This window comes from Ornithorhynchus anatinus, chromosome 13 (genome assembly GCF_004115215.2).
Source record: "Ornithorhynchus anatinus isolate Pmale09 chromosome 13, mOrnAna1.pri.v4, whole genome shotgun sequence".
NCBI lineage: Eukaryota > Metazoa > Chordata > Mammalia > Monotremata > Ornithorhynchidae > Ornithorhynchus > Ornithorhynchus anatinus.
In genome coordinates, this window is record NC_041740.1 from 105834 (window position 1) to 233042 (window position 127209).

The following is a 127209-nucleotide window of genomic DNA, read 5'->3' on the forward strand; positions in this document are numbered from 1 at the left end:
GGGTATGTCACTGGGAGTCGGGCCAAATGGGGGGCCAGGTGAGCCCAAGGTCCAACTACCCCGAGATCCCCACAGAAGACCACAGTGTCGGAGGGGAAAGGCACAGATTCAGCGTGCCAACAAGGTGGTGGAGGCCCTTTGTTTGGGGGCCCCGGGAACTTGGGAGGGAAATGATGTTAAATGCTTACTATATGCCAAGCGCTGTATTAAATGTGAAGGTAGATACAGGACAATCAGATTAGACACAGTCCCTGTCCCACATGGAGCTCACAGTCTAAATGGGAGGGAGAACAAGTACTGAACCCCCATTTTACAGATGAAGAAACTGAGCCCAAGGTCACACAGGAGTCAAGTAGAGCAGCCAGGGTTAGGACGCAGGTCCACTGAATCGCAATCCTGTGCTCTTTCCTCTAGGTCACTGTTCTTCCCTGCAGAGAAGCCCATGGCCTTGCATGGCCCCCAGGCACCAGACCACCTCCCACATAACCCCCCAGGGATCGAGTCACCCCCTGAGTGTCCCCATCGATGGAAGAACCAATCTGCCACTGTTTTGTTTCTGATGATGCTTCTTGTCCACTTGTGGCTGGCAGCTAGCCCTCAAGCCCACTAAGCCATCCTCTGGGGTGGCTCTGGGTGGCTCCAGGTCAGTGCCAGGCTAGCTCTGTGGTCTGAATACACAGTGGCACAGTTCAGAAACCCCACTGTGGCAAGCAGTGAATGAGCCTCTGGGCACCCTGCTGGACATCAGTGTTGGTGTGGGGGCCTTGGGGAATGGAGAACTGGGAGCCTCCTCCCTCCTGCTCTCTCAGCCTTGCCAAGAGTCAGCAGGCCTCTATTTGTCCTGAAAACTGAGGTCTGGTTCCACCCGCCTTCACACATCCACTTCCTCCACCCCTCCTCACTACCCCTTACTCCCTCTTCACCCCTCTTTCTCCTCTCTCCATCTTCACCCCACTCATTCACCCTCTCCCTCCTCACCCACCTCTTCATCCTGCTACGTCTCCGCTGGCCCAGACCTGCATTTCTCCACCTCGTAATAAGTCCCGGAGGGGCGAGCTGTGGAGACAGCTGGATCCTGGTGGGGACAGGGTCTATGGCAGCTATGCAAGCAGAGTCAGCTGATACTCTTCCCAGTCACTGTCCTCTTCGCCTTTCCAATCCATAAGGATGCCGAGGGATCGCCCGCTGAGGGAAGAGGAGAGGGGTCATGGCAGGCTACAGGGAGAGAGGTCACAGACGGCTGAGAGGAGGGAGTCATAGAATGCCAAGGGAAGAGGATGGGGGTCATGGAGGGCTACAGGGAGAGTGGTCTCAGAGGGCAGAGGGGAGGGAGTCATAGAGTGCCCAGGGAGGAGGGGGAGTCACAGAGAGCTACAGGGAGGGCGATCATGGACAGCTACAGGGAAAGTGGTCACAGAAGGCTGCAGGGAGGGTGTCATAATAATAATAATAATGTTGGTATTTGTTAAGCGCTTACTATGTGCAGAGCACTGTTTTAAGTGCCGCAGTAGATACAGGGTAATCAGGTTGTCCCATGTGAGGCTCACAGTGTTAATCCCCATTTTACAGATGAGGTAACTGAGGCACCAAGAAGTCAAGTGACTTGACCACAGTCACACAGCTGACAAGTGGCAGAGCCAGGATTTGAGCCCATGACCTCTGACCCCCAAGCCCGTGCTCTTTCCACTGAGCCACGCTGCTTCTCCGTCATAGCAGGCCAGAGGAGGAGAGAAGGGCTTTCCTGCCTTTAACTCGCTGCTAGAAATCCCAGGTGTAGGCTGCCCTTGGACATATGACATTGTATCATAGTTGGGAAGAAAAGGAACAATGTTAGAAATGGGGCAATGAGAGACAGGTCCCTGAAGCAGAGTTGGATATGCCGTTTTGACCCAGTGGACTCAGACTTGGTTCTGGATCATGATGGCCGAGTCTTGGAGCCACTGGCTTGTATTTCTATAGAATCCGAGTATTCCCCATTCTCCCCCTCCTCGGGTCTTACAGCCCCATGGCCCCTTCCTGTGTGGCCCCCTGGCTCATTTCTGACACGTTCCCAGCCTCTACCGAATGCCGGAATCTCAGCTCCTATTTATGGCATCGACTCCCAGGGATGCAGCACGGCTGACTGCCGTGACCCTGACAGACAGGGCCTGGGGGAACTGCTGAGAACCCCCAGCTGCCACCAGCCACAGACTTGGGGACCAGGTTGAAGGTACACTGGGCAGGGGTGAGGCTGGGTCTGGGCCGGGGGCTGTGTTCTTCCAGTTGCTGACCAACCACTCCCTGGTCTGCACAGGGGACACCCACCACTGTGCAACTATCGGCCCCCACCTAGTCAGCTTTGGGACCCCAATCGCCCAGCTCCCTCCCATTGGCTACCTGTATGCCCATCAGTGGATGCTCAGCTCTGAGCTGGCTGGCACCCTAGGGGCTCCCAGAGAGGCACCAGGATAACATGGCAATAAACCCCATGCAGGGGGATGGGAGGAATCCATCTCCGTACCCAGACCCAAACCAAGCCCAACTCAGTCTCTTTGTCCTCCCTTCCTTACTCTCTGCCTCTGTCTCTCTCTCCCTCCTTCGCTCCCTGACTCTCCTCCACAGTCCAGGGCTCTTCAGGGCCCCCAGTGCCCCAGTTTGTGATTCAGGAGAGATGACCTTGATGGAGACCAGGCCAGAGGCAGAGATAAAAGAGGACAAATCCCTGCTCGGGGCAGCCCCGGACAAGGGGACGGAGGGGCTAGAGTGAACCAGACCAGATGGGTAAAGTGGTCACCCTGCCCCCGGCCTGCTGTGTGCCCAGCAAGAGACCCTCAAGAAGGCAAGGATGAACGTGGCCTTACCACTTCCTGGGCCTGATCTGAATCCTTCCGGTGCATGTGTGTGTTGGGTGGGGGCGGGGAGTGGGGGCTCACAGCTGGGCAAAGACTTGGGGACCTGCAAGGCTGAGAGAGCTGGTCCAACTCTCAGAGATCCCCTTTCTCCTCCCCCGCCTCAAAGGGGGAGACAGAGTTCCTGGGCAGCGGGGTGGGGGAGGGAGGGGCCCTGGGTCCAGAGGCGCTGTCAGCGGGGTGTCAGTGCAAGGCAGGCAGGAAGGTGTTGGCTCGAGGTGTCGAGTGCAGTTTAGTGTCTGGCATTTCTGGAGCCTCCAGGCCTTCAGCAGCCCAGGGAGAGTCAAAGACCCCAGCCCCAGGGTTGGGGAGTTGGGGGTGGGACCTGGTCTCTGGCGGGCTGGGGAGATTAGGTCCCAGGTCGGGGAGAGGTGAAGGCAGCAGTTGAACCATGTCCCACAGGAACCTCCAACACCACTGCCTGGTGAGATGCTGAAAACAGGTTTTTCTCCAGTCTTGGCCTAGGCCACCCAACCACCAGCCAGGGCCTGGGCCTAGGCCTGCGCCTAACAATAATAATAATAATGATCATAATAATTATGGTATTTGTTAAGTGCATACTATGTGCCAGGCATGTACTAAGTGCTGGCCCGGATACAATTAAATTGGGTTGGACACAGTCCCTGTCCCATATGGAGCTCACAGTCTCAATCCCCATTTTACAGATAAGGTAACTAAGGCACAGAGAAATGAAGCCACCTGCCCAAGGTCACACAGCAGACCTTTAGATTGTAAGTTCATTGTAGGCGGGAAATGTATCTGTTTATTGTTGTACTGTACTTTCCCAAGCACTTAGTACAGTGCTCTGCACATAGTAAGTGCTCAATAAGTACAAATGAATGAATAAAAGTGGTGGAGCTAGGATTAGAACTCATTGCCTTCTGACTCCCAGGCCTGTTCTCTACCCACTATGACATGTTAGGCCATCCGACCACCACCCTGGGCCTGGGCCACCCGACCACCACTAGCCTGGGTCTGGGCGTGGGTCTGGGTCTGGGCCTGGCCAGCCTTGCCCTGTCTGTTAGGTTCTCTTCTCTGTGGCTCAGTCTCTTTGCCTGTGTCTCTGTGACTCTGGGTGTGTCTCTCTGTATCTTGGTCATGGGGCCAGGCTGGTGGCTGCCCGAGCTGCTAAGTTTTCTCTCAGGCTTTGGAACCTTTAAGTCAATCCTGCTGGGACTCTACGGGCCATGCCTGGACTAGTCAGTCTTCATCCTGGAAGCAGGGGGCTGGCCTGGATGGCCTCTTGAGGTCCAGTACAGCTCTGGCAGGCCCAGAGCCCAGTAGCTGGATAATGCCCACCAGTCTGGGGAAGAGGGGTTTGTGGGGCCCTGCAACATCCCCTGGGCAGGTCACAGGGGGCAAGGGAGCTGAGGGCTGGCTTCCTCCAACTCTCACCCAGGACTGTGGATGGCACCCTTCACCTAGGTGAACACCTCCAGTCTGACACTTGGGGATGGGGGGCAAGTCTTTTCTGTTGTGCCCCTGCCCCCTACCCATCCTGTGCCTACCTCTTGCAGTCTTCGCCAGTCCTCCCTCAGCCCCTGACTCTGACACAGGCCGAATTCCTATAGCATCTCGCCCTCTCCCCAATGCTTACTTCAGGGCCCTCCACACTGTGAGCACTCAATAAATACCACTGGTGAATTGATCTTGAAACAAGTGCCCTGAACTCAAGAAAATATCTGTCTGTCCATCCGTCTGTCGGCCTACTTGTCTGTCTCATGTGGCCCTTCCCCGAGGCTGGTCATTGGCGCTGTTCGAGCAGGCGCCCTGGGTCCCATCTCTGGGGTAGCTGTAACCCGAGGTGCCAGGACGGGCCCGCGAGGCCGGACATGTCTCGGAGAGTAGACAACCAAACCCCCAGCCACAGCGATGCCCGGCGGGGGCAAAGGAAGGGCAGGCCCCCCCCCACCCTCCCCTCCCCGAGCGCACCAGCCTCAGCACCCTTTCCCCAAGCCAGGCCGCAGGCGCCGCTGGACGTGAAGAGTCGGAGCAGCTGTTTCCCTCGCCCTCTCCTGCTCTCCTCCCTACCCCCAAACTTAACCCCACCGCCACCCTCCCCCTCCTCCTCCTCCTCTATGCCCTCCCCCCACTCCCTCCGCTCCCCACCGGGCCCTAATCCCCTGCCTCCCGGCACGCGGGATCAGATGGCCCTGCGCACGCCGCGGGCTCCGGACTCAGGAAACGCGGCTCCGGATTCGGCGAGCCGCACAGGTCGCCAACGCAGATCAGCCGCGGCGGCGACATCTGAGCCCTGGGCATGGGTGCGGGAAGGAGGAAGGCGCTCCTTGTGCTGATGCAGGAAGGATCTCAGTGCCCCCGGGACCTGGCCCGGCAGCCAGGGGGCAGCTTGGGGTGCTGCACATGCTGCAGCGCGCTGTGGCGGCCCAGACGGGACGGAACTTTTGACCAGGGTAGTCTCCCTGGGCAGGGCCGGGGGCTCGGAGTCCCCAGATGGGGCTCCCAGCTCGCCATGGATCCTCTCGCCGCCCATTCTCGGCCTCAGTTTCCCCAGGTGCCTCCAGAGAAGCCAGCCTGCAGGTCGGGCCAAGGGGTGCCAGCTAAGGCTGGGGGCAGCCCTCTTGGCTGCCCAGGCTTCTGCTCAAGGAGAGGTAATAATAATAATACACATTATGGTATTTGTTAAGTGCTCACTGTGTGTCCAGCACTGTACTAAGTGCTGGGGTAGATACAAGGGAATCAGGTTGTCCCATGTGGGGCTGGCAGTTTCAATTCCCATTTTACAGATGAAGTAACTGAGGCACAGAGAAGTTAAGTGACTTGCCCAAGGTCACACAGCAGACAAGTGGCAGAGTAGGAATTAGATCCCACGACCTCTGACTCCCAATCCCGTGCCCTTTCCACTAAGCCATGCTGCTTTTCCTGCTTTTCCTCGGAGAAAGCTGAACCTCCACTGCAGTGGACTGAGACCCCGGGGCGCAATGGACACTGCAAACTGTGACTCTTGGGGGTTCCAACTGATTTCAGACTCTCTCCCATGGTCCGACCCCTTTACATGTCCACAGGACAGGGACTGTGTCCATCCCGTCTCCTCCTCCAGGCCAGGATTCCTCAAGGCCGCAGATCGGGCCTCTCCTCTGCATAACTGGTCACACGCTTGGACCCCCTCCTGCCAAAGTCCAGAGCCTCGGGCCTCCATCCCTGCAGCCGAGTGGCTGGAGCAGCAGACACCCCAGGGTGCAGGGCCGGACTCGCCCTGGGGCTCAATGACCCATGGCCTGGGCCACCACCGGTGCCCTGACTGGCTCGGTGGCTTCATATGACCAATTCCCCCCCCGCCGGGGTTTCTGTCTCCTTCCGCCTGTGAGGATGCTTTGTCTGTGATGTCACAGACTCCGAAATACCCGCTCCGCCACCCACACCCCCCGCCCCGGGCTCAACTCCCCACCAGACCCTAGAGAGCTTGTGTTTGGCAGTGGGGGTGGGAGACAGGGGGCGGCTGCCACTGACAGGGCCCAGGGACCCTCCGAGAGGGCGGGCGGAGCCTGTCACTGCAGCCGATCCAGATCAGGAGGAGGTGTCGCCCTGATGGGTCCCAACGTGGACGGGGGGCGCGGGGTCACTAGAGGCGGGGGGGAGAGGTGGAAGCTCAAGCCTTGGGAAGGTGGGAGGGTAGGGCTGTCCCTGCGTTTAAGGTGTTTGGGGGAGGGAAGGGGGCACGAAACCCTTCACTCTACTTGTCTCTCCATCTTTCCATCTCTGCCTCTTTCTCTCCAAATCTCTCTGTCTCTGTACCTCATCTTTCTCTGAGCAGCATGGTCTAGTGGATAGAGCACCGGTTTGGGAGTCAGAGGACTTGGTTCTAATACCGGCTCTCGCAATTATCTGCTGTGTGACCTTGACTTCTCTGGGCCTCGGTTATCTCATCTGTAACATGGGGATTAAGAGTTTGAGCTCTGTGTGGGACATGGTCTTTGTTCAACCTGATTTGTTTGTGCCTACCCAGCGCTTAGAATGGTGTTTGGCACATAGTAAGCGCTTAACAAATCGCACTATTATTCATCTCTCGCTATCTCTTCTATGGTCTCTCCCTCTGTGGCTCCCAGGAATATATCCCCTCTGTTTCTGGCAGCTCGGACTGACCAAGGTGTGTGGCTTGAAGTCCCCATCTGAGACTTCTCTAGGAGAGGGGAGCTTCCAGACCCCCAACCCCCCGCTCCGCCCAACACCGCTCACACCTCCGCAGCGACGGCGTGCGAAGAGCCGAAATGCCAAGCTGACTGTGCTGTCGGATAGGTTCAGAGAGCCGCTGCAGAGATAACAGTTGCTAATGAGTTTACCGCCCGCCTGTCTCCGGCGCGATAGTGGCCGCAGTAGCCACCCGCTCCCTCCCAGGCCCTTCACTCAGGCGCCTTCTGTATGTTCAGCCCCTGTATTGGGGCATCTACTGCAGGCAGAGTGTTGTCTTGGGCACGTCCTCTGTGTGAAGAGCAATGCTGGGCACCTACTATGCGCAGAGTGATGTTCTCAGCCCATATCGGGGGCAGAACACTCTACTGTGCGCTTGGAACATGGAAACACACCGAAACACCTCTCACCCAAGGGCTCCTCCTCATGGCCTTCACGTGACCACATCACGTGGGGCCCCTGGCTGCTCTCCATAAGGGGGTGTTTGACATCTCCAAACCCTCATCACAGCTCAGCCTGGCATCCGTTTTGCCGGGCCCACCCCCACCCTGACCCAGGACCAAGGGCAGGTCGGGGTCCCCAGCCGGGTTTAGAGCGATACAACAGGCCGGGACTACACTGACGGGGAAACAGGGACTGCGGGGGCGGGGGTCAAGGCAGGGAGGATTAAGTCTGGTAATTATTCTACTCTTTGGGCCTTCACACACATGAAAAGCTTTTGGGTTAATCTGCTTTCTGGAAAAGAAATCTCCTTTGGTCCCTGGCTGGAAGCCAGAGTGGGCGGCCCCACTGTGGCTGACAGGGGAGGGAGGGGGTAGCAGGGACATTCCTGGCTGTGGGATCTGACCAGGGCCACTTCTGGTCCACATGGGACTCAGGGAGGTGAAGTGACTTCCTCGAGGCCACTCGGCAAGCAAGGGGGCAGTCTAGGACTTGAACCCAGGCCTTCTGGCTCCCAGTTTTGGGTTCTGTACAGGAAGCTCCACCACCTCAGGCAGGCTGGGACCTGGGGTCCAGGCCAGCTCTGAACATGTCCCCTGACCTTGGCATGGGCTGGGGGGTCAGGGGCTGAGTGGCACAGGTCTTGATCTCAATTGAGGCCATGGCCTGGCTCTTCCAGCCCCAGCTGGGCTACTCTCAGCTTAGAGACAAAGAGAGACAGAAACTGGAGCAGAGAGGCTGACCAACAAGCCTGGCAAGAGGATCCTGGAATTGCTGGAAAAACTGCCCATGCCCTGCTCATCCCTCTGTCCTTCCATCTTCTCTGCCCCCCTTTCCCCCAGCTCCTTGTCCTTCAAACTCTGTGTTCTCATCTCCATGCACTCAGCCCCCACATTCTGGTTTTGGTGTTCTCCCCCCATCCCTGCCACAAATGTCTCTGTCCCCTGCTCTTGTCCCTGTGTTCTCATCTATGGGCCCCTCAACACTCCCATCCTCCCACTCCAAATGGGAGCTAGGCCAACACTAGGGCATGGTTCTCCCCTGGCCCAGGGCCAAGCCTACATAGAGAGGGTGGGCCGAGCTGGTCTTTGGGACAGCCTTGGGACAGCAGAGACCCTGGCCCTCCAGAACCTGGCCCCAGGAAAGAGGGGAGCTCTCCAGCCTCCGTGCTGTGGAGACCTCCCAGCCCCAGACCTTCAGGGGCCTCCCACCTCCAGACCTGCAGGGACCCAGGACCCAGAACTGTGGGGAGCTTCCAGACCTTGGATCTGTGGGGACCTTCCCAGAAGGATGCGGCCCTGCCCACAGGGGCAGCTGCTGAACCCATGACTCATGACTCCTGACCTGGGGATGCACACTTGGCCCGGAGGTTTGAGGCAGGAAGGAATGTGGCAGGCAGCTGCGCTGACCTCAGTAGCCCCCTGATTGGGAGAGGGGAAGGAGGGGAAGGAAGGGGCCAGCAGGGGCAGGGCAGCACAGGGGGGATGGTGCAGGCAGGCACCAGGGGTCGATAGGGCCAGGGGCTCCCAAAGCCCCCCTGCAGGCAACCCCCACTCTGGTCAAATGCTATGGACTGTCTACCACCAGGCAGGACTGGGTCTTCTGGCTTCCTCCATGGCCCATCCCTATTCTGTGTCTCCCTCAAAATATGCTCTAGATGTCTGGGAGAGTCCCCATCTATCCACTATGACCTCTGATCCCTGCCCCTCAGGACTGTCCATGCCACCAAGGGGGTATTCTGTCCAGAGCACATCCTGATCCTTCTCTAAGTAAAAAAGTCTCTGCCTGTTGTTCTCATCTCTCCAGTCACCAGCCTGTCAGTCTGTCCTTCTCCCTGCCTGCTTGTCTGGAATCTGGGATAGGATGAGGTAGGAGGTTCCAGAGACCACACTTCCAGGCTCACTCAGCCCCTCTCTCCCATCCCAGGGGCCACAGACCCCATTCCTCGCTAGGGCCGGGGGTATTGGGCAATGGGACACCACCCTGAACTTGCAGAAGAGGGGGGAGGAGAATGGCAGGCATGGAACATACTGGGAAGGGAGCCTGTGGACAGGCAGTGAGGGACTCGGGGAAGGAGTGCTTGTGGAAGAGAGAGGAAGATAGGGGATGAGAAGGAGGACCCCAAGAGTGAAGGAGGGGCTTTTATTTCCCTTCTCTCTGGGTTCATGTTTGAGAGTGTGAGCAAGAGAGTGAGTGAGTGAGAGTTGGAGAGTAAGTGAGAGTCAGAGAACAAGTGAGAGTGTGAGAGTGTGAGAAAGAATGTGAGTAGGTGAGAGGGAGTGTGTGAGAGAGTGAGAACATGAGAGTGAGTGAATATGAGTGAGTCAAAGAGAGAGTGATTGATAATAAAGGAGCGAGTGAGAGAAAGAGTGTGTTTGGGGGCAGGGGTGAAAGTGTCAGAGCTCTCACTTCACTTTGAACATACAAAGACTATCCTGCCAGTCCTGGACAACAGGCCCCTTCACCCATCACAGAGAAATGCTTCACTCACTGAGCTCATTCACCCTCACACCATCCCTGGGAGGTGGGGAGGGTAAACTCATAGCAAACCCATCATAGAGATGAGGAAACTGAGTCCACAAAGGATGACTTACTCAAGGTTCCTCTTGCTTAGACTGAGGGCCCCATATGGAATAAGAATTGAAAAATGTGAAGATCTTGCATCTACCGCTGCACTTAGTACCATATAATAAATTATTATGCATTATAAGGTCACAGGGTAGCCCTGAAACTAGGACACAGGACTCTGGCTCTCAGGCTCTGTTTTGAGAGCATGTGTGAGGTGGAGTGTGGTGAGCACCCATGTTTGTGTGGAGTGTGTTTGGGTGAAAGGGTGTGTTTATCAGTGGGTAATTGCATAAAGGTCTTGTAATTGTGCTTGTGTGCATCCCTGCATGTGTATGCTTTTGTGGGTACAATTGAGTGGCTATATGAGATTGCATGTGTGTGAGTGCCTAGCTGCAGTCAGTTGTGTACTTGTGTGCATGTGGCTACCACCATGGTGACACATTGCCCAGCTGGGGGCTTGTGTCTTTGGAGACCCAGGGTTGCTAACTCTTATGTCTGGTTCCTGGTTCCAGTTCCCACTGGCAGCAGGAGGAGCAAGTGGGAGGGAAGGGCAGGTGGCAGCTGGTTAGGGTTCCCCCTGCCCTTACACACACACACACACACACACACACACACACACACACACTTACCCACACTTCCTCAGAGAGCAGGGTGCCAGCTGGATTGGAGACAGAGAAGTGCCAGCTGGTGCCCCAGGCCCAGTGCCATCCCAGAGGAGGAGTCTGACTCAGTCCCTGCTAGGGGACTTGCTAGTCCTGCTGGGGGAGGAGAGGAGGACGAGGTGAAGGGAGAGAGAGCAGGCAAGCATCTCACCCACGAAACTGCAGTCCTGGAGTACATAGCCTGGCCCTTCTGCTTGAAGTCAAAACACCAAATGGTCTTTTCCGATGGGTTTCCAACAGCCTAGTGCACTGGCCCATACCCATGTCCGGCACTTGGTCTGGCCCAACATAAACTAACTGCCACTAGATACATCCTTGCTTCCCTCCTGCTCCCACAGTCCATTTGTCTGTCTTTTTGTGTGTCTCCTCCATCAGATAGTCAGCACCTAGGGGATAGAGACCATGTGTCTCACCTCTGTGCAGTGCTACTGCCCTATCGCTCAGTGCAGTGCTCTGCACTTGGTAGGTGATTAATAGCAATAATAATAAGAATGATGGCATTTGTTAAGCACTAACTACGTGCCAAACACTGTTCTAAGCACTGGGGGGGATACAAGGTAATCAGGTTGTCCCATATGGGGCTCACAGTCTTAATCCCCATTTTACAGATGAGGTAACAGAGGCACAGAGAAGTTAAGTGACTTGCCCTAAGTCACACAGCTGACAAGTGGTGGAGCCACGATTAGAACCCATGACCTCTGACTCCCAAGCCCAGGCTCTTTCCACTGAGCCATGCTGCTTAACTAGTTGATTGCCTGTTTGCCCAGCTGGCCCTGAGGAACAGGTTGACAGGCTTCTTTCCCCTCTCATCATTCAATCTTGTTTATTGAGTGCTTACTGTATGCAGAGCGCTGTACTAAGCACTTGGGAGAGTATAATACAACAGTACAGCTCTCCTCCCTGCACCAGTTTCTTTCTCAGTCTAGGGCCAGGCAGCAGGGCCAGGTGAGATGGCCTTGCGGTTGTCCAGGGTCAGGGCCCGGTTTGTCTGTTTGTGCACATTGAGCTGCCACCCAAGGCCCCTGTTCTCCTCTACAGAGCCCCGTGCCCTGTTGTGGACAGGGAGCCCGCAATCCCAGACTGCCCCCCCCCGAGGGAGTGGGTTGCCCAGACCCTAAGAATCATTTCTGGCACCTGGGGCAGGGGGCAGGACCCACTGGGGCAGGAGCTGAACCTGCCTGGGGTCAGCTTTCCTGGAATGGTCAGTTAACCAAACTCTCCACCGGGTCTGGGGGAGCCATCACCACTCAGATTCCAGCCTATGGCTTTAATGGTGTGGCCAATGTCAGCTGGGCCCCACTTGGTGCAACTAGGTCCACAGCGACCCCAGGACTAGCCCCTCTCTGGACACTCAGCAGAATGGGCTAGGGGCTGAGGGCAGGAGTCCCTGGCTCTGGTCTGGCCCTCCACAGCCATCTGAGGAGGATGCAGCTTGGCCCACTTTGTGCCCAACTGGGCTTAGGGGCAGACCAGACCAAAGCCAGACTCTCTCCCCATTCCACTCTGCTGCTTAGATTATTTATCTAAAAAATCCATTCAGTCCACATGTCCCCACTCATCAAGAACCTCCAGTGGTTGCCCCTCCACATCCACATCAAACAGAAACTCCTCAGCATAGGCTTTCAAACATTCAATCAGCTCAGCCCTTCCTACCTTACCTCACCGATTTCCAGTCACAACTTAGTCTGCACTCTTTGCTCCTCCGCTGCCAACCTACTCTCCATACCTGGATCTCAACTACCTCACCAATGACCCCTTGCCCACATCCTTCCTCTGGCTTGGAACTCCCTCCCTCTTCATATCTGACAAACCACCGGTCGCCCCATCTTCAAAGCCCAACTAAAATCACAACTTCTCCAAGAGGCCTTCCCGGACTAAGCCCTCGTTTCCCTGAATTCCTCTCCCTTCCGTGTCACCCTTGCACTTAGATCTGTACCCTTTGAGTACTTGATATTCACCCCACCCTCAGCCCCACAGCACTAATGTCTTTATTTGTGATTCATTTTAATATTCATCCCTATCTCTAGACTGTAAACTCCTTGTGCGCAGGGGACATATCTACCAACTCTGTTGTACTGTACTTTTCGAAGTTCTTATTACAGTACTCTGGACACAGTTGGTGCTCAATAAATACCACTAATTGGTTGACTAAGGCTCTCTGCTGCCCTCCACAAGCCGAGCAATAACTTCAACCATATCTCGTGTCCATGAGCCTTTATTGATCTGTTTCACACAGCCTGATTTCTGACTCGGGTCTGTGAGGCCAGGGATGAGAACTTGGCCCTGGTGCTCCCAAACTGGCACCTAGGGCCATCCCCCCTACGGAGGCCATGGCCTGTCCCCACTCTGCCTCCTGGGGCTGAGAACTCCCATGCCGGGCCTCCGCATTTACCGAGCCCACCCTGGCAGGACCTGGGTCCCACCTTTAACCCATAAGCAGACCCTCGGAACCTATCCCTGCCTGGGACCTGGGTAGAAGTAGGGCTGGGGGACCAATGGGCCCTCACTCTCTGTGCATGAAGGTGAATGAATTTTCATAGAAAAATAAGCTTTTCCCCCTGAGAAAACTGGGGCAGGGTTGGGGGCTGAAACCTAGTCACACAGCAGAGTCAAAGCAAACGAAGCTCACCTTCCCATGGGTGGGGCAGAGTGAGAGGGGGGCGGGGGTAGGGCCGTGGCAGAGACGGAGGATAATAATACTTTCCCCTCTAGCAGGGCCTGTCCTTGGGGTGCGAAACCCCACATGAACATCCAGTCTGCCAGCGCCCCAGAGAGGTAGGTAAATATTGTTAAACCCATTCACACCTGGGTACACTGAGGCACAGAGATTGGGCAGCTCACTCCAAATCACATTGGGAGCCGGGGGCTGGGCCTACTCCTGCTGACCGATGAGGTGCGAGCTTGGGCAACGTGAAGACAATGGGTGCAGCCTGCCCAGCTGCCCTAGTGGATCTTGACATGCTTGCATATTCAAAACCAGCTTCTGCTTGGGGGCTTTGTCCCCAAGATTTGTCTCATAGGGTCACCAGGCTGGAAGCTGCCAAGGGCCCAGACATACATCCCTGCTGCCAAGGGCCCAGAGATACATCCCTGTTGGCTCCAGAGAAATACAGTTGCTGTTCCTGTCAGGTATGTGCCTGCCCCCTGCACCGCATGGACCCCCCCCCCCCGCCCCACCAGTGCAGTCACCCTGCCTCGCTGACCCTGTGCTCAGGCCTGGGGGTCGGCTGGTCTGTGTCCATAGGGCAGAAATAGCAGTTTCAGAAGGGGGACCACTTGCTGTCACTGGAAGCACTGGGGTCCTCAGTCCAGGTCTGTGGGGCAGGGAGTGGCAGAGTGAGAGTGGAGCGCATGATGAAGTCTCTCACCCCCATCCCACCTTCTGCTTCATGGGAGATGGAAATGGTTATCCAGGGTAGCTGAACATGGAGTGTCTTTAGGAAATACCTTCAGAAGAGTGACCCCTAGCACCCAGGGGGAAGCTGAGTCTGCCAGTGGCCCTGGGTGCCAGAGCCACGGACCTGCTCTGGGACTCTTGCTGAGGACCCCCATGTATCAATTCAATGCCAGGAAGGCTTGCTGGGAAACCCAGATCCCCATCTCCCACAGTCCAGCCCTGTGCTGGGATCGCTTCCCCCCTCCTCAGGTTCCAGGCAGAAAGCACCACCATGACTATGAGGGTCCCGTGCAGCGGATCTTATCTGCGCTGAGCTTGATTCTCCCTCTGGGCCACATGGCTCTTGACTGAAGCTCCAATCCCTTGGGAGCCTGGGGTCATGCCCCCAACCACAGAGGTACAGACATAGTGGGGGGCCAGGAGGCAGGCAGTCTAGTAGATCTCGGGGAGATGTCAATAGGCCCAACTCCCTTGAATATTAGTGGGGCACCCTGGGGGGCAGGGTGGGGTCCCATGCCCAGGGTCACACCAGTGACTGTATGAGGATGTTGAATATGAGGGCACCCAGGCAAGGGTCCCCGCTCATGGGCCGAGAGGTCAACGGGGAGGATCTCAGCCGCAGAGCCCAGCCTCCTATGCGAAATCCTGTGAGAAGGCAGCTTGTTCCCAATTCCCACTCGACCACCTGCTTGGAATCCTTTTCCGGGAACTCATGTTCCCTTAGGCCCAGGGGAAGAGGTCACTTGCTCGCTCACTCCAGGACTCCGATGCCCAGCACAACTCACCCGGCAAGGTCAGATTGCAAGACCTTGGACCGCCCTCTCTTCCAGACAATCACTGTGGTCTCCACATCCACTGAGACCCTTGCTGTCTGCTTGAGGGACCCTGGCAGCAGCCAACCCAGATGCTCCTGGCCCTGTGCGCAGGAAGTTGGGGGCAACTGGGCACCAGGGTAGCCCAATGCTCTGCAGTCTGACTCTCCCGCAGGCTCCCCACCCCAACCCCGGCCCTTGCCCCACCACTTGGCCTCAGACTATGGACTCACGGTCCCCACCCCAGGGTGTTAGCAGCCCCCCAGTCTCTCCACTCCCGCTCGAGTTGGATCCCTGAGCTTGGGTGCGGTCGCCGGTGATGCGGGTGATGCTGTCATAGGATGGCGGGAAGAAGCTGGAGGAGGTGGGACTCGATTGGCGGGAGAAGTTCTCACCCATCTTATCGGCAATGAGACCACGGCACTCGGGCGGGTCGGGCCCCGGGACTCCTCCATCGCCCACCTGCTGGCGGTAGAGGAAGGAAGCATGCTTCACAGAGCGCCGGAGCAGGTGGCTGCGGAATGCCCGCTGGATTACAATGGCAGACACCTCTTCGTGCTTCCGGCGCAACGTGGTGGTGATGGGCTCGTAGGACACCTTGCTCGGGTTGGCTGCCATGAACTTCTCCTCCATCTGGATCTTCAGGGCATCCATCTCACCCGACTCCCCCAGCACCCGCTTGGTGAAAGCGAACAGGATGTCCATGCAGTGGATCCGGTCCCCGCTCACCATCGGCAGGTCCATGTGGATGAGTTTAATTCCATTGGGCTTGGCAACTCGCAGGGGCTCAGGCAGAGCGTCAGCAAAGTCTGACAGGGCCTCGTATCCAATGAACTGAGAGGCCTCAGGGTCAAACTTCTCCCAGACCTCATAGAACATGTCGAAGTCATCCTCGCTCAGCGGCTCAGTGCTCTCCTCGGTGGCCACGCTGAAGTTCTCCAGGATGATGGCGATGTACATGTTCACCACGATGAGGAAGGAGATGATGATATAGGTGACAAAGAACACGATCCCGATGGCAGGGCTGCCACAGTTGCCCTTGGAGCCATTGGGGTTGGTGACGTTTGGGTCACAGAACGGAGGCCCCGTGTTGAGGATGGGGTTCAGGAGGCCATCCCAGCCAGCCGACGTAGTAATCTGGAAGAGGCAGAGCATGCTGTTGGCGAACGTCTGGAAGTTGAACATGTCATCAATGCCGCTCTCCCACTTGACGTTAGCGAAGTTGGCCATGCCAAAGATGGAGTAGATGAACATGACCAGGAAGAGGAGTAGACCAATGTTGAAGAGGGCTGGGAGTGACATCATCAGGGCGAAGAGGAGAGTGCGGATGCCCTTGGCCCCGCGGATGAGCCTCAGGACGCGGCCGATACGAGCCAAACGGATGACCCGGAAGAGCGTGGGGGAGAAGAAATATTTCTGAATGATGTCCGAGAGCACTGTGCCTTAAGGAGAGAAAGACATGGAGTCAGTCAGAGAGGCTGAATTGTGTGCAAATGGCCAGGTTGGGGCAGGGGCTGGTGGTGGGCCCGACTGCTGACCCGGGGTTGAGGTTAGTGTTAAGTGACCCTCCTTCCCAGGGGTAGGAAGTGACTTTGTCAGCATAGACTCCCCATTAACCCCTGGGTGTGCCCTTCCCAGCCATCTGGGCATCCTAGTAACCTCGAGTCACAGTGACCAAAGGTCTCCCTTCTCCATCCTAGACTGCCCTGTCTGAGAAAAGGAATGTGAAATGGGCTGGCCCTGTGGCCCTGTGGGAGAGACCCCTGGCATGGGCTGGCCAACCCACCGGCAATGGACAGGATGACCACCACAAAGTCGAAGATGTTCCAGCTGTTGGTGAAGTAGTAGTGGCGCAGAGCAGTCATTTTGACCACACACTCGGCAGTGAAGATGGCCACAAAGAGCAGGTTGATCTTGGCGAGGATATTGGTCTTCCCCTCACTCTGGTCATCCGTCTCCACCATCATGGTCACCATGTTGAGGCAGATGAGGACCATGATGGTGACGTCGAAGGCCTGCTTGGTGACGATGTCGAACAGGAACCCCTGGTACTTGTTCTGGGGAACAGAATGGGTGTAAGTTAGGGAAGGAGCAGTGGCCCAAAGGGAGGATCCTGTCCGGAGCAAGAGACCACCTTTGCTCTTGGTATCAAGTCTGTCCATTCTAACCTCAATCTTCCCGCTGCCTCCTCCTGGCCAGTTCCTAGCCTGGCACCACTGCAGGCAGCTGGGGGAAGGCACTTGGACATGAGCAGAACTGGGGAGATTTAGGCTTGGAGATGCCAGATACTATCCTTGACCAAGAAAACCCCTCTAGGCCTAAAACTGTGTCTGCCAACCATCCTATCCCCTCAGGGATCTGAGTGACCACTTGGCCCAATGACCTCACCAGCGGCCGGGGGATGGGCTTCTGAGGCTTCTTGGAGCCGAGCTTCTTCATGGCGTTGTAGTATTTCTTCTGCTCCTCCGTCATGAAGATGTCCTGGCCCCCTAAGTGCATGGAAAATAGAACGGCCGACTCTTTCACCTGGGAGAAGCCAGAGCAACCACACTGGCTAGACACCCTGAAAACATGCTGTGGGCACAGGAGGAGGCAGTTTCCCACATCCCTATTGGATACTGAGCTACCACAGACCTGCCCTGATGCAGTGGGGTAGTCTGGGTCTGGGGGAGAAAGGTCTAGGGCAAATGTGGGCAAGGATCAGGGCAGGGAATGGTTGGAGAGAAGGGGAGGGGCAAGGGCATGGATCAGATGGGAGCATAGGCATGGCTGTGGACTGTAATGAGACAGCCCCAGGCCACAGAAAGCCAAAGATCTGCCCAAGCAGTCAGCTTGGAAAGGTTTGATAACCAAGCTCCCCTGGGATCCACTAGTCTGAGGCACCAAACCCATCAGGGCCACATTGCAGACACAGGGTCCTGAGCTGACTCAGATAATCAGCTCGGTGGTAGATCAGACCAAGGGACAGGATTGCTCTGCTCTCATAGAGTGAGTGTAAGAATTAGAGCGAGCGAGAGAGAGAGAGTGTGTGTGTGTGTGTGTGTGTGTGCGCGCGCGCACGCGCCATCTGTTTCAAGATGGTGGGGCTAGAGTTGGGAGGTGGGGGGAACCACAGCCAGGCCGCAAGTGTGGATGTCAGAGCTGGTCAGTTGTCACTGAAACCTCCCACCCATTGCCTCAAGACCCACACTACAACGGCCCCCAAGCCAAGTGAGATGGTGGATCAGTTCCAAGAGCAGGGACTGAGTCAAGGGGCCATGTCCTCTGCCTACCACCCCTGCAAAGAGAGACTCTCTTGCCAACCCTTGGTTTCCCCTGAGGGCCAGCCAGTGGGCAGGTAGGTCAAAGGGCAGGGGCCCAAGCAAATACGTATCTTTTTCTTCTGCTGGTTGAAGTTGTCGATGATGACGCCAATGAAGAGGTTGAGTGTGAAGAAGGAGCCAAAGATGATAAAGATGACGAAGTAGAGGTACATGTACAGGCTGTGCTCCCACAGAGGTTGCTCCTCATACTGCAAGGGATCGGGGGAGACCACTGCCAAGGGGCCCAGCTCCAGCCCTTCCCAGCATCTGGACCTCACTCTTGGGACTGTGCTGGACCATTCATTCATTCACTCAATTGCATTTATTGAGCGCTTACTGTGTGCAGAGCACTGAACTAAGTGATTGGAAAGTACAATTCGGCAACAAATAGACACAATCCCTACCCAACAACTGGCTCACAATCTAGACCACATGCAGGTGGTGGAGGGGAGTAGGCGGGCAGGGGAGATTATGTGTAAAGGAGAGATGGGAACACTCCTGGGAGAGCAGAGATCTCCTCCTCCCATACCACCCCCGCCCAGCAGGGAGAGGGAATCCAGTGGACTTACCCCCCGGGAATCCACCGCTGCATACATGATGTCCATCCAACCCTTGAAGGTCGCCTACAAACAGCACAGCCGTCAGCCCCTCACCAGCTGCCCAACCCTCACTTAGGGGGCTTTGGGGGTCAGTGAGACCCTACTATTGTCAGGGGAGCCTGGGGAAGGCTCATACCTATCAGACAGCAGCAGGCAAGCCAGATGACACCATTGGGCAGGACACTCGGGCCCAAGGGGCCCGGATCCTCTGGTTGGTTTCCAAGGATTTTCTCTCCAAATCCACAGCAGTGAAGGCTCAGAGAGTGACCAGGCCAAATCAGTCTCCCCAGATTATTGCCTTGGTAGTTCAATCACCCTACTGAGATTCAGGCTAATGACCGGTGAGGGGGTACCCATTGAGGTGGTCCAAGGGTCCAACTGGGTGGATGGGTGAGGAGATGTCTCCCCAGGGTGGGGCCTCTACCCTCTGCAGAAGCCCTGAAGCAAAGTCCAAGCATTGGGCAGGGCAAGGGAGCACCGAGCAGGACGGAGCAGTCCCGGGCAGGGAAGGGTATCCCTGGACAGGGCAGAGTAGGGCCAGGCAGACTAGGGGAGGGCATTGGCCACATTCCACTGAAGGCATGGGGTGATGAAGCCCAGAGGAATCTGGGCTGCGGGAGCCAACTTGGTTTCGGTTGGGAATGTAGATGCGGCAGGAGGTGCGAGGCTGAGCCACTGGGAGCTCCATGTCCTCTGGAGAGGAATTGGAATCAGCAGAAGCCGGTGACCAGGATACGGGAATGGAATTAATGGCAGTGGCATTTTCAGCTCCCAAAGCGCTTCCTGCCAATGACCTCACTGTCCCTCCCCAAGTCCCGCCTGGGGTTTGGTTGAGGGGGGACAGATGGGGAGGAGGGTGACAAGCAGGGGTCATTATACCCAGGGCAAAGATCCAGGACCGAGCTGCGAGATTCCTGTGGGATGACCATCCGGAGGTTGAGGCAGGGGACTTGGAGCAGCTGAGCAGAGAGGGCCAGCATGATATGGCCCCTTCCCCCAACCTACTCTGGCCTATCTTTCACTATCCTTTAGTGACCACTGACATTGGCTGATCTCAGGATGTGTGTAGGTGCCCATCCTTGTTCACAGAGGGCAGGAACTCCACTCAACAATCTAGCCAGGTGGCATCTCCCATGAAACACATATTGGCAACACCCACTGTACACTTGGGGAAACAGGCTCCGGAAGGGCAAGTGGTTTGCCTGAAGTCACATAGTGGGGCAGAGGTGGAACTGGGAGTACAGCATGGGACTCCTGCCTTCTGCCCTTCCACCCCTGCCTCTCTGCCACCTGGGATTTCCTTATGAGACCCTGCTCATGTCCTGGTTCATCTCCTTCGACTGCCAAGTGCTTGCACTGGGACAATGCAGAGGCTGTGTCAGCGGAGCAGCCGCCACAGTTAGTCACACTGGCTGCTGGGGTTGGCTGACCAGCCCCTCTCAGTCCTCTTTCTAGGTATCTGGAGGAACCCACCACCCCAGCCCAACCCATGCCTGCCAGGGGCTTACCACCTGCAGGAGGGCCAGGTACCCGGCCCCCACATTGTCAAAGTTGACTTTGACTTTTGTCCAGTACAGCTCTCCTGTGGTGTTGAGCAGGCTACAATCACTCTTGTTGTTGACGAGGGAGGAGTCCAGGGGGGTTTCGCCGTCTGCTGCCGTCTGGTTGATGCAGCGTCCGAACTTGCCGGCGAACATGTTGACCCCCATGATGCTGAAGATGAGCCAGAAGATGAGGCAGACCAGCAGCACGTTCATGATGGACGGAATGGCCCCCACCAGGGCGTTCACCACTACCTGGACCCACAGTGAGAAGATGTGAATGCCCCCCCATCTCCTCCCACCACTCCTGGGGCCATCATGCCCCAGGAAGCACACCCTATGAGGGTAGCCCTGGGAACTTCGTTGTTGGCCCCAGGTTGGGTCCAACTGGGTCAAATGGCACTGAGAATCAGTGCCTTCACAAGGGGAAACAGCTCCCATCTGTCCTCTGGGTATCAACGGGGTAGGTTGACATGCATCCATCAGCACCAGAGACAAACACCCAGGTGCTCAGGCACAGAGACAGCCTCGTGAGCATACAGACACAGTCACTTGGTGAACAGATAGCCTTGGGGACATACAGACATAAGCACTGCGGCTCTCTGATGCCCAGGGACCACGGCACCGGTGAATATGCTGGAAGGAGCCCAGTTCTGCCCTGGAAACCCTTCTGCCAATGGCTCAGGCCATCCCTCGCCCACCCCCCACTCCCCCCACCCTGGGATGAGCCCTCCCTGTGTGGGACAGCATCAGCTAGTCAGCAGAGAGCAAGGGAGCTGCAGGCCCGGTGCCCCTCTGGTGTGCGCACTGTCTCCCTCTGTAGAGGGCAGCTCCTCCCTTGGGAGGCTGGAGACCTGCTTCTGGAGGAACAAGCTGGCGGGATCTTGTGCCCACACACTTCACCTTTCCAATCACCTCGCCCACGCCAGGCCGGCTGTACAGACGTGGCTGGAACTGGCTCAGATGCAGGGAACCGACTCTCCTCCCCCAGCACGCTCACCCTGCTGGTTCCCACAGATAAACAAATACCGGCCAAGCGGCTGCCCCAAGAGCTTAGTCCATGACATACCATGCTGCTAGCCAGACTAGCTCAGGGACACACACATAGGAACACACACACACACGCTCATATGGACCTAGACACATGCACTGTCTCATACAGAGACATAGGTATCCCCATAGGTAAGCCACCTTACCCTCATCCCTTCGAAGCGGGACAGGGCCCTGAGGGGCCGCAGGGCTCGGAGTGTCCGGAGAGATTTGATGGGACCCATCTCAGCGTAACCCAGGGCATTGGCCACCAGGCTGATCAGAGACACCTGGATGAGACACAGGGAAAGGGCTTAGGTCACCTGCACACATTCCGCTCGTCTCTGCCTCTAGAGACATCTGAGAGGTGATGACATCACATGGTTTGCTCAGATGGAGGAGGGGCAAAAAAGCCCTCAAGGGAACTTCCTTTCTTCTGCCTCTTACCCCCTCTCTGTGGGATGAGGAGGGGAGCTGGTATTTATTCCCCATTTTATCAGTGAGAAAACTGAGGTCCAGAGAAGTTAAGGACTTTCCCTTATAATAATATTATAATAATATAATAATAATGGTTTTTGTTAAGTGCTTATTATGTGCCAGGCACTGTACTAAGTACTGGGGTAGATACAAGCAAATCGAGTTGGACACAGTCCCTGTCCCACCTGGGGCTCACAGTCTCAATTCCTATTTTCCAGGTGAGGAAACTGAGGTCCCAGTAAGTGAAGTGACTTGCCCAAGGCCACACAGCTGACAAGTGGCAGAGTCAGGATTAGAACCCATGACCTTCTGATTTCCAGGCCCATGCTCTATCCACTACGCCATGCTGCTTCTCCTAACCCAACTCATCTGATTTGCAGGCCTGGGCTCCTTCCAACAGGCCATGCTGCTTCTCTGCGTGGATGTCTCCATGACACTTCAAGATCAACATGCTCAAAATGAAATTCTTCATCTTCCTGCCCCAAATCCTCTTCTCCCCATATCTTTCCCATCACAGTTGACAAAATCGCTGTCCTCCTGTCTGCCCCCTCTAGACTGTAAGCTCATTTTGGGCAGTGAATGTGTCTGTTGTACTCTCCCAAACACTTAGTACAGTGCTTTGCACACAGTAAGCACTCAAAAAATAAGATTGAATGAATAAATAAATGAAATCTGCCACCATGGCATTCTCCTCAACTCCTTCGCCTTGAACACTCACCCAAGCTTTGCTAAAACCCTGTTTACTAAAATCCAGTTTTTGCTAAAATCCAGTTTTTCTTCCACATTCCCTGGATCCACCCTTTCCTCTCCACTATCCTGGTCCACACACCCAGCTTACCATAGTTCAACTATGACATCAGCCTCCTCAGCTATCTTTCTGCTTCCAGCCTCTCCCTTCTCTAGTTCACACTTTGCTGCCTGGATCATTTTTCTCAAACTCCATTGTGCGCATGTCTCCCAACTCCTCAAAAACCTGCAGTAGTTGTCCATTCCCCTCCACATAAAACAGAAACTCCTGATCATTGGTTTTAAGACTTTCCACCAAGTCCCTCCCCATTACTTAACCAGTCTCTTCTTCTGCTACAAACTCAACTCTCATTCTCCATTCCTCCTAAAGTCACCTCACTGTGCCTCAATCCTAACACTCCCACTTCTGATCCCTGCTCACCCCCTACCAGGAATTCCTTTGCCCTTCAAATCCATCAGCCCCTATCTCTCCCCTTCTGAGATCCTATCTCCTCCAGGAGGCCTTCCTGATGAACATTTCTTCTTTCCAAGTTCCACCTTCCTATCATCTCAGCACTTTGGCACAGAAAACCTCCCACTGCATTTTTATACATAAGGACTTAGATATTCTGGACTTAGATATTCTGCTACTCCACCACTATTTAAAGAAGCTGAGCTCCATGGGGAACAGGGCCTATGAGCAACCTAATTATCTTGTATCTACCCCAGCCCTTAGTCCATAACAATTAATAAATGCTCTAATTATCAGAAATTAATGTGTACATCTCCTACATTAGATTGTAAACTTCTTGTGGGCAGGGATCATTCTATGTTAATTTTCCAGATGGTTAGCAGAGTGCTCCACACTCAACAGTCGCTCAAAATTGCTCGATTGACTGCAAATTGGGACAGTTTTCATCCCCAGAGTTTGTCGCTATCAGTGCATACACAATCCAAACCAGGCTTTGGTGGAATAGCCAGGTGGAAGAGGAGACAAGGTCCTTCCTTCATTCATTCAATCATATTTATTGAAGGCTTACTATGTGCAGAGCACAGTAATAATAATACTAAAAATAATTATGGTATATGTTAAGCGCTTACTATGTGCCAAACACTGTTCTAAGAGCTGGGGTAAATACAAGGTAGTCAGGTTGTCCCATGTGGGGCTCACAGTCTCAATCCCCAGTTTACAGATGAGGCATAGAGAAGTGAAGTCACTTGACCAAGGTCACAGCAGACAAGTGGCGGGGGGAGGATTAGAACCCATGACCTCTGACACCCAAGCCCATGCTCTTGCCACTAGGCCATGCTACTCCTGTACTAAGTGCTTGGGAGAGTACAATATAACAACAAACAGTCCCTGCCCACAATGAGCTTTCAGTCTAGAGGGGGATGGTACTTGTTAAGTGCTTACTATGTGCCAAGCTCTGTTCTAGACTCTGGGGAGGATACAAGTTAATCAGGTTGGACACAGTCCTTGTTCCACATGGGGCTTACACTCTTACTCCATTTTAGCGATGAGGTAACCGAGGCACAGAGGAAGTGAAATGACTTGCCCAAGGACACACAGCAGAAATGTGGCAGAGACAAGATTAGAACCCCGGCCCTTCTGACTCCCAGGCCCGTGCTCTATCCATTAAGCCATGTTGCTTCCTTTTTGCCCTCGAGGGGCTGTTAATCTGATGGGGAGGCAAGCCATGGGGGACTGATTTTTCAGACTGAAACGGACCTCAAGCTCAGATCTCAACTGCTCCTGTATTTCTTCATTGCCTCGAGCCAGGGGCCCCGCTCCCTTATCCACCCAGCCCCCAGTGCCAGTTCTGGGCTCAACTGGTCCATTAGCGATGCACTGAGCACACACCTCCCCCCTCTGGCAAAGTCCAATTCCCATCTGCTTGGATAGCCTGAGGTGCCTGGCTAGGTCACCAGAGACCCAAAGGGTTTCAACTACAGCCAGAGAGACTGTGGCTAGAGTCAAGGAAGCACTTCCTGATCATCGGGGGCCCAAACCCTGGGATAGAGGGAAGGGGTGTCTCTGGAGACATTCTGGAAGAGAGCAGACCATCCCCTGCCTTGGGTTGGCTGGCGTGCTCCAGGGCCCTGGGTGCAGGTGCAGATCAGATGCGGCTTTGCACTCCAAACCCATCCCCCGGCCCTTCCGGGGTTCTTCTCCAGGGCCCTTGGCCTCTGCTGTCTCCCATCTCCTTCTGTCTTGGGGAAGCAGCCCCCGCTGCCGCCAGCGTGGCCACCGTGATCGGGGGGCGGCTGGGCCGGGAGCAGTGTGTGCTGTTCCTGCTGCTGGGAAGCTTTTATGTGAGTCATCGCCAGATAATTACCTCCACGCTCGGCCCAGGGACACTTTGCGAGTCACCTTGCTCTCAGCCACCGCCGCCACCAAGCCAGACATGGCCACCTTCATACCTGCCCACTGCCCACCCAAAATGGGGGCAGGGGCTTGGTTCTGCAGGCAGGGCCAGACCCTCCAGAGCTCCTACTTCAAGCTTACAGGCAGACACATGGACTGGCAGACGGACAGAGAGGGAGGCAGCGTGGAGAGAGCATGGGGTTGGGAGTCCAGGGAACTCACAGGCCTGTTGTGTGACCACAGGCCTGTTGTGTGACCTTGTGCAAGTCAATCAATGGCATTTATTGAGCACTTACTATGTGCAGTGTACTGTACTAAACCCTTGGGAGACTACAATACAAAAGAGTTAGCAGACACGTTCCCTACCCATAACGAGCTCTTACTCTCCCTTAACCTCTGTTTCCCCCTTGGTAAACTGGGGATAAGATCCTTGCTCTCCTTGACTCAGTCTTCCCTTCGCTTTTCTGTCAGCTCCCATGGTGGGGATGGATTAACGGGTGTCTAGTCAGCCCCATATGGTTTCTGGATGGCTCAGTTGGACTCTCTGAGAAGAAGAGGGTCACTTCTTGGCCTGGTGACCAGGGGTGGTGGATATTAAGGGGATTAAATTGAAATCCCAGGTGGCAAGTTCCAGGTGTTCGGCCAGACAGGTGGGGAGGGGAGGCAACCCCTGGGGTTGGTGCCTTGAAGACTTGTCAGGGGATGGATAACAGAAAAGTTTTTTGAGTTCCATCTTGTCCCTGGATCCCAAATAGAGTCTTGGGGTGCCTTCAGGATCACCTCTCCGTCAGCCCCTCCCCTCATCCTCTCATTCCCAGTTAGCCAGTAGGGAGGCCAGCCCCCGTCCTGATTTCCTAAGGTACGTGCCTCCTCAATTTCCACTTCCCCCACCCCTGCCCCGGCCCCACTGGAGCCCACTAAGGGCCAAGCACCCCCACAGTGCCCATCCCCAAGGACCCACCGGCCTTTGCAGCTGGGCCACCTGCCCCCCCGCTCACCAGGCTGAGGAGTGACCCTCATCTTCTTCTCAGAGTCCAACTGAGCCAACCAGAATCCAGCTGGGGCCAACCAGACACCTGTTAATCCAACCCCCAGCATGGGAACTGACAGAAAAATGAAGGGAAGACTGCTACCGCCAGTACCTCTGCCGCTAACCTTACCCCTACCCCTACCACTGCCCCCATTGTTGCCTCTCTCTGTCACTGCCTCTGCTCTTGCAGCTGCCTCTGCCACTAACCCTACTCCTACCACTGCCACTGTCCCTACCTCCATCTGGCACTGTCTCTACACCTGCAGTTGCCTCAGCCACTGGCTCTGCCACCACCTCGGCACAAATTTTCTAGAAGCATTTTCAAATCTCCAGACAAAGAGGGTCCACTGCTTCTCATCAGGGACCCCTGAGGCTCCTTTCTCCACCAACCTCTTCCTCATCTGTGGAGACGGGGGGCTATGGAGCCAGAAAGGGGAGGGGCAGGGACAGCATGGAAAATCAAAGTTCAACAAAAACTCCAAAACACTTCTGATCCCTGACCTCTTTCTGTCTCTCCCACCTGGTCACTGGTTGCTAGGAATGGGGATGAGGGGCTCCTCACCCCAGTGGGAGAGAGGGACTGTCATCCCCACAGAATCCTCAGTGATGTTCCTGGAGTTCTGGAGGAGCGGGAGGACAGTGGCTTGGAGAGCCAGCTTCAGAGTAGAAGGGCAGCCTCCACCATCCTAAAGCAGGGAATGGTCTCCACAGTTTCACACAACTTAGTTGTAATATACTCTTCTAAGCTCTTCACACAGTAAGCACTCAATAAATAACATCGACTGACTGATTGATTGTCATGGTCAGCATTCATTAGAGGCGTGAGTAAGCATACATAAAGGGACAAGGTTTCATTACAGAGTGCAAAACCCAACATGGATCTCTTCATCATGGGCCGTGAGAGAACCAACTCTCTCCCCACCCCTTCCTGGACCCCAGAGCGGGCCTCAGCCCTGAGGTCAGGTGGGTGGGTGGGTGAGATTCTTGTCCACATGAGGAGACCCCGCCTTTCCCCACTCCACCGCTCACCTCATGGCAGATCCCAGTATGGCAGACAGACAGGTGGGACTCATATCCACAATGAGGAGGTCCAGCCTCTCCCCACTCCATCCCCCACCCTGTGGCTGGCCCCATTGTGGGCAGGACTCACATCCACGATGAGAAAGTCCAGCCAGCACCAGGCGTTGGTGAAGTACTTCTGGAAGCCGTAAGCCACCCACTTGAGCAGCATCTCCAGGACGAAGACGTAGGTGAAGACCAGGTCTGCGTACTCCAGCACGGCTTTCACGGTTTTCCTCCCCTCCAGGTGAATGTCTTCAAATGCCTGAGTGCACCAGGTGCTCAGATGGCACTGTGTACTGGGGTCTCTGCATGCACAGAGCCCAGGACACAGACCCCGGGAGGCAGAGATTCCATCTAGGGCCTTATTACGGGTGGTTGTGTGAAGGGGGAGGGGTGCAGAGAGGGTGTGGAAGGGTTATGGAGAGGGGGGAGCCACGAGAGGCAGCGTGGCTCAGTGGAAAGAGTCCGGGTTCAGGAGTCAGATGACTCCCGGCTCAAATCCCGGCTCAGCCGTTTGTCAGCTGTGTGACTTTAGGCAAGTCACTTCACTTCCCTGGGCCTCAGTTACCTCATCTGTAAAATGGGGATGCAGACTGTGAGCCCCACATGGGACAACCTGATCACTTTGTATCCTCTCCAGCACTTAGAACGGTGCTTTGCACATAGTAAGCACTTAACAAATGCCATCATTATTATTATTATCTGACCCCAAAGGGGTCATCCTGGATGCTGGATGTTTGATGTGGTTTAGAGGCCACTGTTATCAGCCAGTACCTGCCTGACCCTCAATAATACTAACTTTCTCCCCTACTAGACAGGAAGCCCATGGAGGGCAGGGACCTTGTCTCCTCTTCCTCCTCCCCCTGCCACTTCCCAGGGATTCATCAGAGTTTAGGTTGGGAGCCCGGGGGGGTGGAGGGAGGAGGGAGGGAGGAAAGGTGGGGGGGGGCAGGTGTGTGTGTGTGTGTGTGTGTGTGTGTGTGTGTGTTCCCAGCTGTCAGGCTGGCAACTCCTCAAGAGGAAGGACTTTGTCTCCTTCTTCTCCTCCTCCTCCTCCTCCTCCCTGACTCCCTCACCCAGTAGCCAGCACAGTGTGGTGGGGGGATTGGGGTGTGTGTGTGTGTGTATATGTGAAGGTGTGCTTCCAGCTCCTTGAGAACAGAGACTGTGTCTCCTCTTCCCTCTGCCCCTCTCCTGAGTGTAAGCTCAGTGTGGTGATAGGGAGGGAGAGTAGAGTGAGTGAGTGAGTGAGTGAGTGTGTGTGTGTGTGTGTGTGTATGAGTGTGTTTTTCTCCTGTCTTGCCATCAAACTGGCAGACCCTCGATGGCCAGGACCGCATTTCCTCTTTCCCCTCCCCCTTCAGCCCACAACAAGGCCACCCTTACCCGCCCACACCCAGACCACTTGCCCGCACCAGGGCACCACTGCTCAGCAGGATCATGAAGATGATGAAGCTCTCGAACCAGTTGTGCTCCACGATTCGATGGCAGGTTTTCCTCAAGCGCCAGCACACCCTCCCAGGACACCGCGTGGTATCCATCACGCAGCATGGGCAGCGCTGGACACAACCTGTGCAGGGACAGAGCAGGGACATAGCTGGACTCAGCAGGACTGTCAGGAGTAAATGGCTCAAACCTCCCAGCCTTGAGCCTCCTCGAATTGGCATCCAGGGCCTCTGGCCAGAAGGTCAGCAAGTTTGCAGACGTCAGTGTGGTCAGAGAGGATTGGCAAACATGAGGGCAGCAGCGAGCACAGGGGGTCAGGAGATGCAGTATGGGGCAGCTCAGAGGGGAACACAGAGTAGCTTCGGGCCACTTTTGGCCCTCTGGGCTCTGCAGTTGCCTTCTCACAGTTGGCATATACAGGGCCTACTGGGCATGGATCCAGAGGCTTCAGGGGCAAGTCTTCCCGGTAGGCTGACTTTCCTGGTAAGCGTCCCCTTCTCTCCTTGACTCAGGGCAGGTTAGTCCTCCTAGCTCCAATTCCCTCAGTACAGATTCATTCATTCCCTCAGTGCAAGGCATCATTCATTCATGCAATCATAATTATTAAGTGTTTACTGTGTGCAGAGCACTGTACTAAGCTCTCAAACACTGTATTAAGTGCTTCAGCAGTGTACTAAGTGCTTTCATCACAGTTCTGCAGGAAAACGTTGGGAAGCCACTCTCTCCGGAATGGCCAGAAGCGGCAGAGGGGAGGCATGATGAGGCAGGATGGCTCTTACCTTCGGGGAAACAGTCTTCAGGGTCTTGCAAGTCCTCCCCTACACCAGGCAGAGGCTCCAGAAGGTCGACGGAATTGGTCAGGTCAGCCGTGCTGCCCTCTGAGTAGCTGTCCTCGCGCCTCTGCATGGCGAGAGGCAGGAGAGCCACTTACCGCCCAGCCTGGGGCATGGTAAAGACCCACCCCGATCACAATTGGACAGAGAAGAGCAAAGTGGCTCAGGGCCTCCTCCTTCAGGAAGCCTTCCTTGATTTTCCTTAGAACCTCTCCATCCTGTATGTACAATCCCTGCCCCAATCCTCCTCCTCAGCTCCCTCCTGTCATGCTTGTGTGTCTGTTTGTCCATGTACATGGACAGGAATGGTCTGTGTATCAGTCCCACCTCCCTGCCAGACAAGGACTCCCCAAGAGTGGAATGGGAGCTCCCCAAGAGCAGGGGGCAAGTGTGGCCCCTGCTAGAGGTGTGACTGTGGGGGTCGAGAGCCAACCCCTCTGGCTCCGCAAACCCTGGAGCTGAAGGATGCCAGAAATTCCCCGAGCCATGGAGAAGCCCTGGCACAGGTGCCCGGAGCGTGAACTGTGGGGCAGGTGTGAATTCTGTTCTCCCCTCAGAGAGCTGTTGGTCACACAACGCTCCAACCGATAAATCTCACCGTTAGGGGTGTCACCTTCAGGCCCAAAGGACGGGTCTCTATATATAGCAGAGACCTGGCCAGAACAGAAGACAGGGCTTAGTGACAGCCACTCGGTCCCTTCCGGCGCTGAAAGGACCAAGAGGGTAACGGCGTGGCTGGGAACAGGTTGGCTTGGCGACGAACCTCAACTCTTTGCCATTCCCCAGCCCTCCTGTCCGGGACCCTGCAATGACCTGCCTATCCTTCCTCCGTCAGATCTCCTGCATCGGCCCCTCCTGTATCAATCATCAATCAATTAATGGTATTTATTGAGCACTTACTGTGTGCAGAGCACAATACTAAGCACTTTCCAGCCTAGTAGAGTGCTCTGTATGCAATAAGCACTTAATAAATACTACTACTGCTACTATTTTACTACAACTACTTGGGAAAGTACAATCAGCTGACAAACTAGAGGGGAAGACAGACACTGAAGTAAATTACTGATAGAGGAAATAGCACAGTATAAGGCTATGTACAAAAGTGTTATGGGACCGAGTGTGGGGTGAACATCAAGTCCTTAAAGGGTACAAATCCGAATGCTAGGCGATATACATGGGAGGATGGGGAAGGGAAATGGAAGTTTAGTCAGGGAAGGCCTTTTGGATTAGATATGATTATAGGAGGACTTTGAAGGTGGGGAGAGTGGTTGTTTGTCAGATAAGAAAGAGGAGGAGGTTTCAGGCTAGAAGGAAGTCGTGGGCAATAGCGGCAGGATAGATGAGATCGAGAAACAGAGAGTAGGTTGGCATTAGTGTAGCAAAGTGTGCAGGCTGAGAAATAGTAGGAGGTTAGCAGGTAAGAAAGGAGGGGGCAAGCTGATTGAATGCTTTAAAGGCAATGGTAAGGAGTTTCCCCACTGAAGGTTTTGGAGGAAAGGGGAGCTATGTACTGAACTTTTTTTGAAGAATAAGCTAAGCAAAAGACTGAATCATGCACTGGAGAAGGGAGAGACAGGAGGCAGGGAGGTCAGCGAGGAGGTTGATGCCATAACCATGGCAGGAAATGCTAATTTCTTGGATCAGCGTAGTAGCAGTTTGGATGGTGAGGACTTGCTCTCCAGTCTACCACCTCTGACACCCTGCTAATACCATTCCCCCAGTCAGGAACTCGCCCTCTGAACCCCACTCCAATTCAGCCACAACACAGCTCTCCCCATCTTCAAAGCCTCCTAAACCCACATCTCCTCTAGGTGACGGTCCCATATTCATTCACAATCAAGTTAGCTCAACACCCACCCTTAGCAATTATGTACACTTCTTTATTTTAATTAAACTATACTCATTCATTCAATCATATTTATTGAGCACTTACTGTGTGCACAGAACCGAACTAAGCACTTGAGAGAGTAAAATACAAGAATAAACAGATATTCCATATTATCTACACATTCAAGTACCTACTCAGCTGTTCCATTTTGATATTTTTGTGCTGCTTCCTGCTTTATCCTTGCTCTTCACCTGGCCTTCACTATGTGTAAATAATTTTTGCTAGTCTTTCTCTCCAAAAAGACTATCAGCTCCTCAAGGGCAGGGAAAGGGTGTTTTGCTACTGTTGAATTCTCCCAATGGCTTAGTAGGGTGCCTAGCACTCAATAGGAGCTTAGCAAATGCCATTGATTGACTGCATGACTTGGGGTCTCTCCTGGCACGCGAGCCCTCTCTTACAGATGACTCCCTATGCCCCTACCAATCCATGACTCCAACAGATCTCATGTGGATGGTGGCTGGCCGGAGGCTCCGGGGGTACGGAGAGAGGGGTTGTGCATGCGTGTGTGCATGTGTGTATGTGAGCCTGAGTCTGCTGGGCAAATTATGTTTTGCTGTGGGACAGACCTGTGGAGGCTCAAGTCTGGGAAGAGGGATGTGGAAGCCCTCCCCTCCCTCAGTGTACCATGTCCATTTGCCAGTTTTGACCTGGGCCCCTCCCCATCTATCTGTCCCTCGAGGAAGCCACGTGAGATCGTGTTGTCCCTGGTGAGAAGGGTGAGGCAGAGCAGTGCGGGGTGGAATGGGGTCAGGGATGGTGGTTATAATGGAAGGAGTAGAGTGACTTCTCCCCATTGTTTCTCTCCAGTTTTATACCATTTTCTTGGGGAGGCATGGCATTTAAGTGCCCCAAGGCTGAATCCACCTTTGCCTACTATTTTGACACCCTGGGGGGGTCCTCTCCTCCGGATCATCTTCCCAGAGTCCCCTGTGTATGTGACTTCCCTGCCCACATGCCTGGGCCTAGCCAAGTGCCAGGTGGGAGATAGCTTTGCGCTGGGGCCTAGAGGGTGGGATCACCACCAGGGCAGAGCCATGTCCACTATCCTGGGGTCCCACCAGTCCTTGCAAAAGAAGGTTTGGGGTCCCGGGGGTTTGGGGCGCTCACTCTGGATACAGGTGCACCCCTGCTGCCCAGGGGCTGACCTTCCGCCAAGCTCAGGCTCTCTGCCAGCCAATGACACCCCACTTCTGCCCGGCACTCCAGGGCCCTGGGTTGGGCCCGCGGCTGGTGGACAGGCGATGGGCGGGTGGCAGGGTGATAAGACGACGGGCTACAGAGGTGTGAAATTCACACCCTACTGTGGCCGCCGGCCCAGAGGGTTGGCCAGACTAGGGCAGCCTGAAAAGGACATTTTCCACGTCCTCAGCTCAGTGTGGAAACACTGGGGAGGCCAGAGAGTGGCACCCTGGAAAAGGACCTACCAGGGAGGGCTGACTGAACACTTGGAGCTGATCTTCCCTGCCTTTGGCTTCACTCTCACATTTGGGTCGCAACCTCTAAGCACTCTGATCATCACCCCAGCCCTGCAGCAGTTGTGGACACCATCCTCACACTCAGCTGCTTCCCCCTTTGTAATTTACTTGAATGTTTCTGTCCCTCAGCTTGGTTGTAAGCTCCTTGAGCGCAAGGATCGAAATAGGAGTTTCATGTGACGGTGGATGGGCAACCACTGGAGGAACTCAAGGAGTGGGGAAGCCTCACTGAAGGCACATCTCACTGAAACCTTGTTGAATGTATATCTCCTCCAAGGGGCCTTCCTTAACTCAACTAAATTTTCCTTTTCTCCCATTCCCTCTGTGTTGCCCTGAAAATGCTGCCCTTTAATTCACCACGCCCTTGGTCCAACAGCACTTATGTACATATCTGTAATTTATCTATTTGTATTAATGTCTGTCTCCCCTTCTAGACTACACTCCGTGTGGGCAGGAAATGTCCTTGCTATATTGCACTCCACCAATCGCTTAATACAGTGCTCTGCACACAGTAAGCTCTTAATAAATACAATTGACTGGGGAAATGATAATTTTTTTTAAGAAAATGATCTGGACAGCTGGGTGAAGTAAGGATTGAAGTGGGGAAAGACAGAAGGCAGGGAGGTCAGCAAGGAGGCTGAAGCAAGAGTCAAGGAGGAATTAAGTGGTTTGATCAACATAGTAGCAGTTTGGATAGAGAGGAAAAAATAGATTTTAGCAATGTTGTTTAGGTAGAACTGACAGAATTTGGTGACACTGTACTCTTCCAGTGCTTACTACAGTGGTCTGCATACAGTAAACACTCAATAAATACAACTGATAGATTTGGTCAGGTCCCCGGTGTCCAGCACAGAGTCACGGCCTTGGTGAACTCAGTCCTGCAGAGTTTGGGGTGAGAGCATTTTATTCTGACCTGACCCACATTCCCAGCAGAGCAACAGGGAAATGGAAAGGAAGGAAGGAATGTATTAATTCCGGCATTCCACGACTCCAAGCCCCCATTTGACTGCTGCCACTGCATTAAACCCAAACTCCCGGCCATCAGTATCATGGTGCTCCACCGGTTCTCCTGTAACCAGCCCCTTGATCCAGCAGGCCAGGTTGGATAGCCCATCAACCTGTGCTTAACCACTGGGACCTCCTCAATCCCAGCCAAGCTAGTAGGGCTGCTGTCTCTCTTGGGATGAAGAAGAAGGGAAGGGCAAGATGAGAAAGAGAAGAGGGAGAGGGAGGAAGCTGGGAAAGGAGGAGAGGGAAGTGGAAAAGGAGGGGGAAGAGGTGAATGGGAAAGAAAAGGAGTGGAAAGAGAGGGAAAAGTAGGTGGGGAGAAGGATAAGAAGGAAGAAGGAAAGAGGAGGAGAAAGAGGAAGGGAACAAGAGGAGGAGGAAGAGGGGAAGGAAAAGGGGAGGAGGTGGTGGAAAAAGAGGAAGAACAACAGGAAGGGTAGAAAAGGAGGTGAAAGAGGTGCAAGGGGAGGGAGAGGAATGAAAGGGAGAATGAGAGGAGGAGGTGTAGCAACAAAGAGGAGGAGGAATGAGAAGAGAGGGAGAAGGGAAGGTGAAAGAAAGGGATGGGGAGAAGGGGAAGGAGGAGGGGGAAAGGGAAGAGAAGAGAAGGAGGGAGGAGGAAGAAGAGGTGGAGGAGGAGGAGGAAAGGAAGATGCTCACTGGGTCCCAGGCCTCATTCCTGGGGACAACCACCCATGGGCCTGAGAGGCTCAGACACAACCCCAAGAGCCGGCCAATCAGTCTGTTTGCTGGATACCTGCCCCAGGAGGAGCCCTACCTGTTGGTTGGATTCCTGGTCCGTGTGGAGACTGTCCTCATCCTCATGGTCATCTATGTCCGACTCCCCCGGGGCAATGGGCACACGGATGGCCCCATTGGGGTCGGTGACTGAGTCTTCAGGCTGCAAGACTGAATCCTGACCCTGGAAGGCCCCCACAGCTGTGCTAGTCTCCCTGTGGCTCTTGGGCTCCGGGGCCGGGTCTGGCAAGGCGCAGGGGGGCACCACACAGTCGGGCAGAAGCCCCGAGGAGGGAGGGGCCGCCAGCTTCCCTGGGGTGGCGGGGGACCAGGGCGGGTGCAGAGCATGACCGCAGAGACGCCGCAGGGCACGGAAGCCCCGCTGGATGCGGGCAAAGGCGAGCTGCAAGTTGTTCATCTCCCCATCCTCGTCAGGGGCGGAAAGGCTGTCGGCGCTGAAAGAGCTCAGAAGCAGGGCCAGGAACAGGTTCAACACCTATAGGAGGGTGGACAGGTGGGTCACTGATATCGGCAGCCCGGCCCTGGCCCCGACCCCAACCCTGGCTGGGGTTAAGGTCAGGGTTAGGCCCATGTCTGGGGCCCATTGGTAGGGTTCAGGCCTAGGTGGGGAGCCTCTCGCTGACTTCACCCTGCTCAGTTTAACCCAGACTCATCTGGGTCTGGATGGCCTGGATCTTGAAGAACAGCAAAGCAAATGCTCCACCTTAAAGCTCTGCCCCTAAGCCCCTGAGCCCTGCTCCTCCTGGGAGCCAGAACCACCTTACAGGCCAGCCCTGAAGTCCAGTTTCCATGGCACCATATCCAATCAATCACAGGTCCTGGAGGGCTGCTCCTGCAGCTTGGGGGATTTCTCAGTAACATCACCTACACCCCTCACCCATGAGCTCTGGTCCCCTCCCCCTCTCCCAGAAACATACAGTCATTGACTGCTCCTCAGCCAACTCTTCTCCAGGTGGGACAGTCTGCTCCCTCCTCCTCTTTTCTATCTGTCACTCTTTCTGAGGCTCTTCCCTGGACCCTCCCTAGTGTTCCCACTCCCTGCTGATGCTGCAGGGTCCAGAACCCAGACACAGGGCCAGTGAGGGTCTGCCCTGTGAGAGCTATTGGGAGGGTCACAGGCTGGCCCCTGACTGTCCCCACGGCCATAGCAGTTCCTTTAACATCACTGGAGCGGCTGACCTTCAGCAGCTGGGGGGCCACAGTGGCCCCCAGATTGTTTTCGGCCTTCCTGGTGCCCAGCTGGGAGTCTCTCCACCCTGTATCTTCACGGTACAAAATTGGCACACCACTCTGCAGCACCAAACAGGAGTTTGCATTTCTCCCCTTTGGCGGGCATTTGTCTTGGTGTCTCAGGCAGCACTACACCATCTCTCCCTACCCTACTTCACCCCAGTGAGTGATAATTACCCTCCATTCAAATGGAAATCTTTACTTGTGCCCGCCTGCCTGCCCACCTGCTAGCTTGGCTGCTGCCACCAGCCACCCACGCAACTCCACTTCCGCTCCCTACACCACACAGCATCTAGAGCCCCTAGAGCACCAGGCCCTGCAGAAGCCCCCTCAGGGGCATGGCTTCCCAGGCACCACCCTGCTGACTCCAAGTCCCCCATAAGAGAGTGGCAGCAGGCCTTGCTCCGGGTCTCCCTGAGCTGTGGAAAGGCTGGGTGACTGTTGGGGGAGGTCTGGAAGCAAACACTGCCCCCACAGTTGGACGGCACTGCCCTCTCCTCCCCTGGCCCAGTCCGATCTCTCAAACCATCCCCCCCAACATTTTCCAAATGGAGAAAATCCCTATTCTGTCCCCAGAGGGACCTTGCTGGGGACCACATGATCCTTGGATGAGGGCACCCAAGGGCATTTAGGGCCCAGGGCCAGTCAGTTACCAGTGTGTGCTGAACCAAGGGCCCTGGTTTACTGCCTCCTCCTCGTCTTCTCCTCCTCTTTCTTCTCTTCCTCCTCCTCCTTAGGGCGGCACAAGACACGAGGCCCCTCCTGCCCCCACAGACAACACTCTACACACCAGATCCTATCCAGGAGCCTGAGGGAGAACCATCACCTATCCCAGGGTAGGATCTGGGTTCTAATCCTAGCTCTGCCAGTAGTCTGCTGTATGACGTTGGGAAAGTCACTTAAATGTTCCTTGCCTCAGTTTCCTCACCTGTATAATGGGGGTTTAATGCCTGTTCTCTCTCCTTCTTAAACTGTGAGCCCCATGTGAAACAGGGACCATGTCCAACTTGACGAACATTTATCTACCCCAGTGCTTAGAACAATGCTTGACTCATAGTAAGCATTTAATATAATAACAGTAACAACAATAATAATACCTTGCATGATGAACCCCATGTCCAGGGTCCAGGTCCTCCCCCAGAAACACTGACAACTTGATTCTGCCCCCAAAATGAGCCCCAGGTCTCAGGGATATGGGGTTCACAGGCAAGAAAGTTGTGGCCCCACTCTCTCAGCTTTGCTGGGCCCTATTCGGGGACCAATCTCCCTCACCTCTCCCCCTCTCTCATGCCAGTCCATGGGGAGGATACACACAATGGGTAGCTAAGAGGTCCTCCCCGAGGTGGTTGGATTTTCCTTGGCCACCCATGCCCCACAGCATGGATCACGAGCGATGTCTCCCAGTCAGCCAGCAGTCTGTCCAAATCAAGACTATGTCTCCAACAGGGGCACCAGGTCACTGGGAGAGACCCTCTACTGGCTGCCTTATGGTTGAATATGGACCACCCAACCCCATGATTCTCCCCTCTTCATTCATTCATTCAACGGTATTTATTGAGCACTTACTATGTGCAGAGCACTGTACTAAGCACTTGGAATGTACAATTAGGCAACAGATAGAGACAATCCCTGCCCAATGACGGGCTCACAGTCTAAACGGGGGAGACAGACAGCAAAGCAAAACAGAACAAAACAAAAACAATACAACATCAGCAAGATAAATAGAATCAAGGGGATGTACACCTCATTAACAAAATAAATAGGGTAATAAATAGTATATACAAACGAGCACAGTGCTGAGGGGAAGGGGGAAGAGAAAAGGGTTGGGGGGAGGGAAAAGGAGGGGGAGCAGAGGGAAAGAGGAGGCTCAGTCTGGGCTCAGTCATCCCTCATTCTCCCCTAGTGACCCAGAAAGGACATTCCAACACTTCTGGCTCTTCCCCCAGTGACCCAGCACTCACCTCCCAATACCCCTTTACCCTACCCTAGTGACTCAGCACGGACCATCCAACAACCCTGACATGCCCCTCTCCGTTCCTCACTCTCCCTCAGTGACCCAGCATGGATCATCCAACACCTCTGACTCTCCCTCGAGTGGGTGTCCCTCACTCCTGTGGAAGTGGGATTTGGGATGCAGCAATTCCAAGCTCTCCCTTCCTGGTTCCATCAACACCAACCCTATCCCTCCCAGCTTGCACCTGTCCAGCCTCAAGATCCTGGCCCCTCTCTCTCTGAGAGTGAGACCTCCAAGGTTACTCACCACTAGGTTGCCAATGACCATGACCAGCAGGAAGACAAGAAGGCACAGCGACTGGCCAGACACCTCCATGCAGTCCCACATGGTTTCGATCCACTCGCCGCACAGGATGCGGAAGATGATGAGGAAGGAGTGGAAGAAGTCGACCATGTGCCAGCGTGGAAGGCTGCCTGCAGGGCTGATCCTGAGCCTGTGGTCGTCATAATTCTTCCCAAACAGCTGCATGCCGACCACAGCGAAGATGAAGACGATGATGGCCAGCACCAGGGTCAAGTTCCCCAAGGCCCCCACCGAGTTCCCGATGATCTTGATCAGGGTGTTGAGCGTCGGCCACGACTTGGCCAGTTTGAAGACCCTCAGCTGTGGGAGAAGGGGGTGACAAGGGATCAGTCGGGGAAGGGGGTGCCCCTGGCCCCTCCTTCCTGGGGGAATGGGTCTTGGGGTTAGGGGAAGGGTCCTCGGAGGACCTGGGGCCCCCAGCCACGTGGGCATCCTGAGAGATGGGCAGATCTCAGTCTGGCATGGGTCCAGGGGAGATGGTCTGGATGTGCCTGTGCCGAGGGTGCCAGCCAAGCTGTAGGGGTAAGGAACTGGGGCAGGATTGATGGTGACAGCTGCTCCACAGTCTGGCCCAGGGCTGGAGATGGGGGTGGAGGGTGGGGAAGGGGGTTTGTGGCAGAGGTGGAGCAGACGACCAGGGTAGGGTTGATGGTGACAGCTGCCCCATGGTCTGGCCTGGGGCTGGGCATGAGAGGTTGGGGGGAAGCAGGGAGTCAGTGAGACCAGGGGCCAGGTGGACCAGGGTTTCAAAGGGACTAAGGGATTGGGGGGGCTAGGGATTTAAGAAGACCAGGGGGACAGAGGGGATGGGGGCTGGGGATTGGGATATTGGGGGACCAACCAGGGGTTACAATTGAGGTGACCCTAGATCCTCCACCCAAGAGGTAGACTGGGGGAAGTGGCTATGAGTGTGGGGATTGATGGAAAACGATTGGCAGTGGGCTGGGATGGGGATCCTCCTCCTTGAATTGGGTTGTCAATGGACCTCGAGAGCCCAGCCAGGACCCCGACCATGGGGGCTCTGATATCCCCTGGCTGCGCTGCCCTGTGGCATGGGCCTCAGCAGAGCGGGCAGTAGTACCAGACGGAAGGAGCGCAGGACGGACAGGTTGCCCATGCGGGACAGCCCCAGCTCCATTAGGCTCAGGATCACGATGATGCTGTCGAAGATGTTCCAGCCTTGCTGGAAGTAGTAGTAGGGGTCCAGGGCGATGACCTTGAAGGTCATTTCGGCTGTAAAAATCCCGGTGAAAACCTGCGGGGACACGCGGGCAGATGGCAAGATTGGCGGGGATGAGCCTATCTTGAGCTGTTTTGGAGCAGGAGGGGGATGAGCCAGAAAACATGGTCTCCAAGCAGGTGAGGATGAACAGGAATCCACCAGGGTCCCTACATCTAGGCAGCCCCACCCCAAGCCTGCTTTTTCCAATCAGTCAATAAATCATATGTCCTGGGCACCTATGGTGTGCTGAGTGTCGTGTGGGGCCATTGCTGTGGACAGAGTGCTGAGTTGACTATCTGCTGAGTCAGAGCACTGTACCAGGCCCTTACTGTGGGCAGGGTGCTGTACCAGGCACCTACTGTGTGTGGAGCTCTGTACTGGGCACCTACTCTGTGCAGAGCATTGTACTGAATTCTTGGGAGAGTAGAGAACAGGAAACAGATGGGGTCTCAGCCCTCAAAGAGCTTACTAATGAGCAGGGGAGACAGATGCTAAAATAAAAGACCAGTAGGAAAAAGAAGGAAAAGGGAATACGTACTTGAGTAAGAGCAGAAGTGTCATCAATAGTTGTGAGCCCTTAAGCACTTAGATAGGGCAGAAGCACTGAAGCAGCAGAAAGGGGAAATACAATAAAGGGAAATTGGAAATTTTCCAGGGAAGGCCTCCTGGAGGAGATGGGATTGCAGACAGGCTTTGAGGATGGGGAGAGCAGCAGTTTCTCGGGATGAAGAGAGGGAAGTTTCCAGAAAGGAAGAGAGGGTGTGAGCAAGATGTGAGTGGCAGGAGAGGTGAGAACGAAGCAAAGGAAACAGGTTAGCTGGAAAAAAACAAGCAAGCGAGCTGAGATGGAGTGGGAAAGTAAGACTGGAGAAGAGAGTGGGAGGGAGAATGTTTACTGAGTGCCATAAAGCCACTGGTCAGGAGTTTCTGCTTGATGCAGAGAGGGATGGGCAACCAATGGAGGTGAGGAGTAGGGAGATGCATAAACTTGTGGGCAGAAAGTTGTTTTAGAAAAATGATCTGAGCAGCAGAGTGAAGTAGGGACTGGAGAGGGGAAAGACTGGAGACTAGGAGGTCTGTGAGGAGGCTGACGCAGTAGTCGAATTAGGATATGACAAATGCCTAGACCTGCGGGTGGATTGAATAGAAAGGAAGAGGTATATTCTGGATCCTGGAAAGTGTAGTGACATATTAAGTGCCCAGGACAGTGCCCAGCAAACAGCAGGTGTCCAATCTGTTCACCAAACCCCACCCAACGAGGATGAGGAGCAGTTTGCCTTTGAAGTTTAGAAATGACAGCAGGAGGTGGCAGTAGGGAAGGGCAGGGTAAGGCGGCGATGGGCCAGGGGTCCCTTACCAGGTTGCCAACATACAGCATGTCCTCAAACTCGGGTGTCATGTCGTAGTGCTCCAGGGCCATGAACAGAGTGTTGAGCACGATGCATAGGGTGATGGCCAGGTCGGTGAATGGGTCCATGACCACGAACCTTACCCACTGCTTGATGGACAGCCAGAAAGGGCAGCAATCCCACACCAGGTAGGTCTGGGCAAAGTGGGTCCAGCACAGGGGACACTGCCGGTGGGAATCCTCCAGTTCTGGGGATGGAGGTTGGGTGTCAGCACCCCCAGCACAGCTCCTTCTCTCCTCCATGCTCTTCTCTGGCTACTGGAGCAGCAAAGGTGGGGCAGACCCCCACAGCAGGGACCACCACAGGGAGCAGAGAAGGGAGGGTGCGGGAACCCCAACCTGCTGGGCACGTTCACTCCCTGAGCCAGGTTACTTCTTCCCATGGAAGGAGTGGACACAGTTTCCCTCACTGCTCAGTGAGGGAAACTGAAGTCTCAGCTGGACCCCGACAGGAGACCAATAGTGGGTCAGGACCTGGGGAATTCAACTCCCCCCACCCCGAGGCTCTGCTACCCATACATGACCCCACAATATGGCCACGCCCCTACACCCCACAGACATCCTGGGGGATGGATAGACAGGCAAATGGGCAGCAGACTCACCCTCCAAGGCGTTCGTGATGACGCTGGCCGCACTCAATGCCCTCTGCTGCTCAGATGGACTCTGGGAATGGTCCTCAGGTAGCTGCTTCCGGCTAACCCCGTCTGACAGCGTCGTCTGAGAGGGCAGACATGGCGGGTTCTGACCTCAGACCCCCCCATTTGGGTCAACTAGCAGATTTGGCCAGCCTGCCTCCCCCAAGCCAGCCCACCGGGGGCTACCAGCCAGCGAGTGGATCCTGGGATGATCTATGAGACCCTCCAGCCAGCCACAGAGAGTGAAGGGGAATGGTTCAGGGGACATGGCTGCCTGGGTGAGGGGAGATGGAGGTCGGGCAGCTGACCAGCTGCTGCTGTTTACTCTCACAGGCTGGCGATGTCTGATCCCCGTGTCTGCTCTCTCGTTCCCCTCCCTACCAGGTCTGCCCACCAGATGCCACCAAGAACCGGGGCACAGCTGAGCCGAGTCTTGCCTGGGCCTACACATGCACCCTGGGGACTGTCCACCTACAGTGAAACATCTGCCGCGTCCGCACCAACATGGAAAGGCCAGGACACCGGTGGGAGTGAGGCCTACAGAAAGCATGTTGCCATATGCAAATCACATTAAGGAGTATATGAGCTAGGCCAGGACAGGACAGTCAGAGCTCTGCAGCCTGCCACCAAACCTGGAGCTTCTTACACATAGCTCAAGGTCCCACAGGGCCCTCTGGACCATTGAGGAGGGAAGACAGCTACAGCCCCATCACAGGCCAGGAGGGAAGCCTGAAGAGACAGCTACAATGTTACAGTATGTTCCCTTCAATGTACCTTCAATCTGTAGAAGCAGCATGGCCTAGTGGATACAGCATGGGCCTTGGAGTCAAAAAGACCTGGGTTCTAAGCCCACCTCCGCCATTTTTCTGCTCTATGTCCTTGGACAAGTCACTTCACTTCTCTGGGCCTCATTAACCTCATCTGTACCACGGGGATTAACAATGTGAGTCCCATATGGGACAGGGATTGTTTCTAACCCGATTTGCTTGATTCTACCCCAGCACTTAATACAGTGCCTGGCACATAATAAGCACTAACAAATACCACAGTTTTTATTATTGTTATTAAAAGTGAAAAGCAGTCCCTTTAAAACATCCAAACCTTCTGACATCCAAAGGCCTGGTCCTTGTTCATTGGAATGAGTACGGGTCTGAGAGGCACCAGAACTGGGCCCTAATCCCAGCTCTGTCACTGCCTGCTGTGAGACCTCAGAACTCACTTCACTTCTTTGTGCCTCATTTTCCTCATCTGTACCATGGAGATGAAATATCTGTTCTCCCTCCCCTTAGACTGTGAGTCCCATGATGGGCTGGTTCTGTGTCTGGCATGATTACCTTTTATTCATTCATTTTTATATCACCCTCAGCAACTAGTTCAGAATTTGATACATAATAAGGGCTTAACAAATACCACAGTTATTTCCATTATTGTTCCACCTCTCAAGTAAGTCACCACAGCATTCCTGCAAAGCATTCATGCATTCATTCATTCAAGCATTTAAGTACCTGGGCCCTATGGTTGAGATCTCCATACCGCTCAAACACTTACACAAACTATTCCTCAACACCCAGACCACCAAGGAGATGCCACCGGATCTCCAAGGTGCTACCATCATCTCCCATCTTCAAGAAGAAAGCAGGAGACTAGACTACAACAACTAGCAAAACTCACATTACACTCCATTGCCGGCAAGATTCTAGCCAATGTCCCTCCATAGAGCAGGTCCACAAGTGGCTCAGGAAATTAGGCTGCCCTGAAAAGTTCATCAAGGTTCTGAGACGACTTCAGGACGGCTTGGCTGGGCCAGGTCCAGGGATGCCCCATCTGAGCCTTTCCCCATCGCCAGCGGGGTGAAGCACGGATGTGCGCTGGGCCCGAACCTGTTCAATTTACTCTAGGCAGCCATGCTGAAGGATGCAAACAAGAGCAGCAGCATGATCTAGTCACTAGAGCATGGGTCTGGGAGACAGAAGGACCTGGGTTCTAAACCCAGCTACACCACTCGTCTGCTGTGTGACCTTCACTTCTCTGGGCCTCATTTACCTCATTTGTAAAGTGGAGATTAAGGCTGTGAGCCCCATGTCCAACCTGCTTACCTTGTATCTACCCCAGCGCTTCGAACAGTACCTGGCACATAGAAAGTGCTTAACAATTACCATTAAAATAAGAGAGACCTGGATGCAGAGTTTAGATATGGGTATTAGAATAATAATAATAATGACAGTATTTAAGTGCTTACTATGTTCCAAGCCCTGTTCTAAGCACAGGGGTAGATACAAGGTCATCAGGTTGTCCTTTGGGGGGCTCACAGTCTTAATCCCCATTTTACAGATGAGGGAACTGAGGCACAGAGAAGTTAAGTGGCTTGCCCAAGGTCACTAGCAGAAAAGTGGAGGAGCGTGGATTGGAACCCACGTCTTCTGACTCTCAAGCCTGTGTTCTTTCCACTAAGCCATGCTGCTTTTCCTAGTGTGAAGGAGAATACTCCTCCAACTTTCTAGGAAACTCTTTCAACTCAACCAACTTCAAGGATCTGCCAAGTTCATGAATTGTTGTTTGCAGATGTCTGTACCCTAGCAGCGCAGACCTCAAAAGACATGCGAACAATTGTAAACGGCTTCTCCGAATCAGCCAGGTGCTACTGTCAGAGGATAAGTCTGAAGAAAGCTGAAGTGACGTTTCAGCCCATGCCAGTGAACTAAACACCAGTACAGAATTCCACTACCCTGGCATCACACAAGTCAGTGATGCAATGACAGACAAGGAAGAAGGCCAGTGCATCTTTCGGGAAGCCATTAAACTGAGTGTGGCAGCAGAGTGGCACCAGGCTAATAACCAAATTGAAGATCAACAGAGCTGCCTGACTTCCTCTTTGAGACTCCCAACAAATTCCACATTTGACTCCTTTACCAACCTCATTAAGGTTACTTATGGGAAATTCTCAGCATCAAATGGGAGGGTAGAATCGCAAACAGTAGAGTCTGCCAGGGAAGTTAGTCTCCTTCTTAATACTGACACAACACAATGGCACCAGGTAGGAACTCCTTCCCCAAGCACATCTGGGAGATCACCTCTTTCCCCCGACACCCAAAGCCCGCAGAAATGATACTTCCTCCAGGAGGATTTCCCAAATTAATCTCTCATCTCCCTACCTTATATTCCCACAACTGCCATTTCGGCCCTTCCCCCTGTAGAATGTAAGCTCACTATGGGCAGGGAATGTGTCTATCAACTCTGTTGAACTGCACTCTCCCAAGTGCTTAGCACCATCCTCTGCACACAGTAAGCACTCAAATACCATTGACTGATTCTGGGTTTACTAAGCACTTGGGTATCTGTCCTTCACTCTAGCACTTAGGTATATATTTTTATACTCTATTATTTCTTCCTATCTGCAATTTACTCACTCATTCATTCAGTTGTATTTATTACACTTACACTTACTGTGTGCAGAGCACTGTACTAAGCACTTGGGAAAGTACAATACAACAATAAACAGTGACATTATCTGCCCACAATGAGTTCACAGTCTGGGGTGGGGAGATAGTAGTCAATATAAATAAATATTTCATTTTAATATATTTTCTCCCCTGCTAAAGCGTAAACTCTTTGTGGATAAGGATCATGCCTACTAACTCTATAGCAATTAATACAGTGCTTTGCACTCAGTAAGTGCTCAGTAATTACTGACAGATTCAATGACTTGTGAAGAGAATGAATGACAGAATTGTAAACCCTCCGAGGGCAGGGATTATCTTTCACATATGGTGTACTCTCCCAAGCACTTAGTACACCCAGTATGATCTTAAGAAATACCACTGATTGATAGCCAACAGCTGATCTGAAACATGGGAGCCCAAACCAAAGAGAACCTTGGTTATTCTGTAAAGATATATTCTAGAGTGAGAACTGGGAGGCACCTGGGACAGACAGACCAGCAAGGCACACTGTGATCCAGGAAAGAGCAACCTCTTGGGGAGCAGAAGCTTCAAGAGAATCATGGGATATGGATACAAAAGGGAAAACAGCACAAGGCACTCCAGACCACCGTTAGCGAGACTAGGCATTGAGGTTAAGGTGTCATACAGCTGATGCATGAATGGGGAATACTGGAAGAAGCAGCAGAATGGGATGGGGCAGGCAGTTTCTGGCAGTAGCACAGAAAGCAGATACCAGAAGGCACACGACAATAAATAGAACACAAAAGGACAATGGGATCAGGGCAGTTATGAGCACAATGGAGAAAGGACAATAGAGCTATGACAAGAATAGAAAATCCCATCACCATCAGGAAAACTATTACTAACGGCAATACTGAAGGGGCAGGAAACCTTCCCCCACTTTCATCCCTGGACAATCAGCCCAAGAGAGTAATTACTAATTGACCCGACCATAATGCTTCTGCAAGGATTGCACAAACTCCCCACCAGGGGATACCCAACACTCCTCGGGAACTCCCCAAACCACCCAGACCGATGTCAGAGGCGAGGAAGTCCACCTTCAGGGTGGAACTGGGGAGGGCCAAGGAGTCTCTAGACTGTAAGCTCATTGCAGGCAGGGACTGTGTCTGTTTATTATTGTATTGTACTCTCCCAAGCACTTAGTACAGTGCTTTGCACCAAGTAAGTGCTCAATAAATACAATTGAATGAATGACTGTTGGAGTAAAAAGGGGATCAGGTCTTTGTCTGTGGGCTGGAGTCCATTGGTCCCTGTACCAGTGTAAAAGTGATCCAATAAACTCTGCTGTTGTAGACTTCTTGGTCTTCCATCTTGTTCCTAGACTGGTAAGTAAGTGATAGTAAGGTTCTTTCCCTTTTTTTGGTGGGTGGGTTTCCTCTTCTAGGAACCCTTGTACACTGTTGGTGGAAGGTGGTTGTCGGCAACAACCACAAACAGAACAGCAAAATGGATTCTGTGTGGGCAGGCATATGCCCTTGGGACTGTGGGGCCCATACCGGCCTTTCCAGCCTCACATGCAGCAATTTCACCAACAGTGGCATCTTCATGAATGAAGGATGGTCGTTCAGGCACACGTGCACACACACACAATCTCACATTCTTTTACTTACTGAATATTTGCAATTTGTCCCTGCTTCTCTCCCCCATTAGACTGTAAAGTCTTCAAGGGCAGGGATTGTGTCTTCTACTTCTAGGTGCCAAGGATAGTGCTCTACTCAAAGCAAACTGGGTCAAAGTTGCAAGGGACCTGGGGAGGTCATCAGGTCCAGCATCCAGCCTCAGGGCCTGCCCTATGCTTAATGATCACCTCACCCACCCTTAACTTTCCAGGCTCAGGCAAAGCCATCCTGGGGGGTTGGGAAGTTCTTCCTTGCATCCATCCATCTGAGCCCCTTCCCTCCTGGTCTGAACTCAGAGAACATGGAGAGTCCCAATCGCACCCCCTCATTTCTGCGTGTCTCACCGTCTCCTCCATCCGCAGCATCTCCACGGGGCCTGGGAGGAGCCCGGGCGGGGCCGTAGGGTCTGGGACAAGAACGTCACTGCTGCTGGCCACCAGGGACACAACGCCATTGCAATCCACACTGCTGTGGTGTTTGCTGCGGCCCGGGCTGCTCATGGTGGCGGAGAGGGAACTGGGGGAGACGGGGCTGGGGGCACCTGGGCGGCAGAGGGGCCAGGGCACTGGTAGGGACCCTTGGTGGCCGTCGCCTGGGGTGCTGGTCTCATCGTCAGCAAAGTCGGTCTCCGAGTCGCCGCCTCTTCTCCGGGACGGGAAGATGCTCCCGCGGCTGCCCTGCCTCTTTCCTGAGGCCCGCTGGGGGACAGGCTGAAGGCCAAGGAGAGAGAGAAGGGGCACCATTGAGGATTTCTTTTCATGACCTAGTGGGTGCTGGCCATCCACCTGTCCATCAGCCTCCCAACTCTGGGGGCTGGAACCTGTGAGTGTCTGCCCAAATGTCAGCTTAGTGTTGGGGGGGGCGGGCAGGTGTGTGTGTGTGTGTGTGGGTGTGGGTGTCCTTTTTCCCCATAAGACTGGCAGCCCCTCCAGGGTAGGGACCTTGTCTCCTCCCACCTCTCTCTCTCCCCAGTGACCATGACTGTGTGTGTGAACGGGGCTGGAGGTTGGGGGGATGCACAGGCCCAACATGCTCCTGACAAAGGATATGTAGATTCTGATGGTTAACCCTGAGGACACATGAACGTCCCAGGCTAAGACAGGAATTGAGTGTAAGCCTGGGTAGCCACAGTGAGCACATGCAAGATGAGCTGGAGGGGCCAGCAGCAACCGAAATGAGCAGAGGCGCAGCTTCCACTGTCCGAGAGCTAGGGCTGCTTCTCAGACAGCAGGTCAGTACATGGAGTTCACAGCTCACTGGGGCATGATTTTGGGACCTGGGATGGTATTCCACTTCGGGAGGGACTGGGATGGGGCGAGGAGTGGGAGGCAGCATACACTGTTCTTCCTGGCTCAAAGCTGGAGTCCCCAGGGCTCAGGTAGGGGGCTTACCATCGAGCGCTGGCTGTCTTCCGAGTCAGATCGGAGGAATTTGCAGTCTCCGCTGGGTCTCCCGGGGCCCAGGGACCACTCGTCCCTCCTCTGTTCTGGGGCCTGAGGTGCCGTGCCAGGCAATGGGGCCATTTCCAGTGAGCTGCGAGATCCGGTGTCCAGCTCTCGAGTGGCCAGAGCCTGGTGGGAGAGCCCAGCAGGCGGGCAAGTGGAGATGGGTGTCACAGTTCATTCATTCATTCATTCAATAGTATTTACTGAGCGCTTACTATGTGCAGACCACTGTACTAAGCACTTGGAATGAACAAGTCGGCAACAGATAGAGACAGTCCCTGCCGTTTGGCGGGCTTACAGTCTAATCGGGGGAGACGGACAGACAAGAACGATGGCAATAAATAGAGTCGAGGGGAAGAACATCTAGTAAAAACAATGGCAACTAAATAGAATCGAGGCTATGTACATTTCATTAACAAAATAAATAGGGTAATGAAAATATATACAGTTGAGCGGACGAGTACAGTGCTGAGGGGATGGGAAGGGAGAGGGGGAGGAGCAGAGGGAAATGGGGGGAAAAGAGAGTTAAGCTGCGGAGAGTTGAAGGGGGGGTGGTAGAGGGAGTAGAGGGAGAAGAGGAGCTCAGTCTGGGAAAGCCTCTTGGAGGAGGTGAGTTTTAAGTAGGGTTTTGAAGAGGGGAAGAGAATCAGTTTGGCGGAGGTGAGGAGGGAGGGCGTTCCGGGACCGCGGGAGGACGTGGCCCAGGGGTCGACGGCGGGATAGGCGAGACCGAGGGACGGCGAGGAGGTGGGCGGCAGAGGAGCGGAGCGTGTGGGGTGGGCGGTAGAAAGAGAGAAGGGAGGAGAGGTAGGAAGGGGCAAGGTGATGTAGAGCCTTGAAGCCTAGAGTGAGGAGTTTTTGTTTGGAGCGGAGGTTGATAGGCAACCACTGGAGTTGTTAAAGAAGGGGAGTGACATGCCCAGATCGTTTCTGCAGGAAGATGAGCCGGGCAGCGGAGTGAAGAATAGACCGGAGCGGGATGAGAGAGGAGGAAGGGAGGTCAGAGAGAAGGCTGACACAGTAGTCTAGCCGGGATATAACGAGAGCCCATAGCAGTAAGGTAGCCGTTTGGGTGGAGAGGAAAGGGCGGATTGGCGATATTGTAAAGCTGAAACCGGCAGGTCTCGGTAACGGATAGGATGTGTGGGGTGAACGAGAGAGACGAGTCAAGGATGACACCGAGATTGCGGGCCCAAGAGACGGGAAGGATGGTCATGCCATCCACGGTGATAGGGAAGTCTGGGAGAGAACCGGGTTTGGGAGGGAAGATGAGGAGCTCAGTCTTGCTCATGTTGAGTTTTAGGTGGCGGGCTGACATCCAGGTGGAGACATCCCGGAGGCACGAGGAGATGCGAGCCTGAAGGGAGGGGGAGAGAACGGGGCGGAGATGTAGATCTGCATGTCATTTGCGTAGAGATGGTAGTCAAAGCCATGAGAGCGAATGAGTTCACCAAGGGAGTGAGTGTAAATGGAGAACAGAAGAGGGCCAAGAACTGACCCTTGCGGAACTCCACCAGTTAAAGGATGGGAGGGGGAGGAGGCGCCAGCGAAGGAGACCGAGTATGACCGGCCAGAGAGGTAAGAGGAGAACCAGAAGAGGACGGAGTCCGTGAAGCCAAGGTGAAATAAGTTATGGAGGAGGAGGGGATGGTCGACAGTGAGGAACGGTGGCTGGGTGGAGTGGAGATGATTACAATATTAAACTGGCAAAGTGCCACCACATAACTTCGGTCCCGAAGGAATGTCCCAGCCTGCCCATGGCCCGTTCATCTCACGGCTCTCTCCTATAAGGGCACCAGGACACTGGGAGGAAGCCTGTGCTGGCTCTTCTCCTGGACACTGCCCACTTATGACTAAGAGTGGGCCAAACAATACCCCTGACTTTCTTTGCTGTACCTAAATCTCCAAACAGTATCCCAACACAAGCCATCCAACACTCTTGCCTCTCCCCTCTCCATTCTTTTTTCCCAGTGACTCTGTATGGACAATCTGATGGGGTCCAGACCTCGTGCTCCTTCTTCAGCACCTCCAGAGCCTCCTGGAACTTTCTCTCCTTCTCCTCAGTCTCTGCGATGGTGGCCTGGTTCTGCTCCTCGTACGCCATGGCCACCACGGCCAGGATCAGGTTCACCAGGTAGAAGGAGCCCAAGAAGATGACCAGCATGAAGAAGATCATGTAGATTTTTCCAGCAGATCGGAGAGTCTGTAGAGACCCCAGAAGAACAGATGAGACAGACACATATCCCAGATCCACATGAGGAACGAGACTTGGCATAGCTGGGGGGGTAGATTCATGAAGCTCAAATAAGATCATTAGCTCCCAAGCAATGGCCCCCAGGATCAGTCCCATGGCCTGTCCAGCCCAGCTTTCTGAATCTATGAGGGATCCTGGAATGCTGGAAGAGACTATGTGCTGAAAGACCTCCTAAACACCCACCATCATGGTTAGGGACCATCCCCAACTGTTTGTTCAGTGACCCAGCACAGACCAACCAACACCCTTGACTCAGCTCTCATAGTCCCTGACTCCATCTCTAGGAACTCAAAAGACCCAACCAAACTGGTGCCAGATTGTCTGCTCAGTTCTCTGACTCACTTCTCATCTATTTGGATCATTGGCTTCCAATCCCTGAGAAGCTGGGACCTAGACTATGGTCCCTTTCTCCAGCAGCAACTGGTCAGGGGAAGGACCACCCCACTGCCACCACACTAAGAGCAGCAAAGTGGGCTAATGGATACAACGTGGGCTTGAGAGTAAAAAGGATCTGGGTTCTAGTTCCGGCTCTGCCATGTGTCTGTGGTGTGACCTAGGACAAGTCACCTAACTTCTCTGGGTCTCAGTTACCTCATCTGCAAAATGGGGGTTAAGACTATAGGCTCCATGTGGGACATGGACTACTTCCAACCTGAGTAGCTTGTATCTACCACAGCCCTTCGTACAGTGCCTGGGGCTGAGTAAGCACTTAACAAATGCTATTAAACAAAAAATATTGCCCCAAGATTCTCAGTTCCTTCCAGGCTGTAAGGCCTGGGAGCCCGTGTAGACACTCCCAGGACCTGAAATCCCTACATCTCCTGTGCAGTGTCCTGACTCTGAGCCCCCCTCCTTCCCATCCCCTAGTTCACCTCCAGGCTTCCCCTAGGGACCTGTGACTCGAGTGGTGGGAGCCCATGGCCCTCTAATTGACATGGATGGGGGCTGGTGGTCGCACCTGCTGGTAGAGTCGCTCCCAGTAATCCTGAGTCATCAGGCGGAAGAGGGCGAGGAAGGCCCAGCCGAAGGAGTCAAAGCTCGTGTATCCATGGTCAGGGTTCTGGCCGGCCTTCAGGCATCGGTATCCCTCGGGGCACGTCCTAGAGGAAATGCCCAACAGCAGCTGGAGAGCACAGCTCGCCCACCAGCCCTTCTGCTTCCCTGAGGAGATGGCTGTCAGGTCTCCAACCTTGAGACCTCTCTCTGGATGGAGACACAGCACCAGCGGGTGCCCAGGATACAGCACTGGTGTCCTCAGTGGGCAAACCCAGGACACCACCTGCCCAGAGTGGACACGTCTAGGACACGCTGAGCCCTCAGCAGGCATCCAGAATGATAAAGCTAAATTCAATCTGATTCTGGTCCCCTGCCCTCTAGCCTGGGAAGCAAAGAACATTTGGGGGGTGGGGGAAAAGGATCCACAGACTGAAGTATGGATGGACCCCAAAGCCCACCAACAGCCTGGACCTCAGTGATCCACCCAGCTAAACGATCTGATCTCTGTTCAGGATGGGTGAGGCCTGCTACCCTCAAAGACTGGCCAAGAGGAGGGAGTACTGAGAGGGAAACGCTGAGCCACTGAAGCTTGGGGGAGGGGCCCCTGGCTCCTGCTTCTGGGCCCCTGGTGCCTGACCAAGCGGAACTGGCACACAGGGCTGGGGGAAGGGGGTCGTGTTGGATGGCAGAGAGGAAGGGGGCTGGCTCTCTCGGCAACATCTGCCCACATCTGCCCAGGCTTAGGGTACGGATTACCGCCGTGTCGCCCAGCAACACCCGGATCAGGGATTAGGGCCCCACCCCCCACGGCAGCCCCGCCCAGCGATCTCTGGTACCCTGGTGTACAGGAACATGGTCAGGGTGCCAAGGAAATCTGAAGGGCTCCCTCAGCCTTACGGGAATTCTGGGCCGGAGGAGAGTGGGGGACCAGGCAGGAAGTGTCCATAGAGCCTCTATCCCCGCCCAGTACATCTGCCCCTTTCCTTTTTGGCTCCAATATCAGGGGACCCCTGCTCATCCAGCCCCCACATCCTCACAGTTTTGCGGGGAGGAGTACCTGCTCCTCCAACAGTCGCCCAGGAGCCCTGGAGGTCAGAGCAGGGATTCGGAGACCCACATTTCCATGGTGACGGTTGCTAGGATGCAGTTGCCCCTGGCGACTCTCCCATCTCCCACTCGGCTCCCAGGCCGGCCCCGCCCAACGCAGACAATGCGCCAGTGGCAAGAACCCACCTGGGATGCAACAACTGGACCGTTGGGGCCTCGGGTATCAGGGCAGAGAGGGATGTGGGGCCAGGGGAGCCCCAGAACCAGAGACAAACCTCAGCCCCTGCCTGGGGCATAATCCCTGCCTATGGCCAGGAGCACGTTGGGGAGGCAAGCTAGAGATACCATCCCTCCATTGCCCACTGGGCACCAGACAAATTCAGGCAGTCAAATCTGTCCTTTGCCCCCACCTGGCCAGGGAATCTAGGGCTTCGGCCAGCCATGGAGACATGGGCAATTATTCGGATGCTTCAGCCAATCTCTTCTAGTGAGGACAAAGAGACACTTGGATCTGGATTATCCACAATTAAAAAGAGCATCATACATTTAGTAACGCCCCCTCCCCCCCACCGCCTTAGGTCAGTCCAGGAGCCTGTCTAGCCCAGGTTTATATCTCCAACGGGGCACCAGAATGCTGAGGTGATAACCCTGTGCTAAGAATGGACCATCCAACCCCCATCTCTCCCCTCTCCATCCCTGATGCTCCCCCAATGACCAGCACAGACCACCACACACTCCAATAACTAGCAGAGACCACCACACACTCCTGACTGACCTCACTCCATCCCTGATTTCCCAAAATGACCCAGCTTAGACCTCTTTCCCTTCTGGTGCTTCTCTGGTAGGGCAGGGTGAGGGTCTTTGCTGCATGCCCCTACTAGTCCTTGGCTCCCAGTCCTCCCCCTAAGCCCCGGCTGACAGAGTTTGAGATGGCAATGATGAAGATGAGATTGATCACTGGTAACCTCCTTCTGGGCAGGGATTGAATTTACCGACTGTATTGTATTCTCCCAAGCACTTAGCACAGTACTCCACACAGTAAGTGCTCAAAAAATACCACTGACTGATCGATTGGAGGGGAGGAGCCACCCAAGTCCTGGTGACATAGAGGCAGGAGGCCTGGCTGGAGAATGAGACTGCCCACTTGAGGGCTGATGTTAGGGCAGGCAAGTCCAGGGCTGCACCAGTTTAACAGATTCCATCCCATCCCAAGATCTAATCATCACGGGACACGGGGCTTCTGTGGGGGTTCCAGAGCCCCGGGGTGAGGGGGCATCCTCAGGCCTGTGTTGACAATACTGACAGCCAGTAGGGACTATGGAGCTGCATCTCCCTGGGCTCAGTGCATGGAGACGGTTGGTGGATTGTCAAGAGAAGCAGTGTGGTGTACTGGATAGAGCATGGGTCTGGAAGTCAGAAGGACGTGGTTTCTAATCCCAGTTATGCCACATGTCTTCTAAGTGACCTTGGGCAAGTCACTTAACTTTCTAGGCTGCAGTTATCTCATCCGTAAATCGGAGATTAAGAGTGTGATCCCCACGCGGGACAGGGACTGTATCTAACCTGATTAACTTGTATCTACCCCAGGGCTTAGTACAGTGCTTGGCAGACAGTAAGCACTTAATAAGTACCATAATAATAACTATTATTATTACTAAGACCGTGGGTGCTGGGCGATCGTGGGTACTGGGGAAGGGGAAGGGAGCAAGTGGAAGGGGGAGGGAAAGGAAGGAGGGGGAGAAGGAGAGAGCACTTACCCTGCATCTGAGCTGTTTCCGCACAGCAGCACATCGGACGAGTCATTCTTGAGCAAGTAATTGTCTGGAGGGTAAGAGCAGAAAATGGGTCCTATCGATCAGGACAAGGGATAGGGAGCAAGAGATCCAACCAGGAGAATAGACAGATGAAGCTCTGGAGGATTTTCTCGGGAGCAGGCTGCCAGCCCTTCCCCACTCCTACTCCCACTGAAGGCTGGGCTAGACGGAAATGCTAGGTTACAATAAAAGAGACTACAGTTGGACATTATGAAGAATTTCCCGATTGGAGGGGCTATACTCTGGGGCAGGCAGGGGAGAGATGGTATGGGATATTTGCCCCTGAGGAGCTGTAAGGAAGGAGCAGATCCCATGAGGCCTAGATGAGGCAGTCTTTTACTAGCTTGGAGACAGGGTGCTGTACTGAATGACATCCCAAGGTCTGGAGGGTGGGGTCGGATGCAGTGAGGTGGGTGGGTGGCTAATTGGATGCAGTGTGGTGGATGGGACCTTGAGAAAGGGGGCGAGGCGGGGCACGTGGGCTGACCTGGGTCATCCAGAAAGTCCTCCAGGGACTCCCAGGTCCTACCGCCCGCAGCCACGGACCCGTTGGTGCCGTCCAGGGGGACGAAGTCCCGCACGCACTTGTGCCGCAGGTTCCCCATGAAGAGCTGCAGGCCAACCAACGCGAAGACGCTCAGGCAGAAAACCGTCAGCACCATCACGTCCGCGAGCTTCTTCACAGACTGAATCAGCGCCCCCACGATGGTCTTCAGCCCTGGGGAGACAGCTGAGTATGGGCCACGGCCACCAAGCATGCGGGGAGCTCCCCACCAGCAGGCAGCGTGGCTGCCACAGCCCCAGGGCAAGGAGGGGGAAGAGCCGGGAGGCTGGGGGACTCAAGTCCCACAACCACCCCCACCCTCCAAATCCAGGCATGGGAAATTTGAAACCAAACATCCCCAATGGGGAAGTTGACCCTCCAGCCCCTCTGGGGGACCTTTCTCAGCTTCAGAGGTAAGCAGGGCGATTAAGGGTGTTATACCCCCAGATCTTCCAGGGCATGTGACCCCCACCGGTAGAAAGGGCTTTGACGACGGCCGCTGTCCTATGTGTAGGTCTCCCTTTGTAAATGCTGCACTGCTTGGTCAGGAAAGATCTTGAGATGGGGCCACTGGTTAAACAGGCTCTTTTGGCCGGGTCCTGGGGCTTCACCTACCCCTGGCCCTACCAGAACCTCCTCCCACAAGAAGGAGGAAATGGGAAATGGGAAGTACCAGTACCCCTCAACCACAAAAACAATCGCCACCTGCTCCACGAGAAGTATTCAGCATGGCCAGTGCCACCCAAGCACATCGTCCGTTCCAGATGTTGGCAAACCGTGTGGACAGGGGAGGGGGATGCCGAGTCAGACATGCTGTCCAAAGCTCAGAAACAGGAGTTTTCTTGTCCCAGTAGAGTGACGGAAAGACAGAAAGTCCATCCGTCCATCCATCCATGTATTAATCTGTCCTCTTTGAACCTCACTGCTCTCTCCGGTTGTCACCTCGCCTCTCTGCTCTCAGTCATGTCCAGCCTCCTCCAATGGGCCGCACACATCTGCTGCCTATACTTGACTCTTCACGATCTGATTTCTTTGCCCATTGACTCAACTGAGATGGCTCTCACCAGATCTGTCAGACTCTACTCCCTTGTCTTAGAAGCATTTAGTCTCCCTCATTAGTCTCCCTCATGTGGTTCTCTTCTGGTTTTCTTCTGACCTTTCTGACTGCACCTTGTCAGTCTCATTCACCGGCATTTTCTGACTCTCATCCTCATCTTTAGGGTCCCGTAAAGTTGTTTTCTGGGCCCTTTCTCACTCTACACTCCCTCCCTCAGGGAACTCTTCCATTCTCATGACTTCAAATACCACCTCTATGTGGACAACTCCCAAAGCACTAGACCCCACCACTCATCTCATCTACAATCCTTTACCTTTTCTTGCTTCAAACTCAGCACGTCCAAAGCTGAATTTCTCACCTTCCCTTCTATTCCCATTCCCCAATTCTGACATTAATAAATAATAACACAATTATAACATAATAATAACAGTAATGATATGAAAACAACCATCCTCTCGGAAGCCCAAAGCTTTGGTGTCATCCTCTTGCTAAAACCTGTCAGTATTTTCTCAACAACATTTCCAGAATCTGCCCCTTCCTTTCCATCCAAAAAACCAACATGTTGGTCTCTTGATTAGATTAATGCTTTGGTCTCCTTGCTGGTTTCCCTGCCTCCAACCTTTCCCCTCTCCAGTCCGTACTCCAATCTGCTGCCCAGATCATTTTTATAAAACACAGCCTCCCCACTCCTTGAAACCTTCAATGATTACCCACCCACCTCAGTCAATGGTATTTTTGAGTGCTTACTGTGTGCAGAGCCCTGTACTAAGTGCTTGAGAGAGTACGATGTAACAGAATTGGAAGGCATGTTCCTGCCCTCAAGGAGCTCACAGTTCAGGAGAGATGGACATTAAAATAAATTACATATATCAATTAATCAATGGATATGGACATAAGTGGGGTGGGGTGGGGTGACTATCAAGTGCTTAAAGGGGACAGATGCAAGTGCAAAAAGGCCACAAGAAAGGGAGAACTTAGTTGGGGAAGGCCTCAAGCAGAAACCTCTCTCAATCAGGTCCTGCATCAATTCCTTCATTTTATGTCTGCCTCCTCTGTTAGATTTTAGGTTCCCTGAGGGTCCAGGTCTTCTACTTCTATTGAACTCTACTAAACACTTAGTGTAGGTTTCTGTTGAATAAATACTATTGATTAATCAGTCTCTGAGTGACCTAGTAGAAAGAGCACAGATCTGTCCGGGATTCAGTCCTTCACTGTCTGCTGTGTGACCTCGAGCGAGTCACCTAACATCTCTGGGCCTCAGTTTCCTCTCCTTGAAAGTGAGGAGGATGATCTCTTCTTTTTCCTGCCTCTGGGATATATTGGGACTTAAATGATACGATGGAGGCTGGGGTGCCTCTGCAGGGCAGGGAAAAGGCACAAACCTCCAGCAGCCAGCGTGGCAAAGGGGAAGCAGCCTGGGCTGGATGGGGAGCCAGTCGGCTTGGATAGGACTGGGCTGAGATTTGATTTGCCAGTCTGCCCCTGTCTCTGAGCTGGAAGCAGTCCAGATAGGTGAATTGCCAACATCTGTCCGGGAGATTGACTACGAGTCACTAGGATGCTACCATGCAGTGTTCTGAGCCTTCTCCCTCTCCATGCAGGTTAGCAACATTAACCAAGGCTGCAGTGGGGCTGAGCTGGGGCTGGGGATGAGGCTGGGGCCAGGCCTAAGCTGGGGCCAGAAAAGGACCAATCATTTCTCCTTTTGGTCCCGGCCCCCTATACACATACTCACACACACATACACATTCTCTCTTTCTCTCTTCCTCTCTGTCTCTCCTTCTCTCATGGGACCTGCAAAGACATCTTTCAGCCTGGGGCAGCACCTCGGTGAGTCTGCCCACCTCTAACTTGCCCTCCCCACATTGGTTGGTGTGCTGATCAGGTGGATGCCTGGCTAGTCAACAGATTCAACCGTGGTCTTTGATCTAGAAGGGAAGCCTTTTGGGGTTGGGAGGGGCAGGCCCTGACCAATTCTTCTTTTCCACTGCAGGACGGGTGGGAGGCTGGAAACACTATGGGTCATGTTCTCCTGGGTCTGCAGACATCAAAGATGCCACTGACCTAACTGTGGGGAACCAGGGACAAGATGAGGAGCAATAGCCCCTCCTCCCACCTCCATCCAATCGTGGCATAGCCCCCAGCTCAGCACCCCCGAGCACGGAGAGGGTACCCCAGCTCTGCCCCGGGCTGGCCCTTGGCTGGCCGCAGGCTCGGTGTTTAACCTGATGTTCACCTGAAATGACCGAGATTGTTTTCAGGGCTCGGAGGACGCGGAAGGTGCGCAAAGCTGAGACATTGCCCAGATCCACAAACTCAGTGATGTACCTGTAATGGGGGGGGGGGGGAGGGGCACACACAGGGCAGGGGCAGGACACAGCCAAGACCAACGACGGACGGATGGGGAAGGGTCGGGGGACAGAGAAAGGGTCATTGGAAGCAGCCAACCAGGGGAGTCCTCCCACCCCAGGACTTCCTTCCCAAGGGTCTGAAAGCCAAGTGATCAGTGGGCCGGGCAAAGAGCAGTTGGAGAGGTGACCAGGCCTCAAACCTCAGGCACAAATTTACAGGGTCAAACGGCACTTGGAGGGTCCTGGTGCTGGAAGCTCTCCCTGCCCCACCACCACTTGTCAACCCAGACAGTTCTGAGGACCGAGTCTCACCACTCCAGCCTGGCCGTGGGAAAAGCCACAAGGCAGGGAGGGTTGGAGAGTTCAGCAGGGGCCAGCAGGGACAGAGACTCATTCCTTGAAGAACCAGAATTACAACCCAAAGGGCAGGAGTTGGCTAGGAGAGTACTTTACACCCAGCAGGTGCCCGGCCCAGCACCCAGCACAGCACCCAGAACTCAGCAGGCACCAGGCACAGCACCTTGTCAGACAACCCTGCTAATGCTCATACTGGCAGGGGAGAATATTGATTGTGAGCTTTACTCTCCCACTCCCCTGTCCAACCTCCACTAGGACCCTGCATCCCTGAGAAGAGAGCATATTTTTACTCTCTTAGCCATCCATGAAGGGAAGCATCCAGTCTGCCCTTGCTCTACCCACACCCCCAGCTCGGACACAGACACAGGGAGATGTTTGAAATGTGTTCAACAGCCCCAGAACTGGGAGGGTCCAGTGTGCCTAGAGAGGCATCCTGGACCTGTCAGAGGTTCTGGACATTCAGTTGTCCAAGTTTTCAAGTGAAAAACCCCTTCTTCACCTGTTGTTGTTTCCTCCCTTAAGCATTACCCTGCCCTGCACCCTACTCCCCACACCCTTCACCCTAACTACTGCCATGTGCTCCACACCCCATGTCCCACACAGCACCCACTGGCAGTTGAGAGGCTGATTGGTTGGTTGATTGGCTGAAAAGCAGCATGGTCTGGTGGAAAGAGCCTGGCTTGGGAGTCAGGAGACCTGAATTCTAGTCCCGGGTCTGCCACATAATAATAATAATAATAATAATAATTATGGTATTTGTAAAGCATTTACTATGTGCAGAGCACTGTTCTAAGTGCTGGGGTAGACACAGGGTAATCAGATTGTCCCACGTGGGGCTCACATTTTTTTTTAATCCCCATTTTTACAGATGGGGTAACTGAGGCACAGATAAATTAAGTGACTTGCCCAAGGTCACACAGCCGACAAGTGGCAGAGCCGGGATTAGAACCCACGACCTCTGACTCCCAAGCCCGGGATCTTTCCACTAAGCCACCCTGCATGGCTGCTGTATGACCTATGACAAGTCACTTAACTTCTGTGGGCCTCAGTTTCCTCATCTGTAAAATGGGAATTCAAAACTTGTTCTCCCTCCCTCTTAGACTTTGAACTCCATGTGGGACAGAGACTGTGTCCCACTTGATTATTTTGAATCTGCCCCAGGGCTTAGTAGAGTGCTTGGCACATAAACACTTAACAAATAACATAACTGTTATTATTAGATGGTGTGAGTGGGGGCCAGAGGGTAGAGTTCTGTTATGATGGACTATGATCCCAGCTCAAGTCCCACAATTCTTCTGGTGTCTGGCAGCTGCCAGATGCGGCCAATGTTGGGAGGACCCAAAGTTGAGGTGATAGGAAACCAGGCACCAGGCACAGCACCCTGTCAGACAACCCTGCTAATGTTCATACTGGCAGGGGAGAATATTGATTGTGAGCTTTACTCTCCCACTCCCCTGTCCAACCTCCACTAGGCCCCTGCATCCCTGAGAAGAGAGCATATTTTTACCCTTTTAGCCATCCATGAAGGGAAGGATACAGTCTGCCCTTGTTTGCCCACACCCCCAGCTCTGACACAGACACAGGGGGATGTGTCCTTACTTGCCCTCTATTCCTCTTCTCCCTCCTCCTCTCGCCTGCCTCTCCTCCTTTCCCACCTTTCCCTCTTCTGCCCCCTCTCCTAAACATCCCCAATTCTGATCCTCCTCCCCCTTGCCTGAAAATCTAGAGGCCTTCCCCTCAATGTCAAAAGTCACCACCTAGGACCTTTCCCGATATTTTCCAGGATTTCTCTGGGATGAGGCTGTTCCCAACCCTCCTTTATTTGGGCCAAAGAGGGGACAGGACACCCAGAAAACAGAAATATGTGAATAATAAAAAACCTCACTTTAGTTCACAGTTCTCCTCCCCCTGCCCTCTCCTTCAACCTACACCCTAAACTGCTCATGAGTCCCCACTAGCAGAGGAGGGAGTGGGGGATGGGGTCTCATGAAGGGTCTAGATCACAGAAGAGATCTCCTGATCCCCACTGATCAGCCCCCTCTGGATTTTATCATTCTGCTCCTTATCTCCTGACTGGATAAACAGCTGGGCTTGAGGAGAGAGGAAGGGAGGGAGGAATGGAGGGAGGAAGGGAGTGAACCTGGGAATTGGGATTTCCACTGAGAGCTGGGCTCTGCCTGCTTGCAGCAGGCAAACTGAGTCTTAGGCCAGCATAAGGTGACTTCTGGCCAGGCCAGATGGGGCAAGAAGAGGCAAGTGGCCTGAACACTGACACTGATCCAATGTCTGCATCAGCTTAGGCCCGCGTGTCTGGAAACAACACAGGAGCACACCTGGCAGAGGCATAGATGGTGGGGGAGCTAATGGGTGTCGTATGTCCGAGACAGCCCGCCCCCCGGCTGTCCTGGGGCCACCGGTCAAGGGCTCACTCACGCCATGATGATGACGCTGAAGTCCAACCAATTCCATGGGTCTCGCAGGAACGTAAACTCGTTCACGCAGAAGCCCCGAGCCAGGATTTTCACCAGCGACTCAAACGTATAGATGGCCGTAAATGTGTACCTGCAGAAAGAGTGTCCAACACAGTCCATGGAGATGGGCGGTGGGGGGGGGGGGGCAACGCACACAGCTTAGGACTGAATTTTTACCACAGGGGGCTAGTGAAAACGGGGAGCTCTTCCAAGGAGTTCACCCAGTAGAGGCCAACCAGGGATAAGTCAATTGAAATTCCACCCAAGGCCACCTCCCCGCAACTCCAGTCTTCCCAAGTTGAAACTGAGGGATCAGAATGGTCTGGGATCTCGCCTCAAGGTCTCCTGCCTTTGGCAGTGTAGACGCTACCCTAATGGGTCCACCCAGGGCGCTGAGAAGAAGCCCCCCACTCCCACCGCCGGGTCCCCGACCATGGGCAGACTGTCAAACTGAGCTCACCTGGGACCCTAAATCCAGCACAAGAGATTTCTATTAGGACTAAACAGGGATGTTTTGGCCAGGGTGGCATAGACAGGCATACAGGTGGGTGGGCGGGCAGTGGCACTCACTCCACAGGCACGGATACTTACTCCACAAAATGGGGATACTCACTCCGCAGATGGGGATACTCACTCCACAGATGGGGATACTCACTCCACATATTTGGCCCAGGGGGGCGGGTCAGATAGCGCCATGAAGCCGCAGTTGGTCAGGATGGTGAACATAATGGACAAGCTGAACAGCGTTGACTGCAGTCCCGTCAAGGAAGCAAAGGGAATCCCGGAACCTCCAGCCACTCATCCCCTCCAACATACCCCGCCCCAGCCTCTGACCCCTGCCTCAAGTCCTTCCTCTTGAAGCCCCCCATCCTCCAGTCTGTCCCCTGCCAACCTCTAGAGGCCCCCTCATTCTTTGAGTTCTTCCCCACCCCAAGTCCCCCACTGCTCTAGGTAAGATCGGGGTAAGCAGGGGGCATGTCTACCAACTATATTCTATTGTACTTTTCCTAGCACTTACTACAATGCTCTGCACACAATAAGCTCTCAATAAATACAGTTGATTGATTGATTGATTGACTGATTGAAGGACCAGTAGGAGTCCAGTAGAGAGACAGCAAGTGCAGGCATGGTCTTAAAGTGAAAAGGGTTGAGGGTCCCAAAGCGATCTGATGGTCTGGTCTGGGTGAGACTTGATGCTCTTGATTGTGTGTGTAGGCATGCAGAGCCCCTGGGAGCTAATCTGTGGATGGGGCTCCCAGATCCCCGCTGACAGGCTCTCCCACCCAATGGTTCGGTTTAGTGGAAACTTTCCCAGCTTGGAAGTCAGGGGTCGGGGGCCCCTCTGCCAAAAGGAGGGAGAGGGATTCACAGATGCCTCAGCCCAGCTCCGCCCCAACAGGAGGTTGGCCAGGGTAGGGGATGGGGAGGTACTGGCCCAACACTGTCCAGAAGAATTGCAGGTGCCCTTGTCATCAGGAAACCCAAAGAGGGAAGCGTGGGAGATCGGGGACCTCAGAATGACTGAACTGTGGCCCTCCTGTGGCTGCAGGGGAGCCCCTGGGGTGGGGTGGGAGGTTGGCGAAGAGTACCCTGTTGGGAACGTCATGGATTCTAATCCCAGCTTCCCCACTTGTCTGTTGTGTGACCTTGGGCAAATCACTTCACTTTTCTGTGCTTCAGTTCCCTCATCTATCAAATGGGGAATGATTGAGACTGTGAGCCCCACATGGGACAAGGACTGTGTCCAACCCAATTTGTTAGAATCCACCCTAGCGCCTAGTACAGTGGCTGACACATAGTAAGCACTTACCAAATACCACAGTTATTATTATTATTACAGCCCTGGCCACCTCAGGCCGCCTCTCTCCTTATTTACCGTCCAGGGTCGCGAGCACCTCCCGGGACCCAAGACAACTCCTGCACCTCCTCTCAGCCCTCCCGGACCAGGCAGCCCTGAGAAAGGGGAAGGGGCGATGTCATTAAATGGATGGGAAAATGGATGCCCACTTCCCAGAGCACCGTGGATTAGTGGAAAGAGTCTGGGCTTGGGAGTCAGAGGACTTGGGTTCTAATCCCCGATCTGCCACTTGTCTGCTGTGTGCCCTTGGGCAAGGTGCCTAACTTTTCTGTGCCTCAACTCATCTGTAAAATGGGGATTAAGCGTGGTTCAGTGGAAAGAGCCCGGGCTTGGGAGTCAGAGGTCATGGGTTCGAATTCCAGCTCTGCCACTTGGCAGCTGTGTGACTATGGGCAAGTCACTTCACTTCTCTGTTCCTCAGTTACCTCATCTGTAAAATGGGGATGAAGACTGTGAGCCTCACGTGGGACAACCTGATGACCCTGTGTCTACCCCAGCGCTTAGAACAGTGCTCTGCACATAGTAAGCGCTTAACAAATACCAACATTATTATTAAGACTGTGAGCCCCACGTGGGACAACCTGATTACCTTGTATCCAACCTGGAGCTCAGAACAGTGCTTGGTATAGAGTAAGCACTTAACCAATATCATAGTTATTATTATTCCCAAATTTCTGGCCCCACGTTCCTCAGTGTCCGCAGACAGGTGCGGGGCCGGGCAGGGACAGCTGTGTGGGAGGAGTCCTGCCCGCCTAGGTGAGCCCCGCCCCCATCCCGCGGGTTTCTTGGGTAGCGAGAACCCACATTCCCCTTGCTCCCACCCAGCCCTAATTGGGCTCCAGGGGCCTCCTCGCGAGGGGCGGAATCCAGCTTGTTTTCCATCCCGAGCCCCTGTCTCCAGCCCTTGGGCCCCGCAGGGGAAGACTGAGCGGCCCAGCCTGCAGAAGCACGGCCAAGGCGGCGGGGGCCTAAAGCACCCCACCCAGAACCGCTTGCCGCCTCCCTCCTCCCGCTTCCCGGCCGCATCTGCGGCTCTGGCGGCAGCTCTCTAACACGTCCCCGACCCAGAATGGGAAATCGGATCCCAGTTAACGCCTCTAATCCTCCCCAAGGCCCAAGCAGTCCAAAAAGACACCCCGACACCAATCCCATCGCCGCCCCCCTCCGGGCGCCACCCCAGCCCACCCTCCAACTCCAGCCCCCGGGGGTGGTCACTTCTAATTTCGCGCCGCAGTAAACCCTCTAGGTCTTAACCAGATAACAATGATGGTATTTGTTAAGCGCTTTACTATGTGCCAAGCATCACCTCCACCTCCATCATCCCTTGCCGCCCCCAACCGCTCCTCCTCCAGGGGGGCATGGCCGCAGAAGCTCCTCTGACACCTCCAACCACCCCCTTTCGCCCCCCATCTCCTTCTGTGTTGAGCCGAAACGCTGGACCATTGGACCATTGACTTCGAAGATCCGAACCAGCTCTCTCCAGCTATCTACTGGCTTTCTTCATTCACTCCTCCTAAGCCAACTTCTTCCTGTGCCTCGCTCAGGCCTCGCCCTGTTCGGGTCCCTCGCTCACTCTGGTTCCTGTCCTGGAACACCCTTCCCACCTGAATCCGTGGGACCACAACCTTGTCCACATCTGAGGCCTCCTGAGGGCCCACCAGAGGTCATGGGTCCAAATCCCTGCTCTGCCACTTCTCAGCTGTGTGACTGTGGGCAAGTCACTTAACTTCTCTGTGCCTCAGTTACCTCATCTGTAAAATGGGGATGAAGACTGTGAACCCTACGTGGGACAACTTGATTACCCTGTATCTACCCCAGCGCTTACAAGAGTGCTCTGCACATAGTAAGCGCTTAACAAATACCAAATACCTCCTTTGAGCACTATTTCCAACACCCTAAATTAGGTCAGCCTCCTTGAAAAAAAAATAACAAGAGTAATTATCATTATTATTGTATTAAGTACTTACTATGTGCCAAGCACTGCACTAAACACTGGGGTAGATAAAAGATTACCAGGTTTGTTCCACATTAGGCTCACAGTCTAATAGGAGGGAGCAGGATTTAATCCCCATTTCACAGACAAGGCAACTGAGACTCAGGGAAGCTAAGTGACTTGATCAAGGTCACACAGCAACAAATGGTGAGACCTAGATTAGAACCCAGGTCCTTTGATTCCCAGGCTCAGGCACTTTTCACTAGAACATGCTGAAAATGTATGCTTTTTTCTAGCACTTCCATATGCATCAATTTATAGACTGGTGGTATGCATTATTCTGAGAAGCAGCGTGGCTCAGTGGAAAGAGCCCAGGCTTGCAAATCAGAGGTCATGGGTGCGAATCCCTGCTCTGCCACTTGTCAGCTGTGTGACTGTGGGCAAGTCACTTAACTTCTCTGTGCCTCAGTTACCTCATCTGTAAAATGGGGATGAAGACTGTGAGCCTCACGTGGGACAACCTGATTACCCTGTATCTACCCCAGCGCTTAGAACAGTCCTCTGCACATAGTAAGTGCTTAATAAATACCAACATTACTGTTATTATTATTAAAGCACTGTTCTAAGTGCTGGGGGGATACAAGGTGATTAGGTTGTCCCACATGGGGCTCATAGTCTTAATCCCCATTTTACAGATGAGGTAACTGAGGCACAGAGAAGTGAAGTAACTTGACCAAAGTCACACAGCTGACAAGTGGCGGAGTCAGAATTAGAACCCATGACCTCTGACTCCCAAGCCCGTGCTCTTTCCACTGAGCCATGCTGCTTCTCACGCTGCTTTGCACATAATAAGCACTTAACAAATACCATCATTATTATTATTACTTATTTCTTCACATATTCATTTGTGAGGTGCAACTTTCACACTTTTGCTACTTATGACCAGTTATATCCTTCTTCCATCTGCTCCCACTATTGGTAAGTAATCTATGTCTGTTTGTCTCCTCCAGGAGAGTGTAAACTCCTTGGGGGCAGGGCCCAAGCCTTTTTCATTGCTTGTTCTCTCCCAAGTGCAGAGTACAGTGCTCAATATACAGCCCTGAAGGATTGATTGACTGATTGAAAGCATCACCTCCTAAATAAAGTTTGTCAGGGCTTGGGGGTCAAGGGCCTAGCAATCTGTGTTGCTCTACCCAGGATCCACATGGTCATCTCTGGGCAGTGTCAGCTCTAGGCCCCCTAGCACTGAGCGCAGAGGACTCTCTCTGTTTGGTTTCCCATGGAGTTGGGTTGGCAGACCCTCTCTTAGGTCCATGTGGAAACCTTCATGATCTTAGAGCTGCAATGCCACCTTTCCTGGGTCACCACCCAGCTGTCCAGCCCAGGAATCTGTGTCCAACAGGGGCACCAAGACAATGGAAGGAACTGTGCCCTAGCTGACCTTGTGGACACTCATCCTCACATTAAGGGATGGACCACACAACACCCTTAACTGTCTCATCTTTGTCCCGATTCTGAGTCAGTGACCCAAACTGGACCATCTAACCTACACTGCTCTTCCTTCTCAATGAATCAATCAAGGCTATTTATTCTAGACCGTGAGCCCATTGTTGGGTGGGGATTGTCTCTATGTGTTGCCGAATTGTACTTTCCAAGCACTTAGTACAGTAGTCTGTGCTCAGTAAGCTCTCAATAAATACGATAAAATGAATGAATGAATGAACTGAGGAGCAGCACAGTTTTGGGGATAGAGCATGGGCCTGGGAGTCAGAGGACCTGGGTTCTAATCCCAGTTCCACCATTTTTTGCTGTGTGACCTTGGGCAAAACACTTCACTTCTCTGTGCCTCAATTACCTCATCTTTAAAATGGGAATGAAGACTGTGAGCCCCAGGCAGGACAGGGACAGACTCTGTCTGATCTGATTGGCTTCTATCTATCCTAGCGCTTAGAATGTGCTTGACAGGTACTGTTAAGCGAGTAACAAATACTTTTTTATTATTATTATTATTATGTGTTTAATATGTGCAGAGCACTGTACTAAGTGCTTTGGAAAGCACAATACAACAGAGCTGGAAGAAATATTACCTACTCATAATGACTTTACAGTCACCGTACTCTTCAGGAGGAGACAGACATGAATAGAAACAAATAATTTATAATGTAAAATTTATAAAATACAGATATGTACGTATCTTCACCCATCTATGACTTTCCCCCAGTTACCCAAGAAGGACCATCCAACACCCCTGATTCTCTTGACTCAATCAATTATATTTATTCAGCACTTAATGTGTGCAGAGGGAAGTCAAGGAAGGTCACACTCCCCCTCCAGTGACCCAACACAAACCATCCGACACTTCCAACTCTCCTCTCTCCATCCCTGTCTTTCCCAGAGATCTTGGCTTTGAGCACAGGCTTTGTTTCACTCACAAATTCCTTCCCCAGACCCATGGGTTGGAGCGGGCGGATGAGAGGTGATGCCAATGAAAACACTCCCAGGAATGGAGTCTATATGGGCAAATTGCCTGCCTGAGACCAGAGAATACCTCTGGTCTGCATCGCCTCTGTCCACTGGCCAGGATCTGGGTTGATCAAGCAAGAGAATTCATTCTCTGAGCTGTCTGGGGGATCAAGATCAAGTGCTGGGCAAGTGGGTCTAACAAGCCTCTGTTCTTCCTCACAAACTACAGTTTGGGGGAACTGACCGGCAAGACTGCCCATGCTCCAAATCCGACTCCCCCATTCCCTAATCCTACCCTCCACATCATCCCCTGCCCCCTACCCCAAGTCCCCCACACCCCTATTCCCCATCCCTGCCCCCTTCCTCAGCCCCATCCCCCATCCCCTCACGGCCCAGGAAGGGGTCCAGGGTATGAGTGTACGAGGACCTTGATGGCTGCTCTCCGGAGGGGGTGGAAGGGGCTGAGAGCGAAGAGTGCTGGGGTGGCACTGAACCGGAAGATGGTCTTGGCCCGGTTCAGCACAATGAAGGTCTGGAAAGAAGCACAGAGGGTCAGAGTGGGTGGAGCTTCTAATTCCTGCGTCTCGTGATCCCTGGGGGCAGAGGTCAGGACATCAGCTAGAATGAGAAGATCCCTCCGCTCAGAAAGACCAGGGACTAGATGGCATCCATTGCACAGCCCGGCAGGGTTCTGAAGCAAACCCAGGTACAGGGTAGTGTGGAAGCTGGGGCCTAGCCCACCCACATTGGACAGACATTCTTGGGGGCAGGGTGGTCCCCGGGGCCAGTTCCATGGGGGAAATTAGGAGAGTGGTCTCTGTCCTAGCTGTGGTGGCGATGGGGCCAGTACCTCTGGGTTCCATATGTGGGACTGATGAGGCTGGGGCCCTCAGGTTCCAGCTGTGGGGGTGATGGGGCTCAGGCCCCCAGGCTTTAGCTATTAGGGTTATGGAGCCAGTTTCCCTAACAGTAGCAGGACTCCAGCCCTAATCACCCAGGTTCTACATCCAGACCTGAGACCATACCGGTGGCCTGAAAGACCCCTATCTGGGTGTCTATGTACTGGATGGCCCCTCCCCAAGCCCTGTCCCATTCCATTAACCACAGCCTCCTCCTGACTTCACCGCAATCACCCTGAAAGGAATTTTTAAAGAATTTGATCCTTGGTGCCCGACAGACAGTGGACAAATAACTCTGCTAGCCAGGATGTTTCCCCTCCCCATGGGCCTTTCCTCTCCCAGCACTCCTCCCCTCACCTTACGGGTGCTGTAATAGGGGTCGAGGTCCTCTAGTGGCTCGCCCACCAGCTCCCGGGGCAGACGTCCGTAAAGCTCCGGCACCTTCCTGGATGCCTGCAGGTCCACCTGTGGCCGCGCCGGCTCCTCCCCTGGGTCGGGCAGTGGCTCATGGGCACCTGTTCTGGACCGTGGTGCGGCTGCACACTTCTCGATAGCTGCCAGGGACTCGGCTGTGAACCGGCGGAAGCTGTGGGTGCCACTGGGCAGCAGGACGGCAGCTGCCATTCTCTCATCCTGCTCTACCGCAGCCGCAGCAACTGGTATGGGCAAAGCACAGGGCAGGGGGAGGCCAGGGGGAAGAGGGAGAAGAGCAGGGTTGGGGGTCACTGGGATGCAGGAACATGGTAGTTAAAGGGAAGTCAGAGGTCAGCAGGAGGCCAGGGGAATGGGGCAAGCTAGTTTGGGGGCCAGCAGGGACAGAAAGGTGAGGGGCAAGGGACCATCGAGGGTGGCCGGGACCCTCTGGCCCCAAGACACAGGGAGTAACCAGCCACTGGACTGTGGAGAGGGGCTCCCAGAGAACTGAGCCCACTAAGGTGAGATGATGCCAGTTCCTGCTGGGAAAGAGAAAGTCCACCCTTCACCCCCACTTTTCAGATCAACAAATCTCCCAGCCGAGAGGCAGGGAGAGTGGTGAGCACCTAAGGTAGCCAGTGGGCAGGGACGATGGTGAGCAGGTGGAGTGGCCCTCAAGGAAAAGGAGTGGCAAGCAGCTGGGGTGGCCAGCAGGGAGAGAGGGTCGCAAGCAGCTGCAATATATGGTGGGCTGGGAGTTTGCCTGGTGAGTAGGGAGGGTGGCCGACAGGCAGGAAGGGTGGTGGACAGTTGGAGTGGACGGCAGGGAGGAGGGGTGGCAAGCAGCTGGGTGGTCAGCAGGGAGGGAGGCTGGCGAGCAGCTGGGGTAGCTGGCACTGAGAGGGCTTGTGGTGTGGAGCCTGTAAGCTCACCTTCTAGATGTAAGCTCACTGTGGGCAAGGAATTTGTCTACCAACTCTGTTGCATTGTACTCTCTCAAACACTTAATATAGTGCTCTCTACACAGTAAATGCTCAATAAATACCACTGACTGACCAGAGGGCATGGGGTCAGGGTCAGGACCTGAAAGAACCTTCACTGCTGGACCTTCATTATGTACAAAGCACTGTTTTGGATGTCTACCTTGTGGAGGCCACTGTAGTGAACACTTACCCTGTGTGGGATACCGTACTGGACAGTTGGGAACAGGCAGCAGAGTGAATTACATGATCCCTGCCCACAAGGAACTTGAAATCTACTGGAGAGACAGGAGACAGTCATAAACAAATACACAGGGGTGAAAACAGACAATCAGTGGAGACCATAGAGACAAGTCAATTGATCAGCCAGTGACAAAGATCTCTTCAGGAGTTGAGGGCCTGAAACACTGGGAACGGGTCGGGGTCAGTCTACAGCATTGACGGCCCAGGACCTGGGGGTTGAAGGCATTGAGAGGCTGGGAATGTGGGGGATCAATGGCACTGAGATGATGATCTCGCATCTACCCCAGCACTTAGAACAATGCTTAATATATACTAATAGCAACAATATGTAATAATTGTGTTATTAGGCAGGTAGGGAGGGTGGCCAGCGGGCAGGAATTGTGGTGAGCATACCAAATCTGTGGTATATGGTAAGTGTTTACAATGTGCCAAGCACTGTACTAAATGGTAAGTTAGATCCAGTATAATAACATTGGACACAGTTCCTCTTCCATACAGAGTTCACAGTCTAAGATGGAGGAGAACAGGCATTTTATCCCCATCTTACACATGAACTAACCGAGGTACAGAGGAATTAAATGATTTGCCCACACAACAGGCAAAATATATAGATAAGATTAGAACCCAGGTCTCCTGACTCTCAAGCCAGTTCCTTTCACACTGCTTCCTTGGCACCTAGCAGGATTTAACAAATACAGTAATTGTTACTATTGGTATTATTATTATTTTAATTCACTCTCCAGTTTGGACCAGGGTAAGGACAGAGGTCAGGCCACAGCAGACTGTCCAGGAAAAGTGGAATCAGCTACCCAGGCTCCCAATGGGTTTGGCCATGGATAGCACAGATGGGTTCTGTCAATCAGGGGTAATTACTGAGTGGATACTGTGTGCTAAGCATTTGGGAGAGTGCAATAGAGTAGAACTGATAGGCACGATTCCAAAATTTGAGGGGTCCAGCACTAGGTCAAGGGACTTGGCCCCCAGATCCAAGGAATGAACCACTGGGTGGGTGATGGAGCAGCTCGGTCGAGGGGTTGGATGGTATTGAGGATGGGGTTGGGCTAGGGGGGACTCGATGGTGGGATCCAGAATGTGGGATTGCAGAGATGAACCAGTTTGGCCAACCCAAGCGCTGGCTGATGGGTGTGAAATTGTGGGGTGGGAGTAGAGACCGAACACACACACAAACAGACACACACAGACACACACAGACACACACACACACGCACACACACGCACACACACACACCCCACAAGCTCATTCCTTTGCCAAAATAAATATTTGCAAGAACGATGTTTAATTAGACATGTCATAATGCACCAAGCCGACTAATTAGCTAAAAATAAAACCGGAAAGCTGTCTGGATTCCAGGCACGGGAAGGGAGGGATGAGCTGAGGTGTCAATCTGCTCTGGGTCCCCAAAACCATACACCAGTAGTTGGGCTGGGGCTGGGATGGGGCCAGGCCAGGCCTTGAGATAACAGAAAAATGTGGCAAAGTTGAAGATGAACCCTGAAAATGGAGGATGTGGCAGGTTAGAGCCCTGACTCTCCCCAGGTGTCACATCGGGGATGTGCCAAAGATGAAGAGGAAGAGTTGGGGGCAAAGAGGGGAGAGTCAGGAGTATCTGGTGGCCTGTTCTAGGTCAATGGGGGAGACCCAGGGATGAGAGGGGAGAGTCAGAGGTGTTGGGTGGCTCGTGCTGAGTCGGGGGGAGAGTCAGGGGTACTGGGTGGTTCGTGCTAGGTCACTAGGGGACAGTCAGGGGTGTTGAATGTCTATCCCAATCCATGGAGGTGGTGCCCAGGAAGTCAACCAGTCCATGTCTCCTCCAGGCTTTCCAGTGCCCATCAGAAACAGTTTCTTGGGCTGGGCAGGCTTAGGGCTGACTGGGGTATGTCACTCAGGGGATGATAATTACTTAAGCACTTACTGTGTGCAGAGCACTGTGAGAGAATACGCATGGGGCAATTAGAATGATGTAGGCAGGGAAGGTCCAGGCTGGAGCCCATGTTGTTACAGCGGCACAAGTGACAAATACCTTGTGGGACCCAGGGTGGCAGGGAGCACCTGGGCATGTCCCGTGTCTCAGGCTCTCACAGGGAAATCTAGCCTGTCAGGAACTGGGGAAACACTTGGCCTGGCTCCACCCCGACCCTGGCCTCTGTGGACGACGAGGCTATCATTTCAGGGGTGGAGGGGGTGTCACTGGAGGGACTGAGGAGGAAAGAAATGTGTACGCTCGACCCATAGCTCCGCTCTCTGCCGTGAATCTGGCCACTCTGACCCATCCCATGATCTCTACCAGCAGGGAGAGGGGCCTCTTGTTCTCCCCCCAAACCCTTCTAGCCCCTCTGGGAAAGATCCCCACAACAGCCTGGGGGTCTGGAAGGGTGTCCCTTTTGGAATTTGAGCCCTGGGACAACCAGAAGCAGTATGGTCTAGTTGATAGAGCACATGTTTGGGAGCCAAAATAATAATAATGTTGGTCAAAAGAACCTGGGTTCTAATCTCAGCTCTGCCACTTGTCTGCTGCCTTATCTTGGGCAAGTCACTTCACTTCTCTGGGCCTCAGTTACCTCATCTGTGAAATGGGGAATAAGCCTGGGAGCCCCACGTGGGATAGGGACTGCATCCAACCTGATAACCTTCTATCTAACGCTATGCTTGGAACATAGTAAACCCTTAAGAAAAACCATCATTATTATTACTATTACTATGCAAACCAGGGTCCCATTCCGAGGTCCCCATGATGATCTGGAAATGAAAAGTCACATCTCAATCAATCGATCAATCAAACATATTGAGAGCTTACTATGTGCAAGGCACTGTACTAAATGCTTGGGAGGGTACAATACACCAATATAACAGACACCTTCCCTGCCCACAACGAGTTTACAGTCTTCAGTCCCCCTCAGTTCCTCTCCCAGGTTGGCCTACCCCCTCCCCATACACTGCCCATCTCAGCTGCCAGACTCGAGCCCCAGGTGGCACCCCACCAGCCAGCGGCTGGAAGGAGGAGCCTGCTGAGGAGCCCAGAGGGGAGGGAGTGGGGGCATGGGTGAGGGGTCACATACCAGCAACTCCTTGTGGGATGGGTCAAGCTACTGATTGGACAACACAAACTGAGCCTCCAGCCCCTCGGGCAGGAAAATGCTGGGAGCCCAGAGCCTGTCCATCTCATCTGTCCTAACCCCACACTCTGGTCAGAGGCCTGGGCTTTAAGCGAGGGAGCCGTGGGGATGTGGCCCCTGGTCTGGAGGAGCTGTCAGTCTGATGGGCAGAGGATAATAATAACAATAATGGCATTTGTTAAGTGTCTACTACGTGCCAGGCACTGTACTAAATGATTGGGTTGGACACCAGCAAATCTGGTGGGACACAATCCCTGTCCCACGTGGGGCTCACAATCTCAATCCCCATTTTACAGATGAGGTAACTGAAGCACAGAGGAGTGAAGTGACTTGCCCAAGATCACACAGCAGAGAAGTGGCAGAGCTGGGATTAGACCCCATGACCTTCTGACTCCCAGGCCCGTGCTCTATCCACTAAGCAATGTTGCTTCTTTCTCACTCACACATACACACACACATACACACACACACACACATGCACACACATGCACACTTGTGCTGGGGGAGCTATAGAAGGAGGAGACACAGTCCCTGCCCTTGAAGAACTGGGTCTTGCTCTCCTCCCAGATACTGTGCTTGTGCAGAGTGGAGAAGCAGCCAGAAGGGCACAAGGAATAGGATGGGGAGGGCCCTGGCAGTGCAGAATAAGGTTCCAACACGCCCAGCCCTCCAGCAGCTGCTGGCTGATGACTTTGGCCCTGGCTAGCTGCTAGGATGGCCTCTGGATGTCAGTCCTGCCCTGGATCTGAACAACCCAGGACTCACTCTAATGTGCTGGTCACCCCCCTGGATACCCACCCTCCTGGTTAGGGCTAGACCATCCAACCCACCTGACTCTCCCCTCTCCAAAATAATAATAATAATGGTATGTGTTAAATGCTTACTATGTAACAACTACTATACTAAGCTCTGGAGTAGATACAAGATAATTAGGTCCCATACGGGGCTCAGAGTCTGAGTAGGAGAGAGAACAGATATTGAATCCCCATTTGGCAGATGAGGGAACTGAGGCATAGAAAAGCAAAATGACTTGCCCAGGGTCACAAGGCAAACAGGTGGCAGAGCCAGGATTAGAATTTAGGTACTCTGACTCCCAGGCCTCTACTCTTTCCATAGGCTATGCTGGATCTCATCCCTAACTCTCCTCCAGTGACCCCAAATGGATGATCCAGTGTTTAGTACCTGTGCCTGGCCTGTGGCCTGTGCCTGGCACATAGTAAGCACTTAACAAATACCATCGTCATCATCATGATCCCACACCCTTGACTCTGCCCCCTCTATCCCTGACTCTTCCCCAGTAACCAAGCAAGGACCATCCAACATCCCCGGCCCGCCACTGTCTCCTTGACTTTCCTCTCCTTCTTTTGTTGGGTTACACCCCTGTTCTGGATTTCCATATCAGATGGAAACTTTACATTCCCACCCTGGGGACACTCACCCACTCTCAGGATTCAAGCTACCACCTCTGCATGGATGACTCCTAAGACTCCCTCCCTAGCCTCATCCTCTCCTCTGCAGTCTTGTATTTCCTCTTGCCTACAAGACATCCCCATATGGATGTTCCTCTGGCACCTCAAACTCAATATGTTGAAAACTGAACTCATCATCTTCCCTCTCCGAGTCCTCTCCTCCGCCTATTTTTCCCATCACTGTTGACAGTATCTCCATGTTCCCTGCCTCTGAAGGCCTTGCTTGACCATCACATCATCTTTGACCCCTCCCTCTCTCACCTTTCACTTCTAATCTAGCTAAATTTGTTGATTTTTTCCTCCACAATATTTCCCGGATCCTCCCTTTCCACTCCATCCACGCTACCACCACCCTGGTCCAAGTGCTTGTCATCTCCTGCCATGACTAATAGTAATAATAATAATAATAATACTTCCTAAATGCTTACTATGTGTTAAGCACCGTTCTAAGCACTGGGGTAGATACAAGTTAATCAGGTTGTACACAGTCCCTGGCCCACAGGGTGCTCACACTCTTAATTACCACACATCAGCCTCCTCGCTGACCTCCCTGCTTCCAGTCTCTCCCCACTCCAGTACGCACTTCACTCTGCTGCCTGGATCATCTTATTAAAATATTGTTTTGCACATGGTTCCGCACTCCTCAAAAACCTCCATTGGTTGCTCACTCCTCTCTGCAACAGCAGAAACTCCTGACCCTCATCTTTAAGGCACTCAATCAGCTCTCCTCACAACCTATCCTCGCTCTTTTCTCCCTCTAGACCTCAAGTTTGGATGCTTGGCTCTTTTTTTATGGTATTTGTTAAGTGCTTACTATGTGTTAAATACTGTTGTAAGCTCTGCAAATCAATCAGGTTGGACACCGGCTCTATCCCACATGGGAATTACAGTCTAAGTGAAAGGGAGAACAGGTACTGAATCCCCATTTTACAGTTGAGGAAACTGAGGCACAGAGTAGTTAAGTAACTTTGCCCAATGTCACACAGCAGGCAAGTGGCAGAGAAAGGATTAGAACCCAGGTCCTCTGACTCCCAGGCCCAGGCTCTTTCCACTATATCACATTGCTTCCCAATGAACTTGACTTTCTCTAGCAGTTTTATTTTTAAATTGCCCTCACATTAATTAGCTCAATTTTGCCTTCACAGCAACATTGTGAGGCAGGTAGGAAAGGCAGGTATTACTATCTCCATTTTGCAGATGCAGTAACTGAGGCATAGAGAAGTGGAGTAACTTGCCCAAAATGACACAGCAGACAAGTGGGAGAGTCAGGATTTGAACCCAGATCCTCTGACTCCCAGACCTGTGCTCTTTCCACTAGGCCAGGCTGCTTCTCTTAAAATGACTTTCCAGTGGTCACATAGCAGGTGAGCAGTCCAGGTCGAACTCGAACTCGGGTCTGCCAGCGCTCTGCCATTCTGCCTTACCATTTTTCCTTGCTAGTCTTCTGGCTGGGTCTCGCTCTCACCTTTGACCCCTTCCTCACTGCCTCCCTCCTGCCTGGAACTCCCTCTCCCTTAACATATGATAGACCACTTCTCTCCCCATCTTCTAAGTCCTATTAAAATCACATTTTTCCAAAAGACGCTAGATCTTTTCCTTTCAGAATGAGTGCAACCTCAGGGGGTGACTCTTTACCCTCCCCATGCCTAGAGGCAGAGGACTATCTTCATTGGGCTCCGGGCGTCTCATCCAATTCTTGGCCCCAGGGTCAGACCTGAGGTTCCTGAATCCATGCTGGAGGCTGGAATCACTAGCTGGGGGACTGTCTGTGATGGTCAGGCCCACCCCCATGGACTCACCATGGGCGAAATTGGACACCTGAGGTTTTCTAGTATTCGGACTGCAGGGGTCCTCCGGGCAGGAAGGGATGGGACAGGAGCTGGAGCCAGCTGGGGAAGCAAGGTTAACTAGGGCCTCCAGGGAGAGGGCACGAGGGGAAGAAGCGAAAGGGAGCCGAGGGGCAGGACCAGAAAACAGATCGCCCCCAGCCCCTAGAACAAACTTTCCAGGAAACAGCCCTAGCAGGTGCACAGAAATCCTCCCTTCTGGGACAGCCACCCCGGCCTGAGACCGATACAGTGGTTTCTGGGAGAGCGAAGGCCAGGTCCCAACACCTAGACCGTGGTGGTAGTGGTGGTGGTGGTGGCGGGGCAACCCAGGGCCCGGGTTCAAACTGCAGAGATGGAACAGGCCACAGAGGACAGGGCCAGGGCCAGGGCCAGGGGGCAAGGACAGAGCAGAAACAGGGGTAGACGATGGGGGCAGGGGACAGGAAACAAGGGCTGAAAGGGCAGAGATCAGAGGGCAGGGAGAAAGAACGGGGCTACAGGGGCAGGGAGCAAGGTCTTGCGACAGGGGGCAGGTGCAGGACTAAGGGCAGGGATGGGGCTCAGGGCAAGGACCCAAAACAAGGGGCAAGGATTTTGGGCAGGGGACAAGGATTGGAGTTGGAGGCAAGGATGGGGGCAGACACAGGGAGCAGACACAGTTTGGGGGGCAGGGATGGGGGCAAGGACTGAGGAACTTGGGCAGGGAGAGGTACAGGACAGGGGTCAGGGATAGGGAGCAAGTACTGGGGAAAAGAAACAGGGATAGGGGCAAGGATTGGGAGCAGGGATGGCAAGGACTGGAGTGTAAACTCACTGTGGGCAGGAAACGTGTCTACCAACTCTGTTATACTCTACTCTCCCAAGTGCTTAGTGCAGTCCTCTGCACACAGTAAGTGTAATGGATTGACTGACAGGAGGGCAGAGGGTGAGGGACAAGGAATGAGGGGAGAAGTAGCTCCATTCTTGGCTACACAACCTTAATCACCTAGCCCCAGAGAGCCCTTCCAAGTTCCAATCAGCACGGAGGACAGGTGTGGGGGTGGGGGGAGCTGAACTCCAAAACAGACCCGCCACCCCAACCCACCTCAACTCCATGGGAGCAGAAGGAAAAAAAACTAGTGGTCTTGGTCTCTGACACTGAGGGAGAGCAGGAATATCTCATCCCTAATTTACAGATGAGGAAACTGAGGTCCAGAGAGATTATGTGACTGGCCCAAGGTCACACAGCAGGCCTGGGCAGAGCTGGGATTAGAATTCGGGTCTCCTCACTACCAGTCATGTCCTCTGTCTTCTAGGTCACACTATCTTCCATTTGTGAGAGTGCACACACGTGCGTTTCTGCATTTGTGCGCCTGTGTGTGGCTATGTTTCTTCTCTCAGTCCTCCCTCCCCTACACTCTGAACACCTCCATACCCGCTTCCCAGAAAAGGGGCGGCTGAAGTAGGGGAGGAAAAGAGAGAGGGGAGGAAGGGGGAGGGGGACGTCCTATCCGTGCGCTCTCTCCAGCCTCGTTTCTGGCCGTGATGGTGAGCGGGCAGGACTCAGTCCCCCCAAGCGGGGGTCAGTGTATTTTTTTTGGGGGGGGGGAAGGGTCCTCAGACAGATGAGAGGAGCCGAGAGACCACCCTCCCCCCAACACACACACACACACACACACGCGGCTCGGAACATCTCTCCCGGCCCGGCTCTGGCGGAGTTGGCGTGCACCACAGCACAACATCACAACAACACAGCCCTAAAATGCCACAACACAAACCACACGGGCTCAACCCTCCAACCCCCTCAACGGTACCCGGCACCACCCCAGGAACCCACAACTCCGAAACCCACAGCTTGACAACTCCACAACCGCCCAGCTCTCTCGCCATCACTCACACGCCGTCCGCGAGTCCGTGGGTCCTGCGCGGGGGTCCGAGGCTGCTGGGGCTGCGATCGTCTCTCGAGAGGGGTCGAGGTCAGGGTGAGGGTCGGGGGATGGGGTTCGGGGGAGAGGAGGGAGTGGGCTCCGAGGCCCGGCAGCGCGGCCCCTCCGGCCGGGTCTCCGCTGCGCTCTGGTCCGGGCCCGGGGCGCGGGGGGCGGGACGGGGAAGGTGGGAGGGGGGGCGGGGCTAGGCGGGGGCGGGGCGAGGCCTGCGGGGCGGAGAGGGGGCGAGAGGTCGAACCCCCCACGGGGATTGGGGCCGGGGGGCGTCCTCTGGCCCTCGGTCCGGTCCGGTCCGGTCCGGCCGGAGTCTGATTCCGCGACGGCTTGGGGGCTGAGTCCGCCCCCAGGACGCCGCTGATGGGCTCGGACACGTGGGCTCCGCCCACCCACCCACCCACACACACACACACACACACACACACAGCTCAGAAACTCAAATGCACGCAAATACCCACTCTGTTCAAAAACATAGGCACGCACACAACTCACACACACAAGCCCATAGAGAAACACACCCACAGAAGGCAGAGCCGCAAGGGGCAAACTCATGCACATGCACACGCACACATGGGGTCTCGCCCGCATCTTGCCCCCACCCTCCACCGCCAGTTCATGAAGCCTAGTAGCCCTCCGGGAAAGGGGACTAGGGCTCCCTCGGCTAGGCCAGATGGGGAGCCCCAGTGGGGTGAAGGGGCTGAAAGGGGGAGAGGACATGAGGGGTCTCGGACTTTGAGGTCAGGGAATAATCAATTAATGGTATTCATTGAGCGTTTACAGCTCTAAGCCATTAACGGAGGGGGGAGAGGGGGCGGAGAACGTCAGAGAGGAGGAGTCACACTTTCCGCAGGGAGGTAGGGGGTCAGGTTTAACTGGGAAAATGTAGATTTGGTTTATATGGCTTTGAATCTCTCCGGAGGTGGGGCGAAGAGGAGGGAAATGGACGAGGGGAGAGGTTCGGGTGGTTGTGTTGAGGTGGCGATGGAAAGCGGGGCAGAATGGAAGGTCTGTGTCCCTACTGACCCTCCACTCTCCGGAGTCAGAGCCACGGTCTGACTGCGATCCCCCCCACGAAGGACAGGGATCGTGTCTAATTCCAACCTGTGTATATTCTACCAGTGTTTAGTACAGTGCTCTGCACACAATAAGGGCTTAACCCCCTTGGGACAACCTGATCACCTTGTATCCTCCCCAGCGCTTAGAACAGTGCTTTGAACATAGTGAGCGCTTAACAAATGCCATCATCATTATTATTATTATTACTACCATTACTACTCTACAGAGTCAGCGAATTGGGACTGTGTGTCTGTCCGACTGTCAGTTTGCAAGCTCGTTGTGGGCATGGATTGTCACTTTTTATTGTTGTATTGTACTTTCCCAAGCGCTTAGTACAGTGCTGTACACACAGTAAGCGCTTAATAAATACGGTTGAATGAATGAATGAATGAACGCCTCCAAGGAATGTTCTCAGAGATTCTCCTGGTGGTTATGTTCGAAATGCTTACTATATGCTAAGCAAAGCGCTGGGTAGATGTAAATTAATCAGGTTGGACACAGTCCTTGTCCCACATGGAGCTGGCATGCGGCTACAAACTGCAGAACCAGCTATAGCGCGGCCCTGGGTCACTGGGACGCGACCCAACCTGTGAAGTTGCGAGGCCGAGCTCGTAGCGTGTTCCGTGTAGACGCGCCGCAACCAACATCGGACGAGTCAACACCTCCACCTGCTGGTCGGACGGGGTACCGCAGCCCCCGCCTCGCCCTCTGCAGGCCGCAAGGGGCGATGCAGGGAAGATGCCGAAGGCAGGCCCTGAGTTGGACCGTTTGTCCAGTTTCTGGCTTTCCTCAAGCTGCCCTCCTCCCCCCACCCCGCAAAAAAAAAGCCCTTATCTCCAGACAGGAGACCCACCACACAGATCCACCCACAGATCCACCCCCTGGCCCTTGGTCTGTTTCCCAGAACCATCCCTCGGGCCCCAGAAATGCCCGGACCTATCCCCCAAACCCAGAGCCACCTCTCCATTCCCTAGACCCCAGATTCATTCCCGAGCCTCAGACAGCCCTTTTGACCCACCCTCAAGCCCCGAAACCGACCTAGGCCCATCCCCATCTCTCTGAACCACCCGTTCTCAGCTCACCTCAGAATCTGAACCACCTCCCCACCCTCAAGCCACTCCCTCCAGGCCTCCCCATCTGGCCCAAGAGGGCTCTGCTTGGCTCTGAGTCTGAGGTCGGCAGGTTCACGGTTTGGATCAGTCCAGAAGGGGCTCAGCATCTGGGAAAGAGCTACTGGGGAGGACGACTGCCCTGCCGGGACCCGGCCCACCATTTGGACTCATGCAGATATGGGCACTACTATGTCCTGGGAGTCAGAAAGCCATGGGTTCTAATCCCACTCCAACACTAATCTGCTGTGTGGCCCTGGGCAAGTCACTTCACTTCTCTGTGCCTCAGTTACCTCATCTATAAAATGGGGATTTAGACTGTGAGCCTCACATGGGGACAGACACTGTGTCCGACTTGATTTGCTTGTATTCACCCCAATGCTTAGTACAGTGCTTGGCACATAGTAAGCACTTAATTAATACCATCATTATTATTATTACCCTTGAAAACAGCGTGGCACAGTGGAAAGAGCACGGGTTTGGGAGTCAGAGGATGAGGGTTCTAATCCCGGCCCCGCCACTTGTCTGCTGTGTGACCTAGGCCAAGCCACTTAACTTTTCTGTGCCTCAGTGACCTCATCTGTGAAATGGGGATTAAAACTGGGAGCCCCACATGGGACAACTTGATTACCCTGCATCTAACCCAGCGCTTGGCACATAGCAAGGGCTTAACAAATACAATAATAATAATCACGGAGGATGGTTAACGAGCCGGGGTCGTTAGCGCCCCCTCGAGGCGGAATAACTCAGAAAGTTGCTTGTAATAATGTTGGTATTTGTTAAGCGCTTACTATGTGCAGAGCACTGTTCTAAGCGCTGGGGTAGACGCAGGGGAATCAGGTTGTCCCACGTGGGGCTCACAGTCTTAATCCCCATTTTACAGATGAGGTAACAGGCACAGAGAAGTGAAGTGATTTGCCCACAGTCACACAGCTGACAAGTGGCAGACTCGGGATTCGAACCCATGACCTCTGACTCCAAAGCCTGTGCTCTTTCCACTGAGACACGCTGCTTCTCCAGAGCCTGTCCTCGGGACCAAGGCCCCGGCCGGAGGGGCTGGGGGAATCTGTCCGGCCGGAGGGGATGGAGGACTCTGTCCGGCAGTGGGGGGAGGGGGGGATGGAGAACCTGTCAGGACGGCGGGGGTTGAGGGACACGAGTGGCCTGAGGGGATGGGGAACCTATGGAGAAGCAGCATGGCCTAGCCGGTAAAGCATGGGCCTGGGAATCAGAAGGTGATGGGTTCTAATGCCTTTTCCGCCACTCGTCTACTGCGTGACCTTGGTCAAGTCACTTTGCTTCTCTGGGCCTCAGTACCCTCATCTGTAAAATGGGGATTGAGACTGTGAGCCTCACATGGGACAGGGACTGTGCCCAACCCGATTTGTTTGTATCTACCCCAGAGCTCAGTACAGTGCCCGCCCATAGTAAGGGCTTAACAAATGCCATCATTATTGTTGTTGTTATGCGGCTGGAGGAGATGGGGGGCCCGTCGGGCCGGGAGTGGGGGACCTCAACGGCCGGAAAGGATGGGGGAATCTGTCAGGCCAGACGGCGGGGTGGTGGTGGGGGAGGGTGGAGGACCCGTCCACAGAAGGAGATGGGGGACCTGTGCGGCCTGAGGGGATGGGGGAATCTGTCCCGCCGGAGTCCGGACTGCTTTCCGGAGAAACGGAATGGGGACCATTTGTGTTAAAGAACGTGACCGGGGCAGTAGAAGAGCGAAGGTAGTAGGGCAGGGGGTTGGGGTGGGTGGGAGGCAAGTGGAATAGCGAGGTAATGGGGCAGCGAGATAGGAGGGCTGCGGGCTAGGGGGCAGCGGCGTAGCGGGCCGCCTTGGTCGGCTGCGGAAGTGAGTCACCGGCGGCCGCGGCGGCTTTTAGAGGCACAAAAGCGTCGAGGCGCGCCAAGCTCTAATGGGGCAATTTGCTCGACACCCGCCAAGTGCAGGATTTTGAGTTTCTTTATCCTCCATGTCCGGGGGCGGGAGCTATTTATTCCCCTCGGGCGCGGAAGCGTCTACCTGTCGGAGGCGGGGGCCTTGCAAGGGAAGAGAGGCCAGGGCTTCCTCCGGGGGAGGGGGAGTGAGTTCAAGCAAATAAGTAAATCCTCCTAGCTTCCTGGAGGACCCCAGCCCCTCCCCCCACCCCCGCGACCCCCGCCAGAAAAAGAAGAGCCGCTGGGTCGGCGGAGTATCCGTCAAACTGTCCAACGCTGCCCTTCCTCCAGGGAGTCTGTCGGGACGTCTGGCCATCTGGGGGTCCGGGGAGGGGGGCGGGGGGCAGTCTCTGTCGGGTGTCTGCCTGCTTTGGGGAGTGCCCATCAGGGGTTTGATGGTCATGAAGGATGGGGGCGTCTGTCCTTTGGGTGTTTGTGGACGGCCGTCCAACCTCCAGCTCTCTGCCCGCCGGGGCCTGGGGCCCCTCTACACTGTAGGCTCGTTGTGGACAGGGAATGTATCCATTTATTGTTATACTGTACTCTCCCAAGCGTTTAGTATAGTGCTTTGCACACGGTAAGCGCTCAATAAATACCACTGAATAGATGAATGAATCTATCCATCAGGTGTCTGCCTACTGGTAGGAGGCGAGGAAAGGGGCTCTGTTCGTTGGGTGTATCCCTGCAGGGGGGCAGGGAAGAGTTCTGTCCGTCGGGTGCTCGGGTGGGAGTCCATCCGTTGGGCTGTCAATCTGCCAGGGAGGTGGTGTCCATCGCATGTCTGTGGGCGGGAGTCGGTCCATCAGGTGTCTGCCTGCTGAGGGTGGGGTGTCCGTAGGGGATCTGATGCCAGGGGAGAGGGGCCCATCCCTCTAGTATCTGTGGGCGGGGGTCCGTCCGACGGGGCCTGCCTTCAGGGAGGGAGAGGAGTGGTCCCGTCCTCCTTTGGGTCAGCATCAGTCTCCAAAACTCCAGACTTGAGACTTGTCCCAAGAAAGTCAGGGATGTGAAGGAGGGCAGTCTCTCTTTGGGGATCACAATGAGGGTTTGGGGGTTCCTGTTACTGGTCTGGGACCGCCGCCTGGCTCCCAGAGCTGCAAGCAGTCACTCCAGCTCCAGGCCACGGCCTCGAGCTCCTGGCCTGCAGATAGTCACTACACCTTTTTTCCCAGCCCCCCCGACTGACCGAACAGCAGGAGTGGAAGGGGGAGAGGAGAACACTGGGGAGAAGGAAGGGCCTCCGACAGGTTCCCTTGGGAAATGGGCAGTTTTTATCATCTCCGATCCTGGAAGTCTTTGCCTGGGAAGTATCTCTGGGCCCAGGACCCTCTTTCTGAGACCAGCCCTGTCTCTGGCCCTGGAAACCTGTCTCTGACCTGTAGGGGTCTCCTCCGATGCCGAGTGCCAATCGCAGCCCCAGCGCTGAATCTCGGAAATGGCTGGTGGTCTGTGTACCACTTTTTTGCATTGGCTGTGCCCGGCACGGCCGCAGGGAGCAAAGCTGAAACCCCCTGGGCTTGAGTTAGGAACTCCTGTATTCAGGGCCCTGCCCAGCCTCCCCGGAGAGCTCTAGTGGACGGGATTTCTGGGGACGGGAGGTCTGCGCTGTGGGGGGGGGCGCTGGCTTGGGATCGAGCTGAAAGTGGAGTCTGAACATGTGGGAGAGGGGCTGGGGCCACTGGAAGGGAGGGGTCCTGGAGGGTAAGCTGGGAAAGTGCCTGGCAGGTGTGGACAAGGGTGGGGGAATCATGGGTGTAGAGGGTGAGAGGGTGGCTTTCCCCAGTCCATCACCCCATCCCACCCCCTGGCCTATAGCTCTCAGTGTGCTCTTTCTAGGCCTAGCAAGAGGTCAGTGGGGTCTGGGGAGACCCTGGGCATGGAGCCCAGTCCTTGAGGTCCTGGCCAAGTCACATTCAGTCAGATCCCTCATGCTGAGAAACAGCGTGGCTCAGTGGAAAGAGCCCGGGCTTGGGAGTCGGAGGGTAGGGGTTCGAATCCCGACTCTGCCCCTTGTCAGCTGTGTGACTATGGGCAAGTCACTTAACTTCTCTGGGCCTCAGTTACCCCATCTGTAAAATGGGGATGAGGACTGTGAGCCTCCCGAGGGACAACTTGATTACCCTGTATCTACCCCAGCGCTTAGAACAGTGCTTTGCACATAGTAAGCCCTTAACAAATACCAACATTATTATTAAGATTATCCCTTGCCCTGGAGCTGCTTTGGAAAGCCAGATAGGCCCCACCACCCTGCTCCCTGGCGCCCCCTGCCCCAGGTCCTGAGGACACCATATCTTGTCTGAGTTGTGAGGATCATCTTGTCCCCACTAACCCCACCATGTCCCAGCCATGGGACCTACTGGGGATGGTTGCCAGACCCCCTGAATCCCCCACGACCCTCCACCACGTAAGGGGGCTGATCCCGGTGGGACTCAAGTACGGGGGGGGGGGTCACACAGGTCTTCTCAGGCATGGGGTGCCCTATGTCCTGTTATCAAGGGGGAGGGGTCCTCAGAGGGCCACCATCCTCACCCATCACCCTGCCACCTTCCCTAGCAGCATGGGTTGTGTGTGTGGAGGAACTCATAAGGGCAAGAGTCTCCTGGGAAGGGTCCTGGCAACACTTGTCTGTTGTGTGGCCCTGGGCAAGACACTTCACTTCTCTGTGTCTCAGTTACCTCATCTGTAAAATGGGGATTGAGACTGTGAGCCCCACATGGGACAGGAACTGTGTCCAATCCAATTTGCTTGTACCCCCCCCCCAGCGCTTAATACAGTGCCTGGCACATAGTAAGCGCTTAACAAATAACACAATTATTATTCACAACAGTCATGCCTGTATCTAGACTCTCGGGAAGGGGCAAGAGCCGAGAAAAGAGCAGCAGCATTTGGCTTCCCAGTGTATATGTGTGTGAGTGGGGGGAGGGGGTGCTTAACCACGCTCTGGGCCCAGGCAGCCAGTGCCCCTTGAAAAAGAGCTGCTTTAATGGGGTTCTGAATGCTGGGCGTCAGCTGCCACATCCGACTGGGTCACAGTGCCCCCGGCAACCCCGTTCTTAGCATGCAACCGCGTGGGCAAAGCTCTCAGCTCCCCAGAGGGCGGCGAATGAACCGACAGGCAGGAAAGCTCCGGGCCCAGCTCTGTCCAGTCCCGCCCGGCCCCCCACCAAGTTTCTGGTTCAAGAAGAAACTCAGATCAGAGTCCAAAGTGGGAGGCGAAGTGGTGAGAAGTGCTGGCCCCCAGCACCGGGCGCTCCGCAAGCGGGTCCAGAGGGAGTGGAGCTCAGACGTTGTGCTCAGCGGTGGCTCTGGTGGTGTCCTGGGGTGAGGGGGGACTTCAGGTCATGTCCCACGAGGTCAGTCGACTCCACACGGTGTCCCGAGAGGGCAGCGGGCTCCTGGTCTGGGCCCAGGCCGTCCAAGGACTCCTGATCTTGTCCCAAGAAGGCGGAGGCTCCAGACAGGGTCCGAAAGAGCGGTTCAAACCTGGGGCCAGGCTGTCCAGCCTCACTCAGACCCCGGGTGACGCTGTCATAGGATGGGGGGAAGGATGAGGAGGAGGTGGACTGCTCCAGCGCTGCGGGCTCTTCCTCCTCATCCCCTTCTTCCTCCTCCTGCCAGCCTCCGAGGCTGGGCGTCGTGGGACCCTGTCTCATTGCCTGCTGCAGCAAGTGGCTACGGAACGCCCGCTGGATGACTGCAGCAGACACCTCCTCCTGTTTCAGCCTCAGTGTGGTGGCGATGGGCTCATAGGACACCTTGCTTGGGTTGGCTGCCATGAACTTCTCCTCCATCTGGATCTTCAGGGTATCCATATCGCCCGACTCCCCCAGCACACGCTTGGTGAAGGCAAACAGAATGTCCATGCAATGGATTCGGTCCCCACTCACCATTGGCAGGTCCATCCTCATCAGCTTATTCTGGTTGGGCTTGGGAACGCGCAAGGGCTCAGGTAGAGCATCAGCGAAGTCCGACAAGACTGCGAACTGGATGAACTGTGAGGCCTCGGGGTCGAACTTCTCCCAGACCTCATAGAACATGTCAAAATCATCCTCGCTTAGCGGCTCAGTGCTCTCCTCCGTGGCCACGCTGAAGTTCTCCAGAATGACAGCGATGTACATGTTCACCACGATAAGAAAGGAGATGATGATGTAGCTGACGAAATACCCAATCCCAATGGCGGGGCTGCCACAGTTGTTGGAAGACCGGTTGAGGGTCCTGATGTTTGGGTTGCAGAATGGGGGCCCTGTGCTAAGGATGGGGTTCAGGAGACCATCCCAGCCAGCCGACGTGGTGATCTGGAAGAGGCAGAGCATGCTGTTGGCAAACGTCTGGAAGTTGAACATATCATCGATGCCCTTATCCCACTTGACATTGGCGAAGTTGGCCATGCCGAAGATGGAGTAGATGAACATGACCAGGAAGAGCAGCAGGCCTATGTTGAACAGGGCCGGCAGTGACATCATCAGGGCGAAGAGGAGGGTGCGGATGCCCTTGGCCGCGCGGACCAGTCTCAGGATGCGACCAATGCGAGCCAAGCGGATAACCCGGAAGAGCGTGGGGGAGAAATAATTTTCAAGGCTTTTAATGATACCAGAAAGTACAAGGCCTGTGAAGGGGAAAGATGGAATTTAATGAGTGATTCACCCCAAATGCCAGATTCTACACTCAAATGTTGCAAACTCAGTCACCCAGGTCCTTTCATAAACTCATCATGTCTGAAACAGAAATGCTCATCTTCCCACCCAAACCCGATCCTCCTCAAGAATTTTCCATTACTATGGACAACACCCCAACCTCCCTGTCTCACAAGCCCATAACATGTTGTTATCCTTGACTCATCTCTCTCATTCAATAGGCACATTCCGTCTGTCACCAAATCTGTTGGTACTTTCTTCATAACATCTCTAGAATTTATTCCTTCCTCTCCATCTAAACTGCAATCCTGCTAAACCAAGCAATTATACCCCACTTCCTCTCGACTGTAAGCCAGTTGTGGGCAGGGAACATGCCTACCAACGCTGATATACAGTACTCTCCCAAGTACTTTTGTGTGCAGAGGATACAATAAGTGCTCAATAAATACCACTGATTTACTGACTGATTGACAACTGCATCACCCTCCTCGCTGACCTCCCTGCCTCCTGTCTCTCCTCACTTGAGTCCATAATTCACTCTGCTACCCCGATCACTGTTCTAAAAAAAGTTCACTCCTCATCTCTCCTCTCACTTCTCAAAAATTTCCAATAGTTGCCCATCCACCTCTGCATCAAACAGAAACTCCTTACCATTGGCTTTAGGGCACTCAACCCGATCTTCTACTCCTCTTTCCTTAGCTCACCACACACTTTGCTCCTCTAATGCCAATCTACTTTGTAACGTGATCTCATCTCTTTCATTGCAAACCCCTTGCTCACACCTTCCCTCTGCCCTGGAACTCCCTCTCCCTTAATGTCCGACAGAACACCACTCTCTCCCCTTTCAAATCCCTCCTAAAATCACATTTAGTCACAGAAGCCTTTCCTGATTAAGCCATTTCCTCTACCCGCATGCTCTCCCCCCATTCTCTATGCACTCAGATCTCCACCTCTTAAGCACTTGATATTCACCCCACTCCCAGCCCCACAGCATTTATGTACTCATCCCCAAAACTCCCCCATTTCACCTATTTGTGATTTATTTTAGTCTTCCTCTCCATCTAGACTGTAAGCTCACTGTGGACCAGGATTGTGCCTACCAACTCTATTGAATATTACTCTCACAAGCACTTAGTACAGTGCTCTGCATGCAGCAAGCATTCAATAAATACTATTAATTGATTGACCTCTCATCAATCAAACAGCAGTATTGATGGGTACCAGACTCCTAACATAGGCAGAGCTCTGTACTGAGCACTTGGGAAAGTTCCTTTGTATTCGTAGAAGGTATCACTAATAGTGATATTCCCCTATGAGAGTGTGTGTGTTTGTTTGCATGCGTGTTTGTGCACGTGTGTGTGTGTGTATGTGTCTGAAAAGGGCAATGCTAGATCTATTGTCCTGATCACACTGTGAGTTGTCATGTTCAATGTTTGCAGGGCCTGTGGCTGTTTCCCAATCTTTCATTCCTATTGACTGCTTTGCTCAAAAAGAACCGCTTCTTTCCAGAGAGCTGTGCCCTATGCCATGCCAGCCTGTACTCAGCAGTTGACTTCCACTTGTCCACTGGGATTCAGAAATGCCTGAAGCTTTGTTTTCCCATGTCTTTGAGATGTTTCCTCTGGCCTCCCAGCTTTTGGTTTCCCAGTTTCGACTCTTCATACAGCAGTTGGCCAGAGCCCTGCTGTCACTCCTTCTCCTCCTATGCCTCACCCAGTGGAGCTCAGTTAAGGGGAGCATTGCTCTCTCTCTTGTCCAGAGACTGAAGACGTTCCAAAGCTTCAATGTTTGTGATTTTGTCTTATCAGTGGATGTTGAGCATGGCCTGTAAATGATGCTGATGGAATTTCTCCAGGAGCTGATTGAGGGACCTGTGTGGAGTGTGGGGTTCCCAGCCATAGAGAAGGCTGGACAATACTATGACTCTGGAGACAATGTTTGGTCTGTGGCCTAATACCACTCTGCCTTCACACTCAGTTGGACAGTCTCCCAAGGAACATTCTAGTCTTTTTGTTTCTTTTTTCTTTTTATGGTATTTGTGAAGCACTTACTATGTGCCTGGCACTGTACTAAGTGCTGGGGTAGACACAGGTTAATCAAGTTGGATACAGTCCACGTCCTGCATAGGGCTCAAAGTCTTAGTCCCTATTTTACAGAGGAGGTACCAGAGGCACAGAAAAATAAAGTGACCTGCCCAAGGTAATGTAGCGGACAAGTGGCGGAGTCAGAATTAGAACCCAGGTTTGCTGATTTGAAGGCCTGTGCTATTTCCACTAGGCCACACTGGTATTCTATTTCCTTGTCTACCATTGTCCATCATTTGGCCAGTTTGTTTCCTAAGGCACAGAATTTGTCACAGCTTTTAGTGCTCTGTTGTTGATACTTGGGAAGGCAGAGGGGAAATAAAAGACATGCTCTGTGCCCTTAAGGACTTAACAGTCTAAGATGGGGACAAACTTGCACAGTTGTTTTTCAACAGTAGGAGCTGGAAGAACTAGGGACATAACTGTGATGGAAGAGTGTGGGAGAGAAGCAGCATGGTGTAGTAGATAGAGCACGGGCCTGGGAGACAGAGGTCATGGGTTCTAATTCTGACTCCATCACTTGTCTGCTGTGTGACCTGGGGCAAATCACTTCACTTTTCTGTGCCTCGGTTCCCTCATCTGTAAAAAATCGGGATTAAGAGTGTGAGCCCACTGTGGGACAGGGACTGTGACCGACCTGATTAATTTGCTTCTACCTCAGTGCTTAGAACAGTGCTTGGCACACAGTGAGCACTTTACAAGTACCATAATTATTATTATTATTTATTAGCTATAGTAAGATTGCCAAAATGATCAAGTGAGGGAGGGTGTTGACTGCACTGGGCCCGGATTAGGGAAGGTTGGCCTGGCAACTGGTGCCTGCCTGGAAACGGGCCACAGTGGGGTGTCAGAAGAATTGTTTGCATGTGTGCGTGTAGTGCACAGGGTGCCAGCTTCAGGGCCACAGAGTGAGATTCACTTAATGCAGACTAGGCTTCCAGGGATCCTGGGTGGCTCATAATCCAATGCATCAGCATGTGCTAGGGTATCGACAGGGGTGATCTGGCCTGGGGAGAGTTTCCCGGAGAAAGGGGGCTCCGCCAGTCTTCCTGGACCTCTCTCTTGGGGTAATGCAAGGGAAGCCACCCAGCTCTTAGCTGAGGGGGGAGGGACTATGACTTGGGCTGGCTGGCAGCTCCTCTCTGTTTCGTTGGGCTCATTGCCAGCTGCCCTTTTCTGAAGTGCCCCAGGGCACAGGCCTGCTTGCCCAAGTGGTGGAGGGATCGGTGGGGCAGAGTGGGAAGTTGGGTGCCAGTGACACCTTCAGCACCTGCTAGCCAATAGGCACTACCACCCATGAAAGAGGGGGCCACGGCTGGCCTGGGCCACTGCTTCCCAGCCTGGTGCTAATGCTGTTTCCATTGAGTGTGCCCACAGCTGCCTGTGGCCTGGACCCCCCCTGGGCTGGGGAAAAGGTCAGCCCCATGGGGACTGACCAGCCCCGACCAGCCCTAAGGGGACTGACCAGCCACCCACCACTGTGCTTCACATCCAAGATGGACAGAAGACATTCTCTAAAGATCAAGGCTCTGCCCTCTGAGGACTGAAATCTGGGAACCCTGGATTGAACCTGCCCTGCCTACAATCATGCTGACAGAGCAACATCCTGCCTGCTCTGGACAACAGGCCAGCCTTCCTCTGTCCCTTGGCCCCGAGTCAGATGAGTCCTGGCATCCTTCTGCCACCCTTCTTACTAGTTCTTAGCTGGGGAAGGGGGAAGGGAAAGGTCTCACTTGAATCCTGCCAAGCCCATGGACAGTCAGAGCTGTTTCCCCTCTCTGCCCCTGACTCTCCCCTCTCCTTCCCTAACATGGCTCAGTGGCAAGAGCCCGAGCTTTGGAGTCAGAGGTCACGGGTTTGAATCCCGGCTCTGCCACTTGTCAGCTGTGTGACCGTGGGCAAGTCACTTCACTTCTCTGTGCCTCAGTTACCTCATCTGTAAAATGAGGATTAAGACTGTGAGCCCCACGTGGGACAATCTGATTCCCCTGTGTTTACCCCAGCACTTAGAACAGTGCTCTGCACATAGTAAGCACTTAACAAATACTAACATTATTATTAATTCTCCCACAGCACCCCAGCACGGACCACCCAACATTCCTGACTCTCCCCTTTCTATCCCTGACTCTCCCAGTGACCCAGTATGGACAATCCAACACTCCTGACTCTCACCAGGGACCCAGCCCACACCATCCAACACCCCTGACTCTCCCCTCTCACAGCGACCCAGCACAATCCATCCAACACCCCTGTCTCTCCCCACAGTGAATCAGCACAGATCACCAGACAGCCAACTCTCTCTCTCTGAACCCGACTCTCCCCAAGAGACCCAGCACGGACCATTCGACACCCCTGACTCTCCTTCCCTGACACTCCCCCAGTGATTCAGCATAGGTCATCCAGTACTCTGGCCTTCATTCTCCATCACAGACTCTCCCCGCAGTGACCCGGCACGAATGCTTGTCCACGGATCTCTCCAAGTCCTCTCGACTGGCTGGTGTTTCCTGCTTTTTAGCTCTCCGTGGGGACAAATGCCCCCGTTCACCTCACACCCCTCTTCTCAGGTTCTCAGGGGCAGGGGAGGAAGGGACTGAAGGCAAACTACTCCCAGCCTGGCTGAGGGCACCAATTTGGGATTTGAAAACAGTAGCACTGAGCTGCAATGCTGAATCCCAGGGCCCTGGAAGAGAGACTATGGGAGCCTGATGTATTATTAACTTGCAGACAGCGTCCAAAGCACAATTATCAATACTTAATGGGGCTGATAACGAACATCTTGGTGATAGCAACAGCAAAGGCTCAGCTGGGATCTGCTCAGCCCCAAGAGGAGAAGGAAGAGGAAGAGGACTGGCAGCCTTAGAGATGGCTTCTCCCTCCCTCCCTCCCTTCCTTTCCTGGAAGGGTCTGTCTGTCTGGAGTAGGGCGGCAGGAGTGGGGGCAAGGCTGGCGGCACAGGAGGACCCTTGGCCAAGCCAGCAAAACCCTAGAGGACCAGCCAGTTCCCTGCCTTAGGCTGTGATAAGTGGAAGGGGGTATGAATCAGTCCATCAAGCAATCAAGCAGTTGGTATTGAGAACCTATGTGCCTAACCCTGTATTGGCTGCATACCCTATACAGAATGCTGTACTGGATGCCTACTGCAAACAGAATGCTGTACTGGGCACCTAGTATGAACAGAGCGATGCCCTAATCCTCTACTGGCTGTAGACACTGCTGCAGGTTTCCTGTCCAGGGCTCTGCACACCCTGGGCAACTGGGACAGAGTTCGGCACTTAGTATACACCCAGTACAGTACTCTGCACATAGGAGATGCCCAGCACAGACTGTTAATGCTGATATACTGAAGACGTTTACTTTCCCCCTCATCTACTGGTCCTTGAGACCGCGGAGCCTGGCAGCTAGCATCACTTACTGCCAATGGAAAGGACCACGACGATCAAATCAAACACATTCCAGCCGTTGGTGAAGAAGTAGTGGCGCAGAGCAACCATCTTGACCACACACTCGGCAGTGAAGATGGCTACGAAGAGCAGGTTGATCTTGGCGAGGATGTTGGTCTTCCCCTCGCTCTGGTCGTCCGTCTCCACCATCATGGTCACCATGTTGAGGCAGATGAGGACCATGATGGTGACGTCGAAGGCCTGCTTGGTGACGATGTCAAACAGGAACCCCTGGTACTTGTTCTGAGGGATGAGGATGGGCCAAGTGAGTACCTTCCGGGAGCAGGTCTGCCACAGCCAGGGACTTCGCCCCCAACCTCACCCTGTTCCCTCTGGGACATTTGGCCAGCCTTGGAGAGTCAGAAGGAGTGTGGCCTAGTAGAAAGAGCATGGGCCTGGAAATCAGAAGACCTGGATTCTAATCCTAGGTCATCCATCTGCCTGCTCTATGACCTACAGCAAGTCACTTCACTTCTCTGAGCCTTAATTTCCTCATCTGTAAAATGGGGATTAAATTCCTGTTCTCCCTCCTTCTTAGTCTGAGAGGCCAGTGAAGGACAAGAATTATCATATTTATCACAGTACTTAGTACAGTGTGTGGCACATAATAAGCCCTTAACAAATACCATTTTATTGTTATTATTATAATTATTATTACTTAAGCTACCAGCAAAGAACCCAGAACCCAGTCTGTTCTCCCTCCCAGCCCACTAGCTCCAAGCCAAAACTGCTATAAACTCTTTGTGCACAGGGAATATGTCTGTTATATTGTACTCTCCCAAGAGCTTAGTACAGTGTTCTGCAAACAATAAGCGCTCAATAAATATAATTGACTGACTGCTCCTCGGGCAGGGGTCAGGGGGCAAGGGGACAGTTGGTGAAAGGCAGAATGTGTGAGTTTAAGGTTTACAGTAACTTCCCCCGCCTCCATCTGGTCTGGAGGTCCCAATGTCCTGGGGACCTGGGGTTTCTAGGAGTAGAAGGGTCTTGGGATCCCAGGGTGTGATTCCAGAACTGCACCTCCCAACCTGCCCTCACCAGTGGCCGGGGGATGGGCTTCTGAGGCTTCTTGGAGCCGAGCTTCTTCATGGCGTTGTAATACTTCTTCTGCTCCTCCGTCATGAAGATATCTTGGCCCCCTAGGTGCAGGATGGGAATTCTCACTGGTCAACCAATCTGGGGACCGATCCCTCGGGTGCTCACCTCCCCTGCCCACCTTGGGGAAGGCCAATGCCCTGGACACCTGACACCTATTCCATCTATCTTCTGGGTGGGCTGGAAAGAGCCCAAACCAGGGTTTCTGCCCTAGAGCTCAGTGCCAGCTGCCCCTCTCCTTCTGGCCCTAGACTTGTCCCCTGAAGATCAGACAACCTCCCCTGCAGCCCGTGGCCCCAAGCCTGCCCTCCGTGATCGGACACCCTCGACCCATTGCCCCTCCCAGACACGTATCTTTTTCTTCTGCTGGTTGAAATTGTCAATGATGACACCGACAAAGAGATTGAGCGTGAAGAAGCCGCCAAAGATGATGAAGATGACGAAGTAGAGGTACATGTAGAGGTTGAATTCCCAAATAGGCTGCTCTTCCTCCTGGAAGCCAAGACAAGAGCGGGTGGAACCACCCCAGCCAGAGGCCAGCAGCCACAGGGGATCCAGTGCTCGCTTCCAGGCCCACCTCCAGGGCCCAGCTTCCGTGTCTGGCTCTAGTGCTCGCTCCCAGGCCAGGTTTCCAGGGCCCGGCTTTCATGTCCAACTCCAGTGCCCTTCGCTGCGCCTTACTAAAATGCCCCACTTGAGTGCCCGCTCCTGTGCCCGGCCTCACCTTACGGGAATCCACTGCAGCATACATGATGTCCATCCAGCCTTTGAACGTCGCCTGCAAATAGAGGATCGGTCACCCCATGCCACCAGGGTAGCTGTCCAGCCAGGAGGCCACCCCAGGATGGGTGACTGGCATTGCCGATTCTGCCCAGGACCACCCGCACTGGAGCTCCCAAGAGCCACCCATGCACTTTGCACTGGCTTGACACCTGACATGGAGGGGAGAGACTTGTGGCTGTCAGGGACCAGGACCAATTCCCACTGAACAAGATGGGACCTTCACTGTCCTGGCCACAGCCTGCCCTGCTTGGCTTCAAAGTCCAAGTCCCAGACCATGCTTCTCCTCCACACTGGACACTGAGGCCAGACATGGCCAGGCTCTGCTACAGGTCCTCACCTATTCCCATGGCACTGCTGCCCTTCCCCCGGACCCATTTTCCCCCTCTGTCTTCCCCCCTCCTCCAGCCCCATCCTCCCCTCCCACCTTGGGGAAGCAGTATGGCCTAGTGGAAAGAGCCCGGGCCTGGGAATCAGAGTTCTAATCCTGGCTCTGCCACTCGGCTGCTGTGTGCCCTTGGGCAAGTCACTTAACTTCTCTGTACTGCAGTTACCTTATCTGCAAAATAGGGATTAAATCCTTCTCCCTCCAACTTAGACTACGAGGCCCATGTGGGACAGAAACTGTATCCAACCTGATAATTGTTTACCTAACCCAGAACTTAGTACAGTACCCAGGACACAGTAATCACAGTAACAAGTGCCATAAAATTTTAAAAAACAAAACAACATAAAAAAACTGCCCTCTTCTCTCCTTCTTCTCTCTCCCTCCCCTCTTCCTACCCCACTTCCCTCTTTCTCCCTCTCCTTATTATTCTTACTCTTGGAAGCAGGGTCAATTCCATTTCCCTCGGGCAAAGAAGATTGAGCATCAGTGAATTGCAAAACCTCATTTTTATTCTTTCTCTCAATTACTGCTGCTTCACCTCACTGGGAGGATGCCTCAACTTCAATGTTGGCTTCGGAGAAGCCAACGGACTTCGGGTGCTAGGTAAAAATCCCCATCTTCATGCCGTGGGTTGCACATTTATAACTGCCACCCTGCTAGGCTAGAACTTCCTCAAGGGCAGGAATTGTTTACCTAGAAATGGGCCTACTGACTCTGTTGCACTCTCCCAAATGCTCAGTACAGTGCTCTGCCCACAGAAGGCACACAGTAAATGCTATCGATTGATTGGGGCCTCCCTGGAGCTCCTGGCCACCATCACAGAGGGCTGGGCAGGCTATGCCCTCTGCCCCACCCCACAGTCGACCCTCCTCCAAAGGACCAGGTGGGAACTCACCACCTGCAACAGGGCGAGGTAGCCCAGTCCCACGTTGTCAAAGTTGACTCTGACCTGGATCCACTTGAGGTCACCTGTGACATTTAGCCCCTCACACTCGCTCTTGTTGTTGATGAGGGAGGAGTCCAAGGGGGTTTCCCAGTTGTCCCCCGTCTGGTTGACGCAGCGTCCGAACTTGCCGGCGAACAGGTTGACTCCCATGATGCTGAAGATAAGCCAGAAGATGAGGCAGACCAGCAGCACGTTCATGATGGATGGGATGGCCCCCACCAGGGCGTCCACCACCACCTGGACTCCAAAAGGACAGGGAGTGGTCCTGGGAGGGATCATTGCCTCCTCCCATCCTGCCCCTCTGCTTCTGGAAGCCCCTGAAACCCTCACTCTTGCACACATGTGTACCTATACCCAGAGAGACTCATTACAGAGCTGCACACAGGACTCATGTAGACATGGGGATGCACACACGGAGGCACTCGCACACATGTAGATGGGCATGCACACACAGCAGGATTCATACAGACACAGATATGGACATAAAAAAAGGGAACTATATGGATACACACACAAGGGCATGCACACACAAACACATACATGTTCAATCAATCAATCCTATTTATTGAGTGCTTACTGTGTGCAGAGCACTGTACTAAGTGCGTAGGAGAGTACAATATAATAGGGTTGGTAGACCCGTTCCCTTCCCACAACAAGCTTACAGTCTAAAGGAGAATACAGGCATTATTATAAATAAATAAATTATGGATATGGACATAAGTTCTGTGGGGCTGAGGGTGGGGTGAATAAAGGATGTAAATCCAAGTGTAAGGATGACACTGAAGGGCATGGGCAAAGAGGAAATTTGGGCTTAGTCAGGGAAAACCTATTCTCACACATATAGACACACTCTTAGGGACCTTCACATGCAGGCCATCTTACCCTCATCCCCTCAAAGCGGGACAGGGCCCTGAGGGGCCGCAGGGCACGGAGGGTCCTGAGAGACTTGATGGGACCTAAATCGGAGTGGCCCAGAGCGTTGGCCACCAGGCTGATCAGAGACACCTGGAGAGGTTCACCAGGCAGCAGGTTACTCCATGGACAGAGACATGTCACCATTTCACCATGAGCCAGGGTGAGGAGGCACTGCCCACCCTGCCCAGTGGCACTCCCAGATCTCTAATCCCCCACCCCTCTAGGCAGCCGAGGGCAGCACCCTGGACACTCTTTGCCATAGTATCCCGACACTAGTCTCGCCCATCCCTGCAGCACACACAGTGCTGAGCTAAGGAGTCAGTGGAACCTGTCCTGGTGCCAGACATCAAAAGGTAAGTCATTGTCAAACACCAAGAAGTGTTTTTCTTTGACAAGGTCAAAAATCAAAGAGTGAGAGTCAGGGTGAGGATTGGGGTCAATGTCACTGTCAATCAATCATATTTATTGAACACTTACTGTGTGCAGAGCACTGTACAAAGCACTTGGGAGAGTGCAGAGTAACAGAGTTGGTAGACACGTTCACAACGACCTTTCAGTTTAGAGTCTAGCGTCGAGCTGAGGATCAGAGTTTTCCTAACTGCACCCAGGCCCGAGGGTCTGAGGATCAGTACTGGAGTCCTGACAGGACTCACATCCACTAGGGGATAGTCCAGCCTCTCCCCACCTTGTCCCCAACTCCAGGGCAGGCTCCAGCACTTCTCCACCCCATCCCCAACTCCAGGGCAGGCTCCAGCCTCTCCCCATTCTAACCCTTATCCTGTGGCCGGCCCCAGCATGGCGGGCGGGCAGGACTCACTGCATGATGAGGAAGTCCAGCCTCTCCTCATGCCATCCCCCACCCTACAGCCGGCCCCCCAGTGTGGTGGGTGGGCGGGCAGGCAGGACTCACGTCCACTATGAGGAAGTCCAGCCAGCACCAGGCATTGGTGAAGTACTTCTGGAAGCCATAGGCCACCCACTTGAGCAGCATCTCCAGAATGAAGATGTATGTGAAGAGCAGGTCGGCGTAATCCAGTATAGCTTTCACGGTTTGCCTCCCCTCCAGGTAAATGTCTTCAAACGCCTACACCACCAGGAGACGGGGCCGGGCCCCTCAGCTGACCCGTTTCCCGGAGACCATATGGCGCGATGGTCCAGGGCAGTCCGAGGGGTCCAGGACCAGGACCACTGGCTAGCCCCCACACCCACCCACCTCTTCCCGCCACCCACCCCCACGCCCTCGCCCCCTGCCCGCACCAGGGTGCCACTGCTCAGCAGGATCATGAAGATGATGAAGCTCTCAAACCAGCTGTGTTCGACCATCAGGAAGCAGGTCTTCCTCAGGCGCCACCAGAGGAGGCCAGCCCGGGAGCTGGGGTCTCCCACACAGCAGGGGAAGCGGCTGCGGCAGCCTGGAGAGGTGCAGTCACTCAATCAACCAATAATTTTTTTTCGGAGCACCTTCTGTGTGCAGAGCACTATCCTAAGCACTTGGGAGAATACAATGCAGCTGGAAGATACCACCCCTGCCCTAAAAGAGCTGACAAGCTGGTGGGGAAGACATATGTAAAAAAAAAAGTGGCAGGTAGGAGAAGTAGCAGAGCCAAAGATATGGACATAAGTGCTGGAGAGGGAGGGGTGAGGACCTAACAAGGTACCTAGGAGTGACCAGATGGCCCGCCAAATCCTGCAGTTTCCCCATGGGCCAGGGAGAGTGGGGGTCAGCCACTGGTCAGCCTCACTCAAGGCTGGGGCCCTGGGCCACGACTCCTCCCGCAGGTGGCCTGGCACCTGCCCTGAGGACCATGGGGATAATAATAATAATACTAATTATGGTATCCATTAAACACTATGTGCTAGGCACTGAACTAAGCACTGGAGTGGATACAAGCAAATCGGGTTGAACACAGTTCCTGTCCCCCATGGGGCTCTCAGTCTTTATCCCCATTTTACAGATAAGGGAAATGAGACCCAGAGAAGTGAAGTGATTTGCCTATTGTCACAAAGCAGAAAAGTGGCAGAGCCGGGATTAGAACCCAAGTCCTTTTGACTCTCTGGTCCGTGCTCTATCCCCTAGGCCACGCTACTTCTGGAGCTGCTGACCTGCGTCCCCTCCCCTGCCAACTTCCGCCTGGACTCTTGAGACACCGGATCTCACCAACTGCCCCCATGTATGGCCTCTGGGCAACAGGGTGGTTAGCGGGACTCCCGAGCGGCAGTTCACCTTCAGTGCAGCAGTCCTCTGGCTCCTCCAACACATCCGCCAGCTCGGTGATCTGCTTGACTATCTCGTCTGCATCCGGGACAACTACTGTGCTGCCCTCCGAACAGCTGGTGTCATCGAGTTTCTGCCCAGGAGTACACCCACGGAGCCATCCACGGGTGCCCTCCTGGGGCACCAGGCACAGCCTGGAACCACCTCCGGACCCCGAAACGACCCACCCACCTGCAAGCCCACCCAGGGGGGTCAGGGCTTGGCCTCCCTAGGGATCAAGGGCCATTTCACCCACCGGAGCCCAGCCAGGTGTCCCCCAGCCCAGAGTGGTCCCCCAATGCTGCCATGGAGGTGTGGGGAGGGCCGGGGGCTGACAGCCCACCCAGCCTCCTTCTCCCAGCACTCTTGGCCCCAGCCGGGCTGGAGCGGCTCTTCCGCTTTCCAGCAACTCCCGGACTCTAATGGCTCCAGATGGATTCAATTAGGGGCGGCTGCTTCCAGCGACCATGACGGATTGGCTCGATAATGCCCTCAAATGGGGCGATTGCTCTTAATCACCACTTACCCGGAAAGCCCTCTGGTCCCACAGGGAACCCCTCCCCACTCCTGGCTGCGGCAGTGGGGACAACGAGGCAGCTCTGGGTCAATCTCAGGTCACCCAGGACCAAGCATATCCCGGGTCAGTCTTGGGTCCACACCAAGTCCAGCCCCAGACTAGCACCAAGCCTACCCTAAGCCTTGTCTCAGGTCAGCCTCAGGCTACCAGCAGGCCAGAGCCAAGCTCAAGCCCAAGCCTGGGTCAGCACTGAGCCAACATCAGGCCAGTCCCAAACCCAGCCCTGGATCAGCACCAAGCCCAGCCCTGGACCACCACCAAGCCAACACCAGGCCAGAACCATGCCCAGCCCCAGGTCACCACCAAGCCAACACCAGGCCTGCCCCGGGTCAGTCCCGGGTCAGTTCCAAGCCCAGTCTCAGACCAGCCCCGAACCAACACTGGGCACTCTGACCCCAGAGGAGGGACTAGGTTCACTGGCCCAGCAGAACCTGGGCCCACACATCTGGAATCTGCCTTTTGCCAACACCCGTGTCTTCAGATGTGGGAAAGGAAGGGGACTTTGTCACAAGGACTGAGAAACAACTGAGACACCTTGGGGTGAGGATGGGCGTGGTTTACCCAGATAGGGCCCATTTGATGGCTGGAGCCCGGGCCACTGGGCCTGGCTCTGCCCTGCTTGCGGGGGAAGGGGCGGGGGAGAGGGGGAAGCCTGGAAGAATCCACAGTTCAGGTCCCTAGGCAGAGCCTTGGGATGCTGGGACCCAGTTTGCTCCTCTACCAGGTCAGCGATTAGCCAAACAGCTATTTCTGCACCTTTGGTCTCTATTCTGCCCTTTGTGGGAGGCTGTTTCAGAGGGCCCCTCCCGCCCCCAGACCAGACCCTCCAGTTTCTTCTCCCCCTGCCCTTACCCCACCCCCCAGATAGCCAGGAGAGAGAATGAGCAGAAACACCACACACCTAACCCGGCAGTGGCTGCAGAGCTAAGGTCTTGGCAGGTTGAGGGCCACAGCATGGGCTAGAAGGCCAGGCCAGGATTTCAGACTCACGGAGGAAGGGGGATTACTTGTGGCTCCTGGCCCCCAACCTGCCTCTCCCCTCCCTTAACAAGCCATTCCCCTGCAGTCTCAGTTAGGGAAGTTCTGGCCAGGTCCGGGTCAGAATAGGAAATCCCATTCAGTACTGTGCCATTCTGGCCACTTCATCCTGTGACTCAGTCTCCCCAAAAGCCCCCTCCTCAGGAATCGCCTGATAGAGCCGTTTGGGCCTGGTACTTTTTGTTCAGCCGGCCAGGAGGCCGGCTGCCTGCAGATACAGGCATGACCCCGGGACCACAGGAGGTCTGAGGCCTGGCAGGGGGACCCACCCAGCAAGTGCCCAGGGTCCAGCTGGTTTCTGCACATGCTTCCCCGGAGTCTTTGCCATTTCCCACCCCCTCCCCCGCCTCCCAAGTCCTCCTCCTCGGCTTCTAGCCCCGGCTGAGGCCACGGTGAAAGGCATCCCTGTGACTCTCAAGACGGGCAGGAAGGTAGAGACATGAGGGAGCTGAGGGAGCAGGAGGTCTCCAGCTCAGAAGCCACGGGATTGGGAGGCTCCAGCGTTACCTCTGTGGAGTATGGCTGGGAAACCTTGGCTGTCCACTCTTTGTCCACGTCCAGAGCCAGGTCTTGAGAGGGGGTTGGGGACCTGAGGTTTGGTGTACAGTGTCCTTCAGGGGGAGCCACTCTTTCCTCAGGCTCAGCATCCTAGCGGGAAGGAATGCTGACTGTGCGTGGGTTCGGGAGACCCGGGACCCCCGGGAGTCAGCCCATCAGGGCTCCTGGAAGAGTCGGGCGAGTCGGGTCACCACGAGGGGCTCAGGCCTGGAAACAATGGATCGCCGACAACCAGGGCAACAAGACATCGTCATCTCTGGAGGCCACACCCTCTAGGACCCCTTCGACAAAGGACAACCTCAAATGCCACCCCCGAGTCCCTTCCTCCTTGAAACCCCACTCCTGAGATGGCACATTATGAATACCCCTCCTTTTGACACTCCCCTGAACACCACATTCTCTAAAAGTGTTCAATAAATACTACTGAATGAATTAACTCCCTGGAAGACTCTCCCCATGACAGCCCGAGGAAGTGGATGAGGTGGGGAGGAGCGGAGGGAGGGCTAGGCAATGGGGCAACCCCATAGGCCCCGAGCCTCCCTGATCTCTATCTCAGAGGCCAAGGATGGAGGAGACTCACCAGCCTGGGGGAAGCAGGAGGGGAGTTGGCACTGTGACGATCTTGGCTGTCGCCCTCGTCCTCCCCATCTTCAATGTCGGACTCGGCCTCGGCGATGGGCACCGTGACGACCAGGCCGGGGCCAGACAGCAAACCGTCCACCTCCCAACAGGGTCCCCACTGCCGCACTGCCCCATTGGGGGCCGTCTCACCACCGGTCTTCCCGGCCTTCCTGAATTCCAAAGACTCAGGCCCTAGGTGGTTGGGGGCTCCCGGGCTCGGAGGGGCCGGCTTCTCGGCCCCCAGGCTAGGGAGCTTGCAGAAGCCCATGAGGGCATCCAGCACGATCCGCCTTCCCCGCCACGCGGCGGCCCGCAAGCGGGCCAGGGCCACCTGCAGGTTATTTAGCTCGCTGTCTTCTTCTGGGGCCAGCAGGTTGTCCGCGCTGAACGAGTTGAGCAGCAGCGCAATGAACAGGTTTAGCACCTGGAGGGTGGAAGGGGGCACATATCCCCAAGAGCTACCGGCTCTGCAACCGCTCCACCTCATCATCCCCTTTTCTCCTCCCATCAACCAGTCAATGGGATTTATTGAGCACTTACTATGTGCAGAGCACTGTACAAAGCAGTTGGGAAAGTACATTACCCCACAAAGGTCTTAAGGTCTACAGGGAGACTCCCACTTCCCTAACCCTCCCTTTGCCTCTTCCCCTATCTTCCTCCCTGCTCGCCATTCTCCACTCTTTCCCCATCATTTCTACCCAACTCCCACCCTGTTCTCCTCTCCACTCCTGCCCTCCCTTTCCCCCTTCCCCTCCCCTTCTCCCTCCCTCCCCTTCTCTCTCTCCCTCCTCCATCCTGTTCTCCCTCCCCAACCTCCCTCTCTCAGTCCCTTGCCCCTCCCCCACCTCAAGCACCATCTCACCACCAGGTTGCCAATGACCATGACGAGCAAAAAGATGAATAGGCATAATGGTTTGTGGGCCACCTCCATGCATTCCCACATGTTCTCGATCCACTCGCCGCACAGGATGCGGAAGACAATGAGGAAGGAGTGGAAGAAGTCGCCCATGTGCCAGCGCCGGAAGTTCTCCCTGTTGCTCTGGGTGATGGGGGGGGCGAAGGTTTCGTTCTTCTTGGTGCAGTTGAAGGAATTCCCGAATAGCTGCATGCCGACCACGGCGAAGATGAAGACGATGATGGCCAGCACCAGAGTCAGGTTCCCTAGAGCCCCCACCGAGTTCCCGATGATCTTGATCAGGGTGTTGAGCGTTGGCCACGACTTGGCCAGTTTGAAGACCCTCAGCTGTGGGCAAAATCGAAGCCCGGACATTCCCTGGAGTACTCCCAGCCACACTGCTGCCCTCCGGCCCGGGCTCTGAGCGCTGGGACCGCGGAAGCCCGCACAAGGCGGGTCGGGTGGGCCAAAGTGGGCAAGCTATGGTGATAGCTGCTCTTCTGCAGGCCCTGCACAGACCTCGGGTAGTGACACCCCAATCGCCCCGCAGACCCTGCACATGCCTTCCATCATCCCCCTGCTCAGCACCGTGGCCTGCCCGTTGCTGTCCCCCATTCCTGGGGTCTGGACTTGGGGTACCCCAACATAGGGCAGCCTTCATCGCCAGCAATATGGCTGGATCGTGTTGCTATGGGCTCCAGGGACCCCAACCTTCCCTAGATTCCAGCCCCTCAGTCCGGGGCCACACAACCCTTTCTGGCCAATCCCCCACCGCTGTTTCCCCTGCAAATGGCTCCTCTCCCTTTTTAGTTCACTGTGCTGCCATCTCCCAAGGGGCTGAAACCTTCCCAGAAGCCCCTCCTGTCCAAGAGAGGTCTCAAACCACTCCATTACTCCCAGTCCCTATCACAGGGACTATTAATTCAATCGTATTTATTGAGTGCTCACTGTGTGCACAGCATTGCACTAAACACTTGGGAGACTACAATATAACAATTAACAGACACATTTCCTTCCCACATCAAGTTTACAGTCTAGAGAACTGGAGAGCCCATCCAGCCGAAGAAAACAGCAATTGCCCAGCATTAACCCCAAAGGCTTTCTGGAGGAGATGACACAGAGTGTACCAAAAGACCACTTGTAGGGGGCAGTGCTAATATATGGCTAGTGGGATTCGGAGGAAGGGGTTGGGCATCTGTAGGAGCAGGATAAGGAATGATTGTGAAAGCCATGTTCTCACCATTTACCACCCCCAACCACTTGCGCCCAGAAACCACAACAGGTACTCATAGACACCACGCAAGCCACCGGCCAGGGTTTCCTGCTGGGGAAAGCACAGAGGGGCTTTGGAGAGGGCACGGAGGGAGAGATGGACTTACCAGGCGGAAGGAACGCAGGACAGACAGGCTGCCCTTTTTCGGCAACCCCAGTTCCATGAGGCTCAGGATCACGATGATGCTGTCAAAGATGTTCCAGCTGGTCTGGAAGTAGTAGTAGGGGTCCAGGGCAATGACCTTGAAGACCATTTCGGCTGTGAAAATCCCAGTGAAAACCTGCACGGAGAGGACGCAGCTGGGGCAACTGTGCTCACATCCCCTCTCGGGTCCCCAAGCCCCTACGGGCTTGGCCCCTGGCCGGCCACCAGCCCCGGTGGCAGAATTCGGGGCAGCTGATCAGTCAGTCAATGGTATTTATTGAGCATTTACTGTGTGCAGAGCACTGTATTGAGCGTTAGGAGAGTAGGATGTAACAAAATAATGGACACATTCCCTGCCCACAGCGAGCTTACAGTCAAGAGGGGGAGCTGGTATTAATAGGCTCATGTAACACAATTATCAGATCATGGACACACATCGGGACGATGGGGAGGCTAGTGTAGGCACTCTCATGTTTCCTGGGAAGGAGTCAGTGTCTAGTTAAGGCTCTCCCAGGCCTGGCACAGAGCCCGGATGTTGAAGGAAACATATAGACTGCTCTGTGATGGCCTGCCCCGGCCTCAAACAGAGGTGGCGGAGGACCCCAGTCTGGGACCGAGGATGAGTGGGGGGTTTGAGAACTCGGGGGTTCCCAACCTCCAGGGTTCAGGGGCTCAAGGTTTGGTGGCTCTAGAGGCAGAGACTGTGGGGTTCAGGCTTCAGGTATTTGGGGGCTTGTGGCTCCGGAGTTTTGGGGTCTTGGAGGTTCAGGGACTTGAAAGTTCAGGGACATAGGCTTGTAGGTTAAGGGTCTTGGAGGTTCAGGGACTTGGAGATTCAGGGGCATGACCTCAGAGCTTTGGGGGCTCAGAAGTTCGGGGACTCAGAGGTTTTTGGATTTAGAGGTTCAGGGCTCAGAGGTTCAGGGGCACAGGCTTGGAGGTTTAGGGTCTCAGAGATTCAGGAGCTCAGAGCTTCAGGTTCATGGGCTTGGCGGTCTGGGGCCTTGGAGGCTCAGGAGCTTGGAGGTCCAGGGGCATGGTAACAGAGGTTTGGGGCCTCGAAGGCTCAGGAGTTTGGAGGTTCAGGGGCACGGAAACAGGTTTGGGAGCTTGGAGGTTTGGAGTCTCAGATGTTTTGGGGTCTCGGAGGTTCAGAGGTCCAGGGTCAGTGGTTCGGGGTCTGGGAGGTTCGAGGACTCAGAGGTTCAGGGGCTCAGGCTAGAAGGTTCGGAGGTCTAGGGCCAGAAGTTGGGGGCCTCAAGCCTCGGGTACTTGGGGACTCAGGGGGTGCGGGGACTTACCAGGTTGCCGATGTGGAGCAGAAGCTTGAACGTCTCTGTCATCTTGTAGTGCTCCATGGCCATGAAGAGCGTGTTGAGCACGATGCAGGCAGTGACGGCCAGCTCCACCAGCGGGTCCGTCACCACCGCCCGCACCATCAGCTTGAACCGCCGCCAGCGCGGCCCACAGTCCCACACGAGGTACTTGCTGGCCACACGACTCAGGCATGGTGGGCAGCGCTGCTCCGACTCCTCCAGCTCTGGGGGCCGGGGTGGGGGCGGCCTCCATTAGGGCCGGCCAGCCCCATCCTCGCCCCCTTCGGCCCAGCCCCACCCCTTGCTGCGGGGGCCCAGCTCTGCCCTCTCATTCCCGGCCCAGCTCCCTGACGCCTGGCCCCGACATCTAATAATAATAATCATCACGGTACTTGTTAAGCACTTACTATGTGCCCAGCACTGTTCTAAGTGCTGGGGTAGACACAAGTTAATGAGGCCGGACACGATCCCTGTCCCTCGTGGGGCTCACACTCTCAATACCATTTTAAAGATGAGGATCCCTGTCCCTCATGGGGCTCACACTCTCAATACCCATTTTAAAGATGAGGCCCAGAGAAACTGACTCGCTCAAGGTCACACAGCAGGCAAGTGACTGATTTTTCAGCTGTATCACTTTAAGATGTTACTTGTTAAGTGCTTACTGTGGGTCAGGCACTGTACTAAACGCTGGGGTAGATGCAAGCCAACCAGGACTGGCACAGCCCATGTTCCCACATAGGGCCCACAGTCTTAATCCCCATTTCACAGAAGAGGCTCAGCCCCATCCTCTGGTGCCCGGTCCCCCTTGCTTGGAGAGGGGGTGGGAGAGTGGCGGGGGATGTCCTGGGCGCCGGGGGCTGGGAGCGGGGAGCAGGGTGGAGCCCCCTTCTGGGCCGGGACCTCCCTTACCTTCCAACACCGAGGTGATGACACTGACCACACTCATGGCCCGCTGCAGCCGCAGGGGTTCATCCAGATAGTCCGGGGACAAGGTTTGGACCGACAGCCGGTTCTTCCTCTGAGCTCCGGTGGCGGCCTGGGAGCCGGAGCAGAGAGGGGGCCCGGGGTCAGCAGGAGGCCCTGACCGGATGGCCCGGATTTGACTCCCTAGTTCGGGGACCCAGCTGACCCCATCCATCCTGTCCAGGGCAGAGAAGATCAGAGCAGGGCAGGGCAGGACTGATGGTCCACCTTCAGTTCAGGCCAGCGGGTCCCCGGGATGAGGGGTGGGGATCCCAGCCCCAGCTTCCCAGAGAATGACTCGGGTAGACACGCCCCATGTCTCACAGGGTTTGGCTCGTAGACACAACCCGGTTTTCGGAGAATGCTTGCTAACCAGGAAGAGGGCTTGGCATTTGAATCCATGCCTCCTCCTCCTCACTGGGCGCTCGCTCGCGCGCGCGCCACACACACACACACACACACACACACACGTCCTGATCTCACCAGGTCCTGGACGCTGAGGTGCCTGTCCATCTGTGCCAGGCGCAGGGCCTCCTGGCGGCTTTCGTTCTCCCCGGAAAAGCTGCCGTCGTCCTCCGAGGCCTCCGTGGCCCAGCCGTCCCTGCCCCGGGGCCGGAAGGTGAACACGCTGCCGTGGCTGGTCCTGCGCTTGGCCGGGCTCCCACCGGGGCCGTGGCTGAGGCCCAGGACGGACTAGGTGTCCACCCGGGGAGAAAAGGACAAGTCCTGCGCTGCGAAAAGACCCACCGCGGGACCCGCAGCCCCTAGACCAAGCCCAGTGAAGCACCTGCGCCCCCCCCCGGACACGCCCACCGCGTCACCTGCAACATCCACCACTCCTACCTTGGCATCCGGGAGCGCCGACTACCGTGGCACCCGGGACCCCGGCCGTGCCAACTGCAACATCCATAGACCACTGCCCACCCCTTCCTCTGCATCCGCAGCCCCAGGCCTCGCCCACCGCAGCCATCTGGCTGCATCCACCACGACCCCTGAACTGTGTCCTTGCTGGCACTCAGCCCAACCCGTGCAAGATTGTGGGTAAAGCTCGCTGACCCTCCAGAAACTCCTCCAGGCTGGAACCCCCCCACCAATCCACCACAGCACAGTGCTCACCAGCTTCAAAACCTGGCATCCCATTTCCTCCCACATTAGTATCTACCAATCCAGGGTCCCCACCCTACAGCCACCTTTTAGCATTGAGGAAATAATTGAGCTATGTGCAGTTCTTCACATTTATCCTCTTCCATCTGTAGCCTTTGCCTCCTCCTCCCACCACTGTGTGCACAGAATGGGCACAGAAGGTGTCCAATGCAGTGCTTTGCAGGTGGTAGGCATCCAGGACAGTGCTCTATGTATGACCAGATCCCATGAATATCACTGAGTTAATTTAGTCATTTTTCAGACAAGCAGGAAACACAAATTGGTGGAAGAAAGAGAGAAGGGAGGGGAGGAGGGAGGGGAAAAGACACCAGATCTGAGGTCAAGACTGCAAACTATCGGGTAGATTCTGGAGCCTAAGTTCAGTGCCCCTATCCAGCTAAAGCCTTTTCCACCTTTCTTGGTTCAAACGTGCCTATCTGATAGGCGATTAGTAAATTTCATCAACACTTCTTTCATGCAACTGATCTCTGAAAATCAATGTTGCGACCTTTGTAAGGTCCTTAGCGGGGCTTGGAGTGGGTCGCTCTCAGTCATCCACACCCCAGCAGGGGAGTGCAGGTGCAGAGACTGGAGAGAGTGGCTAAATCACTCACAGCCCCTCAAGGCCCTATTTCCACTCCCACAACAGCTTCGACTCTGTCCAGCAGCCTCTCTCAGTTGGAGGCTGGAGAAGCAGGGCCTCTGGAGTCCTGGGGGGACAGTGGAGACCGTGGAACCAGACGGCTGCTTCTCCCATGAGGGTGATTATCTGGGTAACTCCATCAGCCGACGGGGACGCCGGTGGCTTCTGGGGACATTCCAGCCTCCCAAACCAAGGAGCCATCGGCCGCCTGCACTAGGCGGAGAATTTACCATCCTCCGCTGGCCGGGCAGCGCTTCTGATTCGGAAGCCCTGGCGCCGTCTTGGTGGTCGTCTGCCTCCAATAGCTTCCCCCGAGGCCGGCGCCAGCTCTTCCGCTCCTTGGTCAGCCTGGAGGCATGGGGTGACGTCTCCAGCGAGGTCAGGGAGGCTGTATCGATCCCTAGGGCTTCCAGGGCCTGACGGGGTTGGGTAGAAGAGGACTAAGATGTGGTTATACCTCCCCGACCCCTGCTCTGGTCCCCACCTTCCCACTGCCCCTAGCCGCAGCCTCCTGTCCTCCCCAGCCTTTATCTCCCCCTCACCCCTGCTTCCTGACCCTCCCACCCCTCACCCACTCTGACGACCCCCTCCACCCTCATCCCCTGCAAATGCCACAGGTGATCTTGTTCCCAGCCCAAGTGGAGGCCGTCCTACCGCCCTCTGAGGCCCAGACTGGCTGCCATCCAGACCTCGTGCTCCTTCTTTAGCACCTCTAGAGCCTCCCGGAACTTTCTCTCCTTCTCCTCAGTCTCCGCGATAGTGGCCTGGTTTTGCTCCTCGTATGCCATGGTCACCACAGCCAGGATCAGGTTCACCAGGTAAAAGGAGCCCAAGAAGATGACCAGCACGAAGAAGATCATGTAGACTTTGCCGGATGCCCTGAGGGTCTGGAGGGTGAGCGGTATTCCCTGCCGATTCCGACAGGAGACCTCGCCCCACGCCCGCCGGCGTCTACCGAGATTAGAGCACTGTACCAAGCCCCTCCTGGGACAGCCTGATTGCAGCCGGACTCACGTTCGGAACCCGACCGACATGCCCGGTCCGAGGCGCCGGAACCCGGGCCAGGCCCGGGTTCCGGCACTTCGTGGGGTGGGGCGAGGGAAGGGACAGGGCAGTGGGGGGACTGGAACAGCGGGGGTGAAATCTGGTGCTGACAGGAGCCCCTCCCCCATCATGCGTCCGCACCCCCAGCATCTCCCCAGGGTTTCCGTCACCAGCCCGGTCCCACCTGCTGGTAGAGTCGCTCCCAGTAATCCTGCGTCATCAGACGGAAGAGGGAGAGGAAGGCCCAGCCGAAGGAGTCGAAGCTCGTGTAGCCATAGTCGGGGTTGGGGCCGATCTTCTGGCACCAATAACCGTGGGGGCATTGGCTGTAGACCGGGAGAGAGGGTGCAGGTCAGTACCAACTCAGTACCCCACTGACCAGGCAGGGCCGAAGGGCAGAGTTCCTATCCAACTCTCGCTGGCCTCACGGAACGGGGGGAGGAGGGGCGTCACTCACCCCGCATCTGAGCCGTTGCCACACAGTAAATGATCCTGAGTCCCATTCTTAAAGGCACGATAATCTATGAGAAAGAGGACAGGCCACCCAGAGTCCGAGGATCAAACTACGGGGTGAGGGGCAGAGGAAAGCAGTGCTGGCTGGGGTCCGTGAACCCGTCTGCTTCCTTCAGCCGGGCCACAGGTTGCCCCTGCCCCCATCCGAGAAGGTTGAGGAACTGTGGGCAGTAGGAGCAGGACATAAGTAAAACTGGGCTAAAGGGGGTGGTACTGGGGAATGTTGATTAAAAAATGAAGGCATTGGGAAACGTGGTGCCCAGAAAGTTGGTACCCAAAGAGGAAGCTTCAGGAACCGTGCAGTAGGAAATGTGGCTCCAGGAGAGGATGTGGAACTGGTACATGCGGAGGTGTGAAGCGTGGCAGTGGAAGACGTGGCATTGGGGAAACCAGGCACTGTGAGGTGGGCAGTGGAAATTGTGGCCCTGGGAGATGTGGAACAGGGAGGTGTGACAGCGGAGAGATGAGGACTGGGGAGCGTGCCCTTGGGAGATGTGGCACCCAGAGGCAACACAATGGGAGGTGTGGCACTGGGAGGCATGGCACGGGGAATCATGGCAGCAGGGGGATGTGACGGTAGGAATCGTGGCACCCGGAGATGTGGCACATGGAGTTATGATGGGGAGATGTGGCACCATTAACCAGATTCTCAGGGTCTGCCATGGGGGGTCCCGTGGAATAGCCAGGCCTAGAGCCGGGGGGTCAGCGGGGACCGAGTTCTTGGCCCTGGGGCCACAGTGAAGGTCACCTGTGTCTTTACTGCAGAAGTCCCACGTCCGATTGATGGGCAGACCTTCCTCAGTGAGGTTGAGGGCAGAGCAGTTCTTCACACAGATGTTCTTCAGATTCCCTTTGAAGAGCTGCAGTCCCACCAGGGCAAACACGCTCAGGCAGAAGACGGTGAGAACCATGACGTCCGCCAACTTCTTCACCGAATGGATCAGGGCCCCCACGATCACCTTCAATCCTGGGAGAGGAGAGTAGGCCTTCCCATACTGAGCTTCCCCTTTTCCCTCTGCCCCCTCTGCTCCCTCTCCGCTCCCCCTCTGCCCTCTGCTCCCTCCCCCTTCCCCCCTTCACCTCCCCTCAGCTAAGCCCCCTTTCCCTCTGCTCCTCCCCTTCTCCCTTCCCCTCCTCTCAGCCCTGTGCTCATTTGTATATATTTTTATTAACCTATTTATTTTATTAATGAGGCGTACATCCCCTTGATTCTATTTATCGTGATTATGTTGTCTTGTTTTTGTCCGTATGCCTCCCCCGATTAGACTGTAAACCTGTCATTGGGCAGGGATTGTCTCTATCTGTTGCCGAATTGTATAGTCCACGCGCTAACTACAGTGTTCTGCCCATAGTAAGCGCTCAATAAATACTATTGAATGAATATCCACTGGGTGGATGAACCATGGGCCACTGTGCTGAGTGGGCAGCAGCCGTGGGCCTGGAAATGCGGGGCCCCATGGCCCCTGAGAAGTGAGGGGCAGCGCAACCCCATGGGGGTGGAGAGAGCCCAGGACTGGGAGGCAAGAAACCCAGCTCTGACCCAGGCCTGTTGAATGACCTCAGGTAAATCACCGAACCTCTCTGGGCCTTGGTGTCCTCTATGCTATGGGAATGGGATTCCTGGTCTCCCTCCCCCGCTGGCTGTGAACTCATGGGGATGGGGATGGGCAGTGCAGAATAAGCACTGTCTCACCCACTTCCTTGGACTCCCTCTTACAGCCCCAGCCCACAGGATCCCCAGCCCGCTAACGGAGCACCTCACCTGGGATGACCGACACAGTTTTCAGGGCTCTGAACACGCGGAATGTACGCAGGGCTGAGACGCCTTTCAGATCCACAAATTCCGCAAGGTACCTGGGGTAAGGACTGAGGATGAGACTCCCCCCGGCGATCTTCCGAAGTTCCCCATGGGGACTGTGCCATAGCTCCTGTGGCAACTTTGCCCCCGCTCCCAAAAGTAACCGTACCACAGCTCCCCGAGGCAACCGTATAAAAGCTCCTCATAATGATTATTTCAAGGACGATGGAGACAGTGGTGCAGGGGGGTAGTTCTCCCTACCCAAGGGAAAAGAAGGCTTTTCCTGCTTCCCCTCACCCCCAGAGTTGAGATCAGCTGCCCACTGTCCAATGGAGATAAGCCCCACCCCTCCCAAGTAAAGTGACTCACGCCAGGATAATGATGCAGAAATCCAGGATATTCCACATGTCCCACATATAAGTGAATTCATTCAGACAAAATCCACGGGCCAGGATTTTTATTAATGATTCAAATGTGTAGATACCAGTGAATGTGTACCTTAGAGAAATGAGGGACAAGGGGTCATTCAGCTGTGGCTGGGGGGACCAGGGCCTGGGTCTGATGGTGCTGACTAAAGAGGGGTGAGACTGGTCATTCAGGAGTAGAGAACAACTCAATAAGAAGTGAACAGAATAGAGTCTGAAAGGACAGGAATGGCCAGGGCTGAGAGTGGACAGGACAGAGCTGGACTGCTGGACAGGACAGGGTCGGGAAAGGACGGGGTCGGGACAGGACAGGGTCGGGACAGGACAGGGTCGGGACAGGCCAGGGTCAGACAGGCCAGTGCTGTACAGGATGGGGCTAGGCAAGACAAGACAGCATCAGAAAGACCAGGAGAGGCCAGGACAGGGTTGGCCAGACAGAAGTGGCCAGGGAGGGGTCCCAGGAGCCATACATACTCGGCCGACGGAGGAGGGTCAGCTTGGGTCATGAAGACACAATTGGCCAGAATGGTGGCCATGATGAAGAGGCTGAAGTATGTGCAGGGAAGGATTAAGGAAGAGTTGTTATTCAGCATATGAAATTGACCCCGGAGCCCCACTTTCCTCTCCAATACTCAACTGCGGAAACTTCAGTCGTGAGGCATTTGGGCCGGCCCCGATTCTTTTATCCTCATTCCCAGAATTCCCACTGGAGGGCAAGGCAATTCCCTGGAGAGCAGCCTGGACCCTTCCTCTTTCAACGCTTAAGTAAGAAAACCCAAGTTGCTCCTGCTGCCTCAGGGAGACGTTTTTAGCAAGCGCTTCCAGAACCTGGACTGCTTTGGGGCAGGGCAATCGCTCTCACCCACCGGCTCCCTCCGAGAATTGCCCTACGTTTACTAGATGGACAGGTGGTGTTTCAGCTTTCCACCTCCAGCCCCTCCCCCTGGCCCCACTGCTGCCCTTGGGTCTGGCCCCAGGCTCCCTAAAATCCAATCTGGCCAGCAGCAAGATGAATCTCCATTCAAGAGTTCTCCTCACTGCAGGGCAGCGGCTGTCAATCTTATGGACTCCCAGACAATTAGGAGGCAAAAGGCAGAAGGGCGGATGAGCTGGAAGGATATTTGTGGACGGAAATTTTGACGGCGACTCTCCTGATGGGGTGGAACGGGCTCAGCACAAACAGGGCGTTGGTGGCACTGAATCGGAATATTGTTCTCCCTTTGTTCAGCACCATGAAGGTCTGCAATGACAACAGGGGCGGCACAACATGGACAACACAACACAGGCAACATAAACGGGGCAGGGACAACAAAGGCAATCTCATCAGGGGCAGCGACAAGGCTGGAACTGCCGTGGGAAGACAGAGGAAAATGCTTAGCCTGGTTCTCTGGTGGATTAGAAGAACAGTGGGAACTGGTGCAGATTCAATCAATCAATCAGTGGTCTGTACTGAGGGTTTACTGGGTGCAGAGCACTGTACTAAGCCCTTGTGAAAACTGGTAGACTCGATCCCTGCCCTCAAAGAGCTGACAGTCTAATGATATGGCACCAGAACTGGACAGCTCCTCCAGGTAGGCTGGCACATTATCAGGCTGAGCCACTGGGCGTGGATTTCTGGGGCAGGGCTAACTGGGGTGGGGCTAACTGGGGTAGGGCTTTCCGGGTTGGAAGCAATTCCACTCTGCAACTTTCCATACACCCTGGATCACAGTCTCTCCTGCCACCTTCTCCTAAATGACCGGCTATACAACTGACCGGCTGGGTGACTGACAGATGAGCTGTATGCCTGTCTGCCTATGTGACTGGCTAACTGACTGGCTGCCTGACCGGTTGAGTGACTGGCTGACCAGCTGTGTGACTGACCGGCTGTGTGACTGACTGACCAGCTGTACAACTGAGTGGCTGTACCTCTGACTGACCGGTTTTGTGACTGACTGACCTGCTGTATGCAATTCCCCTCCTACACTTCTGCTGCTCCTGGGTGGGCCTGGCCCTGGACCTCCCCTGACCCCAAGCACACTGTGCTGGCCCTGGACTCCTGCCCTCCTGAGACCCTGGTTCCCTCTCCTCACCCCTCCCAGTCTTAGATTTACTGAGGGGATTGAAAATGCAGCCTGGAGTCATGGAGAGTGAGTGGCCTAGAGTCTGGCAGCTTCACACCTCCTACCCCATCCCCTGGCCGCGGTCCTGAGCCCCTCACCACCTGCCCTGCCCCCGTCGTGGGCCAGCCAACCTTTCTGGTGCTGTAGAACGGGTCCATGTCCTCCAGAGGCACCCCCACCAGCTCGGTGGGCAGCTCGCCATAGAACTTGGGCAGCTGGTTGCAGGCCTTGAGCACCCGTTGTGGCCGCAGCTTCTCCTCCTTGGGGCCTGGGGCTTCTGTCCCCTTCTGGGCCCTCGCAGACTTTCTCTCTGCGGCCCGTGCCTCGATGGCCGCCAGAGATTCGCAGGTGAGCGGCCGGAAGTTGCCAACCTCCAGGAAGTCCAGGGGGTCTGCCATGCTGTCATCCTTCCCCAGGGACACGTTGGGTGGGGGCCGGAGGGGCTCCTGGAGGTCGGGGGGAAGGCTGGTCACAAGGCTCAGGCCCCCCCTTAATCAAGCAATGGTATTGATTGTGTTCTTGCTTGTGCAGGGCACTGTGATAGGCACTTCGGAGAGTGCAATACAGCAGAGTTGGCAGACATGTTCTTTCTCATGAACTTATAGTTGAGACCACTGATCACTTCACTCCCCCAACCTCTCCCTGCCTTCCCTATGCTTCCTACCTCCGCCCCGTCCCGCCCCCCCCCCCCCCCCCGCAGGGTAGGTGGTCAGTGTGACTGATCCCAGGCTGAAGGCCAATCTTCCAGGTCCCCCTGACAAAGTCTATGGCCCCGAGCTGTCTCAAATGGCCTCTATCAGGCCACAGACCTAGATCCCCATGGCCACTCCTGCCCAGGGGCAGCCACAGACTTGGTCCAACCTACCCGGGGGACCGTTGAGGCCTCGCCCATGGGGAGATAGTGGTTCCCAGGCTAGCCTCCTCCTCTGCCCAGCTGGCCATCCGAGGCTCCACCCAGCCCCCCGAGGCTCTGCTCGGTCTCTCAGTCAGCTAAGTGGCCCAGGGGAGGAAGAAGAACTGGCAGGACCAACAGGAGAAACGGGCCAGCTTCAGGGTTGGGGGGGAGCACTGGGACTTCCTGAGAGGGGCTCAGGGGGCCCCCCGATGCTCACCGTCTCTCCTTAGGCTCTCAGGGAACCTCTGGGGCCATCCCGGCTGCAGGGGCTACCGGACAGGCCACCCCCAAGCCCCCACTTCTCAGGCTCAACGATGAGGCTGAAGGGGATGAGAAACCAAGAGTACACTTTGAGAGACACCCTGCCCTCCCCTCCCCACGACCTCTGGAAGCCTGGCATTCCCAAAAGAACAATGGAAGCAGCATCCATTTTTTCCCAGGGCTGGAAAGACAAGCTCAACCTTCATCCTCCCATTCACCCTACCCCCTTCGCTCTACCTCCCATCTGCCACTTAGAAGTCTCCACAGGTTTGCTTCACCGTGGCCACCAGCTGCAAGCCACCTAGTCCCAAGCCTCTAAATCTCTCTGCTTCCTTCTGATGCTGACTGCCCTGGAGCTTCCCAGATCCACCCATGGCAAGTGGCCAGAACCCACCACATCCCCTGGGCAGCTTCCCATTCCCTGATCGATCCCTGGTCCCTCGGTTCCCACCAACCACGGGCTGCTGTGGGCCTGGTTCCCCAGTATCCGCTTGTGACAATGGTGACCATTGTGGTCAGGGGTCGCTATCAGAGGCTCAGCAAGCTAGGAGATGCAATCTTTCCCTACCCGTCTCTCCTCTGTGGCATTTTTGCACCGAGCCTAGGCAGAAAGGGTCAAGGGGGCTGCGGTTGCCCCATCCCCAATCTGCAGGTTCCTCCGGTGCAGGGTTGGGTGAAGAACTTTTGTTCGGTGTTCAACCTGTGCTCTCTTTAACCCCTCTCTTGCAAAATGCAGAACTGGCACTTCAAATTCCAAAGGGGCTGCAGTCCCCATGGGAAAATTCCCTCCATCCCACAAACGTCAACACCTTTCTCCTCAACCTCGGGAGGCCAAACCTCAGGGCCCGGTTGCTAAGTATTTCAGGGGATGATTCATCGTTCTCTTTGCCCATCATTGCCATTGTCACCATCATCACTGGTCACCACCATCGTCATTATCTTCCCTGATCATTGGTGCCACCCTCACCATCGTCACTAGTCATCACCCCCATCCCCACCATCACCGCAATCATCAATAATCATCACCAATGCCACTAATCACCACCGTCCCCAATCATCCGGGTCATCTTCACCATCGTCACTAGTCACCACCAACCCCTGCCATTATCACTGGCCATTACCATTTTCACTAGCTATTAGTACCTAATCATTATCATCATCATCATTGTCACTGATCATCACCATTTTCACTGGCCATCCCCCCATCACTACCATCACTGATCAATCATTATTTTCACTAGCCACCACCACCTGACCATCATCACTATCGTCACTGATCATCGCCACTTTCAACAGTTAGCACCACCACTACCACCCCACCATCATTATTAACATCACTAATCAATCAACCATTTTCACTAGTCAATACCACCACCACCCACAGTCATCACGACCATCACCATTTTCACTAGCCACCACCACCCCACTAGTATCACTAATCATCACCTTCATCGTTAGTCACCATAATCATAAACTGTAGCCATCAGCTTCTGTCACCACCACCACCACTGTCACTAGGTCACTACCATCACCATGATAACACTTGCCTCTCCTTGAACACCACCAGCAATCTCTTAGTAAAAGCCTCTATTCCCCATCCCCAACCCCTCCAACCCCTGAAATTGTGGCCCAGCCCCCTCTTTTTTCCTGGGACCACAACACCCTCAGCAACATTTTGGAGGCTCAGACCTGCGGTTGACCCAGCCCAACTTCTTCTCCGACGGTGATGCCCCAGCTCCGAAGAGGCTTTCTCACTTTTCCACCGATGGTCTCAGAGCCCAGTGCCTGCCTGCCCACCAGCGTGCCCGCCTGGAGCACTGATAAAACGCTCAAGCCCAGACCCTGGGTGGGGTTTCCGGGAGCCTGGGACTGGGGAGGGGAGGGGCTGGTGAGGACTCTGCTGGAGAGGGAAGGAGGGGCAGGGGAGGGGACTCTGCCGGTAGCTGCCAGCCCCACAGGGCCTCCTGGATCCCAATTTGTGCCCAGTTCATTTCTCCATCCGGGAGAAGGTGTGCGAGGGCAGGTGCGCGTGAAGCACAAAACGCTGGGTTTGCCAAGAGGGCCAGCCTGGGTCAGGGTCATCCCCCTCCCTGCCCCCGGAGCCCGGCGCTGGGAGGGGAAAGGTGAGTCTAGAGCCCCACCCCACCCACGGGCCGACAGGGGTCCTTGAGCAGGCAGGCCGGACCGCACCCAGGGAGGAAACCCAGTCCCGACGTCAGAAGGACTCACATATTCTTGGCTTCCAGGTCAGGTCAGCCAGGTTCATCCGTCCCGGGGCCTTTTTCCTCCCGGGCAGGGTGGCGGTGGGGGAGGAGGAGGGAGGGGCAGGATCTTGGAACTGGAGGACCCAGCTCTCAGATGGGCTTCTCCCAACGAGTCTGCTGCCACCACAGCCTGGCTCCCACTGCTGCGGGCGGGTGGTATTTGTATGGGCGGGGAGGAGGCAGAGAGCGCGAGTGTATGTTGGTGTGGGAAAGTAACAGATGTGATTTTAAATGACCTCATGGGAGATGTAAGCTGAGGAAGCAAAGAGGGTGAGCACTTAGGCAGAGATTTCTGAGCATGCTGGAGAGAGACCCAGGCATACACTTAAGGAGCAGAGGCAGTAGGAGGAGGAGTAGCGGGAACAGCGGCAGTGGTGCAGCAGGAATAGCAGGAGCAGTGGAGCAGCAGGAGTAGCAGGAATGGCAGGAAAAGTAGCAGAAACAGAAAAAGGAGCAGCAGTGCATTAGCAGCAGCAAAAGGAGTCTGTGTCTGTTGATTGTTATATCTTACTCTCCCAAGTGCTTAGTACCGTGCTTTGCACACAGTAAGTACTCAATAAATATGATTGAATTGAATGAATGAGTAGCAGCAGCAGCGGAGGAGGAGATGCAGGAAAAGAAACAGAAAAGGAAGAGTTCCTTGTAAGCAGGAAAGCAGTGTGGTCTAGTGGATAGAACCCTGGCCTCGGAGTCAGAACAACCTAGGTTTTAATCCCAGCTCCATCACTTGTCTGCAGTGTGACGCTGGGCAAGTCACTTAACTTCTCTGTGCCTCAGTTACCTCATCTGTACAAAGGGACTTAAGGCTGTGAACCCTATGAGGGGCATGGACTGTATCCAACCTGACTGGCTTGAATCTGCACCAGTGCTTACAACAGTGTCTGGGACATAGTAAATCCTTAACAAATAAAATTTTTTAAAAAAATTTTTTAAAAAAAACAACTGCCTACCAACTCTGTTGTATCGTACTCTCCCAAGCACTTGGTATATTGCTCGTCATACAGTAACGCTTGTTGATTCATTGATTGATTGAGGAATAGCCAGAGCAGCAGCAGGAGAAATATGAACAGCAGGAGGGGCAAAGCAGTGCAGCAGCGGGAGGAGAGTAAGATCAACAATACAGCAGAAGCAGCTGGAGTAATAGCAGCAGCAGCAGCAGCAGGAAGGGAGTAGGAGCAGCAGTGCAGCAGTTGAAGCAGCCATGCAGCAACCACAGCAAAAGGAGCAACAGCAGGAGCAACCGGAGCAACAGAGCCTCCAGAAGCGGGATGGGGAACCTAGTGGTTTCCCTGGCTGAGTCTCCCTGCCCTGGGCAGGAATGCTGAGGCGAAAGCTGTCTCTTTGGGGGGCTCTTCCCCCATTCCCCTCCCCCGGGACCAAGCTGCCCTCGGTGGCTCCCAAACACGTTCCGGGAACCTCTCATAGCCTCGGGAAGGCCTGTCGGGGAAGACGCTGCTTGGGGCTGCCTTCGGCAAGGCAAACACTGCAGCTGATGGAGCAGTGCCATCTGGGCAGAGGGGAGGGGGTGGTGGCACAAGATTACAGGGACACAGCCTCCACTCCACTTTCATCCCAAAGTGGCCTGAACCACCCCCCCCCCCCCCAAGGGAAATGGAGACTTCACATGATTTCCCTGGCTCCAAACAGTCCAGTTTGGTGGAACAATCAATCAGTCAATCAATCAATTGCATTTTGGAGTGCCTGCTCGGTGCAGGGTATTATAGTAAATGCTTGAGAGAGGGCTATAGAGTTGGCAGACAGGACCCCTGCCCTCAAGGAGCTCCCCTTCTATTCTCTATCTACACCCACATGGTTTCAACTACTACTTCTACGCAGATGATTCCCAAATAATAATAATAATAATAAGAGTGGTATTTAAGTACTTACTATGTACCAAGCACTGTTCTAAGCATTGGGGTAGGTACAAGGTAATCAGGTTGTCCCAAGTGGAACTCACTGTCTTTCCACTGTCACTGGCTTAGTGGAAAGAGCCCGGGCTTGGGAGTCAGAGGTCGAGGGTTCTAATCTCAGCTCTGCTACTTATCAGCTGTGTGACTTTGGGCAAGTCACTTAACTTCTCTGTGCCTCCGTTACCTCATCTGTAAAATGGGGATTAAGACTGTGAGCCCCACATGGGACAATTTGATTACCCTGTATCTACCCAATTGCTTAGAACAGTGGTTGGTACATAGTAAGGGCTTAACAAATACCATTATTATTATTATCCAAGCACTTATCCTATTTCTCCTTGATTACTGTAAAAACCTCCTTGCTGACCTCCCTGCCTCCTGTCTCTCCCCATTCAAGCCCATGCTCTACTCTGCTGCCCGAATCATTTTTGGGGAAAAATGTTCAGTCCGTGTTTCTTCATTTCTCAAGAACATTCAGTGGCTGCCCATCCACCTCCACATCAAACAGAAATTCCTTACCATCGGCTTTGAGCACTGAATCTCCTTGCCTCCCCTACGTTGCCTTACTACTCTCCAACTACAATCCAGTGCAAACACTTCACTCCTCTAATGTCAACCTACTCACCATACCTTGTTCTCATATATCTCACTGCCAATCTCTCACCCATGTCCTGCCTCTGGCCTGGAGAGCCCTCTCTCTTCATATCTGACAGGCAATTTTTTTCAATAAGGTTTTGAAGGCACATCTCCTCCAAGGGGCCTTCCCTGTCTGAGCCCCCTTTCCTCTTCTTCCACCTCCTTCTGCATCACCCTGACTTGCTTCCTTTGTTCTCCCCCTCTCCCAGCTCAACACCACTTATGTACATATCTATCATTTATTTATTTATATTAATGTCTGTCTCCTCTAGACTGAGCTCACTGTGGGTGGTGAGTGTATTTGTTTATTGTTATATTGTACTCTCCCAAGTGCTTAGTACAGTGCTCTGCACACAGTAAGTAATCAATAAATATGACTACTCAATAAATGACTGACTGAATGAATGACAACAAAGTTAGTAGATGCAATCCCTGCCCTTAAAGAGCTGCCAGTCCAGTGGGGAAGGAAGATGCTGAGATCATTATAGACAGAAAAACTCACAGCTTGCAGCCCCTGTGTCCCCAAAGCCCCAGGAAGTCCTTCCTGGTGTTCAACTGCAGTCTCTCCTGCTGTAACCCCATGAAGGTGTAGGGAAAAGCTGGTAATTTCCTCACTGCAAAAGCTTCCAGAGATACAGAGTCAACAACTCTGCTGTCTACTGTGGGCAGAGGGCTGTACTGACTGCCCACCTTGTGTAGAGTGCTGTATTGAGCATTTATGGGATTCAGAGGATTGTGCCAGAAACTTAAGAAGCATACATGAGGAAAAGATGTGATCCCTGCCCTTTGTGAACCTAGGAGTAGACCTCAATTGAGCTATCACCAAACTTGAGAGAGAATTGGTATCGATGCCAGATAAATACAATAAATTAATCAATCCAAGAACGCTGAAGAGTCTCCAGGCCTGTCATGCCTGGAAGTTGGGGATAATCAGGGAAGACCTCCTGGAGAGGAGGCCCTCTAGGAGGCTTTGAAGGAGGGGTGGCTGGGCTTCCCACTTAAACAGTCAATCATTCTACCAATCACTGGTATTTATTCAACATCTATTGAGTGCAGAATGCTATGCTGAGCTTTCAGGAGAGTTAGACAGAAGCCAGACACAGGTTCGCTGGATTCTCAGTGCTTTCAGTCTGCTAGGAGAGGCAGATATTTACTGTTATTATTATTATTATTATTATAATATTTATTAAGCACTTACTGTGTGCCAGGTACTGTTCTAAGCATTGTTTTAAGTTAATCAGGTGGACACAGTCCCTATCCTGACATGGGCCTGACACCCTCCTCTCCCTCCACAGGCCAATGGGGAGAGCACTGCTCACTAAAGCTCTCTTGGAACAAGTCCTCTGTACAGTGGTATGCAACCAGGGCAGGGATTAATAACTCCCAGAGATTGATTGGTGAGCAGGGAGAGGGGCAGGCAGGGTGGGCTAGTGCCCAGGGGGCGGGAGCTTGAATCTGAAGAGGAGGTTAAGCTGTTGGAAAGTCCCTGGCATGACTGATGTTTCTCTTGATTTTTCAGTGCAAGTGAGAGGAAATGGCAGAGACTTGCTTCCAAAACTTGCACTTAACAGATATGGAGCCTAGCAGGAGATTTCTGTCCCAGGTTTGTCGGAGCTTGACAGCTCGCCCCCTCCGACCCCTTCCCCCAGCAGGAAGAAATGCCAACAGATTACAACCCACAGGGATATTGGGTAGCCGCTAAGTAGACAGCTATTCTGTTGTAAAGGATCTGGATGGAGTGGCACATGGGGATGCGACTATTGCATTACACGGCCTCTCTCCATTCTACCCACTGTCCCAGCCATGGATGTCCTTGAGACCAGGGCAGGACCATCTTCTCCCTCCCTCTATCCCCTTTGTTCTCCCACCATGGCTGTTCTAGAGACCAAGGCAGAACTGGCCTCTTTCTCTCCTTCCTTCCCTCCCTCCCTCCCTTCCTCCCTCCCTCCCTCCTTCCCACCATGACCAGCTGTACTGGAGACCAGGACAAAATTGGCCTCTTTCTCTCCCCTTCCCTCCCTCCCTCCATCTCTTCACCCCACCATGGCCAGCTGTACTAGAAACCAGAGCAGAACCAGCCTCCCCCTTTCCTTCCTTTCCTCTCTCCCTCCTACCCACCATAGGCACCTGTACTGGAGACCAGGGAAAAATAAACCTCTCTCTCCGTTTCTCCCTCTCACCATAATCAACAGTACTGAAGAGTCAAGCAGAACCAGCCTATCCCTTTCCTTCCTTTCCTCTCTCCCTCCTACCCACCATAGGCACCTGTACTGGAGACCAGGGAAAAATAAACCTCTCTCTCCATTTCTCTCTCCCCCCCATAATCAACAGTACTGAAGAGTCAAGCAGAATCAGCCTCTCTCCTTCCTTTCCTTCCTCCCTTCCGCTATGACCACCTGGGCTGAATACCAAGACAAGGCCAGCTGGCTTCTCCCTCCCCGCCTCCCTCCTTCCCCCCAACACTGCTCTGGAAACAAAGACAGGACCAACCTCTCCCTGTCACCACAATCGGATTAGAGACTAAGGCACTAGCAGGGCTCTGACCCAGCTCATTGGCTCAGACTCACTGGCCTAGACTCATTAGTCAAGACTCAGTGGTCCAAACTACAAGCTGACCCAGACAACTCATGGGCTCAGATTCCCTGGCCTGGCTGGGGCTATCCATGTATGCCCAGATCCTGGACTCATTTGGACTGGATACCATCCACCTCCACAGAAAGCCCATTACTGCCCCCCTTGCTGGCGCCATCCGTTTAGCTCCAGGACATGCTGAGTTTCCAGGGCTCAGTGTGAGCAGATTGTCATAAAGAGTCCTTAGTGTGAGCAGAGAACTGTATTGTCTCCAGTGTGAGTAGAATGTTGTATGGAGTACCAAGGGTGAATAGAGCATTGTACTGAATGCCAACAGGGAGCAGAACACTGTACTTTCTTCCCAGTGTGAGCAGAACACTGTACTGAATACCCAACATTTTACTGAGTGCCTACTATGAGCAGAGAGCTGTAGTGAGTCCCCAGTGTGAGCAGAGCACTATACTAGGCATTGCCTATTGTGAGCAGAGCACTGCCCCTTCTCACTGAGATGAACTTTGTACTGAATGCTTACTGGGGAGCAGACACTGTACCAAGGTCCAATTGTATATGACCAAACTTCTCCCTTAGAAAGATGGACACAGGACCCACTGGACCGTGGGCAATGGCCTGGCCTGGTGGTGCAGTGTTGGAGAGAGTTTCCTCATAAGGAAATCCTCTTTGTGGCTTGGTATCCCAGGAGGAGGAAGAAGAGAAGGAGGAGCCAAGACAGGGCTGCAGTCCCATCATCAAAATGCCTAAACTGTGGGGTGAAACAAGGATTGCTCATTTAAATATTTGTAGAGAATTCGCATGGTATTCATTCAGTATCAAAAATGCACACAATTCCCCAGCTACTGCTTTTTCATCATCCAACCATCATTATCATCACCAGCACCACCACTGTCACCATCAGCGTCACCAGCAGTGGCTCTATCTCCACCCCTGGAAGTCTGCGGCTCTCCCCGGTCCCTGCCCCTTTGGGTCAGACCAGCCCTGCAGCTAGCAACGGCCGATTGGTCTCCCCCCAACTCCTGTGGTGAGTCCAGGGAGGAGCCGGGTTGGGGGAGGCAGGCGAAGCAGGGCTAGGGTGAGAGCCGGGGGTTGTGGGCCAGCTTTGGTGGGCCCTGACAGACCGGAAGAGGTGGGTCCTGGCTCCATTATGGGAATGGAGATGGGCTGTTGGCTCCCAGCCCAGCGCCACTGAAGCCACTTTGATTACCGGAGCGTCCTTAAGTGTAATTGACTCTCCATCATTAAACTTTCAGCAGGATGAGCTCAGGAGTCCACAGGGGCAGGGGGAGGGGAGAGTGCCCACTCGGCTGGCCGTGGGGTTCCAGCTGCAGGGCTAGAGTGGCTCCCCCGGGACACCCACCCTCCTGCGCACTGCGGTTTCCCAGCTGCTAATTATCAGCACTCAGCTCCTGGGCGGCTGGCAGAGGGGCAGGGGCATGGAGCAAGAGGAGTGATGTTTCCCCTAAGACCTCCTGGTCCCGCTCATGGTCAGCCCCACGGCTGCCACCCCCACCATCCTCCTCTCTCTCCACCTGCATCGGTTGAGTGCTCCAGGAAGCATAGCCCTGTGCTCGGTGCCCAGAGGACAGACAGAGGATATATAAGTGGCAGTGCCTGCTCCCCAGGAGCCTTTGGTCTAACGAGGAAGGCAAGCCAAAACAGATGGAACTCGATGCGTGGTGACAGGAGCAAGAGGCTGTAGAAAGCAAGCGACCAACGTGGATGACTGAGAACTGTCAGGTGAGTGGAGAGTCGGGCTGAGGAGGCCCAGGAGAGGACCTACCTGGGAAGTGGGCAAGGGCCAATCCACTAGGTGGTGACTTTTTAAAATGGCTGGGCTAGAGGGGAGGGGTGTGTTTTGGTGATTGAAGGGGAGGGCAGAGTTCCAGACAGGAGGAGGGATTTGAGGAGTGAGCAGTGGCATTATGAGGTGAGCTTGGGATGACCAGAGGGCAAGCATAGGTTTGTGTGTGCAGCAGTAGGGCAGGTGAGAGGAGACAACAGAGAGGAAAGAGAGGCACAGTTGGTGGAAAGCCAAGAAGTCTGTGGTCATGGTCAGGAGCAACTGTTCAGGGTGAGGAGACTGGAGGATTCAGGAGTCTAGGGTTCTGACTGGTGCTCTAGAACAGTGTTGCTGCAGCTGTGGGGCACAGACTGTAGGGCCAGAGGCAGAGAGGCCAGTGCAAAGGCTGACTGTAGTGGTACAGCCCAGAAAGGATGAGTTTCGGTAGGGGGACAGCTCCAGGAAATGGAGAGTTTGATGGTAAAGAGCATCTCTGCTTCTGCCCCCTAACACACCCTCTCTTTCTACATTTCTCTGTCTCTGTCCCTGCTGGCCAATCATCTCACCCCCATCCCCATCATGCACTAGGACGGGGGGCAGAGGTAGGGAAGACTCCAGGAACCGGCTGGGGAGAAGGGAAGCTGGAGCCCAGGGCCAGGAGAACTCTAGGAAACAAGTTGTGAAGACCACAGGGGCCAGGACTGCTGGTCCCAAGCACTTAGTACAGTGCTCTGCACATAGTAAGTGCTCAATAAATACTATTGAATGAATGGTCCTTCCTCTTCGAACTGCAACCCTCTTCTCCCAACTCCCCCCAACCCTCCTAAAAACCTACCTCTTCTAGGAATGGGCACAGCTCATCCCCACCTGGCTCTAGTCCATCCGGCTTGGGTGATCCCAGCCCTAGCTCTGCCTGCAATTCCATTCTTACATTCATTGACTCTCAATAATGATAATAATAATAATGTTTTTTAAATGCTTATTCTGTGCCAGTCACTGGGCTAAGTGCTGTGGTAAACTCTCCCAAGTGCTTACTAAAGTGCTCTGCACATACTAATCATTCAATAAATTCCATTGTTTGATTGACTGATCAGACACATCCCTAACCCACACTGGGCTTACAGTCTAAGGGAGTGGGGGAAATCAGGGATCTTATCCTGTTGTACAGATGAGGAAACTGAGCCACAGAGAAGTTAAGTGACTTGCCCAAGGTCACACAGCAAGACAGTGGTGAAGCCTGGCCTAGAAACCACATCTCCCTATTTCCAGGCTGATGCTCTCTCCTCAAGGCCATGTGTTTTATGTCTCTTTGTAAGTCTGGGTCATATCTCACCCATCAGACTGGCAGCCCCTTGAGGGCAAGGGCTAGTCTTGTCTCTCAGAGAAAAAGAGAGAGAAACTGTGTGTATGTCTCCTGTCTTTCCATTGGACTGGCAGCCCCTCTGTGCCTGGAAGGAGCAGAAGGGATGTGTATCCTCCTCCCACTGACTGACTGGTTAATTGCCTGCCACTGACCGCCCCCAGGTAGCACCTGGGACGTATTTGGGGTGGAGGTGTCTGTGACGTCCAGTGTGACATCATAAGGGGAAGGGGAGGGAGAAAGGAGGTGAGGGGATGCTACTTCGTGATCCTCCCCGAGTTATAATAATAATTGTGGTATTTGTTAAGTTGCTTACTATGTCCCCAGCACTGTACAAAGCGCTGGGGTAGAAACCAGATAACTAGGTCCCACGTGGGGCTCTCAGTCTTAGTAGGAGGGAGAATAGGTATTGAACTCTCATTCTGCAAAGTGGGAGCTGAGGCACAGGGAAATGAAGTGAGGTCACACGGCAGATACGTCGTGGGGCTGGGATTAGAACCCAGGTCCTCTTAGTCCCAGGCCTGTGCTCTTAATAATAATAATAATAACAATGTTGGTATTTGTTAAGCGCTTACTATGTGCAGAGCACTGTTCTAAGCGCTGGGGTAGACACAGGGGAATCAGGTTGTCCCACGTGGGGCTCACAGTCTTAATCCCCATTTTACAGATGAGGGAACTGAGGCCCAGAGAAGTGAAGTGACTTTCCCACAGTCACACAGCTGACAAGTGGCAGAGCTGGGATTCGAACTCATGACCTCTGACTCCAAAGCCAGTGCTCTTTGCTCTTCCAACTTTCTCTGCTCCAGCAATGCACACCGTCCCTCGGCGGGGAAAATCGGGCCCTGATTACACGGACTGTTGGGGCTCGGATGGGACGCTCCTCCCTGGCCCGAACATCCCCGTGGGAGTCCCCAGCCCAGCCCAACTCCGCCGACACCGGGCCGCCGGACTTCAAGTCCCTGCTCTGGCGGTCCGGTGCAGCCGCCCCTGCTGTCGTCTCGTGGAGAAGAAGCGAATTTCCCAGAGTCTGTTCTCCAGCTCTGAGCCGGTCCCCGGGACTGGCCGCTCCCCCTCAGAGCGCCTGGAGCGAGCCAGGAAACGGCCCGGGCCTTCCCCCACTTCCCGCAGCTGTCGGCGGACCGGCCCCACGCCCCGCACCCCCAACTGGCCGCCTTCTCCCCCGTTTCTCTGCCCCATCGCTCAATGATGTAGGTAGCTCTTCATTTTTGGTTTTTTCTCGAGCTCCAGCGCTGCCGGCTCCTAACAGCCCCGTGCCACGGAGGGGCAGGGGCAGGATGGGTAGGCAGTGGCAGAAGCTGGGCGGGGCAATAACTGAGAGAGGCTGGGCCGGACATCGGAACAGGCTGCAGGACGCGGGGAGGGAGCGAAGATGTGCTATTTTCGGTACATCTATCTCATCTATCCTAACACCATCTCTTCCCCCACATCCTCCCTCAAGCCTAGAACTCCCTTCTTTTTCATATAATAATGTTGGTATTTGTTAAGCGCTTACTATGTGCAGAGGACTGTTCTAAGCGCTGGGGTAGACGCAGGGGAATCAGGTTGTCCCGCGTGAGACTCACAGTTGATCCCCATTTTACAGATGAGGGAACTGAGGCACAGAGAAGTGAAGTGACTTGCCCACAGTCACACAGCTGACAAGTGGCAGAGCTGGGATTCGAACCCATGAACTCTGACTCCCAAGCCCGGGCTCTTTCTACTGAGCCACCTGCTTCTCATCTGACTGTCCACCACTCTCCCCACCTTCAAACCCTCCTAAATTCACATCTCCTCATTCATTCATTCAATCGTATTTATTAGGCGCTTACTATGAGAAGAACACTGTATACATCAATAATGACAATCCCTGCCCACAACAAGTTCACAGTCCAAGAGTCCTTCCCCTACTAAGCCCTTCTTTCCCCTATCCTCCCCTCTGGGTCGGCTATGCACTTGGCCCCATAACCCCTAAGAATTTTGCCACCTCAGTCCCAA

At 54.4% G+C, this 127209-nt stretch overlaps 2 protein-coding genes and 1 non-coding gene across 4 annotated transcripts; all 3 read right to left on the reverse strand.

Moving 5' to 3' along the window:
• Positions 1-933: 933 nt before the first annotated feature.
• Positions 934-1079, reverse strand: MIR1369 (microRNA mir-1369). The gene has a single exon (NR_034764.1). It is a non-coding gene; the product is annotated as a microRNA mir-1369 (primary transcript).
• A 12795-nt stretch (positions 1080-13874) lies between these two features.
• Positions 13875-77970, reverse strand: LOC100087403 (sodium channel protein type 5 subunit alpha-like). 2 transcript variants are annotated; one of them, XM_029077768.1, is made up of 28 exons: positions 77785-77970; positions 69426-69507; positions 68196-68494; positions 67353-67471; positions 61341-61430; positions 60648-60776; positions 57743-57834; positions 54393-54623; positions 53849-53912; positions 51007-51148; positions 49800-49997; positions 47741-47920; positions 46694-47059; positions 41237-41351; positions 40584-40822; positions 39086-39259; positions 37948-38304; positions 34477-34932; positions 29274-29394; positions 28464-28618; positions 27137-27310; positions 21556-21678; positions 20327-20614; positions 18789-18842; positions 18291-18428; positions 17306-17410; positions 16704-16974; positions 13875-16359 (listed from the first exon to the last, which is right to left on the reverse strand). In XM_029077768.1, exons 3-28 carry the CDS (start codon positions 68460-68462, stop codon positions 15134-15136), a joined length of 5874 nt encoding a protein of 1957 aa, XP_028933601.1. In that variant the 5' UTR covers positions 68463-68494; positions 69426-69507; positions 77785-77970; the 3' UTR covers positions 13875-15133. The 2 variants fall into 2 exon arrangements, with proteins under 2 accessions (XP_028933601.1, XP_028933600.1); XM_029077767.1 differs by having other exon boundaries at positions 69426-69510.
• A 6936-nt stretch (positions 77971-84906) lies between these two features.
• On the reverse strand, positions 84907-113791 carry SCN10A (sodium voltage-gated channel alpha subunit 10). Its single transcript, XM_039913965.1, has 27 exons — positions 113654-113791; positions 112542-112660; positions 111886-111975; positions 111365-111493; positions 110960-111051; positions 109946-110164; positions 109142-109205; positions 108869-109010; positions 108295-108527; positions 107871-107988; positions 106338-106547; positions 105801-105927; positions 104877-105115; positions 103538-103711; positions 102126-102506; positions 101223-101687; positions 100592-100732; positions 98440-98563; positions 97473-97627; positions 97126-97299; positions 96183-96305; positions 95250-95537; positions 93911-93964; positions 93537-93678; positions 93130-93230; positions 92064-92334; positions 84907-86539 (listed from the first exon to the last, which is right to left on the reverse strand). The coding sequence occupies exons 1-27, from the start codon at positions 113678-113680 to the stop codon at positions 85227-85229; spliced, it is 5715 nt and encodes a 1904-aa protein (XP_039769899.1). The 5' UTR covers positions 113681-113791; the 3' UTR covers positions 84907-85226.
• Positions 113792-127209: the final 13418 nt, after the last annotated feature.

Bases quoted from the DNA above. Each gene is read 5' to 3' on its own strand.
- LOC100087403 (XM_029077768.1), bottom strand. From the start codon at position 68,462: ATGGCAGCTGCCGTCCTGCTGCCCAGTGGCACCCACAGCTTCCGCCGG. The intron at 67,472-68,195 runs GTGAGGGGAGGA...GCTTCTTTCCAG, and splicing joins CCTATTACAGCACCCGTAAG to ACCTTCATTGTGCTGAACCG. The intron at 40,823-41,236 runs GTGAGTCTGCTG...CTCCATCCCCAG, and splicing joins CATCACGAACGCCTTGGAGG to AACTGGAGGATTCCCACCGG.
- SCN10A (XM_039913965.1), bottom strand. From the start codon at position 113,680: ATGGACCCGTTCTACAGCACCAGAAAG. The intron at 107,989-108,294 runs GTAGGACGGCCT...CCATGCCTCCAG, and splicing joins AGTCTGGGCCTCAGAGGGCG to GCTGACCAAGGAGCGGAAGA. The intron at 106,548-107,870 runs GTAAATTCTCCG...GTGGACACCTAG, and splicing joins TGCCCGGCCAGCGGAGGATG to TCCGTCCTGGGCCTCAGCCA.